Below are 144,179 nucleotides of genomic sequence, written 5' to 3'. Positions count from 1 at the left end.
GGGATTTTGAAGTGATCGATGAGCATAATAGTCCTCGCCAGCAAAGGAAATAACTGTACGAACTAAATCCCACCAGCAATATTAAACCACATTTCAAACTGCTTAAGTCTACGTACTTTTTGACAGCGTTACAAAATGCTTCAAGATAATTTCAGTTGATACAATACAGAGAAACCTCGAAGGTCTAAACGGATTCGTATTCTGACGGGACGTAAAAATAGCAGGTTCTCCTTTTGACATATTTGCACTGCAGTTTATGAAGAGGGACGCAGACGGGAATATAAAATGAATGTATCGGTTGGGTTGGCGTTAACGTAAACTGAACAATATCAATTTCGTAGTTTGGTCATTCATTTGTCATTTTCAGGAACTGGGGGAAGTTGCAGCCTGAGCCAGCAAACAATCACGAACAATGCTGAGGTGACAAGCTGCAGCGTCACCTGTAAATGCAAAGGCCAAAGCTTGGAATGTTGCCTGTACGTACTTAACTATCATTAAAAAGTTCAATTCAGTAACTACTGAACGTTATCCTTTCTGGATATTCATGACGTAACATTAAGAATATAACACGAGGTTTGTGTGTGTGAACATTAAGCTTGAGATTCACATACATCACTTCACATACATCTCCTCACATTCATCACTTCACATACATCACTTCACATACATCACTTCACATACATCACTTCACATACATCTCCTCACATACATCACTTCACATACATCACTTCACACACATCACTTCACATACATCACTTCACATACATCTCCTCACATACATCTCCTCACGTACACCACTTCACATACATCACTTCACATACATCACTTCACATATATCTCCTCACGTACATCACTTCACGTACATCACTTCACATACATCACTTCACATACATCACTTCACATACATCACTTCACATACATCACCTCACATTCATTACTTCAAATACATCACTTCACATACATCACATCACATACATCACTTCACATACATCACTTCAAATACATCATTTCACATACATCTCCTCACGTACATCACTTCACATACATCACTTCAAATACATCACTTCACATACATCACTTCACATACATCACTTCACATACATCTCCTCACATACATCACTTCACATACATCACTTCAAATACATCACTTCACATACATCACTTCACATACATCACGTCACATACATCTCCTCACATACATCACTTCACATACATCACTTCAAATACATCACTTCACATACATCACTTCACATACATCACTTCAAATACATCACTTCAAATACATCACTTCACAAACATCACTTCACATACATCACTTCACATACATCTCCTCACATACATCACTTCACATACATCACTTCACATACATCACTTTACATACATCTCCTCACATACATCACTTCACATACATCACTTTAAATACATCACTTCACATACATCACTTCACATACATCTACTCACGTACACCACTTCACATACATCACTTCACATACATCACTTCACATACATCACTTCACAAACATCACTACACATAAATCTTCTCACGTACATCACTTCACATACATCACTTCAAATACATCACCACACATAAACCTTCTCACGTACATCACTTCACATACATCACTTCAAATACATCACTTCACATACATCACTTCACATACATCACTTCAAATATATCACTTCACATACATCACTTCACATACATCACTTCACTACATCACTTCACATACATCACTTCAAATATATCACTTCACATACATCACTTCACATGCATCACTTCACATACATCTCCTCACATACATCACTTCACATACATCACTTCAAATACATCACTTCACATAAATCACTTCACATACATCACTTCAAATATATCACTTCACAAACATCACTTCACATTCATCACTTCACATACATCTCCTCACATACATCACTTCACATACATCACTTCACAGACTATCACCGACCAGTCAAACATGAACTTCGCAGGACACACTTGTATTAAACGATCAAACAGCTATTGCAGGTCTATGTTAATGTATAATAGTCTCACTAGGGTTGCATAACATGAATTAACTGGCCACACAGACAGTCAATGTGCCATGCATAACATGAATTAACTGGCCACACAGACAGTCAGTGTGCCATGCATAACATGAATTAACTGACCACACAGACAGTCAGTGTGTCATGCATATCATGAATTAACTGGCCACACAGACAGTCAGTGTGCCATGCATAACATGAATTAACTGACCACACAGACAGTCAGTGTGTCATGCATATCATGAATTAACTGGCCACACAGATAGTCTGTGTGCCATGCGTGTCATGAACTAACTGACCATACAGACAGTCAGTGTGTCATGCGTGGCATGAATTAACTGACCACACAGACAGCAGTGTGCCATGCATGTGTGTCATGAACTAAGTGACCACACAGACTGTCAGTGTGCCATGCATGTCATGAACGGACTGACCACGCAAATAGTCAGTGACAACCTGACCACATACATGAATGCATCAAGTGATCTTGCTATTGCCAACATATGGACAACAGATTATAGAACACATTTTGAACTTGGACGAAAGATACCGACTTAACGTATGCTGATTATAACATGTTGTGATATCTTAAAATATTGGTCAGTGTGGCGTTAACCCGACTTACTCACTGTTGGTTCAGTAATATAATATAACAAACAAACACCTATTTTTTATGCAATTTATTTCGATGGGGACGCCATCGGCAATGCAGGACATGTTTACCCTTTTCGCGAACGCCTGGTGTCATCACTATTTTCAGTTATCCATTCATATAATTTTAATCACCATTTTCCCTTTTTCGGTCAATGGAATCCGCTTCGGCAGATAATCGAGACTGGTTTTTCTCTGGCTTTGACGTTTGAATGTACTTTCAGCGGAAGCGCCTGCACGCCTGTTGATGCCTCGTGTACAAGTATTCAAGTCAACAATGGGGCCATCTCCTGTGTACTCAACCGTAAACGTCGGGACGTCCTGAGTCAAGTCCTTAAACGTGTGAAGCGTTCCGAGGAAACGACGACAACGGAGGACAGGATAGTAGTAGACTTCACGACGTCCCCTCCAACTACAACAACCACGGCGGCAGCCCCGCCTGTTCGTACATAACCAGCAACATTGCTGTCTTCACATCAACAAACTTATTATATTCTTGTAGGTAAATAATACTGCTAACACACAGAATACTTCGAAACCTGTATAGAGCAGAATTCAATGTATGAAGTGTTCATCACACATAATATACAGTGAAACCGGGTTACTCCGAAAACCACACTTTCTGAAACCTCTGAAACTTTGACAGTTGTGTAAAGGGGAACAACTATAAACCTAAGACTCGTTGATTTGTAGTGGGAGATGATTTAACTGATAACTTCAACGTGCACAATAACGGGGTTTCTCTGTACATTAGCATCCGACATCGAGCTTAAAACGTCTAGACGCCATTTGTACGCCTAAGGTAATATAGGGTTCACTAACAAGGCATACACGAGATTCCAACCATGACCTGTTGGAGTATGTTTACATTAATGTTCATATTCAGGTGTTTGTAACATGTTCTAAATAATAATAATATTGTTTTATCATTTGATTTATATCATTTGATAATGTTAACGTTGTGTTACTTAGGTAAAGAAATTAGGCAACACCATAGTGAGTGAGTTAAGATTTAACGTCACATCGGCAGTATTTCAGCCATATCGTGACCAACACCATAGGAAACATCAATATCTCTACGATCCACGCCGTGCAGGACATGTTTACCTTTCGCGAACACCTGGTGTCATCACTCGTTGTCAGTGATCAATTCATATAATTGTCACCACTATTTGTACTTTTACGCCCAAGGGAATCTGTTCCGGCAGATACTTGATTTTTCCCTGGCGTTGGCGCTTCTTATTTATGTACAAGACGCCATTGATTAAGTTCTAACGTTGAACATAACGAAACATAAACTTTTTCTTCTTATAAAATATTAATAATAATACAATATTAAACCAACATATACTTTTAGCAGCAACGGATCAGTTGATACTCGATATTGTACTGTAGTCGCAATAAAAATACCATGGATCATGAAATGCGTTTTTATTTTTGATTTACGGTTTCGTTGATGGAGGTGGGATCTAGCTGGATTGCACTGCGTGGCATAGGACATTTTACCGTGGTTTCAGGAAATTGAATACAATACTTACGCAGAAGTTCATAGCAGTTGCACAGATTTTAATGATTGTATTAAGTATCACCTGGCGCAGATCTTTATTTCTATTTTTAGCATTACATTTACCTTTATCCGGCTTTATTACATAACTACGCGATAAATCGCAAAGAAAAATGGAGAACGAAGCGTTGTTTATTTCACGACAAAACATTGTTCTGTCATGACGTCATTTCTCAAGATTCGAATATGCGCTTGCAACTTGATGACGTCGTAAATTGGACGACGTTATCTTTATATGAAAGTTGTTCCGCATAGATGTATCTGGGCAAAGCAAATAAACGCTATGGCCGATTGTGTACAGATAATCAATGTGAAAATTTTCAGAATATCCTACAAACACCCAATTTAAGCTCCTGTTCATAAAAGGGACTTGTTCGACACTGCCGAGGTCGGGTTGTATTCAGGGAGTCATCATTATTTAAATACGGGTAAATATGTTTAAAGCTTGTACATTTTATTAACATCCTTAAAGAGGCGGTACATACTTCTGACATCACATATAAGATATAAGAGACTCGTGGTCGTTGTTTATCCTACAATATTATTGAAAGATGAAAAATGACAACCCACTCGTTGTTAGTTTCTTAATTATCGGCTACATGAAGCTTGATGTTTCTATGTGCTGACTTGATGATGGTATGAAGCTCTACATGATGCTGTGATCATGTGTTGCATATCATGGTCTTTCTGAAGATATTGATGATTCAGCCATAAATTTGGAAAATACTCAATTTTGATTGGTCAATCAGACGTATCAAATCACAATAAACCCCGTCTGGTTGAAACAGCCGATTTGACGGCCGCATCACCGCGGTGGTAAATATTTTAATATCATGCACTGAGATGCTATGTCGCAGTTTAACATGAATACCCTACTCAAACACATTATATTGACAGTCCTTGTTTAGCTCCTTCATACCGAGCGCCAGACAGGGTAACAACAAGTTCTATTTTATAACTTCGTTTGGTATGACGCATCGAACCCCCGACATTCCGCTCTCCGGGCGTAGCTCTACCATTAGACCACGGAGGCGGTGAAACATTGTTTTGTGTAGACCTTGATCATGACAGGATGAGCATATTTAGCCTAACCTGGCTCATGGTGCAGGCCCCTGTGCAGATAACGATAACTATATGAAGCACAACGTGGCCCTTGTACAGATAGCGATAACTATATGAAGCACAACGTGGCCCTTGTACAGATAGGGATGACTATATGAAGCACAACGTGGCCCTTGTACAGATAGCGATAACTATATGAAGCACAACGTGACCCTTGTACAGATAGTGATGACTATATGAAGCACAACGTGGCCCTTGTACAGATAGTGATGACTATATGAAGCACAACATGGCCCTTGTACAGATAGTGATGACTATATGAAGCACAACGTGGCCCTTGTACAGATAGCGATGACTGTGTGAAACACAACGTGGCCCTTGTACGGATAATGATGACTATATGAAAGCACAACGTGGCCCTTGTGCAGATATCGATGACTATATGAAGCACAACGTGGCCCTTGTACAGATAGTGATGACTATATGAAGCACAACATGGCCCTTGTACAGATAGTGATGACTATATGAAGCACAACGTGGCCCTTGTACAGATAGCGATGACTGTGTGAAACACAATGTGGCCCTTGTACGGATAATGATGACTATATGAAAGCACAACGTGGCCTTTGTGCAGATATCGATGACTATATGAACCACAACGTGGCCCTTGTACAGATAGTGATGACTATATGAAGCACAACGTGGCCTTTGTACAGATAGTGATGACTATATGAAGCACAACGTGGCCCTTGTACAGATAGTGATGACTATATGAAGCACAACGTGGCCTTTGTACAGATAGTGATGACTATATGAAAGCACAACGTGGCCTTTGTGCAGATATCGATGACTATATGAAGCACAACGTGGCCCTTGTACAGATAGTGATGACTATATGAAGCACAACGTGGCCTTTGTACAGATAGTGATGACTATATGAAGCACAACGTGGCCCTTGTACAGATAGTGATGACTATATGAAGCACAACGTGGCCCTTGTACAGATAGTGATGACTATATGAAGCACAACGTGGCCCTTGTACAGATAGTGATGACTATATGAAAGCACAACGTGGCCCTTGTGCAGATATCGATGACTATATGAAGCACAACGTGGCCCTTGTACAGATAGTGATGACTATATGAAACACAACGTGGCCCTTGTACAGATAGTGATGACTGTGTGAAACACAATGTGGCCCTTGTACAGATAATGATGACTATATGAAAGCACAACGTGGCCCTTGTGCAGATATCGATGACTATATGAAGCACAACGTGGCCCTTGTACAGATAGTGATGACTATATGAAGCACAACGTGGCCTTTGTACAGATAGTGATGACTATATGAAGCACAACGTGGCCCTTGTACAGATAGTGATGACTATATGAAGCACAACGTGGCCCTTGTACAGATAGTGATGACTATATGAAGCACAACGTGGCCTTTGTACAGATAGTGATGACTATATGAAGCACAACGTGGCCCTTGTACAGATAGTGATGACTATATGAAGCACAACGTGGCCCTTGTACAGATAGTGATGACTATATGAAGCACAACGTGGCCCTTGTACAGATAGTGATGACTATATGAAAGCACAACGTGGCCCTTGTGCAGATATCGATGACTATATGAAGCACAACGTGGCCCTTGTACAGATAGTGATGACTATATGAAGCACAACGTGGCCTTTGTACAGATAGTGATGACTATATGAAGCACAACGTGGCCCTTGTACAGATAGTGATGACTATATGAAGCACAACGTGGCCCTTGTACAGATAGTGATGACTATATGAAGCACAACGTGGCCCTTGTACAGATAGTGATGACTATATGAAGCACAACGTGGCCTTGTACAGATATTGATAACTATATGAAGCACAACGTGGTCCTTGTACAGATAGTGATGACTATATGAAGCATAACGTGGCCCTTGTACAGATAGTGATGACAATATGAAGCACAACGTGGCCCTTGTGCAGATATCGATGACTATATGAAACACAACGTGGCCCTTTTACAGAAAGTGATGACTAAATGAAACACAACGTGGCCCTTGTACAGATAATGATGACTATATGAACCACAATGTGGCCCTTGTACAGATAGTGATGACTATATGAAACACAATGTGGCCCTTGTACAGATATCGATGACTTTATGAAGCACAACGTGGCCCTTGTACAGATAATGATGACTAAATGAAACACAACGTGGCCCTTGTACAGATATGGATGACTATATGAAACACAATGTGTCCCTTGTACATATATCGATGACTTTATGCTTAATCATGCACTCTAGGCCCTGATACACTTCACAGTTTTGAATTCTGTATGAAATCCCCCGTTCTGTGATTTTAGGCTAACAGAATTACTGATAATGACCTCTGAAAATTAGGTACATCATAGATCACGCCATTTTTGACAAATTACTCAATCAGCATTCACGGCGTTATTAACTGTATGTTTAAAAATCTAAATATCGGATATTTACTCGAAAAAATGATTTTTTTTAAAATAGCATATTAGTGATCCCCGGTATCTGTTTTTCATCAAAGCACTAATGAAAAGCCTAGAATCGTTTAGAATGTTTTAGAAATTACGCAAACACAAGGCCGAAGTGGACTTTCCGACATCCATGTATTGGATAGTGTTCACGAAATCACGTAACACGCATGCCGGTTATGAGACGCCTATTTTATCACGTATATTTCAAAGTCAGACGCAGTACATACATCCCTGAATTCCGCGTACATTTTAGAATCAAATGATAAATGGTCTTTGTCATCAAAACAAATTATTTCAATTAAATCAAGCAAAATAAATTAGGTGTGGAGTGCTGTGCTAGGAAACCTGTACTTTTTTTAATTGTACACAAAACACAATTCAGATAGCATTTACACTGTGTAGCATTTTCTCCAATTTTGAGAAATCCATTCGTGTAATTGTTGCATACATTGACAAACGTGTTTGAAAATATACGTGGGAAGAGTATCGTACCACGAATTATGGAATAACAAATATATACATTACAATGATCAGGTAATGTCAACAGATATCGTAAATGTTTCCGTCCTGTGCGACACCAGGACTGACGCAAAATCACACATAACGACGACGATAGTTATCTGCATTTCTGACGAATTCTCTTGGTTACATTGAAAAATATAAAATCAAATAACAGTGCTCAGATTGTGAGATTGTTTCTGATTACTTACACGACATATTAATGTATATACGATTGCTTTATCAACGAAGCACGAACGGTGATGGAACCTACACCGAAACGTCGCTCCTAATTGTAATAAAGAAGTTTCTTTTGCAAAAGTGACGTCGGGTTGCAATATCGTCAAGGCTGCATGTCTTTGAAACCTCGAATAACAGTCTTTCAGTCGGACTACCCCAAACCAATTGTTCGGTATTATATTACAGTAGTTATTCAAAAATTTAGAAGTACCATTTACAAAAATGTGCGACCATGAGATCCTGTGTTGACGGACACTCGCTTCACACATCTAGAACCATCGTGTGGGCGACCATGATATCCTGTGTTGACGGACACTCGCTTCTCAGATCTAGAACCACAGGTTGGGGCAACCATGAGATCCTGTGTTGCTGGACTCTCGCTACTCAGATCTAGAACCACAGTGTGGGCGACCATGATATCCCGTGGGGCTGGACTCTCGCTTCACACATCTAGAACCACGGTGTGGGCGACCATGATATCCTGTGTTGCTGGACTCTCGCTACTCAGATCTAGAACCACAGTGTGGGCGACCATGAGATCCCGTGGGGCTGGACTCTCGCTTCACACATCTAGAACCACGGTGTGGGCGACCATGATATCCTGTGTTGCTGGACTCTCGCTACTCAGATCTAGAACCACAGTGTGGGCGACCATGAGATCCCGTGGGGCTGGACTCTCGCTTCACACATCTATAACCACAGTGTGGGCGACCATGAGATCCCGTGGGGCTGGACTCTCGCTTCACACATCTAGAACCACGGTGTGGGCGACCATGATATCTTGTGTTGACGGACACTCGCTTCTCAGATCTAGAACCACAGGTTGGGACAACCATGAGATCCTGTGTTGCTGGACTCTCGCTACTCAGATCTAGAACCACAGTGTGGGCGACCATGAGATCCCGTGGGGCTGGACTCTCGCTTCACACATCTAGAACCACGGTGTGGGCGACCATGATATCCTGTGTTGCTGGACTCTCGCTACTCAGATCTAGAACCACAGTGTGGGCGACCATGAGATCCCGTGGGGCTGGACTCTCGCTTCACACATCTAGAACCACGGTGTGGGCGACCATGATATCCTGTGTTGCTGGACTCTCGCTACTCAGATCTAGAACCACGGTGTGGGCGACCATGAGATCCTGTATTGACGGACACTCGCTCCTCAAATCTAGAACCACAGTGTGGGCGACCATGAGATCCCGTGGGGCTGGACTCTCGCTACTCAGATCTAGAACCACGGTGTTGGCGACCATGATATCCTGTGTTGACGGACACTCGCTTCTCAGATCTAGAACCACAGTGTGGGCGACCATGAGATCCCGTGGGGCTGGACTCTCGCTACTCAGATCTAGAACCACGGTGTGGGCGACCATGAGATCCCGTGGGGCTGGACTCTCGCTACTCAGATCTAGAACCACGGTGTGGGCGACCATGAGATCCCGTGGGGCTGGACTCTCGCTTCACACATCTAGAACCACGGTGTGGGCGACCATGATATCCTGTGTTGACGGACACTCGCTTCTCAGATCTAGAACCACAGTGTGGGCGACCATGAGATCCCGTGGGGCTGGACTCTCGCTACTCAGATCTAGAACCACGGTGTGGGCGACCATGAGATCCCGTGGGGCTGGACTCTCGCTACTCAGATCTAGAACCACGGTGTGGGCGACCATGAGATCCCGTGGGGCTGGACTCTCGCTTCACACATCTAGAACCACGGTGTGGGCGACCATGAGATCCTGTGTTGACGGACATTCGCTTCTCAGATCTAGAACCACAGTGTGGGCGACCATGAGATCCCGTGGGGCTGGACTCTCGCTACTCAGATCTAGAACCACGGTGTGGGCGACCATGAGAGCCCGTGGGGCTGGACTCTCGCTTCACACATCTAGAACCACGGTGTGGGCGACCATGATATCCTGTGTTGCTGGAATCTCGCTACTCAGATCTAGAACCACAGTGTGGGCGACCATGAGATCCCGTGGGGCTGGACTCTCGCTTCACACATCTAGAACCACGGTGTGGGCGACCATGTGTCCCGTGGGGCTGGACTCTCGCTTCACACATCTAGAACCACGGTGTGGCGACCATGACATCCTGTGTTGCTGGACTCTCGCTTCACACATCTAGAACCACGGTGTGGCGACCATGACATCCTGTGTTGCTGGACTCTCGCTTCACACATCTAGAACCACGGTGTGGCGACCATGACATCCTGTGTTGCTGGACTCTCGCTTCACACATCTAGAACCACGGTGTGTTCGACCATGAGATCCTGTGTTTCGGGTCTCTCGCTTCTCAGATCTAGAACCATGGTGTGTTCGACCATGAGATCCTGTGCTTCCGGTCTCTCGCTTCTCAGATCTAGAACCACGGTGTTGGCGACCATGAGATCCTGTGGGCGGTCATGAGATCATGTGTTGCTGGACTCTTGCTTCACACATCTAGAACAACAGTGTGGGCGACCATGAGACCCTGTGTGGCTGGACTCTCGCTTCACACATCTAGAACAACAGTGTGGGCGACCATGAGACCCTGTGTGGCTGGACTCTCGCTTCTCAGATCTAGAACCATGGTGTGTTCGACCATGAGACCCTGTGTTGCTGGACTCTCGCTTCTCATGATTGGGCCATATGATTCTTGTCGGAAATTCGGTACACCCTGGCTGCTACTATTGTTCGGGCCTGTTGATTACGTGGTACATGAAAACCCTGCTTCACATGTTACCATGCCATTGGTCAACATCACAAATTTTGTTTTTTTGCAAGTACAATCCTTCCAGAGAATCTAAAGCAGAATATATCTCCAATGTCTTCTGTCTCTAAACGCTGAATAGAATGAGTTTGGGTGATTCAGCTTGGTTAATGCCGTTTTGGACGGTGTTTCGGGAATATAATGATTGAGTAAGTGAGTAAATTTGCTTTTACGCTGCTTTTAGCAATATTGCAACAATATCAAGGCGGGGAACACCAGATATGGCCTGCACACATTGTACCCATGTCAGGAATCAAACCCGAGCGAACGCTTGAACCACAAAGCTACCCGACCGCCCAATATAATGGTGTGTCATCTTACTGTTGTCGGGAAAGTCAAATGTCGTCACTTTGAGCTGTATTGTGCTGATAATGCAAGAATGATTTCAGTATTCGAGTCACGACCAGGAGACGCAGCACAGTGAACTGGCGTTCCAGCTTTAAATAGGGATCAGTCGATCTGTACTATTCTACCACTCAAAGCCAGAATTGAATTAAAAATTCTAACCTTTGCCTACAAATGCTATATGGAAACAGCCCCATTATATCTCACCGAACTACTGCCTAAATACAATCCTTCCAGATCTCTCCGTTCTCAGAATAACCACCTGTTACAAGTCCCGGAAATCGGTTTCAAAACCTTTGGTCAGAGATCTTTCCAGATCTGCGCTTCCTCGCTATGGAACAATCTACCATCTGATCTTAAGCTGTCGCCATCACTTTCTTCCTTTAAGGCTCATCTGAAAACACACCTTTTCACACAACACTATCAACTCTACTACCCTTTCATTAGCATTACTTGCTAAAACTCTGTAGCGCCATGAGCATTAACTCGGTGAATGGAATCTGGCGCAGTATAAATGAACTTATTATTATTTTATAACACGAATGGTTAGAAAAAATGACAGAAATAACAGGAATGTGTGAGTGAGTGTGTGTAAGAGTGTGGTTTTGAGACCGCTTTGAACAGTATTTCAGTGATATCATGGCGTGTCAGTTTCATTTTGGAGAAAACCAGGATAAAAATGCAGGTGAGACATTTGCCACTTTGGTGGGAAACCCACGAGTAACGGCATGGAAGCATAATCATGGCGAATGTTGAATTCGAGCACACGGAGTGTCTTCTCAATCTGTATATAAATTTGAAAGTATATTACTCACATGGTTTAAAAAGGTTAAGGCATTTATGTTAAGGAATACCACCGATTCACGCAATTATGTAAATATGTAAAGAGAATAACAGGTCTATATCCGCCAAAACAGATTCCATTTGGCGTGAAGGTGAGGTGAGGTGAAATGGGGTTTAACGTCGCGTCCAAGATTATTGCACTTATATACATAGCGACGTGCATGTACGTGTGTGTGTTTGTGAGGCTGCTTGTACTAGTCCGGACTGATGCCGATTTATAGTGCTAGCTCACTGAGATACCATGAATACCCCACTCAGACACAGTATACTGACTCCGAGCCGACCAGTCCTTGTTTAATGCCGAGCGCCAGACAGGGTAACAACAAGTACCATCTTTTAACGTCTTTTGGTATGACGCGGTCGGGGATCGAACCCCGGACCTTCCGCTCTCCGGGCGGACGCTCTACCACTAGACCACGGAGGCGGTCTGGCGTGAAGGGAAATATAGCGGTGAAAAGTATATGAATTGGGCTACTAAAAATCAGTGATGACGATTTACACAAAAAGTAAGTACATGTATGTATTGCCTGGCGCCACACATATGTACTCTTGTGATGCGACGGCGGCCAAACCAGACAATCAAGTGATCGGTAATCTTAGAACATCCAGTGTCACGGTAGTACACTAACTGATTTTTTTAAACTAATAAAATCTATATGTTAATTTTGAATTACGCGTACTGTGTACAAGTGCAGGGATTCTGCTCCTAATAAATAGAGACTAACGCTTCAGAAACATGTTCGTTTTTCAACACAGTGGGAAGCAGTTTTAATATCTCGGTCCAAACATTCCTTTTGTAGTTGATTCAGCGTACATGAATGCAACTGAGCTTTTGATGAAACTTGGGGAATTTAAATAAAATTATTGTTTGATTGAAAAACTGATATTGCTCAATCAATTGTATTTTCATGGACACTGGGCGTGAAGAGTATTACATGTGACATCACGCATTTGTGCACAATCGAAACAAAAATTCAAAGTCTAAATGTTGATTTGATTATGAAACGTTAAATGCTTGAGTGGCAGCACTGAAATCAACACTCAGTCAACCCCCGGACTTCATAGTATCGACCTGTGCGTATGGAGTGTGTGTTATCAAAGGGCCGTGAAACGCAGGATAATCAATAACAGGTGTTACGGCGCTGTAGGGAGGCCTAAATGATGTTGATTAATATCATACTTATTTCTGAAACACACACACAAGTTCAGATGAAGGTTAATCTGGTTGTTTGAACGGGAACTTGCTCCCGTGGCCAGTACACTAAGTAGGCATGTGTTTTGTCATGGAGTTGCACAGAAGGCCTAGATGTCTATAAATCCTTGAGACATGTATAGACTAGATATGTATAATCCATATTCATCATAGATTGTTTGTCAGCGATAAATCATAGATGACGTTTTGGCTGTTTGAAATAAATACGTACTTGAGACAGAACTGCTGAGGTTTAATGTTATGGATATAACACGTGCCTCATGGTCAATTCATCCGTAAACGGAGTGGCTGTTAAATCATTAAAGCCTTCAGCCGTCACACCGAAGGCCCAAGTTCGATCTCTCGCATTTGTACAGTTGGCACACAGTGCTTAAATCCCATTCATTTGTGTGTCCCCCGCCATTATATTGCTGGACTGTTTCTAAAGGCGACATGAAACCTCACAGTCTCACTCATCTGAAAGTAACATAGAGTGAGTGAGTTGGGTTTAACGCCGCTTTCAACGGTATTCCAGTTGTATCACGGCGTGTCAGCTTAATGTGGGAGGGAAGCCCGAAGTGATGCAGGTCTCAGACGTTTACCACTTCGGTGAGAACGGGTATGGCGCTGACAAACCTAGAAACATAATCGGGGCGCACCGGGACTCTAACCCACAATCATAGGTTTCTGGCGTGCCCAAGGGACGCAACTCTGCACATCGAATTGCGGCGCCTTAGACGACTGGGCCACCCGTGGCCCCAGTAACATAGAGAATTTAATATGAAGGGATTGCTACCAGACAAAGAACCTCTTTACCAACTGTAGGAACATCATGGCATTGTCACTTGAAACCCAACCTGAGGATTCATGGTACAACGTATATACAGTAAACTACGTTTATAACGAACATGCTTATTACGAACTGACCGATATAACGAACTTAATTGTAGTCCCGGCCATTTGTTGTATATATGGTGTATGTATGCTTATAACGAACTACGGTTATAACGAACTGGACTTAATGGTCCCATTGTGTTCGGTATAACCGTAGTTTACTGTAGATGTAAACTGACGGGAAAACGAAAACACGGAATTTATTTTTTTTATGAATTAACAAAAATGAAAGAACTTTTGTTAAATCTGATTATGTCCAACAATCAGTGAGTAATATGTGGCTTGGTAGTTTTGTGTAACAAGGAATTGATTCAATGAATCCTGGAGTAAGCAAGGAATGTGCAGCCACGTGACCAGTAAGACGTTTGAAAAGTGTGACAAATGTCTGTATGTTCAGAGGTATGATGTCTGAGATACCGTCAACAGTTGCGTATTATGCAACATGTTTACAACTTCCACAAAATGACCCCCTACAGTACAACATCACGACACCTCAACATGACCAACTACATACAACATCACGGCACTTCAACAACAACATGACTCACTACGGTACAACATCACGTCACGTTACTGTGGTACAACATGAATCTCTACGGGAGAATATTACGACACAGCAACTCCCATCAATGTTATCAATCACGACAGGGTGACTCACGCTATGCAAGTCCTGAATTTATTGAGCAAATGTCTAATCACGTTACACATGGACTTGTTTACAGCATGTGACATATGCCACCTAACACTTGTCGCCTGAACATTGTCGTCGTCATCAATACATTTGGGACACTTCACCTTCAGATAAATGAGCGAACATTTCATTTCTTTTCTGTTTTCCAGTGAACAACGAACTGTTGGAAGACCCGATATAACCATATTCAATAACATGAGACAAATTTGCCTGCATCAATTCAAACATGTCTAGTAAAAATTAAAGCAATTATAAGTCGGAGTTTGACTGCATGACAGGAGGGATGCCTTCAATAGTCAAATCCCCCGTTATGTCGAGCAATATTCCAGCAGTTCCAGCCTATGGTGTCTACTTTTCACTACTTCGAATACTCTTTTTTTGAAGATTTCAAAAAGCGTCATACGACCTCTTGCTCACCGTTGTTTTCTCGGAGTTACAACATTCCAGGTTTCAGTAAAGTTTCAAAAAGCTTTTAAAAGAGTCTTGTTGAGAACGTTTCCAAATTGGATGCATCACTGACAACAGTTATTTTAGTTGCAATTTCCTATTTCGACTTTTATCATATCTTTCCGTGCTTTTTCGGGTGAATAACTGACTTGTTTCTGTACTTGTGATGGCTGCCACTGCTGGGGTAGGATACGCTCACCTGTTCGCCAACACGAGTGATTCATAAACACATGTTCATGATATATTCGGAATCGGGCAACCGACTCTGCTTTCAACAGAGATTTCTTAGGTATATGGAAAGATTTGTGTTGTTTCTGATTAGAGTCGGAATGATTTACATATACTGTTGCTGAACATGTCTCACCCTGTCTAACCCTACATTAAACATTTAATTGTAAGTTAAAAACGTTTTAATAGAAACAATAGTAACTGACATACTGTTTTAATTAGCACGGCATTAGTTGATGATGTTTTATTTACTTGACATTTTAGAGACACATTCATACCACCACAAATCGAATAGTATTATTAAATATATGACACATGCTCTTGATCTATTGTGACATAAAATATCATATTGCAGCTACGGTTATAACAAACTCACAGACACCACTAGTTTTAGTTCGTTATAAACGTAGTTCGATGTAAACATATATACCACATATATTCAGCAAATGGAGGAGATTCAAAAACAGTTCTTTCTATCCGTCAGTTCGTTATAAACGTAGTTTACTGTGCTTTACTCGGCACATGTGCTTCTGGTCGTGCTTTACAAAAAGTACCATGTGCAGCTTCATTGGCGTGAGAGAGTGAGTATGGTTTTTACGCCGCTTTTAGCAATATTCCAGAAATATCACGGCGGGGGACACCAGAAATGGCCTTCACACATTGTACCCATGTCGGGAATCGACGTGACGAGCGAACGCTTTAACCACTAGGCTACCCGACCTGGACCTCATTTTGAAGACTCAAACAGTGTGCATCATGGCTAAGTATTTCAAATTACAAATGAGTGGATTTCTTGCAAATGATGACATTTCACTGTATAATTGTTGGCTTTAATATCATATGTGAATGAACGTCTTTTGCGTAAAACTGGCAAACCGGTGACTGACAGCATGAGCATGGTGACAGCCTCCGTGGTCTAGTGGTAGAGCGTCCGCCCGGAGAGCGCAAGGTCCGGAGTTCGATCCCCGTCTGCGTCATACCAAAAGACGTTAAAAGATGGTACTTGTTGTTACTCTGTCTGGCGCTCGGCATTAAGGGGCTAAAACAAGGATTCAGTATACTGTGTCTGAGTGGGGTATTCATGTTAAACCGCGGTCTCACCTCACCTAAAGAAACTGCTTGTACATTAGTTAATTGGTACATACATTTTAATTGCTATGAAAGAATTTGTTTTCAAACTATATGCACTAAATATATTGAAAGTATGTAAACTAGTCTGTTCATTATGTAAACATAAAATGATTTACTTCAGCTTTTGCGGTCCCGCCGAAATTGAACCAGCTGTTGCAGAAAATTATAGAACACATAAACACGAACAATCTGTTAGTGTGTTTGCACATATTTTAAATCAATATCATAACTATTTTCGTTGTTACATTTACGTTTTTAATATTTATCAATATATTGTTTTCGTAGTTACACTAAGCGACCGTTTGAAATACCACTGTTTTATGAATGCGATCACAGCACAAAGCAAACGTAGAATCTTTTCACAACAGAAAAAACTCCGACTGGAGCTGCAAAGTACGCCTTGTCAAGTAACCGAGAATCATTAATGTCAATTGACATATTATATTGTTTTCGACATTATTTACTCAATGCCATTGATCATTTGAGCCTTTAGAACATAAACAAATATCAATGAGTTTGTGTAATGTCACTAACAATAATACAGCTGTTGGATGTCTTTTGTCTTCTTTCATAACAGCGCAAACAAAGCAAAAATTAAACAAAGCAAACCATGAATTTTAACGGAGTCTTTCATATAAATATCAATATTATAAACCAATTCTTTTTTAAAATTCATTACTTTTAAATCACTTTCCATGTGTTTTACCGTTGTGGTTTTCGAATCAACTTGTCAAGGGGAGATAACCATCATTATTTCAAAGAGGGTTGGTGCTGCTTTGTTTGTAATTTATACAATATTGTTTTCCGAAAAGCAATGGGATCGATGACCAGGCAAAGCCTAGATGAAAATTAAAAATCATTTCAAAATTAATAACAGCCATATGTACATGGAATAATAAATGTAGATCACTGTACCTACTGTTTGCAAATATCACCGTGCACAGATATACAATATAAATAATACATGAATAATAGATAAATACACACATACATATACCGGCGCGTCCATACACATTTATACATACATGCATACATACATACATACATACATACATACATACATACATACATACATACATACATACATACATACATACATACATACATACATACATACATACATACATACATAATTTTGAATTTTGAATCGTACACATACAGTCCCAGAAAAGAACCAGTTTCCATCCTGTCAACAGAATCATTTCTTAGTACAAAAAGTGAGAAAACAATATGTAAAACAATGGACCACATGGATGGATGGAGATGGATTGGATTGATGATGGATGGATGGATGGATGGATGGATGGATGGATGGATGGAGATGGATGGATGGAGATGGATGGATGGATGGATGAATGGATGGATGGATGGATGGATGGATGGATGGATGGATGGATGGATGGAGATGGATGGATGGATGGATGGATGGATGGATGGATGGATGGATTGATAGATATATAGATAAATGTAACAGAAACCTTTATTGGAATACATTTCAATAATTACAGTTTATTAAATTAGCTTATCAAAATCTGTTTGTGGTGGTAATGTAGCTGTGTACAGATTCAATAACTTTAACATTACTACCATCTTGTAGATTAGTATTTCCAAACAACATATTATATATAACCATGATATTAAAGATCATGTGTAATATCACAAAATATAAAATTGTCTTTGTTATCATGACCACAACTGCAAGTTGACTCATCGTGAATATATCTGTAAAACCCGTGTTCGTTTACCCTTGCGTTCGTCGCGACAGCCCAGTCTCAATTTACAGTGAATAATTTGATTAAATCTATTACCTAATGATTTAAAAAATCTATGCACATTACATTTAGCAACATATTGTGATTTTCTAAATTCTGTGAAAGATTCGTACAAAGATATTGACTCTCCGATCTGTTCTTGTCGAAATAAGCAGAAGGTAAAAATGAATTTGTTTAATAATTATTCAGTACGACAAAGAGGATTCTGGAGTGTGTTGGATGATGTAGTATCACATGTGGAAGTGGCAGATACATTCAGTTGAATTAGGTCTTATAGATGTGACAAAACAGACACATGTTGTGATATTATCGACGATGACATAGATGTAGAACCAGTTTCATCATATACAGTATATAATGTTGTATAAGTTTGAATGACTGACGCCTCTAACGGATGTTCAGCTATACCGAAGCGCATCAGGATGTAAATTTGCCAAAAGATATACAATATTTGAAGACCATCTCTTTGCCAGCAATACTTTGAACTTCGTAAACAGTTAGTCATTGGTCTATCTTTAGAAAGCAATATCGTTTATATCCATTGTCCCTCGACAGCCACTCCGAATGGTTACCCCAAGATGTTTAAGTAAATAAATAGAAGCTAGTTTAATATTATTCAATAAAAGGTCAGGAAGGCAGATTCAGATATTTTTCTAGAAAATAGAATTGATTAGTGTCTACATTTTACGACGTTTAAGGTAAAATCGAACACGCTCTTTCTACGAAGATTTCAAATCAATAAGCGACAAAACCCTTCCCACAGCCAATAGAAATCTCTGTATAAAGCAGAGTCGATTGTACAAAGTCATATGACTCTTGTGCAAACGCTGTTTGGTCATGATTTCAACACTGAAGACTTGTATCATATGTTCCCGGGGTTTATTTTCAGGTAAGGACTTGACTTGCCTTTGCATGTGTTTGTGATGGGTGTCACCAGTGGGACAGGACACGCTTACCATTTTGCGAACACATGTTGTCACGGCTATTTGATAGTGACTCAAAAACACAAGCTTGTGATACAGTAGGAATCGTACAATCGTCTCCGCTTTCATTAGTGACATCTTTTGACTATGGAAAGGATTTTGTCGCATATGTGTACAATATGTAAATGTATATGTCAGTGTACTGAGTGTGTCAATGTTTCTGCTCCGAACATTCAACATTGACGTCATCTCTCTGGACGCCACTTCATCTCAGTGCTCAAGAAATATTTCACTGTTTTCATAAATTAGATTTCCACAGCTTGGAGGGGCGGTCGGGTAGTCTGGTGGTTAAAGTGTTCGCTCGTCACACCGAAGATCCGGGTTCGAATCCCGACATGGGTACAATGTGTGAAGTATGGGTGTATGGTCTTTAACAGCTTGTTGGACTGGGGGTTGACTTTGGGTAACACATCCAGCTGATAGACCAAAGGTCATAATCGGGGCGGCTCTGATATTCCCCAGCTCATTTTAAGCGGATCCTGTCGCGAAAAAGGGGTGCAAATCCGGTAGCGACATCATAGACCCCTCTGACAAGCATTTATTTCGAACAAACAAGATGATGATGTGTGAAGCTAAGGGATGTACTACCTTGTCATTGGCTGTAGTATACCTGGCTATCAGCCGTGTCACATACGTCCAGGTGCTTTTTTCTAACATTTTTTGTAATTTTTGTCGATTTTGTACATATCGATACGACCTTACACGTCTATTTTAGATTCATTTCACAGAGTAGAGCGTAACACATTCCAGCTGACGTTGAAATACACCTTCTCACAGAATGTTATCCTTGAAAAATGGTTGCATATCAAATCGGAACTTTAAACATATTTTAGTCAATATGCCATTATCGAAATTAGTCAGTTTATCGTCAATGCTCACACAAGCGTGCATGGAGGATTTCTCTTTGTCTGATGTCAGGGTTATGTCAGAGTTTTGGTAGGAATGTGTCAGGGCTGTGTCAGGGATATACACTTGCAAAGTACCTGTTAACTCTTCTTGACTGACACGTGTTATTCTGACGTCATTGTGCCTTAACAAGTGGTTAAACATTCAAGCAACGTATTCGAAACATAAAGTGTAAATAGGTAATGTTGGAGCATATTGATCCCTAAACAATCATAGACACAGCATGCACTACTGAATTCCACACAATGCTCAGTTATTGAATGCCACTTAGTACATTAGTTCAAAACTACGCGCAGGAAATACGCAATGAAACACACACAGGCTCGGCTGAAGCGAATTAAACGTACATAAATTTAATCGACATGTATCAGACAGATCAAACTGCAAATGAAGGTATCATTTCGAAGATACTTAGTTTTCATTTTCTATTTACATGCTAAAACTACACAGATATTAGAAAAAACATCATGTATTTTTACATCCATGGATATAACCTGAACACAGTTTTAGAAGGCAGCTCCTCATTAAGTGACGCAATCAACATGGAAATCAGTCCACGATTTGTAGTTATAATAATCTAAATATATTCTGGGTAAAATTGTAAACTTGAGATTGTGCATTTCTTTGGCTCTGAGACCACTTGCTCCAGCTTACGTTTACAGATTATATATATATATACACACACACACACATGTTCGTGTTGAATATATATATATATATTCAACACGAACATGTCTCCAACTGTAATCTGTTTACCTGGAACGCTAATTATATTAGCAATGTTTTGCTTGTTTACCTAATAGTATCCAGATTTCATTTATGAAATATAGATATGTTTAAACCAAATTCACAAAGGTGTGTTTATGGCTTCCACACACTGCAGGGGGTTCTAGTGTTAAACACACAGTGCATAAAAACCCAAACTATATATTAAATGCACGGCGTTCCATTACTAAAATCTAAATATATAGTGCAAATCGCTTCAGTAATTTTTTTTTTAAATCACAAAGACGATTATGTTGTGTAAAAGTTATGTTTTACTACCTTAGTCCAATAAAATTATACTAATTTACATATGTATGTTATATACTTGAAAGTCAATATCGAGTTGTTCTGAAAATTGTATCGATCATATGTGTACTGGAGAGGTCGTCAAATAGGCAGTATGGCTGTTGACCAATCCAGGGCCCCGTTCCATAAAGCATAAAGCGATCTTAGCGATAAGACGATCGTACCATACTTTAACATACAGTTACGACAAGCGTAGCGCTGAGACCCCTTTGTGGAACAGGGCTCAGGTTTTCAAGGAAATAAAATATTGTTTTAACTAAACTTTTATATGAGTTTTAGATCCCGTGGTGGTGCGGCCGTCACACCAGAGACCATATAATCTATTATATGGTCTCTGGTCACACCAACAGTCTTAATCAAATATGGTTACTGTAATTTGAAATATATGATTGACCAATCAGAAACGAGTATTTTCCAAATTCACAGTCGTTTCGCCGTTTAACTCCACACACTACACGGAACTCCACTACAGCGCTCCGCACCCAGTAAAGCGCATATAGCTATTTGAACGTGATGCTCAACTTTTGAACTCCCTCCACCGTTTTCTATTTCTCGAAAAGCTCCAGTTCGAATCCCCACATGGGTGGAATGCGTGAAGTCCATTTCTGGTGTCCCCGTCTTGATATTGCTGTAATATTTCTAAAAGCAGTGTATAACCATACTCACTCGCGTGATCTCTATAATGCAAGGTATATGGCCTCAAAGAGCGAATGTCAAACTATAAAGAACAGGATGTAATTTTTACTGTTTATTTCAAATAAAATTCACGAAACTGTTAGTGGAATATGTATGACATTACTCCACATTGCAATGATGCACACGGCGGTCGTGTAGTTCCACTTCCCAAGAGTCAGCCTTCCCTTCCCTTCCCTTCCCTTCCCTTCCCTTCCCTTCCCTTCCCTACCTTCCTTCCCTTCCCTTCCCTTCCTTCCCTTCCCTTCCCTTCCTTCCCTTCCCTTCACTTCCTTCCCTTCCTTCCCTTCCCTTCCCTTCCTTCCATCCCTCCCTTCCCTTCCCTTCCCTTCCCTTCCCTCCCTTCCCTTCCTTCCCTTCCCTCCCTTCCCTTCCCTTCCTTCCCTTCCCTTCCCTTCCCTTCCTTCCCTCCCTTCCCTTCCCTTCCCTTCCATCCCTTCCCTTCCCTTCCCTTCCCTCCCCTTCCCTCCCTTCACTTCCCTTCCCTTCCCTTCCCTTCCTTCCCTTCCCTTCCCTCCCTTCCCTTCCCGTCCTTCCCTTCCCTTCCCTTCCCTCCCTTCCCTTCCCTTCCCTTCCCTTCCCTTCCCTTCCCTTCCCTTCCCTTCCCTCCCTTCCCTTCCCGTCCTTCCTTCCTTCCTTCCCTTCCCTTCCTTCCCTTCCCTTCCCTTCCCTTCCCTTCCCTCGAACAATAGTCCATCCGTTCCAGTCTGACGTATTTAACATGCACTGAAGCATACGCAGTCACTGTGACCGACATAAGGCTTCTGTTACACGCCCGCAGGGCATGGCGTCAGAGGCGAAGGTTTTAATATTGAAAATCTTCGCCAACTGTTTCCGTATCATACTAACCATCTAAATTATCCAAAATCAATCAGACTATGGATTTCGATGACGAAGAATACGATAAAATTAGCAGATGTTTGTTTATATTTATAAAGAGGTAGTCAGTGTCCTCGGAATAAGGCACACATAACGTAATCACCTATTTTTGTTTGGGGGCGGTCGGATAGCCTAGTGGTTAAAGCGTCCGCTCGTCACGCCGAAGACCCGGGTTCGATTCCCGACATGGGTACAATATGTGAAACCCATTTCTGGTGTCCCCCGCCGTGATATTGCTGGAATATTGCTAAAAGCGGCCTAAAACCATACTCACTCACCCATTGATGCGCACACTGCTGAACAAAAGAACCTGCAGGAAGCGTCACTCCATACAGTGAGTGAGTGAGTGAGTTGGGTTTAACGCCGATTTTAACAGTATCCCAGCTATATCGCGGTGTGTCAGCTTAATATGGGAGGAAAGCCCGAAGTGATAATCGGTGCGAACCGGGATTCGAATCGAATCCGAATTGGGAATCTGCACAGCGAATCGCGTCGCCTTAGACGACTGAGCCACCCAGTAACCCCGTCACTCCATTCAGGGTATGATGCTCAAAGCTATATGCGTTGTAAATTGTATGAACTTCTGATGTTTGAGAAAGTGAGTGAGCATGGACATATTTGTGCAGATGGAATAGGTCCTTATCATTCTGTCTAAGTGATCATTAACACTGTGTATGTGCACACGTGATCTACGAGGATCTCCAAATGAGTGCGACATCGTCCCCTTTGGAAGCCATCGATAAACCCGTGTTAAAGATCAGAAGCATGTACCTGGTAGAATATGAAGCTTTAGTATGCACGGGAAAATTCTGTTTAAAAACCTCGTTAAGATTTGGGTTACAATTGGTTTTCATCAGCCCATACTTGTTATCACTCCAGTTTGATAACGGTGTTAGAATTTACATCGAAACGTCCCCAAATGCAATAAAAAAGAAGTTGGTATAAAAAAAGTTGCATGTTTTTTTATTGTTGTAAGAGGCAACTAGCTGATGCATGTGATAAAACATAAAGTGGAAGGATTGGCAAACAAGCAAATTGGGGTTATCTGAACGCCTCTCCCGAACATGATACAGATGCAAATTACAATGTGTTGAACGTGACGTGAGAAATATCATACATAATACAATTGACATTAAAGATAATTATTTTTCTGTAAGTGTTTTATCACTCGATTATCTTTCGTAACTACAGCTACGTTATTATTTACATCCAGCACAACAACATCGCAGTATCATACAGCAAAGCCAACATTAAAACAAGACTTAGTCAAAACGCATGTCATCGTATTCCAGTTGCATAGATCGATGCTCACGATGTCAATCACTGGATTGTCTGGTCCAGGATAGATTATTTACAGACCATCAATATATAGCTGGACTATTTCCTTGTGCGACGTTATTCACCCTACAAACAAAGCAATTTTTTTCAAACGAGCTGTTACGCCGACAAATTTACCAGATTTATATCCGACAGCCGGAGATAACGTTGTGGCTATCACACGGAAGATGCACTCCATTTCGTTCTTACGTGTCCCTTAAACAGTACAGTAAGGCAAAATATGTAATGGTAATTCACATTTAACGACTTTTACAAATCTTGAAATCAGTGCACAGTTTTATTATATAATGAAGATTATCTTCGTAATAATGACCACGTCTACAGTTATGATCATAAACAATAAAACTATCAAACGGGTTCATCCAGCAAAATTTGCTTAATTTTTCACATGATATAAATAATGAAGATTATCTTTGTAATAATGACCACAGTTAGGATCATAAACAATAAAACTTTCAAACTTGGGTTCATTCAGGTCACTGCAACAGCTTGTTATTCTCCAGTGTATGGTTTGTTGTTTCTTGTTCCGTAACAGTGAAATAAAGTATTACATTTCTTACAATATACTTTTAGTTATTCTTTTTTTAAATTAATGTATGAATGGAATTTGTTTATAATGTATATAATATGGTACATGGTACATGTATGTGATATGTATATGTGATACTTTAATAAAAAAAAGTTTATAATAAAAAAATGAAGTCTCTTATAACGCACAAGTGTTTTAACACACCACATCATCAACTGACCATATATTGAGAGATCAAATATCAAATTATATAGTTATTAAACAAAAACATAATCAAATTAGCTTTGTTGATAAATGATATTTGATGAAATAACGAACGTGAAACTACACACTTCTGTCAAAACAAAAGCAGGCTTCATGGTTTAGGACGACAATTGTCTTATGTTTGTTTACAAAACAATTACGCCGTGGATATTACGGACGTGTCGGCGCTTCAGAAGTAGGGGTCAGTTTTGATAGGCTTCGATGTGGCCTTCTTGACCAGGTAGGTCAGGCTACCGGTCCCACGCGCTACCTTGATTGGGCACTTTAGGTAAACAATGACTGCTTTTTTGGTAAATAAACATGGCATGCATGTCTGATTCCTATGTAAACACTACCCAACTCCGTCCACCCATATGGCTGTTCAGAAAATACCAGTTGTTCATATTAGAAAACAAAGCTTCCGTGATTGATGTATAAACACTCCCGAGATCTTCAAACAGCGTCTTGCATAACGTAAAACTTCAGAAGAAACCGAAACGTTTTATCGAGGTATATAAAGATGATGTGAAAATGCAGTAAATCATTCGCCCTTAATCTTCGACCTAAAACAGTTTACACTTGGAGTGACGACTTGTCTATTGCCCCATCAAATCGATACATTGACTGGTGACTTCGTTTGGATTATATTAACACAAGGTATGTACACTCGTGACTTAAACGGTTTGTTATAGCTCAATATTTAGTTCACACAAATTCATGTTATAACCATTTTTGGCAACACAGTGTTTCCATAAATGACACGAATTCAAAGAATACACGGTAAATGTGCAGCAGGGTTGTATGTCACAACTTATATTAATAAACGGTCGGTCAAAAGAAAGTTTTTACACCCGTGTTTGGTGTTTCGGCGATCGTTTTCAGCCGTGTAACGTTGTGATAACATTTGAAATTGATTGGTCAAATCCTTTTTTTAAGTGTCCGATTTAGTGAAAATTATTTAGACTCAACCTATATTAAGCATGTTATTTAATGCAAATTTTTATGCAAATTATTTAGATAACCTGGTCATTATTCAGTTCAGATTTTTTCCAGTTTCAGAAACCCCGCATCATGAAGGTGAAGACCCCGGAGCCTAAGCCAAGCAAGTCCGACAACAAGCGTGTCCAGCCCCGTAACAGGATCAAGTACACTGCTGGCCAGGTGAGCTACATCCTAAACATCTCTTTGTTGTGATTTCATAATTGCTTCGAATTGGTTCCAAAAGAATACAAATAAGTATTTCCGTCCCCGTAGTGAAGATCCGGATTAGAATTGGTCTTCAGCAACCCATGCTTGACGTAAGTGGCGCTGACTTGATTGATGCATGTCATCGTATCCCATGTAGATCGATGTTCATGATGTCAATCACTGGATTGTCTGGCCCAGATCGCCGTCATATAGCTGGAATATCGTTGAATGTGGCGTTAAACAAGACAAACAAACCGTCGTATCTTCGCGGATTCTCAGATGAAAGGGATTGTAGTGCGCTTCCGGTGAATATATTTCGCACACAAATGCACGTTATTCCATCAGCTGTACAGACTGCTTATGATTATTGTTTCTGTTGTACAGCTTCGCCAGCTAGAGTGTGTGTTCATGTCCAGCCAGTACCCAGACAGCTGCACCCTGGAGGAGCTCTCAAACACCCTCAGCATCAACACGGAGCGGCTGTCGGTGAGTAAACGCGCCGAGGAACAGATAGCATAGATAGTGACCCAACCAGGGTATTCTTCGTTATAATTGCAAGACCACGGTTGTGAAATATGGGTTTCTATAGCCCTGTTAGACTGACATCTAGTCTCTGAAATGAACATATCGCACAGAAAAAAACAGTTGTTCAATTATTTTAATAAAAATATAATAAAAAGGAGCCCAGAGACTCTCTTCATTTTCCGATACTGCAGAATCTAGACTTGCCAAACATTATAGACTTGCATGGGCTGTATTTGATATATTTGGATCAGGGTTTGTAAGACAGACTATAGCCCTGTATTTCGCCGTGTACTAGTGCGTCAATTTGCCTTGTAAGCATCCGATTAGTGTGGGTTGGAAGATTTGCCCCGTTTGGTCCATATCCGCTTTCGTGAGCATACGTCCCACAAGCAGCCTTTACGTCGTGATCATGGTTGAAAACGACGTAAAAAGGAAGAGACATGATATATGTTAAGATGATTGCATAGAAAATATACAAAATGTTATTGCTTATTCACGAGTTGATAGTTTAGCTTGTATTCAAGTTTTTTTCTATTTTTGTTTCACAGATCTGGTTCCAAAACCGACGCTCTAAGTTCAAGCGTCAGGCGAAGGGAAGTCACGTGAACTGGATGCGACAACAGTTGTACCGCCAGGGGTCGCAGTCATCACGTGATATAAACAACCAATCGGACAAGTGTCACGTGTTGTCTCCACCTGTCAACAACAACGCCATACCAGAGGCGCCCAAATCAAAGTAAGAAATAGTTCACTGGTCACGTGATATAGACAGAATGCTACGGCAAGTGTCTGATGGCATTTTTTGCGGTACAATTATGAATATCCAAATGCCTTCACTATGAATACACAGAGCCGCGAATAATGTCGCAGCCATGATGTGCAATTTTTTTTCTTCTTCAAATGACCTCTCCGTTGGCTATTACCATGGAAGCATATGCAAATACCAAAACATTGCTAACAGCGACTAAAAAATACACCCACCCACTATAAAGGTGCATGGTCGTAATTCCACTAGCCGTAAAAGCTGAGATACCACAAAATGTAGTGAAACCACAGTTTCTAGAACTTACAATAATGAAGTATTTATTTATTTATTTATTTATTTCTTTATTTCTTTATTTCTTTATTTCTTTATTTAATGGACGCTACCGCGCTAATTCCGGAACCTACCAACACCTTTTTGTCTGAGCTACGATATTCATATCTTTACTTTGTTTCAGTCTAAGCTATTACGGGATGAACTACCCTGCGGCTGTGCCTGGCTGTGACCCCAGCTACTTCACGACGTCACCTGTGTTCCATCAGATGACTACCCCCTACCCATCGTCCAGTGAGAGGATCGCTGCTCCAGATTATACCCACAGTCCTTTGCTACTTCCGCATATGAACGAGATCTCGTATCCCCAGATGGTATCTTTCCCCCAGCAGAACCCTTCATATCCCCAGCAGAGCCCAACGTACACAAGTCCCTCAACCTCCCCAAGTGAACACGACCACAGTTACCTCCCCTCCTACACTTTCCCTGGGACCCAGCTCGCCTTTACCCCCATTGCATAAAGAGTCACGTGTGCATGTGACCCGGAACTACAACTGTGACCTTTCTAGGTGAAATCACCCGCCATGGTGTCCGGATTAACGAATATGTAATCGGATTATTGTAGACGTTCCTAACAACATCCGTCTGGAATCATCAGTGTCCGGTCTAACGAGTTGTCGATGTTCAGAGCTTCAGTCTTCTATATGGACTGGAACATCCATCATCATTTTATGAAGAAGAGGTTTGAAACCTAGCGCTCTAGTGCTTATTTTGTACATACTATTGGCCAACAGTCAATGCCTTAATGTATATATTTATGTGACAATATATTTCATGTGAAATTCAATGTTTGTTTGTTGTTTAACTCATGAAAGTACAGTCCGGACCAGTGCCGGTTTTATAGTGCTAGCTCACTAAGATACCATGCCACGGTTTAATATGGATACCCCTCTCAGACACAGTATACTCACTCCGAGCCGAACAGTCCTTAATTATATTATCCCAGGCAGCGTAACAACAAGTACCATCGTTTAACGTCTTTTGATATGACACAGCTAAGGATCGAACCACCGACCTTCCACTCTACGAGCGGACGCTCCATCAACTAGACCACTGATTTTCAAATGTCATTTTGGAAATATCAAATATCTTTTTTATTTTTCAAATATCATTTTGGTAAAATAAATCAACCCGAAGAAATAATAAACTTAATGTACATTTTTAAGACCAGAAAAACCTAACATGGCCACACATGGCCACTTCTCACAGACAAATACAAATACTCGGCGCCCTAATTCGCTATGCAGAGTTACGTCCCTTAGACTTGGCAGGAACCTATGGCCGTTGTCCCTAATTTCTTGATTTGTCAGCACCATACCCATTTGCATGATTTCACTAAAGAAGTAAACATCCAAGAAATTAAAAATTCGAACTTTGTTTTGTCCCATATCAAACTAACACGCCATGAATGAAAACATGAAGCGGCGTAAAAGCACAACACGCGTTCCGTTAAAACGTATGTTATGCTTCCTTAATGTGACGACTTGGTTGTTTGACGGAGATATATTTTAGATATGTAAAATTATTGATAGAACAGTCTCGGACAGTGGGTGGAGTGCCCGTCCCACAACTCCCGGTGTATAATGAATCCACGTTTGGGCGTGGTCGGGAAATTTCGAATACAGGATCTTTTTTATCAAATAAACATCTTATTCTAGATTTAGATGTTGCAATTTTAAGCTTGCTTTTGAGACTGGCAGATATGAATATTTTTAATAATGAAAGATACTGAATGTCATGCATGCTGAAAGGCTATTTTGCTGTTGAGGACGAATTGTACATTTTCTATGTATGTGACTCTTACTCTGAATTGCGAAACAAGTTTATTGTGAAATAGTTTCGTAAATATCCTACAATTAACAATTTTATTTCTATCATGCAGAGTAAGAACATAGAAGATATTAGAATTGTCAGTCTATTCCTATACAGTAAACTACGTTTATAACGAACACGCTTATAACGAACTTACCGATATAACGAGCTTATTCTTTAGTCCCGACCATTTGTTGTATATATGCTGTATATGCTAGCGGCCCCTTTGAGTTCGTTATGACCGTAGTTTACTTTATCATGTAAATATAAAAAGAAATATCCAATTGAAAATGGGGGCACGGGTGGCCCAGTCGTCTAAGGCGCCGCGATTCGCTGGGCAGTGTTGCGTCCCTTGGGCACGCCAGAAACCCATGATTGTGGGTTCGGTTCGCCCCGATTATGTTTCTAGGTTTGTCAGCACCATACCCGTGCTCGTGGGTTTCACCGAAGTGGTAAACGTCTGAGACCTGCATCACTTCGGGCTTTCCTCCCACATCAAGCTGACACGCCGTGATATGACTGGAACACTGTTAAAAGCGGCGTTAAACCAAACTCAAACACTCAGTCCAATTGTAAATATCATATAAAATGCGCATGTATAATGATGCTTTTGTATGTACATTGGGCCGGAAGCCATGTATTGAATTAAACTGACTGTCTGTTTTTTATTACATGAAACAAAGTGCAATTTGCTGAATAAAGGAAATTGACAACATCTAAGAAAACGACGTATTATATAAAACAAGACAAAAAGAAATATACTTTGCATACCATATTGTCACATTTAAATACGACCCGTGAAGATCCGGGTTAGAATAGATCTTCAGCTGCCCATACTTGCCGTAAAAGATGGCTATATATGCTTGTAGTAAGTGGCGACTAACGTGATCGGGTGGTCAGGCTTGCTGACTTGGTTCATGCATGTCATCGTATCCCATATGCGTCGATTGATGCTCATGATGTCAATCACTGAATTGTCTTGTCCACACTCGATTATTTAAAGACCGCCGTCATATAGCTGAATATTGCTGAGTGCGGCGTGAAACAACTAAACAAAACACACAAAAAAACATGAAAATACATGTACTTCAACATTCTCACACAACATTATGAACTGACACCCTTCGTCAACTCTCTCACATTCCTGCACGCAATGATATCTCATGTTCATGTGTATTGCAATACTCGCCAATAGTTGTGTCATAAATCAAGAAAGGCATAACAAATAAACATCAACGCAGTTGACATGAATCATTCCAACGTTACTAAGATTTTATGAGATTTCCTAAACACATAAAGAAGTACTGTCTCAATTGAGGCATGATAAAGAGAGGCTATGTGATCCAGAGGAAAGAGACATATTTAACTCCACACTCTCAGAACACATTAAAAATGAACTAGAAACGTTAGCAGAAGTGATAAAGATTTTTTTAATAGCCTATTTCCGTGTGTGAAGTTAGGTTATCGCTGTACAGAACTGGGACAACAAGCACAACTGATGAAATCCCAGCAGATCACTGAAGAATGAAACTTGTATACGATTACTCAGGTTGTACACTCCCCATGGAGCTGAAAATAAAAACCGAGAGCACAGTGATCCATTGACAGGGACAATAATGTTGGCGCTTTGCGTCTAGCGTAGGATATGTTTTCACATTATTTTACTGCATGATTGATTAATCATTGTCTTCAACATGACACTACTCCAAGGCATTATCAGCCCAATAAACAAACGAGGAAGCACAGGTATCAGGAAACCTTTATTATCTCCAGCAACCCATGCTTGTCGTAAGAGGCGACTAACGGGATCGGGTGGTCAGGCTCGCTGACTTGGTTGATGCATGTAATCGTATACCAATTGCGTGGACCGATGCTCATGATGTCAATGGTCCAGACTCGATTATTTACAGACCGCCGTCATATAGCTGGAATATTGCAGAGTGCGGCACTTAAAAAACAAACAAACAAACCTTATTAGCTGTGCCAAGCAAGGTCTCTGAATAAATAAATGCTGGAGAATAACAACCTGTTAATCGATGAACCGAATGCTTCAGAAAACGTCGCAGCTGTCTGGAACATATCTATACATATTATTCCGTTGAGAATTGCAGGAAAATGGTAAAACATGATATATCTAAGTAAAGCTTTTCTTTTATGGTTTAAACTGAGAATGGCCGGAACTTCTGGCAAAGTATCTTCAATGCCCAAGACTGTATGAGGACGCTCTTTGTTCAGTTGAAGTCAACAACCGCATGACCTCACCTTTCAAAATAAACAGCGGTGTCACACAGAGATACCCTATCTCGCCGACTATGTTTTCCTCATACTATATGACCGAGCAGATGACATGAACTTTCTCAACTGTGGTTTGTGGATAATAAGTCACTTTCACTTCTATTTTTGGCAGATGCTATTGTTCTCCTAGCGACACGTGAACAGTCATTACAAGCGGAGATTACAGATAAATGTGGACAAAACGAACATTGTGCATTTTAGGAATACAAACTATTCTCGTACAACTACAAAGTTCAACTGTGGAGCACAGGAACTAGAGTCCACCGATGCGTATAAGTACCTTGCGCTTTTGGATATACTAAAACGTGGGACAGTTTACTACTAAAGAAATTGCGAAGGCAGCCGGCGGAGCTTGTTCGGGCAAAATGTATTGAGGCAGGACTTACAATGAAGTTTCACAAGACTTTATGAAGCACTTGTACAGCCTGAATGTGGATTTTACGGACGCTTCATACTCAACAAATATTCTTGATCTCAAAGAAATAGGTTATGTGACCTACAACCAGATGTGGTTTGAAGAATTATGGAAGGATTGTAATTGACCACATGGCACTAAACTCCGAAATGAAGAACTTTCAAGCGAGACGGAATGGCAGAGAAATATATACTGTGTACTTTGTCCAGACATACGGGTGACAAAAAGTCAGATGTGACTCACTTTTAATAGACTGTCCTATGTATGACGATATTAGATATCAACAGTTCAGACATCAGTGTATTCCGATTAACTGCACAGGTCTCATCTCAATAAAAAATATTAACGATGTATGAACGCGGAACTAACCTAATAATCTGATTTAATAGAAAACTGTTATTGCGAAAATATTGAAATGTTAGCAACGGGTGTGTATTTTAACTATGGATATCATATGTATGTATGTGTATGTATTTTATGTGTATATAACTATTATTTTTGTGTTTGTTGTTTTACACCGCACTCAGCAAATTTCCAGCTATATGACGGCAGTCTGTAAATAATAGAGTCTGGACCAGACAATCCAGTGATTGATACCGGGAGCATCGACGCAATTGGGATCGATGACATGCATCAACCAAGTCAGCGAACCTGACCACCCGATCCCGTTAGTCGCCTCTCACGACAAGCATAGTCACCTTTTACGGCACGCATGGGCTGCTGAAGGGTGGGGTGGGGGGGGGGGGGGTGGGGTGGGGGGGGGGTGGGGTGGGGTGGGGTGGGGGGAGCAAATGTGGTGTGGCTGTGAAAGCATATGTTAGAGAGTATGCTTTGGGTTACGTGCACGAGGACGTGTGTGTGTGTGAACGTCTATGTTGGGGTAGTTTGGGTTGTTGTTGTTGTTTTTGTTTTTGTTGGGGTTTTTTAGGGGGGTCGGGGTAGTGGGGGGGGGGGGGGTGCGTCAGCGTTGGGGTCGTGGTGGGGAGGGGTGTCTGGCGGTGTGTGAGTGTCGGGATAAGTAGGAGAGTGGGTGGATGTGATTGGATATAAGCGGAACATGGGTGCGGAACGGTCATTGCCAGTGCTCAACACAGTGGAATACCTGCCCCGGGGCAGTGGGTAAGCCTAGTGGTGGGCGGATATGATTGGATATAAGCGTGTGGGTGTTTTGGTATGGGAGCGTCGCGCCGCTGGGGTTGGGGTATGGGTAAATATTGGCCTGAGTATGAGGTGGTGAGGAGGTGTTGTGAGTGGATGTGTGTCAGTAAAAGCGTAAATACATTTATGTGTATGTATGTCAGTATGAATGTGTAAATCATGATTTTATGGTCTCTTACAGCCACCGGGTGGCCTTTGTACACCATGTTATATGTTTTTTATGCATCAATCACTGCCTGTAAGAGGGGTGTGATATATACACGGTCAGAGGCCTGCCAATCTCTTTAGCGTTGAACAACCACTGCCTTGGATGCCGAATCACTCTAGCTTGTAAAGGAGTGTTGCAAGGTGCAATCTCGAGATGAACAAGTTACAGTGTGTGTAATATACATCTAGACACTACCACTACCACTACCACTACCACTACTCATGAGCATCGATACACACAATTGGGATACGATGATATGCATCAACCAAGTCAGCGAGCCTGACACTGCTACAGATAGTACCACTATAACTACTACTACTACTACTACTACTTCTACTACTACTACTACTACTACTACTACTACTACTACTACTACTACTACTACTACAACTACTACGACTGCTACTACAACGACTACTACTACAGATAATACTACTACAGATACAGTTTACACATATGACTACAGATACTACAACTACGTACTACTACGGCTACTACTACAATGACTACCACGACTACTACTACATTTACTACTGCTACTACCACGACTACTAATACAACGACTTCTACTACTACTACAGATACTACTACACACACTACTACAGATAGTACCACTACTACTACTACTACTACTACTACTACTACTACTACCGCTACTTCTACAACACTGCTACCACTGCTATCACTATAATCACAAGTGCAACTACCACCACTACATCTCGCTAGATATCTTTGACCCGATAAACCGACCAGTGTGCCATCAAATTGAATCCTCTACTCCTTTGGGACAGCACATCCACTACCACACCGACGTGTTGCTGGCATTAGAAACCATAGGCTGTGACTGCGCAGTGCAGACTCTGGACACACCTCCCACCACTACTTCTTCTAGGGTGGGGGCGAGTGGGTATACCGTACGCCCAACGGACACTCAGTCTGGTTTCATTCCCAACATGGGTGCGGAACGTCCATTGTCACTGTTCAACAGATTAGTGTTGATCCACAATCCTACTCAACTTCTCTTATACCTGTGCCGGGGCAGTAGGGTAGCCTAGTGGTTAAAACGTTCGCTCGTTACGTCCATGACTGGGGTTCGATTCCTCACATGGGTTCAATGGATGAAACCCATTACTGATGTGACCCGCTGTGATATTGCTGGAATATTGCTTAAAGCGGCGTAAAACCATTATGCTTACTCACTCACTCACTAGTACCTGCCAATAACATACTTAATGTAACATTATCTGTGTATTTACTTAAATTCGTATTACCGTATTTGAGACGTCAACAAGCATACGCTAATCCGGGGATTAGCTAGGTCTGTGGTCGGATTAACGGTGATTTTGTATTGCAGATTTTGTCATTTCCACACACAGCGACATACAACAACGTGAACTCGGAAGTGAGAAAGTATGGCCTTCACCTGTGGCTTAACCTGTGTCGGCTTTTCGTATTTATTTTAATATTAACACAGTGATGCATCAGCAGACTGAACACCCTATGCAGCAGAGTGAACATCGTGATTCAAATAACAGACTGAACACCGTGATGCAACTCACAGACTGAACACCGTGATGCAACTCACAGACTGAACATCGTGATTCAACTCACAGACTGAGCACCGTGATGTAACTCACAGACTGAACATCGTGATTCAACTCACAGACTGAGCACCGTGATGTAACTCACAGACTGAACACCGTGATGCAACTCACAGACTGAACACCATGATGCAACTCAGAGACTGAACACCGTGATGCAACTCACAGACTGAACACCGTGATGCAACTCACAGACTGAACACCGTGATGCAACTCACAGACTAAACACAGTGATGTAACTCACAGACTAAACACCGTGATGCAACTCAGAGACTGAACATCGTGATTCAACTCATAGACTGAGCACCGTGATGTAACTCACAGACTGAACACCGTGATGTAACTCACAGACTGAACACCATGATGCAACTCAGAGACTGAACACCGTGATGCAACTCACAGACTGAACACCGTGATGTAACTCACAGACTAAACACAGTGATGCAACTCAGAGACTGAACACCGTGATGCAACTCACAGACTGAACACAGTGATGCAACTCACAGACTGAACACCATGATGCAACTCAGAGACTGAACACCGTGATGCAACTCACAGACTGAACACCGTGATGTAACTCACAGACTAAACACAGTGATGCAACTCAGAGACTGAACACCGTGATGCAACTCAGAGACTGAACACAGTGATGCAGCTCACAGACTGAACACCGTGATGCAACTCAGAGACTGAACACCGTGATGCAACTCACAGACTGAACACCGTGATGCAACTCACAGACTGAACACCGTGATGCAACTCACAGACTAAACACAGTGATGTAACTCACAGACTAAACACCGTGATGCAACTCAGAGACTGAACACCGTGATGTAACTCACAGACTGAACACCGTGATGCAACTCACAGACTGAACACCGTGATGCAACTCACAGACTGAACACAGTGATGTAACTCACAGACTAAACACCGTGATGCAACTCACAGACTGAACACCGTGATGTAACTCACAGACTGAACACCGTGATGCAACTCACAGACTGAACACCGTGATGCAACTCACAGACTGAACACCGTGATGCAGCTCACAGACTGAACACCGTGATCCAGCTCACAGACTGAACACCGTGATGCATCTCACAGACTGAACACCGGGATGTAACTCACAGACTGAACACCGGGATGCAACTCACTCACTGAACACCGTGATGCAACTCACAGACTGAACACCATGATGCAACTCACAGACTGAACACCGTGATGCAACTCAAAGACTGAACACCGTGATGCATCTCACAGACTGAACACCGTGATGCAACTCAAAGACTGAACACCGGGATGTAACTCACAGACTGAACACCGTGATGCAACTCACAGACTGAACACCGTGATGCAACTCAGAGACTGAACACAGTGATGCAACTCACAGACTGAACACCGTGATGCAACTCACAGACTGAACACCGTGATGCAACTCACAGACTGAACACCATGATGCAACTCACAGACTGAACACCCTTATGCTTCATAATCTAGTCACGGAAGCCACAGTTTTCGTATCCCTGGTGTAACTTCTGAAAACTACTGGAAAATTGACTGCAACTAACTCACTTTGAACGCACTGTGAGGGTTTGAAGTGTGGACCTTAGCAAATTTTCTTTGACTTGATTATATCAGTCTGAAGTTACCCACGTGCCCACTTGTATTCTAACCAGCCATCTCAGGCCCAGGGCTTGCTTCAGACACAGATCAAACAGCATGATTCAATAACTGTATAAGATTAGAGGAATGATTGAATTACAGTCCACCATCATCAAGACATGTGATACTGCCCGGAGGAGCGGGTCTTTGTGCTGCTTGTGCAAGAATTTAATGACTGTGTCGCAACCAGAGGGTAGTTGTGCCGTACATGACATCAGCTAGTATATTATATCTCGGACACGTGAAAGTATGGCTACTCTCATATATTGTTGCTTTTAAAAAGCGATACTCTTGCAAGATGACACTGCAACGACGTGATATGATCACGAGGCGATATTTAACGAGGCTGTGATGTAACGAAGCCCTTACATAGCGAGGTTATATTGTAACCTGGCCATACTCTAACGACGTGCTGCTATTGCGAGGTGGTACAACAACGAAGTGACACTGTAATATATGTTTGTTTGTTTGTTGGTATGTGGCTTTATATCGACATACTTAGTGGTTACCGACAGATAACTTACTATCACTGTGGCTTTATATCGACATACTTGGTGGTTACCGACGGAAAACATACTACCACTGTGGCTTTATATCGATATACTTGGTGGTTACCGACAGAAAACATACAACCACTGTGGCTTTATATCGACATACTTGGTGGTTACCGACAGAATACATACTACCACAGTGGCTTTATATCGATAATATATACATGGTGGTTACCGACAGAATACATGCTACCACTGTGGCTTTATATCGACATACTTGGTGGTTACCGACAGAATACATACTACCACTGTGGCTTTATATCGATATACTTGGTGGTTACCGACAGAATACATGCTACCACTGTGGCTTTATATCGATATACTTGGTGGTTACCGACAGAATACATACTACCACTGTGGCTTTATATCGATATAATTGGTGGTTACCGACAGAATACATGCTACCACTGTGGCTTTATATCGACATACTTGGTGGTTACCGACAGAATACATACTACCACTGTGGCTTTATATCGATATACTTGGTGGTTACCGACAGAATACATGCTACCACTGTGGCTTTATATCGATATACTTGGTGGTTACCGACAGAATACATACTACCACTGTGGCTTTATATCTACATACTTGGTGGTTACCGACAGAATACATACTACCACTGTGGCTTTATATCGACATACTTGGTGGTTACCGAGAGAATACATACTACCACTGTGGCTTTATATCGATATACTTGGTGGTTACCGACAGAATACATGCTACCACTGTGGCTTTATATCGATATACTTGGTGGTTACCGACAGAATGCATACTACCACTGTGGCGTTATATCTACATACTTGGTGGTTACCGACAGAATACATGCTACCACTGTGGCTTTATACCGATATACTTGGTGGTTACCGACAGAATACATGCTACCACTGTGGCTTTATATCGACATACTTGGTGGTTACCGACAGAATACATACTACCACTGTGGCGTTATATCGACATACTTGGTGGTTACCGACAGAATACATACTACCACAGTGGCTTTATATCGACATACTTGGTGGTTACCGACAGAATACATACTACCACTGTGGCTTTATGTCAACATACTTGGTGGTTACCGACAGAATACATCCACCACTGTGGCTTTATATCGACATACTTGGTGGTTACCGACAGAATACATACTACCACTGTGGCTTTATGTCAACATACTTGGTGGTTACCGACAGAATACATACTACCACTGTGGCTTTATGTCAACATACTTGGTGGTTACCGACAGAATACATACTACCACTGTGGCTTTATATCGACATACTTGGTGGTTACCGACAGAATACATACTACCACTGTGGCTTTATGTCAACATACTTGGTGGTTACCGACAGAATACATACTACCACTGTGGCTTTATGTCAACATACTTGGTGGTTACCGACAGAATACATACTACCACTGTGGCTTTATGTCAACATACTTGGTGGTTACCGACAGAATACATACTACCACTGTGGCTTTATGTCAACATACTTGGTGGTTACCGACAGAATACATACTACCACTGTGGCTTTATGTCAACATACTTGGTGGTTACCGACAGAATACATACTACCACTGTGGCTTTATGTCAACATACTTGGTGGTTACCGACAGAATACATACTACCACTGTGGCTTTATATCGACATACTTGATGGTTACCGACAGAATACATACTACCACTGTGGCTTTATGTCAACATACTTGGTGGTTACGGATAGAATACATACTACCACTGTGGCTTTATGTCAACATACTTGGTGGTTACCGATAGAATACATACTACCACGTTGGCTTTATATCAACATACTTGGTGGTTACCGACGGAATAGATACTACCACTGTGGCTTTATATCGACATACTTGGTGGTTACCGACAGAATACATACTACCACAGTGGCTTTTTATCGACATACTTGGTGGTTACCGACAGAATACATCCACCACGGTGGCTTTATATCCACATACTTGGTGGTTACCGACAGAATACATACTACCACAGTGGCTTTATATCGACATACTTGGTGGTTACCGACAGAATACATCCATCACTGTGGCTTTATATCGACATACTTGGTGGTTACCGACAGAATACATACTACCACTGTGGCTTTATATCGACATAATTGGTGGTTACCGACAGAATACATACTACCACTGTGGCTTTATATCTACATACTTGGTGGTTACCGACAGAATACATCCACCACTGTGGCTTTATATCTACATACTTGGTGGTTACCGACAGAATACATACTACCACTGTGGCTTTATATCGACATACTTGGTGGTTACCGACAGAATACATACTACCACTGTGGCTTTATGTCAACATACTTGGTGGTTACCGACAGAATACATCCACCACTGTGGCTTTATGTCAACATACTTGGTGGTTACCGATAGAATACATACTACCACTGTGGCTTTATATCGACATACTTAAGATTTGTGGTTACCGACAGAATACATACTACCACTGTGGCTTTATATCGATATACTTGGTGGTTACCGACAGAATACATACTACCACTGTGGCTTTATATCTACATACTTGGTGGTTACCGACAGAATACATACTACCACTGTGGCTTTATATCGACATACTTGGTGGTTACTGACAGAATACATACTACCACTGTGGCGTTATATCGACATACTTGGTGGTTACCGACGGAATACATACTACCACTGTGGCTTTATATCGACATACTTGGTGGTTACCGACGGAATACATACTACCACTGTGGCTTTATATCTACATACTTGGTGGTTACCGACGGAATACATACTACCACTGTGGCTTTATATCGACATACTTGGTGGTTACCGACAGAATACATACTACCACTGTGGCTTTATATCGATATACTTGGTGGTTACCGACAGAATACATACTACCTTTGTGGCCTTATATCGACATACTTGGTGGTTTTTACCGACGGAAGACATACTACCACTGTGGCTTTATATCTACATACTTGGTGGTTACCGACAGAATACATACTACCACGTTGGCTTTATATCAACATACTTGGTGGTTACCGACAGAATACATACTACCACTGTGGCTTTATATCGACATACTTGGTGGTTACCAAAGGAATACATACTACCACTGTGGCTTTATATCTACATACTTGGTGGTTACCGACAGAATACATACTACCACAGTGGCTTTATATCTACATACTTGGTGGTTACCGACAGAATACATACTACCACTGTGGCTTTATATCTACATACTTGGTGGTTACCGACAGAATACATACTACCACTGTGGCGTTATATCGACATACTTGGTGGTTACCGACGGAATACATACTACCACTGTGGCTTTATATCTACATACTTGGTGGTTACCGACAGAATACATACTACCATTGTGGCTTTATATCTACATACTTGGTGGTTACCGACGGAATGCATACTACCACTGTGGCTTTATATCTACATACTTGGTGGTTACCGACAGAATACATACTACTTCTGTGGCTTTATATCGGCATACTTGGTGGTAACCGACAGAATACATACTACCACTGTGGCTTTATATCGACATACTTGGTGGTTACCGACAGAATACATACTACCACTGTGGCTTTATGTCAATATACTTGGTGGTTACCGACAGAATACATACTACTTCTGTGGCTTTATATCGGCATACTTGGTGGTTACCGACAGAATACATACTACCACATAACAAATCAATATTTTACTCTAGAGAGTTGACGTGATATCTCGAGGGTAAAATAAATAATTTCGATAGAACTCAAACAGCATTGTTGTTCTTCGTTGGTCCAGACAAAGTTGATATTTTCATAAGGAGTTACGTGATATTCCCACTGAAGAAAGACTTCGATTTCTTCTCCCAAGAAAGTATTTATTTCGATCACTTAAACATGCCATTGGCGAAAGCTAATCAAAATATTGATCGATATATTTGTATATATGTTCAAACAGTTTGTGAATTTCAGCCACAGAAACATGTTTTCAGGGCACAGCTGTAAACCGCCAGATTTATCGACGAGTGACCTGGCGGGAGTCCAGTGGGAGGTCAACGCTAGTTCAAGATTTGCTCCCAAACCTTCAGCTCTCGTAAAGTCACAACATATACAAACAAATAATTCCTGTGTTGACCACACGTTCGCTCGTCACACCGAATACCCTGGATCGATTCCCTTCTTTGGTACAATGTGTGAAATCCATTTCTGTTTTCTCCGCCTTGAAATTGCTGGAATATTGTTCAAAGCGGCGTAAAATAACTCTGACTCACTCACTATCACTTCAAACACTGGGTTCAAGAGATTTAAGACCTAAGGTAAAAGGGGATTTTTTTCAAATAATGTACGTGCAGTTTATGCCATAGGCGGGAAACCTGTTTCACCATTTTTTGTCACCTCACGAGCGCCGTCAAAGGTGGCGCGTTCGGGTGAGGTGTTTTTGGTACCTGTTCCTGGGCAGTCATATTCCCAATACCCACTTTCCACTAGTTATCGCTTTTTTAGGAAAATTACAAATTGCCAACCTTTTCTTTCTTTTGCCGCTTAGTTAACATCCGGCTTACTCAAGAAGCTACAAAATCGCTTAAGGTACAATAACATTGCAAATCGACAATGACTGCGTTTTGACGCACCGTTTGTCGAATATTGGGCCACCAACATTTTCCAATAACATATATAATTTATAGACCGGATTTTTGTGTCGTCAGGTTAAATAAACTACATACTACCTGTGCGTTTCCTTATTTTTTTTAAGGTGAGGTGAGGTGAAATTGGGTTTAACGTCGCGTCCAAGATTATTGCACTTATATAGCGACGTGCATGCACGTGTGTGTGTGTGTGGCTGCTTGTACTAGTCCGGACTGATGCCGATTTATAGTGCTAGCTCACTGAGATACCATGCCGCAGTTTAACATGAATACCCCACTCAGACATAGTATACTGACTCCGAGCCGACCAGTCCTTGTTTTAGCCCCTTACTGTCGAGCGCCAGACAGGGTAACAACAAGTACCATCTTTTAACGTCTTTTGGTATGACGCGGCCGGGGATCGAACCCCGGACCTTCCGCTCTCCGGGCGGACGCTCTACAATAAGACAACGGAGGCGGCACCATTTTTTTTAAGAGTGTGGCATCAGGAAAGCCCCACAAACGGACGAATGGGTTTCTGTACAATTTCCGGATACATGGAACTTGGTTGTAGATACTAACCTCAATGTAGTACCCGCAAGTTTCTACCCGGCTGTTGATATAGGGGTTATGAAAGATATATCCAACTAATGTTAGTAAGTCAGTGAGTTGGGTTTTCTTTTATTTTGTTTTGTTTATTTGTTGTTTAACAGTCTGTCCGAAAATAATCGAGTCAGGACCAGACAGTCCAGTGACTGACATCACGAGCATCGATCTACACAATTGGGACACGATGACATGCATCAGCCAAGTCAGGGAGCCTGACAATCCGATCCCGTTAGTTGTGTCCTACGACAAGCATAGTCGCCTCTAACGATAAGCATGGGTTGCTGAAGATCAATTCAAACCCGGATCTTCTCGGGTTGACTTTGGTTTAATGCCGTTTTATAAACAGTGTTTCAGTTATATTACGGCGTTTCAACTTAATGTGGGAGGAAAACCCGAAGTGATGCAAATCTCAGACGTTTACCACTTTGATAAAATCCAGGGGTATGGTGCTGACAAACCTGGAAACATAATCGGGATTCGAAGATACAATCGTAGGTTCCTGGCGTACTCAAGGGACGCAACTCTGCTCATCGAATTACGCGCCTTACTCGACTTGGTCTGTTATAATCTACGGTCAAATGAAAGAGCCATCTTCCAATTCATTATCGTTCGAAGTATCGCTAAGTCAATTAGAAGAGAGAGCCATCCCATACCACAGTACACACAGCTGATCAAAGACTCGTATATACGACAAGCACCACTGGTGTAAATTCCTAGGTCCTGTGCCAAGGTTCCACAGTAACCAGGCTACCTGACGTTGACAAAAGGAATTAATGTCTGTGTGACCGAAGCGTGTTTGAATCCAGATTGTACAGTTTCCAATGTTGCCATGTTGGTGTGGAGTCCCGATTCCGAGAGGCCACAGTCACAGAAGCACTAATCATGTATCAGTCGTGATTGACAAGGTTCCACTTTAGCCAGGTTGATGATGCGAGAGGCCCCGGTGACAGTAGGATTTATCTCGATGGGGAGGAAGGAGCATGGAGTTGTGGGGATCATCCATATTATCTCGTGAAGACCCACTGTCACATGAACTACCGTATAGCTTCATGAAAAGTGCAGCGAGAAATTGTTGAGGTGATATTATTTCGACGAGGTGAGGTGAAATGGGTTTTAACGTTGCGTTCTGTAGAGCGATATGAATGCACGTATGCGTGCGTTCGCATTGCGTGCGTGCGTGCATGCATGTGTTTGTTTTGATTCAAGACCACGTTAAACTAAAACACGATATAGAAAATGGTACTTATTGATACCCTGCCTGGAGCTCGGCATAAATGGGATAAAACAAGGACTGGTCAGCTCGGAGTTTGTGCACTGTGTCTGAGAGGTACCCATGTGTTAAAGGTAGCTCAGTCGAATGCGCCGCGATTCGCTGTGCAGAGTTGCGTCCCTTCGGCACGCCAGAAACCTATGATTGTGGGTTCGAATCCCGATTCGCATCGCTTTTGTGTCTAGCAAACCCGTGCTCGAGGGTTTCACCGAGGTGGTAAACGCCTGACACCTGCATCACTTCGGGCTTTCCTGCCACATCAAGCTGACACGCCGTGATATAACTGGAACACTGTTCAATGAGTCAGTGAGTGAGTATGGTTTTACGCCGCTTTTAGCAATATTAAAGCAATATCAAGGCAGGGGAGAGAGAGGAGGGGGGGGGGGGGCAGAAATGGGCTTCGAACCCGGGTCTTCGGCGTGACGAGCGAACGCTTTAACCGCTAGGCTACCCCCGTCGCCCCGAAATACTGTTCAAAGCGGCGTTAAACTCACTCACTATAACAGCCTGAGTCAGTATGACGTCCTCTCGCGCCACTAATATGTCATGTGCACATCGAGACCACGTCAGGAGGCGGTGAATCATTCTCCCACAAACATGTGTTCCGTGGTATAGCGCCACGGCATGTCGGAGGAAATCATAAGTGACCACGTCGCAACACCCCATCTTGCCGAGGCAAGCGGGCCCATAGAATATATGAAAGCCTAGTTTCTACCCTTGCCACATCAAGGCCACTTTTCTTGGCTCGACCCTGGCGCCACCTGGCGTAGATCACGAGTTGTACCCCTTGTAAATGAAAACGGGACATCCAATCAGATCGCTGTTCTTATCTCGTATGGCTTCACAAAGATGGCGACTACCATAGGTGACGACCTAGTCGATCAGATAACGGATATTGATTTTGTGAAACGTTCTCTGATTGGACAATCGAAAAAGCGATTTAGCACAGGAAATTTGGCTTGATGTGGCAAGGGTGGTAAAAAGACTTTGATAATGAGCCTAGCGGACGTTCTTGCCTCAGGAGGATGTTACACCCACGAGTACGGTGCTTCGAAACAAAAGATCACATTGCATCAATCATCAGCGGATTCTGCCAGATAAGGGACACAACTCTCCAAACGAGCATCTCCGTGACCTGTGACCCGACATGTGATCTTGAGTCAGTTAGGTCTAATGAGTGTCCCGGGTATTGTCACGTGGGTGGAGGTTTGGGTGTGCATTGTGGGAATTCGATTTACTTCGGGTGTTTCTGTTGGTATAAAGTGTGTTTGTTTGTTTGTTTGTTTGCTTGTTTGTTGTTTAACGCCGCCGTTATTCCAGCTATATGACGGCAGTCTGTAAATAATCGAGTCTGGACCAGACGACCCAGTGATTGATTTCACGAGCATCGATTCTCGCAACTGGGATACGATGAAATGCATCAACCAAGTCAGCGAGCCTGACCGCCCGATCCCGTTAGTCGCCTGTTACGACAAGCATAGTCGCCTTTCACAGCAAACATGGGTTGCTGAAGACCTATTCAACCCCGGATCTTCACGGCTATGGTATGAAGCGAAACAGGTTATGAGAGGTGAGATTATTCTCCTCTCACGACTTCACCAGCTGATGCCCGTCTTCCCTGCGGCGATCGGTGACGTCATCTCCGTAAGAAATCGGATTACCGGAGAGTCGCGACCTTGGAGATCCGCTAAATTTAAGCTGCGTGTTTGAATTCACACAGACTGTATAGTTTTAATACTGCGCTGAATGAGACTGCATACCGCTGATTGCTAAATACCTGTGAACTTCAGTTACGAAACATTAAGGCGATTTATGACTTTTGTTTGTTCTTCTTCTGTATAGTACATTTAGAAATGCTTAATGAAGTCCATTACGACTATTGAATTGAATTCTTTAATTGTCGTGTGAAATACAGTGACTGGGGGTTCAGGTAAACCTCACGACCTGATACTTAAAACGCCATGTAATTATCTAATAGTATTAAAATATATTAGTATCAGCTTCGCAGGGATAGAGCGACTAAATGATAGGGTTGTTAGGCCGGGGCGGGAAACACCCACACCAACACAGAAAGCACCAACGCCAAATTCGCTAGTCTGTCGTCCAGAGCCAAGAGAAAAAAAATAAAATGAGTACAACTTAAGTCTTGAATTATTTGGCAAGTCAAGATTGCCTGAAATTAAGGATTGTGTTGGGCCCCATTTGGATTTCATTATTTTTATTTTGTAGATGTATATTTTAAGTAAAATAACTTTATTTCTGGGAATATATGTCCGTGTACAAATTCGCGAGCGAAAGTAACACCCCCACCCCCACCACACCCCAACAACCCCACCTACACCAACACCCACATCCACAACAACACGCACACCAACACCCACAACAACACCCACACCCACAACAACACGCACACCCACACCCATACCCACCCCCACCCCCACCCCCACCCCACACCCACACCCACACCCACACCTTCTCACCTTAATCAATGCCAACGCCTCATTGTCGAAATGAACGCGTAAACGATGATGGACAAGTGTGTTGACGACCTGTTGGAGAACCCGCCAGACATACTGCCTACGAATATGTGGAATATCACTGGGCAACAGACATCTTTGTCTCGAGTATGACAAGACAAAGAAAAAGTATCTCAGTTAGAGCTACGAAATCGACTCTGGCGCACACACACCGTGTCTTGTAGAGACTTAGAAGGCTAATCGATCCATGGACGAAATTGTGATAAGCCAGTCTTAGTCTGGCATATGATAACAATAACTGTTCTTGACAAACTGTCTCCCTCCACGTGTAATCTGGTTATTTCCAGACTAGCAGAGACACTGTAATTGTTCAATTCCGCTTCAGCCAGGCCATCGGAGCCGGCAGTCAAAATCATCATTAATGACGTCGGGGTCTGTGATAGAACGTCCAGTACACAAGCCGGAGATATTGTTTTTGTGATTGGAGAGTGGCTACCCCCAGCTGACCAGGGGGCAGTGAGTGCCGCATGGCGATCCATCACGGTGAACGCCCGTCTCCTAGGGCTGATCTATTGGGGATGCGGCAAGACATGGATGAGGTTTATGATTTGCAATCATACAGACACCTACTCAAGCTCGGATGAAGTTGATCTGAAGATGTCCAAGGACTTTTACCATTGGTGCCAAAACAAATGGATTATGAAAATATGTTTAGACAAATACAGTGTAACACCTTTAACTGCCGGGTTTAGAGTGTTTAAATGGGATAGAGTTGTTTTTTTTCTTCTTGCTTAGGCTTGGCCTACAATTCGAGTCTGTGCGTTGTTATGGCAACGGTTGGTCTGTCGGACACTCTGGATTGATTCGGAAGCTGTCGCGAATGGGATTCATGAAGAAACGTGTAGAGAGACTCACGTACTCCACCAACCAATTTACACACTGGAAATACCAACTTTCACTCAGCCACCGCACGTAGGACCGCTCACACACACACACACACACACACACACACACACACACACACACACACACACACACACACACACACACACACACACACACATATATATATATATATATATATATATATATATATATATATATATTTACCAACATACAACGAACATCCATTCATCCACGACCATTTCCCACCATCCCACCTCCGCACAGATAACCATCAACCACATCCACCAAGTCACCCACTAACCCACTAACCCACTCACTCACTCACCCACCCACCCACTCACCGCCCCTCCATTTCAGTCGGCCCTAAACCCTAAATAAACTTCAATAAACTCACAGAAAGTGTCAAAATGTTCAACTTCATTAAACATAAATACCAACATCAATATCCATCAAACAAACGTCATGTATTTGTTCCACGTGTGCTGTAAGGGGGGTCGCAGTATAAGGAGACCCGTGAAGATCCGGGGTAGAATATGTCTTCAGCAACCCATACTTGCCGTGAAAGGCGACTATCCTTGTCGTAAGAGGCGACTAACGGGATCGGGTGGTCAGGCTCGCAACAACAAACAACAAACAAACAAACAACAACAAACAAACAAACAAAATAAGGATGGGTAATGGCTTGTCTTCAGCGTTTCATAGTTCACGGCTTCTCGTGGTGATTCCACGTTTGTTGTGAGTGAGTGAGTGAGTATGGTTTTACGCCGCTTTTAGCAATATTCCAGCAATATCACGGCGGGGGTCACCAGAAATGGGCTTCACACATTGTACCCATGTCGGGAGTCGAACCCGGGTCTTCGGCGTGACGAGCGAACGCTTTAACCACAAGGCTACCCGACCGCCCCACGTTTGTTGTGTGAGCCGACAACATTCGTGACCAACTCGTGTTATTCCGGGACAAGCCGAATAGCGGGTTACGGAAAGGGGCGAGTGGTGACGAGTGAGCCGACCAATGAGGATCGGGTGGTCAGAACGTTGGACCTGACAGATTGTCCGCCGTCGTGCCCTTCTATATGTATCGCTGCTCATGACATTGATCACTTGTTCCATGATTACCAGCCGCCGTGAAAGAGTTGGAACATTGCCAATTCTGGCGTAAGACATACATTGGTGGATCCACATTACAAAGATATAGCAGGCCCAGCACGATTGATTCGTGTAAATCAATACTTATTTTGCTCAAGTTTATTATTTATATCAATATAGCAGGTAACAAATTATACGCAGACACATTATTAATTGAAATGCCAGTAACTTAAAATCCGGGCAAAAGAAACTATACTCTCAGTTGATTTAGTGAGTGAGTTGGGTTTAACGCCGCTTTTAGCAATATTCCAGCAATATCACGGCGGGGGACACCAGAAATGGGTTTAACACATTGTACCCATGTCGGGAATCGAACCCGGGTCTTCGATGTGACGAGCGAACGCTTTAACCACTAGGCTACCCGACCGCCCCCTGACTAAAGTGAAGCACCATTGGTCAAACATATGTGAACTGTGGAATTTGAGCACAAAATGTGTATTCCAGTTATATCACGGCTCAGTTGATTTAAATCATATGTTTCATAGTCAATTGAAAATATCTTATTTTAGCGATATTATATATAAATATGAACTGTACTGGCGCTTAGTAAGCACTCGAAAAAAATGCTTCTACAATGTTTTATTCTTTAAAATATAACTTGATTTAAAACTTCTAAAAAATAAAAAAAACATTGCATGATACAAACTGCTGATAGGTATCTCAGACATCTAAATTTTGAAAATCAATAAATTTTCCATTTTCGGCACAAATTTTGAATTTAAACATGGTAGGGGCCCATTGCCTGCAAATTCACTTTTTACCCCAGTCTACATTGAGCCAATTTATTTTTAGGCGCAATTATCCAACCATTGATTACTTTTTACAAACTGTTGCACAAATGATCGATGGTTAAATAGGCATAATCAAATTTAACAACAGTTCTTTCTATTTTCAATTACATCAAAAACAAAATCGGTATACTTCTTTTGCCCCCCCCCCCCCCCCCCCCCCCCCAGATTATACACTTGAAAACCGGATTTGACCAAAAAATTACAAACGTTATCAAAACGTTACTAGGTTGAAAACAGTCACCGACACACAGCAAAAAGAAAGTCCAAAACAAATGCGATACCCGTATTAATTACATCACCATCCAATTACCATTTCTTGTTTATGTCATTTAGCCACCATCAAAAATGGGTGCGTGTATACTTTCTTTGTCCGGCAGTGTATTCCCTCATTAACGTCGTAGTGGACTGATCCAGCTTAGACTGATCCTTTACTTTATTTGCACACCTGTCTTAAATCCCATCTACCACTCACGACTACGTCAGGTGGAACATAATAATATACAAGTATTCGTGAAACTTAAGATGTCATCTGTCAAGGTTATGAGTATAATCATATTAATATCAATACCAGATACGTAAGGGTTTAGCTACGCAAGCCCATTAGTGCAAAGGCATTTTTTACTGTCTTGAAAATTCAAGATACTGAGTTGAAAATTTAAAAACTAAGTTGAAAGTTCAAGTTGCTATCTAAAGCATTCAAGTTTTTGTTTGTTTATTGATTTGGTTAACGTCGCACTCAGCAATATCCAAGCTGTATGACGGCGGTCTGTAAATAATAGAGTCTGGACCAGACAATCCAGTCATTGACATCATGAGCATCGATCCACGCAATTGGGATACGATTGCATGCATCAACAAAGTCAGAGTCTGACCACCCGATCCCGTTAGTCGCCTCTTGCGACAAGCATAGTCGTCTTTTACGGCAAGCATGGGTTGCTGAAGACCAATTCTACCCCGGATCTTGAGGCGACTATGCTTGTCGTAAAAGGCGACTAACGGGATCTGGTAGTCGGGCTCGCTGGCTTGGTTGATGCATGTCATCGATCCCAACTGCGTGAAGCGATGCTCATAATGTCAATCACTGGATTGTCTGGTCCAGACTCGATTATTTACAGACCGCCGTCGTATAGCTGGAATATTGCTGAGTGCGGCGTTAAACAGCAAACCAACCAACCCCGGATCTTCAATTCAAGCTTCAAGTTGCAAAAAAAATGTCATAGTATCTTGAAAAATATTCAAGTACATAAGCGGAAAATTCCAGAAACTATGTGGAAAGCCAAGATAAATGAAACAACAAATGAACGAGGACGCTGTTGCCAGATAAGAACTTCAATTTTCAAGAAAAAAATAGTGGCACTTATTGGCTTCCGTAGATGGCTGTAAAAGAAAATGAACATTAGAGTTTGTATTGCGCAATGATAACATGTCCACTCATATCCCCACGTGTCTACGTGCAGATTTGCAGGGCGACTGAACCTCGCGTCCTCACTAACCTAAAACATGCAATACACTTCCCCGTGTCTGTGTGAATACACTTGACTTGTGTGCGCGGGCACATCACTCTCGGGCCTTATCATCTCGCTTCTCATCTCAGTTTACATCCGGGTTGCTGGATGTCAGAAAACATCAAAAACTTTGTAATTACTGAAACAAAACTTTATTCTACTAGCTCCACTTGTTTCTCGTCCTGACACGTGACACACATCACAGACTTTAAACGTGCGGTGGTGGTAGTAGCGAATGAATAAAACTTTTGAAATTTAAAATTAAAGACTATAACGTTTAACAAACTGCCACTCCCAAACAAGCCTATTACCTCATCGAGGTGAAGGACGGAGGGGTGAAATATATTATATATTTGTCACAATTCGAATATTGGCTTTTTTATTACTTCTAAGTATTGATATATTACTGAAACATTTTCAAAACGTTGCCATTTCTTCTAACCAACTTAAGGCTTTTTCAACACAGCCATGAAAAGGGACCCCTCTCGCCAATCTGACAACAAACGAAACGGGAAGGATTAAATCTCCATTATCAGCCTTGGTGACTGATAACACCATCAAGCCTTCTTTTGTCCTCAAATAAATTCATCAACCACAGCATCAGTGTTGGTCCAGCAGCTATTATATGCGACACAATGATGTTTCCCCGCACTGTGGTCTGAGAGGTTTTTCAACAGGTGCACAATGTAATCCCATTGTGAGAATGTATTCCGACTATACCCACCCCCTGGTGGGACGTGATTACCCCGATTGTACTGCATAGTCCACACTATAGCGAGGACCCAGCGGCGACAGTTTCCTCACGCCACGTGACATGATGGGATGTGTTGAAGCAAGGTGATAATTGGGGTAGAAGTAGCGAATCTTCAGAGCCACTTTTGGATGTCGAGGCCAACTTGAATCTTTCATCAACTCATATTTTATAACTGTACAGATATACTATGTGTCGAAACACTATATTATTTTAATTAATATGTAAATGAAGAACGTAAACCAACCGGCTGAAATTCAGTGGCCAAAGAGCGAGTGAGTGAGTATGGTTTTACGCCGCTTTTTGCAATATTCCAGCAACGTCACGGCAGGGAACACCAGAAATGGGCTTCACACGGCGTACCCATGTGGGGAATCTAACCGTGTGTGAGTATGGTTTTACGCCGTTTCAGCAATATTCCAGCAATGTCACGGCAGGGAACACCAGAAATTGGCTTCACACAGCGTACCCATGTGGGGAATCGAACCTGAACCTTCAGCGTGGCAACCAAATGCATCAACCGCTCGGCTACCGCACTGCCCTTACAATGAATAGATTAAATAACGGGCTGCAACATTAGACGACTGAGTTGTCTCCCTTCGATAATTTCGTTCTTTGAGTAAGTTATATATCAAGCAAATTAGTAATTTAATAAATGATTATCTCATCCAATGTAATGCCTGGTAGTGGAAGAAGTTCATTGAAGCGCCGTAAAATGAATACATCTCGTATGCGCCATAAGGTGTACGTGACATAACGAGCGTTCCGTAACCAAGTGGAATGAATCGCTTATATTCTTTCATGATTATGTATCAGGGGGGAGGGGGGGATATTCCCGAGGATTTGTAAAGAAGTATAAATGACTGATTAAGTGAGTTAACATCCATCATCACATCGTCAGTATGTCATCCTCATAGCCGGCTCAAATGATATATTCACGATTATTGTGAGCAGTAAATGGTAAGGTAAATATCACAGATTCGAACATAAAGCAGATTGATACATGTAAACAATATCAAGGCAACGTGTGGATAAGTGAGTGAGTTTATTTAAATGTTTGTTTGTTGTTTAACGCCGCACTGTCAACCAAGTCACCGAGCAAGACCACCCGATCCAGTAGATCGCCTCTTACGAAAAGGGGTGTGCAGAGTTGTGTCCCTTGGCCACGCCAGAAACCTATGATTGTGGGTTCGAATCCCGGTTCGCCCGATTATGTTTCCAGGTTTGTCAGCACCATACCCGTGCTCGTGGGTTTCACCGAAGTGGTAAACGTCTGAGACCTGCATCACTTCGGGCTTTCCTCCCACATGAAGCTGACACGGCGTGGTATAACTGGAATACTGTTAATAGTGGCGTTAAACCAACTCACCCACAAACTCTTACGAAAAGTATAGATTGCTGGGGACCGTTCTAACCCGGAATCCCCACGGGGGTCAATCAAGCGAGTCCCCGACTCCCTCACCGTGAGATATATCTCTGACAATACTTGACAATGGAAGCAATAGCCCATGAACTCAAACCCTGATATCCGCTGTCGTGTGTGTCCCTGACTGTCCTGTACGCCAGCCGTTACATGTCTTGATTCTTGATTTTCTATGGGTACAGCCCAGCAATACAGCTAGGCCTCACCTAGACCTGATGTTGATGTGTTGCTATGGTCAAATACTACACAAACGTAAAGCCTTTCTTTCTGTATGTGAGTTGTCCTTTATCTCTCTGCCTGGAAACAAATTACAGTCTAACTATGGATTGTCGATTACGCTATTGTCTTCAATGAACGAGCGCCACCTCATTGAACACTGCTAATTTGAGATTTAACGCCGATATAGCCGTCACTATTTGACTCGCGGCTCTCAGCGTAAACAACCCCCGGCGTCGACACTGCTAGTCACGTGACTACCGCGTTCGTAGTAACAGCGAGGGTTGGTGGGGCTCATTTTACTGTTGGCAGTAGGAGAGCACGTTGTGAGGTTTTCGCTGTGATCATGTCGGCCTTACGAGGCAACGTCGCTACACTCGGCTTGGTGTCCGTGTTTATTATTGCAGTCTCCGCATCGGTGACAGAGAAGCTCTTACAGGTGTCACTGTTCCGAGTCGGTGAATTATGGATAAGCGCATGTACCGCTTTCATGTCTAGTCTGGTGTCGTTGATCACCACAGTGCCAGATTTCACGTGTTGGAATACCTATTTGTATCTATCACTAACATGTGCAGTAGGATATTTCGGATATAAAATTCTCTTCACGCCTTTGAACCGGGTACGTAAGTTGGGCGATGTCGGGTATGTACCCGAGGGAAGCTGGAACAAGAAGGAGGTGGCGAATATGGTCAGGAAGCGACGCCAGGTGGGGGAGATCCCCCCGGTGTACCCCAACGGGTGGTTCGGACTGATGGAATCCTGGAAAGTCCAAGTGAAGGAGGCTGTCAATGTGAGCGTTCTCGGTAAGTCATTTCAATCATTAAATGTTTAACTAAGACGGTTAAGACAATGCATCTGAAGAATGGTTAATGGTTTGTCAGTGGGTTTTAGTTTGTGTCCAACTTGAACCTATATTCCATATCCCGATACGCTATGAAGGAGATCCCCAGTATGACACCTGGCCTATATGCATGTATATGTAAAATCGTTGTGAGCGTGATCATCATTGAACTTTGAGGCGGATCTAGGATTTTGAAATACAGGATGAGGTGCACATTATAACTATGACTTGGCCGAGAGCGCAGTTAACATGTAAAGTCTCTCTCTCTCTCTCTCTCTCTCTCTCTCTCTCTCTCTCTCTCTCTCTCTCTCTCTTCTCCGCCCCATGTGGTTTCAAAAGATCCCCCAGATCGACCTTAACAATCGATATAGGCTATAGGCTCTCTGTTGGTCATGCATTCCATGTATTAGAAAGTACATAATGTATAGACTCAATACCTTCTGCAGGCAAGGTCTCTTTCTGTGGACTAACGTGACAATGTTAAGTAGGTTACAGATCCATTGACTAGTTTTCGAACACTTGCCTTTCGTTGACTTGACTTCTCAGCGTTGCTGGAGTAGATTGATCATTGTCACGGAAGAAAAAGCTGACATCATTTGAAAAACACTTAACAGAATACGCATCACTGCCCCCCGCGTGATGGAATCACGCAATCTTGGCTTTGGTATCAGGAACGACTGATTTAATTTCTTACGCTTGTGGAGAGATGAATGTCTTGAGAGGAGGAACGTGTTCAGTGCAGTGGTACACTACCAACGTGTTATAGTGATACTTATGCGAAACCAGGAATATTGAAACTTGTATTTATGATTATTTTCACTTAAATTGAGGTTAGAAATGTGTCAGTTCCAGGGCAAAAGGCGACTGTGCTTGTCGTAAGAGGCGACTATGCTTGTCGTAAGAGGCGACTAACGGATCGGGTGGTCAGGCTCGCTGACTTGGTTGATACATGTCATCGATCCCAGTTATGTGGATCGATGTTCATGATGTCAATCACTGGATTGCCTAGTCCAGACTCGATTATTTACAGACCGCCGTCATGTGGCTGGAATATTGCTGAGTGCGGCGTTATACAAAAAAAACAACTATGGTAACACTGAAAACAATGTGTAACGCCTGCAAGCATCCAGTGACATTTACTGAGAATATCTCCATCACAAACTGATCAGCACAGGCCGATGCGTCCCTCGCTTCTATCATAGATTACCGGATCTTTTACCCCAGTACGACCTCTCTCTTTCGGTTACCGTAATACAGTAAACTACGTTTATAACGAACACGCTTATAACGAAATGAGGGATACAACGAACTGGATTTTGTCCCATCCATTTGCTGTATATACGCTGAATATATGCTTATAACGAACTACGGTTATAACGAAATGAAATTAGTGGTCCCTTTGAGTTCGATATAACCGTAGTTTACTGTCTAATCTTCAGTCCGCCTTGATGTAGCTGTATCACTGCCGATGTCGTCGTAACGCAGCCGATGTAGCCGTAACGCTGCCGATGTAGCTGTCAATATTTAAGAGAATTATATGGTTTATTTATAAGTTGGAAAAATTACTAAGATCTGTTTATTCCGAAAGGAGAATCAACAGATTCTCGTGATTTCTCCTTTACCGATTGTAGTTGTTCCCTGAAGTGAAAGAAATGGGTGGGATAGTGTAAAGTATGGAATGGAATACTGGAATGGAATCTGGAATGAGACAAATGGAATATACTCTATTTACAAACAAGTCTTCTCTCTTCTAAGACAGTTTATAAACAGATGTCCCCGACATGTGACAAATCAGCTAAGGGACGTGGGTGGCAGGTTCTCACTCCAGCCATTGCCAACAGCGTTGAGGAAGAGGAGATATACATAGACGATGAATTAGTTGATTCAACACACTAATGGACTTACGGAATCGGGTGGTCAGGTTCACTGACTTGGTTGATGCATGTCAACGATCCCAAATGCGTGGATCGATGCTCATGATGTCAATCACTGGATTGTCTGGTTCAGACTCGATTATTTTACAGACCGTCGTCATATAGCTGGAATATTGCCGAGTGCGTCGTTAAACAACAAACAAACAAAGAAACACTCTAATAGCCTATGATAATCTAATGAAGCACTGCAGAACACCACGTCAAAGTATACACAATTTATGTATAATATCTTCTTTAATACTGTAAAGGCGACGTTTCGGTATAAATCCTTGTACTGTTGTCAAGCAGCCTTACCGTGTATAAACGGTCAGGTGAGTATATTCCATTTTTTCTCATTCCAAATTCTATTCCAGTATTCAAAGCAAAACTCCATTCCATACTTTACACTATACCAAATTGTGTTAACTCCGACACACTGGTATGGAGCTCACGTGAGATGTATACCATCGTTAACACGGACCCGAGATCAAAGGGTATTTTTATATTGTGTGAAATTAGATCTACAGGCTAATTAAGTCATTTGTGAGTCAAACACAACAGAGCTGAAAAGTGACCCATGTTTTCTGTGTACAATCGTTGTTTGTCCTTTAAGGGTTAAATGCCATTGATTCAAGAAAACATTTCGTTCCGACGTCTTTGTGAACACGAGGCCACAAGCACCATGGGGACATAACGAGCTATAAGAGACTGTTTCAAAGGCTCCGTGTCCATTAAACATAACAGTTATTGTGTAAACATAAAAGCACTAGGGTAATTTACTTTGATTTATATCACCGCGCGTCAATCACAACGTGGTAATTATGCCCTCAAATCGCGCACCGACACGGAAACACGTGAATTAGAGGGGAGGTGTCTGTATGAATACATTGACAGTTCAACTTTCAATAGAATGAAACAAGTATGATTTGACTTCAAAAAGGAACTAAACTCACATGTGTAATGTCAAGAGAACAACAACAAAAAAGAACCCGGAAATGGCTGAAAGACATGCTACAACGCACGTTTCCCGGCAGTTGCACACCGCACTTAAACAAACTCGCGGCCTTCGCCTCGATGAGCCATTCGGAGGAGTGTCTTAACGAGCGAAATGAACCAAGGAAAGCGGTAATGTTAAATTACGATGAAGTTTGTGTTGCTAGTGTTAACAGGCGGGCGAATCAGACATGTAAACCACACCACTAACAGGAAACGAGGGGTTGGGAAGAAGTGGGGGAGCCCTTATCGACTACAAGCGGCGGTTATAACCAGGAGATTATGGAGGGATGGGTTTTATGCAAGGGATTATCTAGCGTGTATAGAAGTGTTGGGGGTGTTTGTTGGGGCTGTAGTTATGTTTATACGAGGACAAGAAGTATGCAACGTGGATTGTGATAATCCGGGAGGTATTAACAAGTTGAACACTATGAGATAATTAGCTGCCATTGCTGGGGGCCCTCGTTTTCAAAACGCCAGGCTGTCAATCTGATTAAGTATACTCGTGAGTATTGTTCACACTCGGTACAAGTGCATTCCTGCGTATACCAATACTGGTGCACTAGTACTCACTCACTCACTAGCGAGCGAGTGAGTCTATAATGTGTAACGTTTACGTCAGTAATAAATAAATGACTACACCCGTCTCCATAGATACCGTTTTATTACAACTCGTGTATTTCAAAATGTATCTTTGACGGACTTTACATAACCAAGTATGTCAATAATACAAGTCTTTGAAAGGCATTTAGAAGTGATACACACAAGGAAGAGAATTGATGAATATCAGCTTCTTTATCATGAGGAACACAACGTTTCGGAGTATATGCACTTACTCCTCCATCAGGTATATGATTGCCAGGAGGCAGAGAGCATATATGTACATGTAAGGACAACAAAAGTAATAAGATAACTAAGGATGGAAACTTAACAAGGGAAGCCAATAGATAATTGGCTTAGATAGGCGATTAGCAATAGACAATAGAAGCCAACACTTTACAGTAATTAGCGCTGATAGTTATAGACAACTAGAAACCAGGACTAAACCATCACTGATTAGTAATTGACAATGGACAATGGGAGGTCTGGGTAAGTAGCAATCTTGTACTTAGCTATAGATAGGTAAAAGAATAGAAGTAGCAATGGACAAATGGAAGCCAGCTAGATAATTGAAAGATCAAAGCAATAAATTCCAAGCACTAGGCAGATAGGTCTCTTCCTTATGTCAATAATACAGTGTTTATGCATCTCTGGTGTTTTGTGAACACATCGTAGTGTCTGTCAGGAGAAGAGTGGACGTTGTAGAGTTGTACAATACCACCGACGCCGCCATTTGAATGACCTACTAATGACAAGTATAATCCTGTCCGCACCTGATGTTATCACACAATGTGTTATAAATGTCTATAGTTACTAAGCGAATGATCTCTTCACGGCTGGGTTATGCAAATAAGAATATTAACCCACTCGCAACTCGGTACTATGGAAATATTGCCAAGCATTGGAAATAACAATATTATATCAAGTCTGTTTAACACTCAAATCAAGCCAAATCAACAACCGTTAATCCGACAATCGGCTTTATCCAAAATTAAAGATTAGAACAGATTAATTCATTCGACACAGATAATCTCTAGAATTGACTTTAAATCTGCCCAAAGCGGCTGTAAGGCCCCATGTGTAGTGTACATGGCGAAAATACTAGAATACTCGACACATGCTAGGTCCAGATGGACTGGCGTATGAGGCACGAGTACCCGACCAGGGGAGATAACTCTCATGTTCACTTGTCTAACGTGTTGCTAACAATGACACGAGACGGTATAGTGGACTCATTTAGGCTTAGTTGTGTAAGGCAACGCAATTCGCCGTGCAGAGTTACGTCCCTTGGAACACACCAGGAACCTATGATCGTGGGTTCGAATCCCGGTTCGGCCTAATTGTGTTTTAGGTTTGTCAGCAAAGTGATAAACGTCTGAGATATGCATCACTTCGGGCTTTCCTCCCACATGAAACTGACACGCCGTGATATGACTGGAATATTGTTCAAAACGTCAAACCCAACTCACTCACTATATCATAAACATGCCGACAGCGCATATACTATGCTTGTTTATTTAAAATAGGATATGTACATGCGTATACTTTCTCATGCAAAATAACACATAAACCGTAAAGATATCTCTCTTTGCAAACACAAAATATCATATACACCGTACATATACCTCTCCTTGTATACACAAAATATCATATACACCATACATATACCTCTCCTTGTATACTCAAAATATCATATACACCGTACATATACCTCTCCTTGTATACTCAAAATATCATATACACCGTACATATACCTCTCCTTGTATACTCAAAATATCATATACACCGTACATATACCTCTCCTTGTATACTCAAAATATCATATACACCGTACATATACCCCTCCTTGTATACACAAAATATCACATATACTGTAAATATACCATTCCTTGTATACACAAAATACCCATATACACTGTACATATACCTCTCTTTTTACACACAAAATATCACATATACCGTAAATATTCCTCTCCTTGTGTACTCAAAATATCACACACACAGTGTGCTCTTACCAGACTATGCAAAATACTGTAGACAACGCATGCGTATTTACTAACATGTACTTTCTTGTTAGTATACAACAGTAACAACAAACAACGCTTTCACGCAGCCACTTACATTGCATACAGTTACAACATACAGTGCAAGTCACGTCACATTGTACAGCGAACACAGCGCGACCCGAAACAAATTGTTGCGTTAAATAACGCTCCCAAAACCCTGCAGAATTTCAGACCCTAGTTTAATGTCATCATGACTGGGCAGGTGCACACGCTGCATGTTGAAACAAAACAATGCTCTAAGTTTCGATCCAACAGTCCAAGTCATACAGGATCGTGTTTATTTTAGATCTCGTATTGCCACAGTTAAGCAACACACGCTCGTAACTTGATTAGGCGTATTGCTTCTGTTACACGTTCAGTCTTAAGAATCCATGCACGTTAAATAATTCTGTAAACTCAATTTTACGTTTTAAATTATATTTTCTTGTGGATAGAACTTTTAAAATGATATAAAAAATGGAAGGAAATGAGTGATGTTGTCCTGAACAGTTCCTAATCTGAAACATAAGCATTCAACACCTGTCGGAGATACAGGTGGCTCCTCACTGCGTACTTAGCCCACGTGTGGACAAAGATGTGAACGGAGTTGACACACTGAATCTGCTGGTCTGTCGGCCTCGGTAATTACCCGTCATGTTGGGAGTTTATAGAGTACTGCAAGATAAGGTCAGGCCCCTTCTGTGCCCCCCTCCACCTGTTATAGGTGTGGGTGGGGGACAAGACAGGCAGGGTTCGTGTAGTGCGATTGTGTTTCTTGAACACGATTATTAAATAAAACATTGTGATGAGTTTCGCACAAGCCTCATCCCTGTTTCTGGTCTAAAGGCGTGGGCGTCAAACGTGCAAGTCACGTTTCCTTCTCACGTGTACGCGGGAAATGATTGTGTTCAATGATATGCTTATTCGGGGCCCTTCGTAGAAAATGCCGATCTAGCATTTTAGCTCGTTCATGGAAAGTAGAATTTCACAGAACGAATCGATTAGAGAGTTTGGCAAGAACATACTTGACCCAGATCTCACGTGTGTGTGAATACAAGTAGAAACAAACCTATCACTGGTCACTTTATGACAAAATACAACTATATATGGACACATTAATGGCCTGGCATTGTATTCAAAGATATATTGGCACATTAAGAGAATGATATTGTATTCAAAGATATATGGGCACATTAAGAGAATGATATTGTACTCAAAGATATGTTGGCACATGAAGAGAATGATATTGTATTCAAAGATATATGGGCACATTAAGAGTATGACATTGTATTCAAAGATATATGGGCACATTAAGATAATGATATTGTACTCAAACCATTTGTATATATTTATATATTTGACAGAGCGCCAAAATGTTTGCCTTATGATGTACACTAGTCCTGCACAATGACTGTGGAATATATATTTTTTTGTGAAAAAAAATAATCTGGATACAGATCAGATATCAGTTCGCTGTAGAGAGTTCGTTATATACGTAAATTGTATATGATATTATATAGGAGATAAATCGGGGATTTTTTAACAGTTCGTTGTATCCGTTTGTTCGCTATATCCGTGTTCGCTATATCCGTGTTCTATAGCTACTGTATGTATACGAAAGCAAGTCTAGCCTGCTCCAGCTAGCTCTATACCCTATGCCACCAGCATCGGGAAAATTATCTGTTTAAGTTTAGAGTCGAGAAGGGTATTGTGTAATACAAGATTTCATAGACTAAATGTTAGTTTTGATGTACCATAGTGGACGGTATTACTACTTAGGATAACTAATGACATCTTTAAAATATCTAATGCGTTTCTTAAGTGCTAAGAAAATATATTTCCCTAGACTGTTGAGTAAAGGCGGATTTGAACTTGAGAATAGCATTGTAAGTTTGTGTTATTTACGTTGTATAATGTGCCACTTGTGTTTACACCAACCAAGCACAGGGAAGGGGCAACGCGTCCTCACATGCCCGGGTCATGATATTCACCATTCGCATCCATGGAGGAATCTAATTGGAATAAAAGTGAATTGAGTTCATCGAATCAAAGATCAAGCGGTAGCTGCATCCTGTTGATTCAGTCACACTACTGTGACACGCTGGATCGGCGTCGTGCACAGTGAATGTCACCCTCCCCCCCCCCCCCTTCCCCTCCGATTCTCTGCGAGTGTTGGTGTTTGTGCGTGTGTGTGTGTGTGTGAGAGAGAGAGACGGGGGGAGAGAGAGAGAGAATGATGGTTGTTTGTTTTGTTTGTTGTTTAACGCCGCACTCAGCAATATTCCAGCTATATGACGGCGGTCTGTAAATAATCGAGTCTGGACCAGACAATCCAGTAATTGACGCCATGAGCATCGATCCACGCAATTGGGATACGACATGCATGCTTCAACCAAGTCAGCGAGCCTGACCACCCGATCCCGTTAGTCGCCCCTTACGGCAAGCATGGGTTTTCTTCCGGATCTTTACCGGTCGAGAGAGAGCGTGCGTGCGCGTGCGTGCGCGTGCGAGTGAATGTGTGTGTGTGGGGGGGGGGGGGGGTTGAAGGAAGGGTAGATGATGTCAGGATGTGAAAGACGGGTAAGCAAGCGAACATATCTCAGACGGTCGACGTATCTAATGTGGTCACCGAGCCAAGTAGTGTTTATACTCGCTAGTCTTGTCACAAACCGATCTTTATTATCAATGTATACAAGTGGATCAAATATGACAGTTAGTGCATGAATGGCACCTTACATTCTGAGAGGAAATTATGTTACCGCGCTTCGAATCCTATTTATCAACGTTTTGCTACCAGGCCGACACCAATTACGCCACACACACACGCGCTCAGCAATATTCCTGCCGTGTGGTGGCGGTCTGTAAATAATAGCCTATGGACCAGACAATCCAGTAATTATTATGAGCATCGATCTACTCAATTGGATACGAAGACATGCATCAACCAAGTAAGCGAACCACCCGATCCCGTTAGTCGCCTCTTACGACAAGCATAGGTTGCCGAAGACCTATTCTACCCCGGATCTTCACTGCGGTAGACAAGCATAGGTTGCTGAAGACCTATTCTACCCCGGATTTTCAATGGGTAGACAAACATGGGTTGCTGAAGACCAATTCTAATCCGGATCTTCCTTGGGTAGACAGGCATAGGTTGCTGGACCAATTCTAATCCGGATCTTCCCTGGGGTAGACAAACATGGGTTGCTGAAGACCAATTCTAACCCGGATCTTAACTAAGGTAGACAAGCATAGGTTGCTGAAGACCTATTCTACCCCGGATTTTCAATGGGTAGACAAACATGGGTTGCTGAAGACCAATTCAAATCCGGATCTTCCCTGGGGTAGACAAACATGGGTTGCTGAAGACCAATTCTAACCCGGATCTTAACTAAGGTAGACAAGCATAGGTTGCTGAAGACCAATTCTAATCCGGATCTTCAATGGGTAAACAAGCATAGGTTGCTGAATACCAATTCTAATCCGGATCTTCCCTGGGTAGACAAGCACGGGTTGCTGAATACCAATTCTAACCAGGATCTTCACTGGGTAGACAAGCACGGGTTGCTGAATAACAATTCTAACCAGGATCTTCACTGGGTAGACAAGCACGGGTTGCTGAAGACCAATTCTAACTAGGATCTTCACTGGGTAGACAAGCACGGGTTGCTGAAGACCAATTCTAACCAGGATCTTCACTGGGTAGACAAGCACGGGTTGCTGAAGACCAATTCTAACCAGGATCTTCACTGGGTAGACAAGCACGGGTTGCTGAGCACCATCTCTGTCCCGAATCTTCACGGGAACCTTAACGCTACCACATCGCAATTAATAAATTTCTTTAACAATTAATTAATTTCCTTACAACAGTACTGGCGCCGTTATATCACTACAGCCACCCAATCTGTCTGCGTGTTACTACCATACTACTGTTACACCGTTACCTTGGAGGCTAATGACTAAAGGTGGACCTGAATGTATCACGCAGCTATCCATTATGTATGTCAGCCTAGCTCATCATTAGCAACATCACAAACAAATCCGTGGTGTGGGTTGCTAATCACACAGTCTACGGCCTCTTCAAGACTGGAGACTCCGGGCATAGACTAACATCTAGTCTCTGAAATGAACATATCGTACATAAAAAAACAGTTGTTCAGTTATCTTAATAAAAATATAATAAAAAGGAGCCCAGTGACTCTCTTCATTTTCAGATACCTGATACTGCAGTGATCTAGACTTGCCAAACATTATAGACTTGCATGGGCTGTATTTGATATATATTTGTATCAGGGTCTGTAAGACAGACTAACATGCATGCGGGCACAGCATGCGATATATGGTTTTGATCGACGAAACTCAAAAACAAAAGAAATCTTGCAATGTGTATAACAGTGTCATTAGACGGCGGAGACGGGGATCGTGTGGTTGTTGATACCAGTCCTTTTGATAACTCACACTTAAAGACAAATATACGTTTTCTCAAAGTCTTGATATTTTAAAAATGTATAATTTATTCAACTGTCACATCAGGTATATGTGCACATGGCTTGGAACTGTAATAGCAATAATATACTAGAAAGAAGTTTTCCAATTATTGGATTGTGAAGACACTACCCACAGTTCGTCTCGTATCCTGCGCTTTGTGGTTCAAGTGCTCGCTCGTCACGCCGAAGACCCGTGTTCGATTCTCCCCACGTGTGAAGCTCATTTCTGGTGCCCCCCGTTTCAATATTGCTTGAATATTGCAAAAAGCGGCGTAAAACCATACTCACCCACTCTTCACTGAGTTGAATATAAATGCGCACGTTAACACTTTATCCTAATACTCACAAATGTAAACTTAAATACACAATAACCCTTACTTGGTTGAGAGTTGCTCGATATAGAATAACATGACATAAAAACAAAACTTGCGCATCTTGCAAAATATCTTCCTGATAACTGTGCGGATATCAGTCGAGTCATTTACTTCATATACGCTTTCGTTCTTGTTGGAGAAGTTCTTGACCATTATTTAGAGACACTTCTTAATCAAACAAGTATGTAATGTCGAGCATGGCGTTATTATAAAACGAAGGGTGGGGGGGGGGGGGGGGGGAAAGGGGTGGTGACCCAGTCGTCTGAGGCGCGCAATTCACTGTGCAGAGTTGCGTCCCTGGGGCGCGCCCGAAATCTATGATCGTGGGTTCGAATCCCGTTTCGCCCCAATTTATGTTTCCAGGTTTGTCGACACTATAACCATGCCTGTGGGTTTCACCGAAGTGGTAAACGTCTCCGACCTGCATCACATTTGGCTTTCCTCCCACATCAAGCTGCCACGCCGTGATATAACTGGAATACTGTTGAAAGCGGCGTTAAACCCAACTCACTCATTTACTTGTTCTGTGGAATTCCCTTCAATTTGTCATCAGAAACTGTGGCAATCTAAAATCATTCAAGGCACAGCTCAAAACCTATCTGTTTGCATAAATCTTTGACTGAAAGCGCTTTTGAGCACAAGTTTGGAAATTACACTATGTGTAATATCTAATTTCATTATTATTATTATTATTATTATTATTATTGTTGTTGTTGTTGTTATCTATGACTTGTTTCAGTTCATTTGATATTTAGATTGAATTAAATCTTTGCGTCTCAACGCTTAAATCAACCACTGCTGGCGTACCGCGATAAGACTCAAACACAATGACCAAGCTACACCATAGAGGATGTGATGGGCACTGTAACCTTCCTGCGTCCTTTCCCCGACTTGAAGTTTTTTCCTTGATGAAAATCACTCGACTACTTCCTCCTGTCAATAAGAAACGCCCTTTGGAAGACAGGGTTGTCATGTCGGGTCGAGGGATTGCTTTAATGGGTCACTCGCTACTATACGTCACTCAGCGTATGAGAACGCCATGTTTGTTTAGCGAATGATTGAACATGGTCTGGACCCTGACTTGTTATGGCAGTGTCTTGGTTACCGGATCGCTTGTCACCTGCCACACCCACTCGGCTTCTTGTCCTATATATTGAGCATATGCATACCGTCTTTCAGCAGTGTCTCATTACATGTATGAACGACATGACGCCTATTTAACATGAATGGGAGACTTTATGTACCTGTCCTATCCTCCATTTCATTGATAAACCGACCGAATGTTTGGTTTGTTGTTTAACGCCGCACCCAGCAATATTCCAGCTATATGACGGCGGTCTGTAAATAATCGAGTCTGGACCAGACAATCCAGTGATTTATATCATGAACATCCATCCACGCAATTGGGATACGTTTATATGCATCAACCAAGTCAGCGAGTCTGACCACCCGATCCCGTTTGTCGCCTCTTACGGTTGCTGAAGATCTATTCTCTACCCGGAGTCTGATTACAGGTAACTACAGAGTGAGCTTCATCTTCTGTATAGTTACTTTGGGGGGGGGGGGGGGGGGGGGGGGGGGGGGTGGCGGTCGGGTAGCCTAGTGGTTAAGGCGTTCGCTCGTCACGCCGAAGACCCGGGTTCGCCTAACTCAATTTCCACAGGTCATCGTAGTTTAGTACGAACAATGCGTAGAGATCGTCCTTGTGGGTCATGACAAATCCATGGGTACGACGCCGATTGTAATCCGTAAGATCGCTAGTTTCTTTTCTTTCTTATACTGTCGTACGTTTAGATTCACACATTCACTATTCCTATTTCCGTCATTTCGACACAAGAGTCATTAGTCACCACCACACCACACAACCACCCCCGACTTCACACATAACGTTAAGGTCCGTAGGTCAATGTTCACTCATAATATTAATGTGGGTTGTTGACAAATCCATGGACCCGGATGTCACGGAGATTGATCACCTTTATCCGAAAGAACGCTATTTTCTATTTTTTTTCACATAATTCTTTTTATATTTAACCATTCAACATTCCTATTTCCATAGCTTTTAACACACAAATCACAGTCCACGTTAACACAGAACGTTAAGACACGAATATCTATGTTTTTTTCATTATATTAATATTAATAAAATTTACCGTGTAAATTAGAATATTACGTCCAGCTACAGACATAAACAAGCGACCAAAACAACGTTTATTCCCTTGATACTGAATTGTTTTTAAATTATTTATTTATTTTCTATGTGTGTGTGTGTGGGGGGGGGGGGGTCTTTTTTATGAGCAAGCGAAATTTAAGTAGGCCGTAATCACTGGTTGCCTAACGTTGATATAACATTTCCGGAAACCTGTTTTCGCGATCTTTAGTCCAACGCGAGACGCACTTAAATCTGTAGCAGTCTCCAGCGGTCTCATCTCACCCCCATTCAACCCCACACACACTCACACATGGACACACTCCCGACAGGGTGCTACATGCAGGTTAGTGTTATAGAATGTGTGAGATCGTGCGGGAATGTCCCCTCGCCATGTTCTCATCGCGGGCGAGACGACATGAGATCAGGTCGCGTGTTTCATCGCTACCGAAATAACTCGAATCAAAAAGGGACATTGTCTTTTATCCGTGTTAATTCCGAGGTCCCCAAGTCAAATATTTGAGGGAGTAGAGTCAGATGACGGGCATGTAGTGTAGCAGGACTCAGGTGGCTGGGCCGCATGCCGAGGTGAGGAGGGCCCGACGCTCATGACGTCGTCTCTCTCTCTCTCCCCCCACCCCCCACCCCCCACCCCGCCCCGCCAGACACACACACGTGTGTTGCAAGCCATCCCACCTGTGGGTCAGGTGACCACTACGCCCAGTTCGTCGTCCGTTGCTAATTGTTGCTGATGATGCTGATCTAAATTCATTATCATAACTTTTACATAACCCCAACCTTTACGTGTTATTACGTTGGTGGTTTAACGCCGCACCCAGCAATATTCCAGCTATATGTCGGCGGCCTATAAATAATCGAGTCTGGACCAGACAATCCAGTGATTGACATCATGAGCATCGTTGCACGCTACCTTTGCATACTCACATCCAGTACACAACTAGATCCAAGTATTATGTGACTGCATGACTAGATCCAAGTATTATGTGACTGCATGACTAGATCCAAGTATTATGTGACTGCATGACTAGATCCAAGTATTATGTGACTGTGTATCACTACATCCAAGTATCATGTGACTGTGCATCACTACATCCAAGTATTATGTGACTGTATTTCTACATCCAAGTATTATGTGACTGCATGACTAGATCCAAGTATTATGTGACTGCATGACTAGATCCAAGTATTATGTGACTGTATCACTACATCCAAGTATCACGTGACTGTGTATCACTACATTCAAGTATTATGTGACTGTGTATCACTACATCCAAGTTTTATGTGACTGTGTATCACTACATCCAAGTATTATGTGACTGTATTTCTACATCCAAGTGTTATGTGACTGTATTTCTACATCCAAGTATTATGTGACTGTGTATCACTACATCCAAGTATTATGTGACTGTATCACTACATCCAAGTATCACGTGACTGTGTATGACTACATCCAAGTATTATGTGACTGTATCACTACATCCAAGTATCACGTGACTGTGTATCACTACATTCAAGTATTATGTGACTGTGTATTTCTACATCCAAGTATTATGTGACTGTATTTCTACATCCAAGTATCACGTGACTGTGTATCACTACATCCAAGTATTATGTGACTGTATTTCTACATCCAAGTATTATGTGACTGTGTATCACTACATCCAAGTATTATGTGACTGTATCACTACATCCAAGAATCACGTGACTGTGTATCACTACATCCAAGTATTATGTGACTGTATCACTACATCCAAGTATCACGTGACTGTGTATCACTACATTCAAGTATTATGTGACTGTGTATTTCTACATCCAAGTATTATGTGACTGTGTATCACTACATCCAAGTATTATGTGACTGTATATCACTACATCCAAGTATCACGTGACTGTGTATCACTACATCCAAGTATTATGTGACTGTATCACTACATCCAAGTATCACGTGACTGTGTATCACTACATTCAAGTATTATGTGACTGTGTATTTCTACATCCAAGTATTATGTGACTGTGTATCACTACATCCAAGTATTATGTGACTGTATTTCTACATCCAAGTATCACGTGACTGTGTATCACTACATCCAAGTATTATGTGACTGTATCACTACATCCAAGTATCACGTGACTGTGTATCACTACATTCAAGTATTATGTGACTGTGTATTTCTACATCCAAGTATTATGTGACTGTGTATCACTACATCCAAGTATTATGTGACTGTATTTCTACATCCAAGTATAATGTGACTGTATTTCTACATCCAAGTATTATGTGACTGTATCACTACATCCAAGTATCACGTGACTGTGTATCACTACATTCAAGTATTATGTGACTGTGTATTTCTACATCCAAGTATTATGTGACTGTGTATCACTACATCCAAGTATTATGTGACTGTATTTCTACATCCAAGTATCACGTGACTGTGTATCACTACATCCAAGTATTATGTGACTGTATCACTACATCCAAGTATCACGTGACTGTGTATCACTACATCCAAGTATCACGTGACTGTGTATCACTACATCCAAGTATCACGTGACTGTGCATCACTACATCCAAGTATCACGTGACTGTATATCACTACATTCTTAAACAGTGCTGTTATTCCATTTGGGATACTCTTGTTATTTTGCCGCTTAACGCTGTTGTTATGCAAACGTAATGATACTGTTGAAATGATATTGTGTTAGCACTGTGGCTGTAAGATATTAGAAAGGTTTCATAAACTCCAATTACGGCGTGCTCTATTGTGTCTTAAACGAATACATGTAGTATAGCTGTAATGATAATATACCGTAGGCAGATCCAGAGGGTGAAGTGTGGGGGGTGGGGTGTGTGTGTGGGGTGTGTGTGTGTTGGGACCCCTTTTGAAAACCAAATGTAGTATGTATTTGGCAGTAAACTTGACTGTGAGAGGATTTTGATATTTTGGATCCCTCCTTTTCAACAATGCTCGATCCGACCTTGTAGACGACAGGCTTGAGGCCTGAAATACTAATTAAAGTTTGTCTATATGTCCGTCATAAGTTTCTTTTCAATGATTTTCCAACAGAAACCACGTTTTGCTTTAGCACACACTCTCACCTCGTCTGCAAGAGATGTACAAATGTCACTCTCATTTCCTAATTCAATTGGCCATGTACAATAGCTATTGAGTAAACGACACACTATATGTCTAGTCATGCGTAAAGGGCGTGCGGTCGACTATAATCATACGAAGAACATATATACACCTCCATATAAACAGTTATCCTAACACTATACACATAGGAATGTCAAGGTCTCGCGGCTCGTATCGGAACCAGTTCACTCAAGTCAACAACATCAAAAGACGCAGGACAGTTTATTTGAAGACAGGACGAAACAAAAGCAAAACAATTAAACTATACGTGTGTGTACGAGTTGCTTGGCTACCAGAATAGTAGAATTGCTCCACTGCGATCTGATCTCGTGTGTACAAACAGATAGCTTTTGCACACGCTATAGACGCCTACCCCGAAGGTAATGTGCTCTGCATGTCAACGAAAAGCCCGTTTAAACATGACTTTTTCTTCTGAACGGTTTCCATTCATAGCAACACTTATATGGCAGATTCACTGTTGGTAGTCCTAATAATGATCTTCAGTTTGTCACAACCACCAAACTCTCTCAGTGTTCGTGCATGGGTTTCGCCAAAGTGGCATTACCATTAATGTTCTCTCCACATCAAACTGTCATGCCGGTTTATACTGGCGAATATGCTTGTCGTAAGAATCGACTAACGGGATCGGGTGGTCAGGCTCCCAATTCCGTGGTTCGATGCTCATGGTGTCAATTACTGGATTGTCTGGTCCAGACTCGGTTATTTACAGACCGCCGTCATAAAGCTGGAATATTGCTGAGTTCGGCGTTAAACAACAAACAAACAAACAAACTAGCGAGAGACAAACCCTGTATACCATAGAAAATCACGTTACAAAAAGTGTCATGATTTTTCATTATCATGCATGGCAATCACGTGTACCCATGAAATTACACGTGCATCCGGTTATTGCATGCATGAAATGCCATGAGTAAGACATTCGTCACAGAATCACAGAACACGTGTGTTAAACGATTATATCGTTGAAGTGTTTTGACTGTGAAAAAAGCAGGTTTGTTGACGGCTAAACCTCGTAAACGCTTTGCCACGCCAATCTGAAAATGAGCGGTTGCGTGCTATTGAAATGACTGAAATCGGAATTGCACAATAGGTTGTTGCTGTTCTTCGTAACACCTTACAGTCACTCTGGGACCAGAACCATCAGACAAGCACCACTAGGGACCGTCCACATTCTGGACGTCCACGACTAACGTCACGCCGGTAAGATAATCAACGACCGCCTCCGTGGTCTAGTACTGGTAGAGTGTCCGCCCGAAGATCGGGGGTTCGATCCCCGGCCGCATCATAACAAAAGACGTTAAAAGATGGTACTTGGCGCTCGGCAGTATGGGGCTGAAAACTCGGCTCGCAGTCAGTATACTGCGTCTGAATAGGGTATTCATGTTAAACTGCGGCATGGTATCTCAGTGAGCCAGCAATTTAAATCGGAATTTGTCCGAACAAGTTCAAAGAGCTCCCCCCACCCCAACCCCCCACCCCATCACACGTGCATGCACTTCGGTATATAAAAGCAATAATCTTGGGCGCGACGTTAACCCCCATTTCACCTCAGCTCAGACGGCAACTTTCGAAGTAGACTTTGAGGGATCGATTACGAGAGCACAACGTCCGACTCAGACGTCCAACTGTATCTACCACGTCATCCAACTGCAAGGCTAGCACGGTCAAGACATGGCATCGTACAGGTCACAGGGTTTGGAGTATTTCCATAAGGATATCGACAAACATGATCTGAAAATTCTGTTGTCATTGTCATTTTCTAAAGAATCGTGGTGAAAAGCTAACGAGCTCGACGAAGGCTTTGTTTCTTTTCTGTCATTATTTTTCATTAATCACCGCGAAACATATCTGTATAGACTCAAGCTATTGGGGTTGTGTTGTATCTATAAAATGAATACATGAACAGATTTGTTATGAAAGTGAGGGAAATTCCAGGATATTTGCACAGTTGATCCGTACTCTGAGATGAATATTTATTACCAAAACGTTATAAACCAAAAAGCGTTATATGACCCAGTGACGTCATTCTTCTGACTCCTTGACGCACGTGAGACTTGTTTGTTGTCAACGACATATTAACTTTCCGACAGAACCCTTGAGTAAATCCGAAAAGAAATTTGAGAAAAACTGAAAAGAGAAAAACATTATCTAAAATATTTGACAAACTCAACCCAAACACCACATACTATTTAACTGCTGATGTTTAAAAATAATATAACTGAAATAACAACTAAATTATATAGAAACAACATGTTAAATTAAAATTAACGAAATGATCACAACTCAAGTATTTTCTTTCAAATGTTTGCTTTGACATGCAGAATGTGTTCTAAGTGCACTGGGATTGTTCTTACTTTTATTACTTATTAATTGTGACCGCTTGCTGGAACCAGGCTTACAAGAATGTGTTGCATGGATGTTTTACGCACTGCTTTCAGACGGGCAAACGATCTACGTGTCACATAAAATTTGTCTCATCCCTAATTTGTAAACTGACACATGTTATGTACGCTTGGAGGTGGGCACGTCAGTGTGTGTGTGTGATGTGTCTTTATATATGGGATATTTGTGTAGGGAAAATGATGTGTGTCATGTGTTTTTTGTACGTGTGTGCGTGCGTGCGTGCGTGTGTGTGACGTATTTGTCTAGGGATGTTTGTTGCATAGGTATTATGTCCTGTGGTTTATTGCTTCGGAGAAGGCGTTAATGAAATTTCAGTTTATTCAAACAAACTGGTCTGGATTCCATCCCATTCTATCTAAAACTGCTGAACATTCATATAGTATTCATTGAAATACCCAGTCAACCATTTCAAACCCAGTGTGTGACAAAACCAATAAACTTGCAATCAGTGTATCATTTGTTTTGATGATAACGTTTGATGACGTTTGTAATTTTTTGACAAACTTTTAAGTGTATTCTTACTTATACCTGCTGTTTACAGAGCTAATTTAGTGAGCGAAAACCTCAGCTGCGGTCGATGTTGAATCTCCTCAACCTGCACCTACCAGCGGCAGATATCAATGCCGGGGTCGATGCTGGTGTAGAATCCTTCTGGGCAGAACATATTATGCGATATTCTGCGTGGGGTTGTTTACTTGTGTTGAGATGACTGTCTACTGACAAATGATCTGTCACACCGGTGGGATGGAGGATTATTCAATCCTGTGAACCAACATGTATAAATCCGTCTCTCTTGGGAACCACATCAATGGAATTTTGAACAATTTTTTTGTTAATAGGGTTGAATATAAAACAATTCGATCGCTGCATTTATTGCGATCAGTCGATACAGATTATCAATGATTGATGAAGTAATTTCAATTGCTGTGTCGGATCATTCAGTTTGTGAGCCTTGGGTGAGTACGACCCTAGGACAAACAGAATAGCCCACGATCAACGAGGAATCCGAGATTGTCTGTCCTGAGTGAATGAAGGCGTTATACCCGAGGCTGTGACTCGTATCCTTCATTCACAAGGGACGTATAATCTGTCATTCAGAAGTTTCGAGTTACTATTCAGTGTTCTCAGTACTCGATTACTCTATAACTCAATGACATTTTAAGAATGAAGAACCTACTGCTCCAATGACGAAATGTGGTGGCACATGGTCCCGTGCACAGCACAGGCCACAAATCACAAGCAGCGCTGTCGCGGAGAGTAGTTGGATGTGTGACCTGACTCCTGAGAGTTTCTTGTTCCTGCCCCACACTACACGAAACAGTGAATGGGTACCCGGAAGGATGAGATGGTGAATGTTAATCTTCTAGCTCCTCACAAGGCAAATTGGACTGAATACTCCCCAAAGGAGCAGCGTTGTTTTGTCAACCCACCAATGAGCGGCGGCGTTGTTTTGTCAACCCACCAATCAGCGACGGCGTTGTTTTGTCAACCAACCAATCAGTGACAGCGTTGTTTTGTCAACCCACCAATCAGCGGCGGCGTTGTTTTGTCAACCCACCAATCAGCGGCGGCGTTGTTTTGTCAACCCACCAATCAGCGACGGCGTTGTTTTGTCAACCCACCAATCAGCGGCGGCGTTGTTTTATCAACCCACCAATCAGCGACGGCGTTGTTTTGTCAACCAACCAATCAGTGACAGCGTTGTTTTGTCAACCCACCAATCAGCGGCGGCGTTGTTTTGTCAACCCACCAATCAGCGACGGCGTTGTTTTGTCAACCCACCAATCAACGACGGCGTTGTTTTGTCAACCCACCAATCAGCGGCGGCGTTGTTTTGCCAGCCCACCAGGAGCGCCGTAATATCCCGTCCAAGTTCATCGATTGCATAATTTGCGGAAATTATTGTGCCATTTAGCGCCGTAATCAATTCATTACAACTTGACAAATCGTCGAAGCTTACTCGTGACGTAATGAAGGTAAATGATATTTACACAGTCGAGGCAGGTCGATGTTGATAGCATTGCCTCCCAGACCCACACGGACTGGGTTCCGTGTTGTAAGAACGTTCGCGGATATCAGCTAGGGTCATTACATACAGGTGTTTCCAAAAACGGCAGTGTTTCGTAAATATGTCACTCTAAGGGCACTTACGACAGGGACATAGCCCTCGGCGACCAAATGTAATACAAGTTCGCAATTCGAGGACCATAAATCAAAGATGGGCGGAAAAGGAGTTGAAAGGCGGTTTAGAAAGTTTAGCATTTCTCTAATGGGAACATTTATATTTTCGAATAGCAAAAATAGATGATACTGATCCATATGTTGAGAAGGCATACACGGTTTACAGCTTTTGTTTGTTTGTTGTTGAACACCGCACTCAGCAATCTTCCAGCTATATGACAGCGGTCTGTAAATAATCGAGTCTGGACCAGTCAATCCTCTGATTGATATCATTTATCAACCAAGTCAGCGAGTCTTACCACCCCATACCGTTAGTCGCCTCTTACGACAAGCATGGGTTACTGAATATTATCCATCGGCTACTCAGAGGTGTTTCAAATACTTGAAAAGGCATCTTTAATCTGACTGCAGTTGAGCTAAAAGAGAAGTTACGTAATCAAACACATTTATAAAGATCTTCAAACTTTCTTGCACCCGCCATGCACCCGAATAACCGACTTGATCAAATTTCAGAATGCACTTGGGGGCACGGGTGGCCCAGTCGTCTAAGGCCTGTATCACTTCGAGCTTTCCTCCAACATTAAGCTGACACGCCGTGATACAACTGGAATACTGTTAAAAGCGGCGTTAAACACAACCTACGCTTGTTGCAAGAGGCGACTAACGGGATCGGGTGGTCAGACTCGCAGGCGTGGTTGATGCATGTCATCGTATCCCTGTTGCCTAGATTGATGGCCATGATGTCAACCACTGGATTGTCTGGTCCATATTTGATTATTTACAGGTGTTAAACAACAAACAAACAAACTAAACTTAGTCTGAAACTCCCATTTTATTGGGGTTTATTTTCAATTTTAATGTAGTTGCATGTTTTTATCTATAAATCTTTAAATTATGTATTTTCAGAGGCTAAGCGTTTCTCTAGCTGATTCTGTGTACCTTCAGTTAAACACAGGTTTAAAGCTAAGTATGAGGATATCCTTCTAAGTGTGTAACTTTATAGACTTAAACACCATTTATCCCCTGTCAATATACATCTTAAGCGTAGATTTCAGGACACTCTTTATTCAGTATAGGCGCGAAAATCTTTTTTTATTCTGTATTATTCATATGTGTACAATTACAGGTTAAATATGGGTAGTCGTCTGCGTCTATTTCAGCCGTGTCACGTGACCTGAGATGAAGGTAAACCCCGTTAATCCAGACGATTTTACCGGAAACGGAATGACAGCAGTCAACGAAGCAACTTATGTAACTTGTACGCCTGGTGTCGGTACTGTCAGGGCCGGGTTAACGGGGTCTTGGCTAACGGGTTTTATTGTATAACAAATAACCAGAGAAAGCAACAGTTGTACTGCCGTATATTGTCCTCTTTATCTGACTGTCTTTTGATACAGTTTAAAAATGCAAAAGAGTAATAAAACATTTTCTATTTGAAAAAATGTGAGTGTTTAGAATAGCAGTCACCCGAGAACGTGTACAGTTTAAGGTAATTTTGAAGGTGAACTACACGATCAAGATTTCTATACATGCTTCGGGGCTTTTTGTCAAAGGCTATATGAGGTCGAAATATGATCGTCGCCATACAGGTTTTAGATCAGAAATATGTCCGTGACTGCGCGCTCAAACGATTCTTGTCTCCTTTGCTATGAATGTAATGGAGCGCGTGAGTGAGTTTCAATAAGATCAAATGCTCAACATTGTGGACAATTTCCTTGTGTTGTGTGAGAGGAAAACTATGGAAGCGTATTAGGGCAACAGTCTAAATTATTTTTATCATCTACGTTGATAATACTTCCATCTACGTAGATGATACTTACATTTACTTAGATGAAAAATAATGGAATAATATGGAAAAAATAATGACAACATAGTGACAACAGTTCGCAGAAACTCAAAGCAACAGTAGGGGCGATCGGGTAGCCTCGTGGTTAAAGCGCTCGTTTGTCACGCTGAAGACCCGGGTTCGATTCCCGACATGGGTACAATGTGTGAAGCCCATTTCTGGTGCCCCCTGCCGTGATATTGCTGGAATATTGCTAAAAGCGGCGTAAAACCATATCCACTCACTCAAAGCAACAGTAAACACAAAGTAGATTCATTCAATATACACACTGATTGTCTATCAGTATTCTATGGAAGCGTATTAGTGCCACAGTCCAACTTTTTTATCATCTACGTAGATAATACTTTCGCCCACGTAGATAAAAACTTCCGTAGATGATACTTACTCCTACGTAGATCATACTTCTTTTTAGACTGTTGCACTATACGCTTCCATAGAATACATATACAATCAGTGTGTATATTGAATTAATCTACTTTGTGTTTACTGTTGCTTTGAGTTACTGCGAACTGAGACGTCCTCGACCAATGGGAATCCGTACAGAAGTGACACAGTTACTTTGTATGTATATAGATATACACGTGTAACTATGCACAGAATACAATGTCTAGTAACAAAAAGCTACTATCTTGTATATCAGCAGACAAATTCCGAGACGGTGCTGGGAAAGGAATCTTGTAACAATATGCTTCCATGTGCTTATCGTTAAAATGGTTAAGTGTTCCGAATTTACTTTTAGATTTAGTCATGGGAGCAGCGTTTATACCCATAGTTGGCATAGTGATATAATGTGTTATCATTATTTTACGTGTTACGCCCGAGGCACAGGTGGCCCAGTCGTCTAAGGCGTCGCCATTCGCTGTGCAGAATTGTGTCTCTTAGGCACGCCAGAAACCTATGATTGTGGGTTCGAATCCCGGTTCGACCCGATTATGTTTCTAGGTTTGTCAGCACCATACCCATGCTCGTGGGTTTCACCGAAGTGGTAAACGTCTTGGACCTGCATCAGTTCAGGCTTTCCTCCCACATTAAGCTGACACGCCGTGATATAACTGGAATACTGTTAAAAGCGACGTTAAACCCAACTCACTCACTCACTCACCTGTTACGCCAAATGTAATCTGTTTCGGCAGATAATCGAGACTGATAATTCTTCTGGCGTTGACATTTTGTATTTACATACAGGCTCAGGGTATGTATTCAGTGTATTCAGTGTTTGTAGTAGTGCGTGTCATTTCTCATTAGTCAAGTCCCGTTAGGTACGCGTTAGTTAGGTCAAGTACCGTTAGAACCTGTAAGCTGATTGTATGGATAATTCACCCCGGGGACGGGGGACTGTGGCCTGGCAGAGATCCACCTCCTCTCATAGCCAGCAGTATCTCAGTCTCATATGTATGTCAGTCATTTCGAGATTTGAATCTAAAATCTAAAAATGTGTTTCTTTTAGCGAAATACTGATAGACACTCTGACAAAATAAATATAAAATAGAGGTAAGTGTTCATTTCAGCTGTACAAGATCAAAGAGATTCAGAACATTACGAATAGTTACGACATACGTCTGCCGTCAACATGTTCCATTGGTATCGTGATTGTGACGTCATGTATTGGCGATGAAATATCTCCGTTAAGTGTACTTATCATTTCATCACCAGGTGATAGATAATATATACTAGTAGTGAGGTCAAAAGAAAGTACACCGCGTTTGTTTTTTTAGGTAATTGAAAATTAAAAGAACTGTTGTTAAATTTGATTATATCTATTTAACCATCACTAATTCCTGCAACTGTTTGTAAAATGTAATCTGTGGCTGGGTAAATTGATGTAAAAAATAAATTGGTTCAATAAAGACTTGGGTAGGAAATAAATTTGTAGCCACATGCCCCTACCATGTTTGAAATGTAAATTTGTACCAAAAAAAGCAAATAGATTGATTAAGAAAACAAATTATTGATTTTCAAAGATAAGATGTCTAAGATACTCATAAGCAGTTGTATATTACGAAATCTTTTTTTATCCATTTAAAAAACAAAAAAACAATGTAGAAGTGTTCCTTGAGTGCTGATTAAGCGCCAGTTTTGTCAACTGTTTGGATATGATATCGCTAACTTAACATATATTTAATTGAAAATCAAACATATCAAATCAACTGAAAGGTATAGTATAGCTCCTCAGTTTATATCATATATACCACGACAATCTAATTTTATGTACTTGTTCATCGTTGCTATTAACAACTATCAATACTAGGATATATACACATTAACAGTCTTTCTTACACAACACTGTGTAGTAACGGCATATGTCCGTGTGTGGGTTTAAAGCCAAAACGCCAGGTCCGGGTAGCTGTGCGTGTCCGCCTCACAGGGTCACGTGTCGGGTTTCAGCCTGATAGTGGTTTGACATGCATGATTTAATAACATATAATTCGAGTAAACAAACCACCAGTCAACGTCACCTCTAGCCTTACTCCAAGTCTTTACTGAAAGAAATGTCAATTGATGTGTGGTAATTCTATCCTCCTAATAGGCAAGTCCAGATATGTGGGCGATCTAAGGACTCAGGCCTCTTATAGGGAAACTGGTTATTATTTAAATGTCTATAAATTATGGTTTAAACTAATAATTATTGCCTTAGAGACTTGGGCAAGTCTACGTCACCACGGGCACCTCTTTACATGATTAGTCTATTAACTTTACCTCTGTATTTAAACGTAGGTTTTATAAGTTAAAAAAATGAACATTTCTTTTCTCAGCAGCCACACGACCAAGAGACATAATTGTGGCGTATGACCTTAAGTAGTGTCAAATGTCGGGTTTGACATCTTCTTTGAAAGATTGACTGTGGTGTGTTCATTGATGTTTGTCATCAATGGGGTGGTTCATTCCAAGTAAAGACATTGTGTTACGTATACAATTGGAGTATTCAGGAGGTATGCCAAGAAATTTTAAGGTTTCAGTGAGAAGACAAACAATGTATGCATTTCTGAAATATTATGCAAATATATTCATGTTGGTGAATACAATTGCGCTGCCATTGTGCTTTGTAGAAAAGGAAGAGAAATGTATATATTGGTAGAAAACACTGGGACCCGAAGGATGTGGCTTCTTTCAAATTTATGTTTTACCATATAATAAAGCATAATTTTTTATACATATCTGAATTTCTTCAATCATGAATTATTATGCCTATTTGATTGTATGTACGAGAATATTGTTTCTTTAAAGTAAAGGAAATAAAAGTTTAAAAAATATAAATCAAATTCCTGTGAAACATCATAAATGTGCCGAAAACGACAATAATTTCACCAAAATTTATTCCGTTGGAATGAATATGATATTATATATCCAGGTGAGCTACAGTTCTTGGCACTATCAAGTACACTGGAGAAGTGAGAACGTGCCTGAATATTATGTTTTTACGCATTCCTTATTAAAGGTGCACCGACAATTTATTGAGTTGCACTCATTATGATCTACGTACGCCACATTACATTAATCAAAAGGATTTTGACGAGATGGTTCCTTATGTATTCGTCTTGACAATTATCTGCTTCAGGTACATTTATAACTACCTGCATAACAAAGTAAGCCGTATTGCCACCCAGGGCAAACTATTATGCAAATAAGATTGTTTGCGTTAAACATCTATCAAGTAGTAATTCCTTCCTTTGACAGATGCATGGCTTCAGCTCAACGTAAACTGTCGAGCAAAAGAAAGCATTCTCTTGAAAATTGGATTTGACCGAAAAATTACAAACCTTATCAAAACGTTACCCGGCTGAACTGTAAACTTATTATCCTCAACACAACTTTGATACCCGTATCAAATAGATCACCACCGACAACATGGGTGTATAGTTTCGTTTGCGCGGCAGTTTATTATAGTAAGGAAGAGAATTTATGGATGTCAACTTCTTTATTATGAGTGAGTGAGTTTGGTTTTACGCCACTTTTAGCAATATTCCATCAATATTACGGCGGGGGACACCAGAAATGGGCTTCACACATTGTACCCATGTCTGGAATCGACCCCAGGTCTTCGGCGTGACGAGCGAACGCTTTAACCACTAGGCTCCCCGACCGCCCCTCTTTGTTATGAGGACCGCAACGTTTCTGGGTATATACTTACGCCTTCATCAGGTGATGGAGTAAGTATATACTCCGAAACGTTGTGTTCCTCATAATAAAGAAGATGACATCCATAAATTCCCTTCCTTATGTGTATAACTTCTAAATGCCTTTCAAAGACTTGAAAGACAAAGTAATATTGATATCTAATAATCATTGATCATACAATGCAGTGTATTGAACACGTTGTGAAACACCGACATTAATCCATTCTTAGCCGAATAGCAAATACAAACTGACAATATTTCATAGAAAAGCCGTTCTCTTTGTGCGTCTTATTGCCATAACAATCAATGTCTGCTCCAAGAGCTGTATTGCGGCTTAAGTCTCTGAAACTAAACTTCCCTTTATCCTTTATCTCTATCAAGGAACGAACATTTGAACGCTCTTAATTGTAATAAAGAAGTTGTTTATCCATAAATTCTTATCCTTACTTTGAACATTTGAAACTGTTACTCCCGACACCACAAGACCGGCCCCAACTCTCACCCCAAACCCAACCACCTTTCTACCCCCCACCCCATCCACCCCAGGTTTAAAATCTCATTTTTTCTTCAATTTAGTTGAAACAAACCCATTAATACTTTTTGTTTGCGATTGCTGTTCACTACGAAGCATACGGAATATTCGTGCAGTCCGTCTTGCCAGGATGCGGCAAAATATAGGGAAATATTGCACAATACTCCCCTCCGTGACCTTGACGTTTGTTGTGGTAACCGACGTGTTATCTGCAACCGTTAGCCGACCTGGTTCCGACGGACGAATTAATCAGGGCCGGGAGATGTAAGCAAAGTATTGACCCATGTCTCCCCCATGCTAACAGTTACTTTGAATGTTTTGGACTGAATTGTCGGATACAATGTGACGAAATTAGCGTGGCGATATGTTTACAAATTATGACATGCGAAGCAACAGTAAACTCATTTTGGATCCACATGTTAAATAAATACTATTTGCTCACATATCAACACTCACGGTTCAACATGCCTAAGCCCCCGCAACCCCACCTCCTCCCTCACTCTCTCTCTCTCTCTCTCTCTCTCTCTCTCTCTCTCTCTCTCTCTCTCTCTCTCTCGTTCCACACGTGAAATAAATGTTTTCGCTCACATATCAACACTCACGGTTCACCATGCCTAAGCGCCCGACCCCCCCCCCCCCTTTCTCTCACTCTCTCTCTCTCTCTCTCTCTCTCTCTCTCTCTCTCTCTCGTTCCACACGTTAAATATATGTTTTCGCTCACATATCAACCAACACTCACGGTTCAACATGCCTAAGCCCCCGCACCCCCCCCCCCCCCCCCTCTCTCTCTCTCTCTCTCTCTCCCCCCTCTCTCTCTCCCCCTCTCTCTCTCTCTCTCTCTCGTTCCACACGTTAAATAAATGTTTTCGCTCACATATCAACAATCACGGTTCAACATGCTTAAGCTCCCCCCCCCCCCCTCTCTCTCTCTCTCTCTCTCTCTCTCACCCTCTCTCTCGTTCCACACGTTAAATAAATGTTTTCGCTCACATATCAACAATCACGGTTCAACACGCCTAAGCCCCCGCAAACCCCACCCCACCCCTCTCTCTCTCTCTCCCTCTCTCTCTCTCTCTCTCTCTCTCTCTCTCTCTCTCTCTCTCTCTCTCTCTCTCTCTCTCTCTCGCTCTCTCTCTCTCTAATTTAACAGAAACTGTTACTTTAGAAATGTCGCGGAAGTACGGCGCCCCCTGAAATACAAGAATAAACCTGTCTATATGTTTTGCTCCTCCAAAGAGACACGTTCACTAACAAGTGGCATTCGATTTCAACATCTCAGTGGCTATTGAACATTATCTCAACATTCCACGAACCTCGTACGCGTATTGGAACAATGAGCTGGTCATGTGGAACGCTTTCATGTCGTCCATGACGGTACACAGGCGTTGATCTGTTGTGCCAGCATAGTCCGTCTATTTCCATGTCGGCAACGGTGAATACTGGGTATGCTGCCTGATGCCCTACACTGGACTGTTACGTTGTTGCTAAGGCCATAAATAAGAATATCGACCAGCAAATCATTTATTGAATATTGCCCTAACAGAGGTGCGCTAGCCAATACAGGGCCCACACAGGGCCCATCAGAATACGAGAGCTTTGTACTCGGTACTATCACAAGTGTAATTGGTATTTAATTGTTGGTCATATCGACGAGAAGTCCACCCGACAGCGATCGTATGACGAAGAATGTCAAATGTTATCATAACGCCGAAGTATTAGTGTGAATAATGGATTTTCACAACTATCCCACACGAGACACTTAAGGAAACCCTTCACATCTTGATCCATGGGGCATTTGTCACTAAGTGAATGAGTGAGTTGTATTTAACGCCGCTTTTAACAGTATTCCATTTATATCGCGCCTTACACGACTGGGCCACTCGTGCCCATTTGTCACTAAACACCGTTGCCATACATATAATTACATCTCTTTAAGGTTAAGATCAATTTGTGGAAAATGAAAGCGAATTTCATCTGAAGTTTACTTTGAAAACAATATGTAAAATGCTGGACTTTCTTCTTGATAACACCTGTGTGAATTTTGGTATAAGACAAGTAGGCATCCCCATGGGCACCAATTGTTCGCCCGTTCCTATTAATCTGTTCTTTATGCACATGAATCGAAATTTATTCTTGGATTGGCAAAATTCGAAATGAAGTAATTTTGCCGAGACGTTTAACTTAAGCTTCAGATATATTTGATGAGCTGATATCATTCAATAGTCAAATAGCCCATCCGCTTATTTATCTTTCTAAACTAGAAATAAAAAGAGACCAGTTATACCGCCTCACCTGTTTTATATTTTGTGTGTGACAAAAAATACCACAAGACTGCATGGCAAAAGAGATGACTTCAACTTTCCAATTCTCAACTTTCCTTTTATGTCGATCAATATTCCAGCTGATGCAGCCTTCGGTGTCTACATTTCACAACGTTTGATGTACAATCGATCATGCTCTTTCCACGAAGCAGTGACAAAAATGATGTTTGATGCAGTTCTTTATCTTCACTTCTGTACCATAAGTCCCATGGAATGTTCAGAGAGCACTTGACTAGCCTTTGCATGTATTTGTGACGCATGCTACCAGTAGGGCAAGATACGCTTACCTGAACTCCTAGTCAACTTTCCTTTTTATGTGGAGCAATATTCCAACAGCTCCAGCCTTGATTTGGTGTCTATATTTCACAACTTTTGAGGTACAACATAGCATGCCTATTTGCTACGAACGTTTCAAAGAGCGTTAACGCCTACGCTCAATATATTTCATCAGGGTTACAGTAAAACCTTCAGGGTTATATTGTAGCTATGTAGAGGACATTTCAAATTTGACCCCTCAGTGACAAACATGATGTCCGATGCAATTCCTTATTTTGACCTGTACCATGTGTTCCCGTTGTTTTTCGTGTGAACTATGCCTTGCCTGATATCATCACTATCTGATGGTGATTCATAAATACGGGCTTATGATGTGGCCGGAATCGTATCATTGACTCATATGGCGATGTCCATGATTATGGTGAGTGAGTGAGTGAGTATGGTTTTACGCCCCTTTAAGCAATATTCCAGCAATATCACGACACCAGAAATGGGCTTGACACATTGTACCCATGTCTGGAATCGAACCCGGGTCTTCAGCGTAACGAGCAAACGCTTTAACCACTAGGCTACCCCACCGCCCCTTCTCTCTTTGACGTCATTGAATTTACATGATGCCAACCTCTGTGTAGATGAAAGCGACAGAACCCTTTCCATAATATTGGAGGGGCGGTCGGGTAGCCCAGTGGTTAAAGCGTTCGCTCGTCACGCCGAAGACCCGGGTTCGATTCCCGACATGGGTACAATGTGTGAAGCCCATGTCTGGTGTCCCCCGCCGTCATGCTGCTTGAATATTGCTTAAAGCGGCGTAAAACCATATTCACTCAAAGAGAGTACTTTACTCATTGTATCCAAGCAGGTACGCAAATCAGGTCCTTCAACTTGACGGATGAACGCTTAGCCCACCCACCTTAACGAGAATATTCCCTTGAAAGGAGTGACCCGTGAAGATTCCGGGGTAGAATAGGTCCTCAGCAACCCATGCTTGCCGTAAAAGGCGACTATGCATGTCGTAAAAGGCGACTTACGGGATCGGGTGGTCAGGCTTGCTGACTTGGTTGATGCATGTCATCGATCCCAATTGCGTGGATCGATGCTCATGATATCAATCACTGGATTGTCTGGTCCGGACTCGATTATTTACAGACCGCCGTCATATGGCTGGAATATTGCTGAGTTCGGCGTTAAACAACCAACCAACCAACCAACCAACCAACCAACCTTGAAAGGAGTCATTTGGGGTTATAGTTGTGGATCGTGATGTCACTATTCAATGAAGGATGATTGTGCTCTGCATCACATCGTTCTCGTCACGGGGAGTTTCAGTCACGGTGTCAAATCTACATGACTTTCCTCTCACTGACACGTCACGCAATTACAGAAATACTGTTAAACCCAACTCACCCACTCACACACGTGATAATGCGTCTCAACATGTACATCAGCGGAAGGGGTTGCGCTACGCATTATGATGTAACAGTATTGCTTAACGTTGAGTGAACATGTTTTATTATACTTGGTAAGGGGAGTGGATAAGTGGGTCGTCAAAGTCGACTAAACTTGGAAAAAAGCTCCTACCTCATCAAGCTGACACATCAAGCTTAGATTATTATATTTAAATCAGAAAAAAATATTTGACAGATTTGGATGACAAGAAATTCCCCAATGAACTCATCTGCTTGCGTTCTGGTCTTAATCTGAAAATTGAAGGATGATGGTTAATATTCCCATAAGAGAATGCCCAACTTGTGACAATTAATTGTCTGGAAGATGAATTTCTAGTACCTCTCTCTAGTGTTTCTCTCTTCTTCATGGATGAAACAAAGGGGCGATAACTCTGCACAAATATTAAATTGTTATCCACAGAAAAGACTGCCTATCGCTGTGTGAAAACCACGCAGGCGGATACATTCAACGGACCTGTTCAACGGCATTTTGGGATATTGTTCCCTAGAGTTCATGTTCGCTAGAGTACAAATCAATGTACGACACACAGTCGATCCCTGTTACCCCGAATGTACCGATATATCGAACCTATTCGAACCCGACGGCCTCAATACATAAATACATAAATTTGCCCGTTTATCTCGAATTCGAGGCGAAAATACAAATGTTGAACATTGCGCTATGTTGAACCTTTGACTCGGTCCAAACTCGGGTTTTAGTGTAGAATGTTGTACCTAGGTTCGTCATAACAAGGCTCGACTGTATCTATCAAAACGTCAGTTCCAAACCTCCAGACATTCAAAATAAGACGTGTCCGACGTAACCTCCCATTAACGAGTCTCCCGTTAGTTAAACAACTTTTTTTAAAAACACAATTTATGGTTGAGTGAACAGCAACTTAACTAACAATTAAAGTTATTTATTTTGATGTTACGGACATGCATACATTATACACGAAGCAGTAGCCTACCCAAGGCAAAGTAGTTGTTACAGTAAACTACGGTTATAACGAACTCAAAGGGACTACTAATTTTAGTTCGTCATAACCATAGTTCGTTATAAAAACATATACAGCATAACTACAGCAAGTAGTCGGGACCAAAAAAGTAAGTTCGTTACATCCGTCAGTTCGTTATAAGCGTGTTCGTTATAACCGTAGTTTACTGTAATTATAACAACGCGTTTGGTCTGAAGTTGATTAATGAATAATTTGCACATTCGTATATGCAAGGGTCCGACGTATGGTTCCTGTAGGAAGTGACAACTTGGAGACGATGGCTTGCGGTATATACAGTTTTACTTTATACAGGTAGATATATACATACAAAAGACACTATGTGCCAGGTCAGCACATAGTGGTTGTGGTTGTTGTCTAGGTGCCCCGGGGCACCCAGCCTAACCCTAGCTAGGCTAAGGGTAAGACCTTTCTTTTTTTTCACTCTCTCTGAACCAAGGCTTATATAGCCAAGGTCACCTGACATTAAGTAAGCAATAAAAATAAATGTAAACAGTAATTCATCAGCAGGATGGCAGACGGTCGATGTACACAAAAATGGGGATTAACAGTTAGGATTAGCATCTTATAAATAACAGCAATTAAGTGTTTCAAGGCATATAGATGTCATGGCTCCAGGGTAATGAGCCTTTGCAATTAAATGTTCTTCAGACAATGGGTGTCGTAAATCAGTCGCTATGACAATTAAATTAAAAATACGATTCCATAATTATTTTAAACCTGTTGACTCTGAGAGACGTAGCTTGTTACTGAAACGTAAGTATATTATTAAGCATACGACCGACACTTTCAAATGTTCACGATTGTTTCAAGAACATTATTCCACCAATGACGTAACAGGTCTAGTCCCAAACCTCTGCTTCCACCGCACTTCATCTGCTGATACAATCTTGTCTGGGTTTTGTTTTGAAAATAACTTTCTTGATTTTATCAATGTAGCAGAAAATATATTCAAAGGAAACACTCGGCCACAAACATTCTTGTCACAACAAAAATACAAGTGTTGCCCTCAAGGGAAAACAGATAAACCTTTTTTGCACGTCACAAATGACAGAACCTTTCAAACACATGAAGAATGCTTTGGAAGTTCTCGGGGGTTGGGCTGCTCTTTAGACTGCCGTAGTAGCAAACATTGCGGTGTTATTCCGACGTTGTACAAGGCTGGAGAACACGGTCGCGTGAAGGATGTTTACCGACTTCTGCTGACAATATTGCTGATGTGCCAAATGACTACAAATTAACCCGTCAACGCGATGTTTAACAGGTACAAAAGACATACAGTGAAACTCTGTTATCACGGACACCTTCAGTCTAGACACTCCGAAATATATGCGAGGAAGAATTCTCTGTTGTGCCTTCATAAAACAAATTATTATATGTCATGATTCGTTAATCCGGTAATTTGTTAATCCGTGCGAATACATTAGTCGTCCGGATTATCGAGGTCAGAATAAAGTAGTGTTTTAGCGGTTAATTAATCACTGTACGCATCGGCAGGAGCACTTCAGCTATGCACGATTAAACTATGGTTTGTTTGTTTGTTTGTTGTTTAACGCCGCACTCAGCAATATTCCAGCTTTATGAGGGCGTTTTGTAAATAATCGAGTCTTGACCAGACAATCCAATGATTGACGTCATGAGCATCGATCCACGCAACTGGGATACGATGACATGCATCCACCAAGCCAGCGAGCCTGACTTGATCCTTAAGTCGCCTCTTACGACAAGCATGTTATCGGAATTTCTACTACTCTTGTAATTAGAAAAAAGTAATATTTCTCTAAACATATCGATTTCTTAATTATCAGATATCTAAATAATGTATTTTTAAGGTTAAAATATATTTCTCAAAAGGAGTTAAGGACCGCCCGATTTTTTTTATATTACTATGATTAATCTGTCACGGCATGACAAGAGTTATGTGAAAGAATCGGGTGGTTCTTAACTTCTTTTGAGTAGTACAGTAAACTGATGAAACATGATGCCGTGCATATCAGAACCCCTGTTGCGAGGGTAGTATCGTGGCAGCTATTGGCCAGCACATGCATGTATAACATGAACATACCAGCTATGTGTTGCCCAAATCTTTTAACATGGAAGTCGGGCATCACCCTGGGGACTCCGGGTTAGATCTGGCCCCCAGCAACCTATGCTTGTCGTCAGAGGCGACCAAGGGGATCGGGTGGACAGGCTCGGTGACTTGGTTGATTGCGTGTCATCGTACCCCGACGGCGTGGCTCGTTGCTCACAATATCGACCACCTGATTGTCTGGTTCAAACTCGATTGTTGACAGTCCGCAGCCATATATCTGAGTGCGGCGCTAAACAATAAACAAATCATACAAATAAATGAAAGTCGGACACCGGTAGCAAAACTGTCAATATTTCCCAGCAGACTGTCGCTAAACAGGTTCTTGCTAAATGACAGCCGTGTTGAGTTGACACACAAACGGGCACCAAGAATGAAACTATTTCAGCCAAACGTTTCGAATTAGGTCTCGGGTAAATAGTTAACGCCTTCGCAAATTAACTATTTGTCTTCAATGAAACCATGTACGCTGTCAAATGACGCGATAGGTTTTATTCGTTCACAATACGGTATAACACGATGTTTAGATGCTATATCAGGACGGTTTCAGGTGTCTCGTTGCGCAATAGTACTGTGTTGTGGCGCCAGATGTAATATGTATTATGTGATATGGTGTATGTTACATAGTTAATGACATATACATGAAGTTTATGGGATAGACGTTATTCCATTCCTGTCGTAATAACGTTCGGCATTTCCGGATATAAAAGTATATATCGGCCTTTGCGTGGTGCTTATTGTAAGGTCGTGAGCGTTCGCTGCCCTGAGTAGCCGTGTGACTTTTAGCAGATTTGCAGAGGTGTCCACGCGGCTTTAAGGAACAGTTTTGCATCCTCCAGCCACTCGAGGATCCGCTGAGGTGGATAGAAGTAAGCTGCATGCTTCACCTCAGGGGAAAAAGCGTTTGCATCAGCGTGAAGCCAAATTCGCTATTGGTAGCCATGGTTCAGCTCTCTGTCTGTAGCCATGGTTCAGCTCTCTGTTGGTAGCCATGCTTCAGCTCTCTGTTGGTAGCCATGGTTCAGCTCTCTGTTGGTAGCCATGCTTCAACTCTCTGTTGGTAGCCATGGTTCAGCTCTCTGTTGGTAGCCATGCTTCAGCTCTCTGTTGGTAGTCATGGTTCAGCTCTCTATGGAGTAGCCATGGTTCAGCTCTCTGTTGGTAGCCATGGTTCAGCTCTCTGTTGGTAGGCATAGTTCAGCTCTCTATGGATAGGCATAGTTCAGCTCTCTATAGGTAGATGTGGTTCAGCTCTCTATTTTGTAGGCATGGCTCAACTCTCTATTGAGAAGGCATGGCTCAGCCTTCTATGAGGTAGGCATGGCTCAACTCTCTATTGAGTAGGCATGGCTCAGCCTTCTATGAGGTAGGCATGGCTCAACTCTCCATTGAGTAGGCATGGCTCAGCCTTCTATGAGGTAGGCATGGTTCAGCTCTTTATGGAGTAGCCATGGTTCAGCTCTCTGTTGGTAGCCATGGTTCAGCTCTCTGTTGGTAGGCATCGTTCAGCTCTCTGTTGGTAGCCATGCTTCAACTCTCTGTTGGTAGGCATCGTTCAGCTCTCTATGGGTAGATATGGTTGAGCTCTCTATGGAGTAGCCCTGGTTCAGCTCTCTATGGGTAGGTTTGGTTCAGCTCTCTATGGAGTTGGCATGGCTCAGCCTTCTATGAGCTAGGCATGGTTGAGCTCTCTATGGAGTAACCCTGGTTCAGCTCTCTATGGGTAGGTTTGGTTCAGCTCTCTATGGGTAGGTTTGGTTCAGCTGTTTATGTTCACTAGGAATGATAGATATATTATCTGTACAACTAATAACACTGTTGTCTTTCCAGGGTTGGACTTGGCCGTATTCCGTGACGAGAAGGGGGAGGTGCACGCCCTCAACGCCTACTGCCCCCACATGGGGGCCAACCTGGCGGCGGGGGGTCGGGTGTTCGGGGACAATCTAGAGTGCCCCTACCACGCCTGGCGGTTCCGGGGGGACGACGGGAAGTGTACGCACATCCCCTACACCGACAAGAGTAAGTGGGGCTTGTTCATGCAGAGGGTTAAGCTATCTGCCAACGTTACTCTTCAGTCTTTTACTCGTTGTCTTCAGAATGACAGGGGGCATGGATTGCCGAGGCGTCTAAGGCGCCGCAATTCGCTGTGCAGAGTTGCGTCCCTTGGGCACTCTTGAAACCTATGATCGTGGGATTATATCCCGATTCTCCTCTATCATGTTTCTAGGTTTGTCAGCATCATACCTGTGCTCATGGGTTTTACCAAAGTGGTAAACGTCTTAGACCTGCATCACTTCGGACTTTCCTCTCACATTAAGCTGACATGCCGTGATATAACTGGAATAGTATCTTCAAAGATGCGTTACATCCAATTCACTCCCTCACTCAGAATGACATTAATGGTAAGGATAGACGGTTTGATTATACACGACAGATATAGGTTCCCAATGGGAAACAAGACATCAAAATGATCCTTCATAAAACACTTCAACTTGTGGCTGGTGCTGGGAACCGCAACTCGCTGTGAGGAGTTGTGTCCCTTAGCCTTTCCAGGATCTGCTTGTCTTTGATCTGAATCCCAGATTACATGTCCAAGAGCCGTCCCGATCTTTCTGAGAAGCCTCATCTGGAAACGTTAGAGTAGATGACAGTCTTCTGTTGTTAATGACGCAATATCAACACATGTCTGACTATAACAACTGCATTGTCCCACTCACTCACAAACCAACTCCCTGTTTCAGTTCCTGACATCGCCAAGGTGAAGTCGTGGCCGGTGACGGAATTGAATGGATGGATTTACCTGTGGCACCACGCCGAGGGCATTGACCCTGCATGGATGTTGCCGGAGTTGGAGGAGATTTCTAACGGGTCTTGGACGTACCGGGGCCGGAGCGAGCACATCATCAATGCTCACATTGAGGTATGTGTCATCACAGTGGAAGAAATGTACTCCTTTAGCCTTCCACCGTCTCCGTGGTCTAGTGGTAGAGCGTCTGAGTGGGATATTCATGTTAAACTGCGGCATGATATCTCATTGAGCTAGCACTATAAATCGGCATCAGTCCTGACTAGTACAAGCAAACACACACACACGCACGTGCACGCACGTCGCTATATAAGTGCAATAATCTTGGGTCCTATAATTTTGAACCAGTTCTCAAAGCTTCAATATTGCTACAAACTGGAACCGACCCGTGAAGATTTCGTGGTAGAATAGGTCTTCAGCAACCCACGCTTGTCGACTAACGGGATCGGGTGTTCAGGCTCGCTGACTTGGTTGATACATGTCATCGGTCCCAATTGCGTTGATCGATGCTCATGATATTAATCACTGGATTGTCTGGTCCAGACTCGATTACTTACAGACCGCCGTCATATAGCTGGAATATTGCTGAGTGCGGCGTTAAACAACAAACAAACAACAAACTGGAACCAAATAAAACTGACAGAAAATATAAACATAGTAAACACATGTGTCTCGTTCAAGCAGGACTGGCTACAAACTCAGCAATTGAATATTTAGGTTTACACTAGTTCCCTGGACCAATGTATAAGGCTGCTCTTAATGGCATTGCTCTGAAGTGTCACCGTGCTCATGTTTGAAAACATCGACAGGGTGGCCAGGTATTAAAGCGTTCGATTCTCACACATAAAGCCCAGTGATCATTTTAGGGATTCCGGGTTAGAACTGATCTCTGCTTGTCAAACGAGGCGACAATGTGGCACGGCGGTCATGTTCGGTAAAGTGATGTTGTTTCGTCATCATGCCCCGACGGCGTGGCACGCTGCTCATGACATTAACCTTTGGTTTGTCTGATCTAGAAATGATTAGTCACTGGCCGCTGGGGTATAGCTGGCACATTGCTGACTGTATGCAACAATGCAACAATCAAACATGTGAACAATGAAAAGTCATGTTCCGTAGAGTGATATTGATTTAATATGGCCTCAAACCTCATCAAACCATATCGATCCAAGTTTCAAATTGTACATGCATTCTTGTTGCGTTCCTCGCATACTAGGGGCAGAGAATAGTATCACGCGGTGTAGGGGCGAGCTGTCGTGAAAGACTGCCGGGGAAAAGAGAGGATGTATCCATGCTTTATGTATGGCGTTTTTTATACTGCCGCACACGACCTAAAAAATACAGGGTGGTGGAAAGCCGGGTGGTTACGTCACGTTGAAATCCTGGGTTCTATTTCCCACATAGGTACAGTATATATGGACCTCCATGGTTTACCCCGCCTTGATATGGCTGGAGTATTGCTGGGGTATTGCTGGTGATATTGCTGGGGTATTGCTGGGGTATTGCTGGAGTATTGCTGGAATATGGCTGGAGTATTGCTGGGGTATTGCTGGGGTATTGCTGGAGTATGGCTGGAGTATGGCTGGAGTATTGCTGGGGTATTGCTGGGGTATTGCTGGAGTATTGCTGGAGTATGGCTGGAGTATTGCTGGGGTATTGCTGGGGTATTGCTGGAGTATTGCTGGGGTATTGCTGGGGTATTGCTGGAGTATTGCTGGAGTATTGCTGGGATATTGCTGGAGTATTGCTGGGATATTGCTGGAGTAATGCTGGGATATTGCTGGGGTATTGCTGGAGTATTGCTGGAGTATTGCTGGGATATTGCAGTGGTATTGCTGGGATATTGTTCGAGTATTGCTCGGATATTGCTGGAGTATTGCAGTGGTATTGCTGGAGTATTGCTGGGGTATTGCTGGGGTATTGCTGGGGTATTTCTAACAGTTGTGTAAAAGCATACTCGCCCACCACTACAAGCGGAATGACCCGTGAAGATCCGGGGTAGAGTAGGTCTTCAGCAACCCATGCTTGCCGAAAAGGCGACACTGTTTGTCGTGAGAGGCGATCTGGTGGTTAGGTTCGCTGACTTGGTTGATACATGTCATCGTATCCCAATTGCGAGGATCGATGCTCATGAAATCAATGACTTGATTGTCTGGTCCAGACACGATTATTTACAGACCGCCGTCATATAGCTGGACTATTGCTGAGTGCGGCATTAAACAACAAACAAACAAACAAAATTAGACATACATATGGAAAACATATAGAGTGGGTACACGCAGACACACTGATTGCAGTGCACACAAATAAACACTGCGTTGATATCTACAACATATATGACACAGACACACATACACAGTGGATAGAGACAGACACATTGGTGTACAATGGACACAGCGTTCAGGCCTAAAACACACCAAAGGGATCGGGTGGGATCTTGCTGCACATGTAATCGTACCCAATATCGAAAAGCGAGGCTCGTGATGTCAATCACTGGACTGACTGGTCCAGACTCGATTATTTGGAGACAGCCGTCATGTTGCTTGAATATTGCTGAGTGCGGCGTTAACAAACAACAACAAACGAATGACCACACACTGATGTCCATCTGTCCACAGGAGATCCCTGAGAATGGTGCGGACGTGGTGCATCTTGGTCAGGTGCACGGGTCGTTCATCGGTGCTGGCATAGACCTGCGTCACATGTGGAACAAATTGTGGGGTTTCGCTAAACACGAGTGGAACGCCGATTGGCAGGCGTTGCCATCCCCAGATGGCCACATCGGTCAGATCAAGCTGCAGCACAGCATCAACATGTTCGGCATCCACATCCCTCCCGTCGACCTGAACATCAGCGCCCAACAGGTACGTCATTCAATTTGAAAACGCATAACGGAATTTTCACATAAATATAAATGTGAACAGTTTATTATAATGGTCTTGTCCATTGCAACATCCCGTCGTTAATGTTGACATACAGCTTGAATCATAATTAACGTGTGTGGCCTGACTGACCGTGTCACCAAACAAGGACATGTCAGTATTTATGCAATCAACCGCTGATTTAGCTGGAAGAATGCTGATCGCGGCGTTTAACAACATTCAATCGTCATATTGTATCCATTGCAACGCTGGGTGCGGCGTTAGACAACAAACACATACATACTATTTTATGAAAGGGTGAGTGGGTAGAGCAGGGTATACTTACCCTTTTTGCGACCACCTGGTGTCATCTTAATTTCAAGACCGCCTCCGTGGTCTAATGGTAGAGCGTCCGCCCGGAGAGTGGAAGGTCCGGGGTTCGATCCCCGGCCGCGTCATACCAAAAGACGTTAAAAGATGGTACTTGTTGTTACCCTGTCTGGCGCTCGGCATTAAGGGACTAAAACAAGGACTGGTCGCCTCGGAGTCAGTATACTGTATCTGAGTGGGGTATTCATGTTAAACTGCGGCATGGTATCTCAGTGAGCTAGCACTATAAATGGGCATCAGTCCGGACTAGTACAAGCAGCCACACACACACACATACACTTGCATGCACGTCGCTATATATGTGCAATAATCTTGGACGCGACGTTAAACCCAATTTCACCTCACCTCATCCGTGAATCCAATTTCACCTATCAATCCATGATATAATTTTCAAGACTAATTTGCCTTTTATGCCCAATGGAATCTGTTTCGGCAGACAGGCGATGCTTTGTTGTGGCGTTGACGTTTTGAACCTGTTCCTTGAAAGACCTCGTCCCCTGTTTCAGATCGGCCCGGGGGTGGTGTACCTTGAGTTCACCAGCATGTTCGGAAAGGGTGTCTTTATTCAGAGCCTCACCCCTGTCGAGCCCATGGTCCAGAAGCTCGTCCACAACATCTATGTGCACTGGACCATGCCCACATTCATCGCCAAGTTCTTCATGTTCGGGGAGGCCATACAGGTATGTTACCATGGAGATGTTACAGAATGAACAGACACGCCTGCGCACGAGCATGCGCATACCTATAGTCATAGTCCGGACTAGTGCAAGCAGCCACACACACACACGCACGCACGCACGCACGCACGCACGCACGCGCGTGCATGCGTCGCTGCATATGTGCAATAATCTTGGACGCGACGTGAAACCCCATTTCACCTCCCCTCACTCAGAATGAGACTCATGGTATGGATAGATAGTTTGATCATACCTGACAGATATAGGTTCCCTATGGTGAAACAAGACACCACAATGAACCTTCACAGACACCTCAACGTGCTGCTGCCATATTCAGTGCGACTCAGGTGTCTGGTGTTGTGAACAGCAACTCGCTGACGACACCTTACCACCCACTCGATACACTCAGTACACGATACACTCGACACATGATACACTCAGTACACGATACACTCGACACATGATACACTCGACATATGATACACTCTATATACGATACACTCAGTACACGATACACTCGACACATAATACACGATACACTCGACACATGATACACTCAGTACACGATACACTCGACACATGATACACTCGACATATGATACACTCTATACACAATACACTCAGTACACGATACACTCGACACATGATACACTCGATACATGATACACTTAGTACACGATACACTCAGTACACGATACACTCGACACATGATACACTCGACATATGATACACTCTATACACGATACACTCAGTACACGATACACTCGACACATGATACACTCGACACATGATACACTCGACACACGATACACCCTGCTCACAACACATTCTTTTCATCAACAACATCGAACAAATACAGGATATTGCAGTACTCTAACAAAAAACAGACGGCGCATTCAACACTTCAGCAAACAAACAACCTTTGTCGTTTGAGGAAATTAATGTGTTTTTGGAAATACTATATGAAAACACCCACAATGTCATGCAATATTCAGACTCTGCGATGTGTGTCTGTGTGGATTTCTCTTCAAAACACTGATGATTATTATGCTCAAATGATTAATGTTCCATTGTTACAAACCAAATTAATAGTTATAATACTTGCACAGAAACGCATAACAATAGTAACAACTGTATTGATATATTCACGACGAGAAAAGGCTGCCGTAGCTCTCGCACATTGACGGATAATTTACACAGTTGATGTCACAGTCGATGTCGTTGACGTGCTGCCTATCACGTCGAGCTGTTTAAGAGTACAGTAGGTCAGGGAGCTGTTGACGGTTCAACTCGTCACGCGGTTGACACGCGATTTCATCCCCACGTTTTTGTTTGTTTGTTTGTTTGTTTGTTTGTTTGTTTGTTTGTCTGTTGTCTAACGTCGCACACAGCACAATGCTCCTGCTATATGGCGGTTGCCTGTAAGTAATACAAACCAGTGAGTGATATTATGAGCAACGATGGTACGATGACAGTCAATCAACCCAAGCTTGACCACCGGATCCATTTGGTCGCCTCTTACGACGTGTATGGGTTGGGAAACGCTTCGAACTCGGATTGCCCCGTGGAATTCTCACATATTCTCATAATGAGGAACTTTATTGACTTTTGGACCTTCCTGTTGGAATGCTAAGCGGCTTGAAATGACATTCATTCGTACTGGGTTTGTCGTTAAAAGGAGTACATTTACATGAATTGCTAGAAGACCTTAACAATTTCAACACTAGTTCAAAATATGTCCCCAGTCTGTGGACGATGACAGGAATGAGGATCTGGTTTTTATAATGAATGAGTGAGTGAGTGAGTGAGTATTGTTTTACGCCGCTTTTAGCAATATTCCAGCAATATCACGGCGGGGGACACCAGAAATGGGCTTCACACATTGTGCCCATGTCGTGAATCTAACCCGGGTCTTCGGCGTGACGAGCGAACGCTTTAACCACTAGGCTACCCGACCGCCCCGTGTTTATAATGAATGACTTGGCTGTGTCATCGTACCTAGGCGGCAGGGGGCGTTGCTCATGATATCAACCATTAGTTTGCCTGAACCCTAAACAACTTAACATTGCAATCGTGAACTATTAACATCATTAATAATTATTAATTAGAAGACCCGTGAAGATCCGTAGAATAGGTCTTCAGCATCCCATGCTTGCCGTAAAATGCGACTATGCTTGTCGTAAAAGGCGACTAACGGGATCGGTGGTCAGGCTCGCTGACTTGCATGTCATCATATCTCAATTGCGTAGTTCGATGCTCATGATGCCAATCCCTGAATTGTCTGGTCCAGACTGGATTATTTACAGACCGCCGTCATATAGCTGAAATATTGCTGAGTGCGGCGTTAAACAACAAACAAATACAAGTTAATAAGAACACTATGTACGGTTTGTTGTAGGTTGAGCGAGATGTCATGATATGGAACAACAAGCGGTATGAAGGAAGACCCATGTTCGTGAAATCCAAGGAGGACTCGCTTATCGCCAAGCACAGAAGATGGTATTCTCAGTTCTACTCCAAAAACAGTCGTCGGCTCATATTCCAGAAGGAGAATTTGGACTGGTGAAAGATACTTCCACAGTTGCCCCACAGTTGACTATGACAGTCATCATCATGATCATCATCGTGCGTTGAAGCAAACGCAGACCTTTCTAAGGGAGTTGGTGACATTCGGATTCGGATCTCTACAAATGAAGTGGAAACGTTGGTAATTTTCCGATTTAGAAAAATATTCAAGTGATGTGGAGGAGTTGGTAACTTTCGGATTCGGATCAGTATGAATGCAAGTGATGTCGACGAGTTAATAATTTTGGATTCGGATCAATATCAGTACAAGTGATGTCCAGGAGTTCGTAATTTTGGATCCGGATCAATACACGTGATGTCGACGAGTTAGTAATTTGGGATTCGGATCAATACACGTGATGTCGACGAGTAAGTAATTGTTCATTTGGATCAGTACAAGTGATGTCGAGGAGTTCGTAATTTTCAATACAGGTGAAGCTGGGGAGTCGGTAGTTTTCGGCTCAATACAAGTAGCTCGGGTGTCCTGGAATTGTGACATCTGAGGAACAGGAAAACACCGAGATAATACAAGTGTCCAGATAGCGAATCTGAAAGGAACAATAACGTTAGTTCGAGACAACAGGTTGAGTGAGTTGATATTCAAACGATGTTGATTCCTTGATATACTGTTATCGATTGCGAGTATTACTGGTTTCTGCTTCAATGGCCTCGCTGTGATAGGTCAGGGTTCAGTATTAGGGCAGTGTGTGGAGCTATAGTTATTGTGCTTCCGGCTTGTCGTAGTCAAGTTATAGTTTTAAATACATAAAACAAGGTTTATTGAAATGGTGAAAATGTCACCCTTGCATTTTCATTTACATGCAAATATATTTGGAATATATTAAGATGGTGGACTTAAGTTTGTCGCCAACTTTCTGTAATCCGAAGTTCTGTACCTGCTGTTTGTGTCCATGTCACGACGGAGGTCAGTTGGTCAGTTGGTCTCTCGGCGTTTCAGGTAAATTGTCTTACAGCGACTGACCACCAAACACAACCTTTGTCATCTGCTCACAGTCGCACCTTTTTAAACTGTCAACTGGACACCGTAAATATATTCGTCTATTGCTGGTATGACGTAATGACAGAAAGTGGTCGATGACGTCATGCGTGTAGTGAACAATAGCTTTGAAACAAAAGAATAGTGATTGTCGATCTCAAATTAACGCTGCGAGTTGTGTGTGATGGTATTTATGTAACCTTCAAGCAGTTTCAATGCATCTCTGATCTTTCGACGTCCCTCAAAGTGCCAAGATTGTATAAGACAAAATGAAATATTCTTTATTGGCGAGATTGGTTTGTGAGAATGTGAGTATGTATTATTATTTACAAATCAAAACCATGTGTGAATGCCAGGAAACATGTGAATGACTGTCTGACAGCGTGCTGAGTTTTAATGGTGTTGAGATAATCGTAAAATCTTACGTGTTAAGTAGAGAAATCCTTTCGAGTCGTGTTTGCACATAGGCTAGGCCATTGTATCCACTGGCGTTATGGCTGATATTCAGATATGGCTGAATGGTATATTTATTTTACATGTGTATATAATGTTAATGTATATAGCGATGCATGTGAAATATTTATATTTATGTGACAAGCACTCTGTTTCACTTCTTATCTTAACAGTCGACATTTGGCCAGACATTCCAAACGTGTATCGGTGGTGCAGTTTCATATTTAGGATGTTGTCGCCAATTATCCTTGAACGTGAAGTGTATGTACAAGTGCATTGTGTTAATATACCGTGAAGAGTGTTAAGCTAAACATGGCGGAGTCGCGATGTCCACCGTTAGTTTCATCACTCGAGGTCTATGTCCACCATTAGTTTCATCACTCGAGGTCTATGTCCACCCTCAGATTCATCACTCGACGACTGTGTCCACCATTAGTTTCATCACTCGAGGTCTATGTCCACCCTTAGATTCAACCCTCGACGCCTGTGTCCACCATGGTCCATGTCCTCCATTAGTTTCATCACTCGAGATCTATGTCCTACATTAGTTTCATCACTCGAGGTCCATAGCCACCTTTAGTTTCATCACTCGAGGTCCATGGCCACCTTTAGTTTCATCAATCGAGGTGTATGTCCACCGTTAGTTTCATCACTCGAGGTCTATGTCGACCATTAGTTTCATTACTCGAGGTCTATGTCTACCGTTAGTTTCATCACTCGAGGTCTATGTCCACCATTAGTTTCATCACTCGGGGTCTATGGACAACATTAATTTATTTCACTCGAGGTCTCTGTCCACAATGGCTTCATCACTCGAGGTCTTTGTCCCCGATTAGTTTCATCACTCGAGGTCTTTGACCCCCAACAGATTCATTACTGCAGTGGTCTATCTGGACTATCGTACCAAGAACATATGTTAATTTATTTCCTGTGCAATTTGTTACGCTTCCTGAACATAACATTTCTGCCATATAGTATTATTACTCAACGTTCGCCGCTCGTATCAGTTAAGGTCAGGTCACCACTGCACAGGTTGTGTCATACATAAACTATAGCGAGATAGGCGGAAATATATATGTTTCTTATATGTGTCATTTTGTATCAAGCGGTAGCGTAACATAGAAGTATTGACTCTGGAAGAGAGATTGTATTGAAAAGTAAACACGTGGCATTTACACAAATTACACAATCACAAATCAAGGAGCTGGATTACCTTAAATTAAAGAAAATTTACATTCCAAAGTCTATCATAGTCTTTTTGTATAGAATGTATTGATTCAGTTCATGGGAAAACGGCCACTGTGCATCAGATCAGGTGTTGTATGATGGTTCAATAAATTATGACTATCTCTATATTCTGTTTTAAGTAAAACATGAAAAAAATACATATCTGGACATACATCTGCATTTATAAAATGAAACCTGTAGTTTCCTCCCAACTTAGGGGATTTAAACTCAAGAGTTTATGAAAAACACCGCCCAAAGTCACCATCCCCTCCCACTCATCTCGCATCACTTGATCTATTATCCCACATCAAGCTGACACGCCGTGATATAACTGGAATGCTGTTAAGAGCGGCGTTAAATCAAAGTCTCTAAGTCACTCATTCACTCAGTTGGAGGCACGGGTGGCCCAGTCGTCTAAGGCGCCGCGATTCGCTGTGCAGAGTTGCGTCCCTTGAGCACGCCAGAAACCTATGGTTGTGGGTTCGAATCCCGGTTCGCCCTGGTTATGTTTCTAAGTTTGTCAGCACCATACCCGTGCTCGTGGGATTCACCGAAGTGGTAAACGTCTGAGACCTTCATCACTTCGGGCTTTCCTCCCACATTAAGCTGACACGCCGCGATATGACTGGAATAATGTTAAAAGCGGCGTTAAACCCAACTCACTCACTCACTCATTCACTCAGTTAATTAAAATTGTCAGAATGAAGCCATGGGGGATATATATAAAAGAAAACGTCAAAGAAATGATCAGATAATTTGTGGTGTATTAGGTATTGGTAGAGTTCTTTAGGTATTCAAAATATTTTTACTCCATTGGGTCTGGTCTATTGGGTATTTTTACACCAAGGATCAGTATTTGTTTTAATTACTTCTGCTTAAAAGACAGATTTTTATTATTTATAATTTGCGTCTGTCTGTGTGCTGCCACAAGTGATACACATTTCGAATAAACAACAAGCGAAACATATCGCCTTGCTATGCCTTGTTATTCACTGTAGTTGAATTCAAATATATGTGACGCCTGTATTCGATCAGTAAATAAAGACGAGTAAAAAAATACAGAAAAGGATATATTAGGTCATTACCGAGGGCATTGTTATACAATCGGCTTTTTCAACAGTTTCATGGCTGCGTATTTGTACTCAAGCAACTCAAAATTAATTGGGTATAAATGGTGATTTATTTTGCTTTTTTATGCAAATACACAACTCCCGAATGCCTCCTGTCACATATTATGTGACTTTTGGCGCTCGCATTAAACCCAGGGAGCAATAACAATGTAGATAACAGTATGTTGCCTTCCTGTAAATAGTGCGGACAAGACACTTGTTTGACTGTCCTCAAAATATATTAGCATTGTGAATGTGTGCCTGACTTGTCCATCACGAGTGATCTCCCCTGTCTGTAACTGCCGGCTTAGCAGATACCAGTGCGCATGTACACGTCGCACTTTCTTCACCCACTGCAAAATTTAACTTAAAGACTTAACTTTTTTTCAATAAATCGATTAAATAAATTCCATTGAGCTTTATTCATGAAGTATCACTTCTTTGTATTTTTTCGTTATAAAGTTCTGCATTTGTTGATTCGTTAATTTATTTATTTGTATATTCATTAACATATTTATGACAGGTGTATAGGCATCGGTTAAGATGTGCAATCATACAGAAATAATTAAATCACAGTGTTGTTAAAATGCACGGCTTCACGGCTTTCATTTGTTGATATTTATACGAATGCTTTTGTTGTGTCTTTGTTTGGAAGTGGATAGTTGGGACAAAGTGTTGCATAATATATATCCCGTCTTTCACCTTCTGTACGGTCGTCATGACAACAACTCCGTGTGCTTTCCACCATTACCACCACTGTCAATGCTAAACTGTATATATGTATGATGTTAATATGTATTAATAAATTATTATTTTTCTATCATAGTTGTCTGTTCATTACATCACTCGTTATTTATTGAATTATTATTTATTAATTTATTTATTTATTTATTACAAACAACAACGACTTGCAACGGAGACAATCACAGCGCTACCCGCGTGTCGCGTTAATCTGACTATCACGCTGAGTGGATGAGGAGGGGTGGGCTTTTGCTGCCTAGCAACCTCGGCGGTATGTGAATGAGTATGGTTTTACGCCGCTTTTAGCAATATTGCAGAATAGCACGACGCGGGACAGCTGAAATGGGCTTCACACATTGTACCCATGTCGGGAATCGAACCCGGTCTTCGACGTTACGGGCGGACGCTTTATCCATTGGGCTACCCCACCGCCCCTCGACGGCACACATCCTATCATACTGTATGTGAAGAGCAATGGCCCTGTGTGTGTGTGTGTAGGGGTTTGTGTGTGTGTCGAAACGAGAATAACGAGACAATGATAGAGAGAAGGAAGAAATATAATTACATTAGAAAGAGAGAGAGAGAGAGGGAGGAAGAGTTGCCTCGAAACGTGAATAACGAGACAATGACAGAGAGAAGAGAGAAATGACAGAAATTGTTGATGATTCACCGTCATGGTAACGAAACTGTGTAAATCCTGAATACATCTAATTAACTTCCCAGGCAGAACAGTGGTCAGTGGCCGCAAGTATGACCCTTTGCACAGGTCAACCCCTTTCAGGTCAATCAACATCGTGGTACAATGGCCAGTCCGCCTGTGCCTTGCTTCCGAATCAGTTGCCCTTCGTGTGCCAAGCAGCAGCTAGTTAGTTAACAAACGGCATATAGTTTGCTAACAAGTGTCACATAGTTAACAAGCAGCATATAGTTAGTTAACAAGTGTCATAGTTAACAAGCAGCATATAGTCTGTTAACAAGTGACTTATAGTTTAACAAGCAGCGTATAGTTTATAAACCAGCGGCATATAGTTTGATAACAACCAGCATATAGCTTGTTAACAAGTGGCATATAGTTTATTAACAAGCGGCATATAATTTGTTAACAAGTGGCATATAGTTTGTTAACAAGCAGCATATAGTTTATAAACCAGCGACATACAGTTTGTTAACAAGTACCATATATTCTGTTGACAAGTGGCATATTGTTAATCAGCGGCTTATTGTTTGTTAACAAGTGGCATATAGTTTATAAACCAACGGCATATAGTTTATTAACAAGCAGAATATAGTCTGTAAACAAGTGGCTTATAGTTGGTTTACAAGCATCGTATACTTTGTCAACAAGTGGCATATACATGTAGTTTGTTAACAAGCAACTTAGTTTGTTAACAAGTGGCCTTTAGTTTGTTAAGAAGCAGCAAATAGTTTGTTTACAAGTGGCGCACGGTTTGTTAACAAGCAGCATATAGTCTAAGTGGCAATAACACGTGACCAGCTTACACTGTGTGACGTCATGCTCCTATCGTTGTTCGTACTGTCAACCACGGGTTGTTCACTGGCTTTGTACTTCAATACTTCATGTGTTCAAGATGATCTCGTTTTCAATGCTTCAAGTGGAATGCAGTCAGCTATACTTTATAACAATATAATGATATCAGAAAACGCAAACACGCAAAACACTTGTTCTCGGAATCGTTCAACCTCTCCCCAACGCAAATATTACGTGACCAGCCTCTCGTGAACATGGCGTCACGTGGTCAACATGGCGTTGTCACCTGGTATGTCACGCGATCAACATACCTCTCACCCAAAGTGTCCATGTAGTGCACGAAACTGTCAAAATTAGGTCGGATGCATTCAATAGCTGACCGTCAACACTTGAAGTAATTAGATACAGGGTCTTAATATAACTTTAATCCGCTCTTAGCGGTTTATAACGGAGAGGTTCGTGATTACGAAGAGATCGTATGGGTAGTGATTGGTTCTTTTCAGTCTGTAACTGCAGTAGCTAACATTCTCTCGATACAGATATCATTGTTATGGTTCAACGTTTATAAATTTTTCAAAGACATCTGATACTTTTCGCAGATTCTATCAACTTAAACGTGGGAACCCCTTTTAAGATTTACTTATGAAAACAATGAATCATCTGATCATGTTACGGGCGCTATGTCAATGGCACATAGAGATTACGGCACGCTAGATTCCATTTATTCTTCAACTCGTTGCTGGACAAACCACAGATAAGAGAGAGAGAGAGAGAGAGAGAGAGAGAGAGAGAGAGAGAGAGAGAGAGAGAGAGAGAGAGAGAGAGAGAGAGAGAGAGAGAGAGAGAGAGAGAGAGAGAGATATGAATTATAATAATAATAATAATAATAATAATACCATATATCGTCCAGTGTTTTAAGCCAAATTATAATATGATGTCGGTATATGAAACGATTGGTGCTGATAACTGGTGTACAAGGCCAAACTTCTGCTAAATGATTGTTTATTATTATGTTTAAAAGTCATTGCGTACAAAAGGATACAGATTATTTTTTACTCCTGAAATGACTCACTCTTTAAACATATGTACATAATGTTTTTATCCTCTAATAAATTCATTACCATAAGCTCTATAAATGCTATATCAGCAGACAAATCTTGTCCAGATACACTGGACGAAACATAGGACAGCTGAAGCGCAGTGTGGATGTAGCTCGCCTAATGTATTGACTGACCTTAGGGGACATAGGAACGTAGCTAGGCACCCGAGAATGTGTGAACGATGTAACTGGTATATATTTGGTTGTATAGGATGCAATTGAGGATAAATACCATTTCATTTTAGTCCCTGATAAATATGATTATGATGGCAGTGAATATGTTAATCTGCAGTTTAATGAAAATCCAACGACAGATAAATGTGCACCCCATCTCAACTGTTCACAATATATTGCATACGAAATTTATCCATGTTCATATCGCTGGTCATATTTGCTTAGAATTCAGTTTTGTAACTTGACAACCACTTCAAAAATCACCAGTACGATAGACCCGTGGCCTTACATTAATAAAATCAACCCTTCATTCATGAGGATCCATTCCCTCCTGTACACCCTATACGGAGTCGTAACGGTGACACCATTCATGAATGTAAATTTCGGGAACATTGACTCGGCGCCACTGACAATAGGTCCTGTCAAGTTTGTAATGCTTTATTTGTGTACCCTAAATTTTATTAATGTATATCAACCAAGCAGTGAATAGCATCAAGCGTACACAATGTGTTTGTTACACGCTAATATTTAAAACGCCCAGACTTAGCTCGTCATTAACGTGTTCATAACGGGAACATTGACTCGGCGGCACTGACAATAAGTCCTGTCAAGTTTGTAATGCTTTATTTGTGTACCCTAAATTTTATTAATGTATATCAACAAAGCAGTGAATAGCATCAAGCGTACACAATGTGTTTGTTACACGCTAATATTTAAAACGCCCAGACTTAGCTCGTCATTAACGTGTTCATAACGGGAACATTGACTCGGCGGCACTGACAATAAGTCCTGTCAAGTTTGTAATGCTTTATTTGTGTACCCTAAATTTTATTAATGTATATCAACCAAGCAGTGAATAGCATCAAGCGTACACAATGTGTTTGTTGCACGGTAATATTTAAAACGCCCAGACTTAACTCGTCATTAACGTGTTCATAACGGACGGCGGGTATTGACTGGTTCGTAGTTGCTAGCTGTACACATTGTTGTCGAGCGAATCTTTCATTCACTGTAAGGAGAATACAGGTCACGCAACGCTTTCGCAATTCCGGCTCACGAGAAAAGACTCACAACAGCCATGCGAACATTGCACAACCTTCGCCTCGTATCTCGACCTAGGGACCCAGATACAAGCCCGTAGACTGAAGTTATACGGGCCGATCGATCTGTTTGTGTGTCAGAGCGGCGGATGTGTGGTCGTGCACGGAAGAGGCCGAGCGTCCATGGGAACCCGTCAGTGGGCAGGTAACACTGTACGAGTAGGATGGAGCCGCGGTGTATATACTCCGCAACAGTGTGTTTTCTGTGTACATTGACAAACTTCGTGTCGGGCAAGGAGACGGGATTCCCCAAGTCCTTGAAAGAGGTAAAGGCACTGTGGATTGAAACCACGACTTCACTATTTCATGGAAACGGATTAGCGGTTGAACTTTGTGCGTTTATTGTGGAATGGCCTATTATTACTACGGCATGTGCCTTTTCCATCGCTCTGCTGTTGTACTATGGGTATCGTTTATTTTTTGTACCTCTCAACCGGGTACGTAGATTGGAGGATGTGGGATACGCACACGACCCCGCCCTGGGGAAGCGAGAAATGGCCAACATGGTTCGCAGACAACGGGCAGTAGGCAATATACCCCCTGTCTACCCAAACGGCTGGTTCGGCTTGATGGAATCCTTTGATCTCGCCAAGGGACAGGTGAAAGAGGTGAACGCTCTAGGTATGTACATCTCATTAACATTCAATTACCACGAAATTATACATTTCCTAGTGTCATGCCAAGAGATAGCGAGGTGGAAGGTCGCGTGCAAGAATTCATGTAATCGAAGGAGCATTGATAGATCTGCCTGGGGCTGGTTATGAATGAACAGACAGATCACCCCCTTTATACACACGTGCTTAAAGGTTCCCGATGTCGACAGAGCTGGCTTTACTGAGACGAATGATCATGGTCAAAAGATGTGAATATTGAGGCACGGCTGGCCTTGTCGTCCTAATTAAAGGCACCGTATTTCGCGGCGCAGAGTTGCGTCCCTTAGACTTGCCAGGATCCGGGTTTTTCTATTACCAAATCCGCGTTGATATTGAACGTTGGTTTGTCATCGCCGTGGCCGTTCCCGAGGTTTCATCTTTGTGTTAAACGTCATTGCTGTTGAGTTCCCCAGACATATAATTGGAGTGTGACACCTGATTGCGTGGTATCATACCGTTATATGGCATGAATCATCCCTTATGCTGTTGATAGGATGTGTGGTTTGTCCAGCAGAATTACATCACAGGCCGTCGAGGGGCGGTGGGGTAGCTTAGTGGTTAAAGCGTTCGCTCGTCACGCCGAAGACCCTGGTTCGATTCCCCACATGGGTTCAACGCATGAAGCCCATTTCTGGTGTATATATTTAAACTTTATAAAAACTTGTCATCGAAGGACAGTACGATAACTAGCATATCACAGATTAGATTTAAAACTAGTTGAGGCATATTTAAAAGAAGAAAGAATGTGTTGACAACACAGAATAAAAATGGGCTAGAGATCGCCAGCAGCTGAAGGTAGATCACCGTGCTAGGGTCCATGGGGACTTACAGTACTTTTGCTACCTGCATGGACCCCAGCAGGATTTACATCATCCCTTCAGCTGTTGGCGATTATGACAAATTTAGCCAAAGTTAAAGGAACATATATACTACTATTAAAACGTGGTCGAAATACGTATACTTTGAAAGACGTGGTCTTACATTCCATATCGGGGGTCTCGAACCTAGTACTGTGTCAAGCAACATCCAGTGTTTGTGATGTTCGAATCCAAAGTGAAAATGATCTTTGGTTTCTCAGCAGCATGTTTTGTTTGTGGACTCTACAAAGGTCTACACGTGCGTCACGTTTGTGTGTGTCACGTTTGTGTGTGTCACGTGTGTGTGTCACGTCTGTGTTTAAAGTTGACTTCCTCACTGAAACGAAACAGAATGTACATCCGACATGTTCCAAGCCGCGTTAGACATCTCACTGTAGCTGTGACACTAGGAAATACTTATTTCTAATCGATCAATACAAGTATAAAACCTAGATAAACAGGCCTCATTTTCAAGGAACCGCATTACATCACAGGAGGGAAACAGATTGAACTTCGGATGCTCTACCCTTAAACTATTATGTTGACGTCACGCTATTGTTGTTGCAGTTGATTCTGAGTCAGGAATTCACTGGCCATTCTGAACTTCCATTCTAACAAGTAATATTAACCTAACAACAGGTCATTATGCAAACTTGTAAAGAAATTATATATCGACCATAACATGGTTTAAATCGGAGAAATCACTCGAATGAGTTTATTCCGAAAGTACAATCAACACGCCCTTTCGGTGCTCCTTTCGGGGCTCCTTTCTGCATCCAGAATCAAGAGATTCAAGCTATTTCTCCATTACTGCATGTCTTGATAGAAACGGAAGCTAAAACAACAGGTTCTTTTAAGTACTTGAATTTACTACTTCGTTCCATGTTTTACAACATCCGCCTTAAATGCAACGAACAATAAATTTTCTTTCCTGGATCTTGCAAGTCGCGTTGACTGGAAGTGAAACATGTTCATCAATCACAGGTACTTCCTGTTGTCAACGTCTTAATTGTAACACCTATTTCATATATAAATATATACACATACATATATACACATGTACACATGTACATAAATACATACACATACACTTATATATATTTTACATATATACACATGTACATACTTACACATATACATATATAATATTATACATTACGCATATACATATATACACATGTACATATATACACATATACATCTACATAAATTACACATACATATTTACTCATATACATATACATAAATTACACAAATACATATATGCACATATATACATAAATTAGACATACATATTTACACATATACATATACTAGTATGCGTATATACACATATACATATACACATGACAACATACATACATTGCATATATACGCATTCACATGCACACATAAACACATACATAAATTATATTTACACATATATATAAAGCAACTTGCAGCTCATGAGCGAGATCCTCCAAGTGCTCCTCCACTGCGCTGTTGTCTGAGCTCCACACAGCGCAGTAACTGCGAGCTCGACGTCACCGCAGTAATATTCTGGAATGTCGTTCAAGATATGACGTATTTACGACGTGTTCTACCGCTAATGTTACATTGAACCGTGTCACAGTTGTCCCGTCATCCAGCATGGGTCACAACTATGCATGTTATATGCCATGTATGTAGAGGTGTTACATGACGACTGTAGTGTGGCGAGCACGTTGTCGTTCCCCCTATATTTAATCAGCGCGTGTCGGATGTATATCTGTCTACAAGTGTTGGAGATACACTTTTCCAACATTACACTGGAGGAGAGAGAGAGAGGGAGGGGTGGGGTGGGGTGGGGTGGGTGGTGGGTGGGGGGTAGAGGGAGAGGCCCCGAAACGAGTGTAACGAGACAATGATAGAGAGAAGGAAGAAATATAATTACAGAAATTAGAGAGATTGGGGGGGGGGGGGGGGGTAGAGGGAGAGGCCCCGAAACGAGAAGGAAGAAATATAATTACAGAAATTAGAGAGGGGGGGGGGGGGGGATTCCCCGCATTGTTAGATGAATGGTTTCTGTCAATAATAATAATAATAATAATGATGATGATGATGATGATAATAATACCATATGTCGTTAAGTGTTTTAAGCTAATTTAGAATATGATGTCGGAATATGAAACGACTGGGCGGACAACGCCAAACTTCAGATAAATGATTGTTTGTATGTTTAAAAATCATTGCGTACAAAAGGATACAGATTATACAGAGACACGTGGTGCTGGGGCACAACGATGTAGTTGCCTAGTTACAGAGATGACAGTGAATACGTAGTAATTGCCAAAGTTTACCTGTGTTTACAATCAGGCTTGTATTGGAAACTAATCGATTACAAGTTACAATATCTACAGCGGGCATCACGTCAGCGTTAGACTCTCTACATTATCAATTGGCGTCAGAAAATAAAAACGACTATTTTTATAAACTGAATGATTATTTACTGCGTGATTATATTATCTCTACTGAGCGCTAATAACATTCTAGCTAAGGGTGTGGGTGAGGTGAGGTGAAATGGGGTTTAACGTCGCGTTCAAGATTATTGCACTTATATAGCAACGTGTGTGTGTGTGTGTGTGTGGCTGCTTGTACTAGACCGGACAAACACCAATTTTATAGTGCTACCCCACTGAGATACCATGCCGCATTTTATCCTGAATCTCCGAGCCGACCAGTCGTTGTTTTATCCCCTTTATGCCGAGCGCCAGGCAGGGTAACAACAAGTACCACCTTTAAACGTCTTTTGGTATGACGCGGTCGGGGATCGAACCCCGGACCTACCGCTCAATACGGACGACGCTCTACCACTAGACCACGATGACGGTCCTAAACGTGTGGGAATAACGGACGTGACCTTTGACATGTCGGATGGAGCCACAGAATAAGCCCCCGTGGGGATATCGGGTTAGAATTAGGTTCTTGTCGTAGGTGACCAATTGGACCAGGTTGTCACGTGATTTGGTTGATTGCGTGTCATCGTACCCCGACGGCGGGGAACGTTGTTCACAATATCGATCACTAGACTCGATAATTTACAGTCCGCCCTCGTATAGCTGAAATATTGTGCGACGTTAAACAACAAATAAACATAATCAGCATTGTTGACACGAATATTCAGTGTATTTTATTTCCATTCTGTTTTGATACCCAAGATACATTCGATACAAAAGGTTCCCCTTGCGTCCGAGGAGTGATACGCCGTTCAAATTAGCCTTCCAATCAAATTACTCTCTTGAGGTTTAAGTGAAATACTTATCAAAGTCAACTCATTCACTCAATAAACGCCGTGTTCTGTAGAATCGACTTTTCTGAACTACATCCCAGAGCTCTCAGCCTCTTATCCAAACAAATATCCGAATATAACTGAAGTACCCTGTTGAAGAGCTAATGGCGTTGGAAACATGTCTTCCCAGTATTGGTGATCCGTCGATTTGCGTTGAAAGAGAACCGTTTAACAAATGAGCTTCAAGTGTGTAGTAGGTCGATCATGTAGACTTACGCATAATCTCTGAAAATATATGATTGTTATAGAAACAAGCAACTACATTTAAATTGAAAAGAAGCTCCGGTGAGATTGGAGGTTCATACTGAACGATGTCAAACCTAGACTTGCTTCATTTAGAGCTATAGCATTACGTAAGGGCTGGGAAAGGAAAATAATATGGTTCAGGGACTGTGAGACAGTCTAATCGAACATGAAACGACATGTCTGAAGGGAAATCTCCTTCAACTGTTTCATTCAAGATTCTTAGTGACATGCAACCGAATAACTTCAGATAAAATCAATGAAGCGACACAACATGAAAAGCAGACTGGTCAGCAATGAATCTGTATATCGTCGGATCATACGTTTTCGGGCGACCACGTTTATCGCGATTACCACACAGAAATTGGAAATACTCAGATGCTGGCTTGTTTTTTAGAGAAAGTGTTTTTTAAATGTGAATGAGATCAGAGCTCCAGATAAGCTTTTGGTGTTGTGGGTATTTTAACCATGCATTTTAAAATCATTGGGTATCAGTAATTCTATTTGGGTATTCAAATTTCTGTTACCCACTAGTTTTTACACATGTGGGTATTTAAGTTAAATATTTAAAAACACTATTCATCTAGTCCCTGCAAACTGGTGTCGTGTGGGTTCGAGAGCTTTATAGGACGATACCACGATACTTCCACAAGAAAGTGTGATGGCAAATGATCATGATGTAACTGTCATCGTGGAGTTTGGCAAGGTTGAAGGAATGCCCCTTTATAATTTAAAAATAAGTTGCTGATTTGCTAATTGAATACGCAGGGTTACTTCACAATATTTTGATGATACGCACAAGTTTTATTTTTGTAGCGTATCTGTAATGTTCGTTGCGTATTTGATACGCTTGGATTTTATTTTACTGCGTATTTCTGCATTTCTGATGCGTATTTTACGCAGATACGCAGCTTATCTGGAGCTCTGGAGATGTTGTGCTGTTGTTCATGTGGTTAAAAGAGAAAACTATGACTGTTTCTTAAGCGTCCGAAAACCCACAAGACGGGGATATATATGGCCGCGTAGTACAATTACGAGGTATTTCTCTCATCTTTCATTCATTATGTGTTTAATATAGGCTTATCTTCATGGGTTTCACAACACTGTATTAAGTGCAGGTATCACGTTACCTGAAGCTCTGACAAGTTATTAACTTACATGTCAAGCTTATGGTTGTACGCATTGCTCGGGGAATCCAATCAGGATCACGATTCTGTGTGTTACGTCATGGAACAAGACGTCAATGACGTCATTGATGCATCATTGACGCAGACACGGCCATCTTCACTCAATAATGGTACATGTTACATTCAAGCAGTGACAGGCAGAGGTGTCTTTAGCTGATAACGTCAATACAACCGAGTGAATATTGTTTACCGCTACAGTCAGCAGTTTTGCGAAATAAACAACTCTAGCCCAATTATACATCCACCTACCCACCAATCCTCACCCACCTTACAACTCATTCACTCACTCACCCACACTCGCGCACACACTCACTCATTCACTCACCTCGTGGGCACGGGTGGCTAGGGGATGGTGGCCCAGTCGTCTAAGGCGCCGCAGTTCGCTGTGCTGAGTTGCGTCCCTTGTGCTCGCCAGAAACCTGTGATTGGGGTTCGAATCCCAATTCGCCCCGAATATGTTTCTAGGTTTGTCAGCACCTTACCCGTGCTCGTGGGTTTCACCACAGTGGTAAACGTCTAAGACCTGCATCTCTTCAGACTTTCCTCCCACATTAAGCTGACACGCCGTGATATAACTGGAGTACTGTTCAAAGCGGCGTTAAACCCATCTCACTCACTCACCTTCCTTCACTCTATCAGCCAAGCATCCATCCACTCTTTGCCTGTATCACGTGTTCACACAAACCAAAAGCCGTTAACATCCGGGGTAGAATATGTCTTCAACAACCCATGCTTGCCGTAACATGCAATTATGCTTGTCGTGAGAGGCGACTTACGGGATCGGGTGGTCAGACTCGCTGACTTGGTTGATGCATGTCATCGATCCCAATTGCGGACATCGATGCTCATGATATCAATCACTGGATTGTCTGGTCCAGACTCGATTACATACAGACCGCCGTCATATAAGTGGAATATTGCTGAGTGCTGCGTTAAACAATAAACAAACAAACAACCCAATACAAAGTTATATTATATTCATATTTGTAATGCATCATCGGCTAGTGAAGCCATTAGGTATGGCATAATTACTACAATCGCCTCGTCCCTCGATAGGCAACATCTGTACATGCGTACTTGCATGGCGCGATGGCTTCAGGAACTGGTTTATTGGGCTACGGCGGCACTGAATGTAATAATGGCCTTTACTTTAAACAAACGAAAACACACGGTTTGTAAGAAAATCGCTGTCCAAATGGCTGACATGCCGCTCAGTAAATACTTTGACACTTGACCTTTTGACCTGACCTCTCAAACACAAATAAATAACAAACGAGAAAAATGTTGAATAACGCACCTGTTCCATATCCAGTGAACTCACGAAGCCTATGTCGGGGATGGCGATTTGTTCTTAATCAAATGTGAAATAGAATGACTGCAGAGATGTATTTTATGGGGCAATGATATTATAAGTCCTGCACCATGAATGTGGAATATATTTATTTTATTTAAAAAAGACAATCTAGATACATGTATGTATACAAAAGCGAGTCTAGCCAGCTCTAGCTGGCTCTATCAGCATCGGAAAAATTATTTGTTTAATTTTAGAGTCGAGAAGAGTATTGTGTAATATGATTTTATAGACTTTATGTTAGTCTATAATGTTTTTTGGGTTGTTTTTAGAACACAATAACAAGTTTACTAGTGTTAAATCGTAGCTCAAACCAATTACGTCCGATGGAGCTGTTTTCAAAGCATTTATTGATCATTTCTCATATATTGAGTTTCGACGCCCTGAGAGGTATAATGCTCTTATCGTGGTTATTCTTTCACAGGAAATGGACATGTAGGAAATTGGAAGAGCAGAATGCTTAGAAATCAAAGAATGTCTGAAGATCAATAGGGTCTTTGCGAGAATTATTCAATATATAAACCCATAAATGTGTTTTGTCAAAATGAACATCCACTTAAGTATCCGAATGGAGTTGATAATAGTTTGCTGGGTCAAGACTGTATATCTTTGTGTCAACAAATACGGAAACATATCTGTGTTCAGTTGCCATGGCAACGCGATAAGGCGCCACGTTATGCAGACGTCATGCACTGCACATACTTCATGTTGTTTATGACTTCGTGTGATTGATGCCCGACTGCACTTGTAAATATTTTCAAGTTGATGACTGTCGCAGTGGTTGGTGCCGGGCCTGACGAATGTCTATGAATGACTGAATGAATGAGGCACAATAAGTGTGAGACACGTGTAGTGCAGTGTGAGACACGTGCAGTGCAGTGTGAAACACATAAAGTGCAGTGTGAGACACGTATAGTGCAATGTGAGGCACGTACAGTGCAGTGTCAGACACATATAGTGCAGTGTGACACGTATAGTGCAGTGTGAGGCAGTGTGAGACACGTGTAGTGCAGTGTGAGACACGTGTAGTGCAGTGTGAGACACGTACAGTGCAGTGTGAGACACGTAAGTGCAGTGTCAGACACGTATAGTGCAGTGTGACACGTATAGTGCAGTGTGAGGCAGTGTGAGACACGTGTAGTGCAGTGTGAGACACGTGTAGTGCAGTGTGAGACACGTACAGTGCAGTGTGAGACACGTAAGTGCAGTGTCAGACACGTATATTGCAATGTGAGACACGTACAGTGCAGTGTGGGACACGTGTAGTGCAGTGTGAGACACGTGTAGTGCAGTGTGAGACACGTACAGTGCAGTGTGAGACACATATAGTGCAGTGTGAGACACGTGTAGTGCAGTGTGAGACACATAAGGTGCAGTGTGAGACACGTATATTGCAATGTGAGACACGTACAGTGCAGTGTGGGACACGTGTAGTGCAGTGTGAGACACGTATAGTGCAGTGTCAGACACATAAAGTGCAGTGTGAGACACGTATATTGCAATGTGAGACACGCACAGTGCAGTGTGAGACACGTGTAGTGCAGTGTGAGACGCGTATAGTGCAGTGTCAGACACATAAAGTGCAGTGTGAGACACGTATAGTGCAATGTGAGACACGTACAGTGCAGTGTCAGACACATATAGTGCAGTGTGAGACACGTATAATGAAATGTGAGAAACGTATATAGTGCAGTGTGACACGTAAATTGTGTTTGACACGTATAGTGCAGTATCAGACACATAAAGTGCAGTGTGAGACACGTATAGTGCAGTGTGAGACAGTGTGAGACACGTGCAGTTCAGTGTGAGACACGTATAGTGCAATGTGAGAAACGTATATAGTGCAGTGTGACACGTAAATAGTGACACGTATAGTGTGGTGTAACACGTAAATTGAGTGGGACACGTATAGAGCAGTGTGAGACAGTGTGACACACGTGTAGTGCAGTGTGAGACACGTATAGTGCAGTGTGGTTGGTTGGTTGTTTTGTTTAACGCCGCACTCCAGCTATATGACAGCGGTCTGTAAATAATCGAGTCTGGACAAGACAATCCAGTGATTGATATCATGAACATCGATCCACGCAATTTGGATTGATGTCATGCATCAACCAAGTCAGCGAGCCTGACATCCCGATCCCGTAGTGCAGGGTGAGACACGTATAGTGCCATGTGATACACGTATAGTGCCATGTGATACGCGTATAGTGCCATGTGATACACGTATAGTGCAGTATGAGACACGTATAGAGCAGTGTGAGACACGTATAGTACAGTGTGAGAAGCGTATATAGTGCAGTGTGACACGTAAATTTTAGTCTCGGACACGTATAGTGCAGTGTGAGACACGTATAGTGCAGTGTGAGACACGTTCAGTGGAGTGTGAGACACGTATAGTGCACTGTGACACGTATAGTGAAGTGTGAAACACGTATAGTGCAGTGTGAGACACGTATAGTCTAGTTTGAAACATGTATAGTGCAGTGTGAGACACCTATAGTGCAGTGTCAGACACGTATAGTGCAGAGTGAGACACTGCAGTGCAGTGTGAGACACGTATAGTGCAGTGTGAGACACGTATAGTGCAGTGTGAGACACGTATAGTGCAGTGTGAGACACGTATAGTGTGGTGTGAGACATGTATAGTGCACTGTGAAACACGTATAGTGTAGTGTGAGACACATATAGTGCAGTGTGAGACACGTATATTGCAGTGTAAGACACGTATAGTGCAGTGTGACACGTATACTGCAGTGTGAAACACGTATACTGCAGTGTAAAACACGTATAGTACTGTGTGAGACACTTAGCTGCAGTGTGAGACACGTAGTGCAGTGTGAGACACGTAGTGCTATGTGAGACACGTATACTGCAGTGTGAGACACGTGTAGTGCAGTGTGAGACAAGTACACTCCAGTGTGAGACACGTAGTGCTGTGTGAGACACTTAGCTGCAGTGTGAGACACGTAGTGCTGTGTGAGACACGTATACTGCAGTGTGAGACACGTGTAGTGCAGTGTGAGACAAGTACACACCAGTGCAGTGTGAGACAGGTATAGTGCAATAAAACGCTATACCTGCGCAGGTATATCATGTAGATATGTCCATCACACATAACCTCTACCAGCTGACGTAAGGTATGAATATCTGCACTGGTATTGTTCGCAGTGAAGACGACTGTCAGTAACAGTAGCTGTGTCCTTCACGTCCTCCAGCATGGAGTGAGTGTTTTTGACAATGTGAGTGATGGAATTGAGGTTACCGCGCCCTGCGACACCCCCATTGTGTGATCAACCACGTCCATCATACCAACTGGATCAATAGTTCCAGAAAATGTCAGCATTGTCGAAACTTTAGATTAAACTGTCGCAAACTTTCGTTTCTGCCACACAAATTTCTTTAATAATCGCTCTGTTTAAGTTCAAGTAAAGGTATCACAAAACTCAAGCCGTACGCCGCAGTGTGCGAGAGGCGGAAGTAACATTACATAATCCTCGTATAGAAACGGCAGGTTGGCTTGTAGCGTATCCGGCGTGAAATACCACACACAGCCAAAATACATGAACAGCCAACACATCATGGACCCCCACCTCTAAGTAGGTCAAGGGTCGTTGTACACCGCGAGTGGGTCACGTCGCCTGTGACTTGATAAACATGCTACCTGTCAGACTGACTGCGGGCTGGGCCACAGTGGGCATGTGTCAGTTCTCTTTCCTTTTTGATAAAATATGGAAAAACGTCAATACAAAAATAGAGAAAGGAAAACGGTTATACAATCTGTACATTACTTAATTATATGAACATTATGAATTGAAAAAAAATTAATAAATATATATTATACAGAGAGGTTTATAGAATACTAAACTCGCTCCCGTGTTAAACTAATTTTATGAAAACTCGGGAATAGTTCTAGTGTCTGATGAGCCAAAGAGAGTCAAATGCCAGAACTATACACGAGTTTCATATAAATGGTATAAAACGGGAGCGAGTTTATTATGTTATTTATTACTATATTTTCATAGTGAGTGAGTGAGTGAGTGAGTGAGTATGGTTTAACACCTTAAATGGGCTTCACACATTGTACCCATGTCGGGAATCGAACCCGGGTCTTCGGCGTGACGAGCGAACGCTTTAACCTCAGGCTACCCGACCGCCCCTATATTTTCATAGATTTTCATAGATTATTAAAACCTCGTTTGATCTACAGGAATCGGCATAAAGAAGGTCTAGCTTATGAATGCACTATTTCACTGTCGTGTTTAAATAGACAGACATCCACGCGATCCACAGCATTATCCAATTGAGGTTATCAGAATGATACAACTTCGAACACATTAAAAGTTGACACGTATTAATTTAATACCATACAATTGTCAACCTTTAGAATTCAGCAAAATGTGCGAACACGTCACAATACTCTATGACGATATTTGTGAAATTTTGTGGCAAGACACACCGGCGAAACAATGCCCTATGACGTCAATCAAGCAACACGGTTGCTGGAGTCATTGACTGTGCATAAGCTCCTCTCAGTGTTCTATCACCTCTACATGCAATGTCATTGTATAAGCCCAACGATGTTGAGAGTTTTAATAGAACAGAACATAACATAAGTTTATTTATAAAGACTCGCGCTTCCAGCCCCTTATCTTACATTTACAAACTAAAAACAAACACTTACAAATGTCAGAGAGAGATCAGTAAAAATACTTCTTATGATAAACATGATTTTATATATTTTACGATGTACTATGTCACTGTTTTATGGTAACAGCTAAGTAACCGGTGCAGTTTAAAATAATATGCATTCCAGTAATATTTCCCAATACATTTAATTCTATCATTCTTAAATTTTGGACATATGAACAAAAAATGTTATTCATCTTAAAAAAACTCAATGTTACATAGCCTACAAAATTCACAACGTCTAGAATCTGTCAATATTTGTATACCTTCCAGTTTCAATTTTCACTCTGTGAGCAGATACTCTAATGATAGTAAAATAGTTTCTTGTCTCGAAGTAAACTAGCTAAATATATTTCATTGCCAAAAACAGATTTTATGTTACTGTATAATGAGAGTTATGAGGATTTAGATAAAGTACAATTCAACTTCTGATCTCTCTTTGACAATGAAGTATTAGATTACACGCTCATCTTAAACCATTACTTTATTTATGGATTGACCGTGTATATTTTTCGGTTCATTGAGATATGAATCGAATAACTGATGTACAAACTGCATGAATCCGCGTAGCCAGAAAAGTATGTTCACGAACAGTGAAATACCTTCAGTTGTTCCTGAATCCAATTAGAAACGGATTTCAGCCAGTCAGATTGCGGTACACGTGTTCATTCGTTTTACAATCAATGAATAAATAATAAAATAATTAATAATCTGTACATTAAATTTTACGCAGACTAAATAAGTGTATGCTTTGTTCAGACACTGTTCAAGATTATTGCACTTATATAGCGACGTGCATGTACGTGTGTGTGTTTGTGTGGCTGCTTGTACTAGTCCGGACTGATGCCGATTTATAGTGCTAGCTCACTGAGATACAATGCCACAGTTTAACATGAATACCCCACTCAGACACAGTATACTGACTTACAGCCGGCCAGTCCTTGTTTTAGCCCCTTAATGCCGAGCGCCATACAGGGTAACAACAAGTACAATCTTTTAACGTATTTTGGTATGACGCGGTCGGGGATCGAACCCTGGACCTTCCGCTCTCCGGGCGGACGCTCTACCACTAGAACACGGAGGCGGTCTGCTCCCACATGAAACTGACACGCCGTTATATAACTGGAATACTGTTTAAAGTGGCGTTAAATCCAATTCACTCACGCTTTCATATGGTCCTACTACGTATAACACTCCTCATGGTTCATCGTGTGTGTTTCAGGGGTCCACCTGGCTGTGTTCAGGGACGAGGAGGGCAAGGCTCACGTTGTCAACGCCTACTGCCCCCACCTGGGCGCCAACATGGCCGTGGGGGGCAAGGTGGTGGGCAACTGTATCGAGTGCCCCTTCCACGCCTGGAGGTTCAGGGGAGAGGATGGCAAGTGCACCAACATCCCTGCTGCAGATAAAGGTGAGGCTGATGTGTCGGGCATCGCTCGCAAGGGATATCCCAGTGTTCCAACTTTCAAATCTACAGAAGTCCCTTGTCAGAGATCACTCTTACCTTTAATAACTTTAACAAAGCTATAGCAGATCATTTTTTTGACAATTGAAAATACAAATAACTCCCAAGCCCTGGGATTGGCGTCGAACGTAACATAGTTGTGTTTATTATGAGGCTGTGGTCTGTATAGTGCATTTTCCCATAGTCCCCGAGATCCGGTTTAGAACTGTTAAACCATACTCACTCACTCACTCACTCACTCACTCACTCACTCACTCACTCACTCAAATGCCGACTATACTTGTCGGAAGAGGCGACTCACTGGATCGGGTGGCCAGGTTCGCTGAATTGGTTGATGGATGTCATCGTACTACCATTATGTAGACCAATGCTCATGATATCAATCACTGGATTATCTGGACCAGAATTGATTATTTTCAGAGCGCCGTAATATAGTTGGAATATTGCTGAGTGCGGCGTTACACAACAAACAAACAGTGCTGTAGCGTTATACTGTTATAGTGAGTGAGAGGATAGTTTGAAATCAACATAGAGTGATGTTAAAGAGGTGTTAATGTTGAGGTTTTGATACACAATCGTCGAGGCATTATTGTCATCACATGTACCTTTTATCCGGCGCATCATCATCTACAGTTCATTATGATACCCACCTTGGACTCATCCGTTTCAGAAGGATGTCACCATATCAATCTCAATTATCACTAACTTTACACAGAATTTCTCCCACACATGATTGTAATAAGATTGATCTATTTGTTGCGTCATGTAATTTGAATCCATCACAAACGAAGCTATTTAGGAAATTTGTCCAGGGTATTGATCACAATAGAATGGTTATATGATACCTTGTTAGTCGGACACATACAGATGATGTTACAGTGAAGTGTATCCTGTGGTAGGTGGTCGGTTGTTTATCGTATTGATGAGGAGATGCCTGCCTATTCATAGTCTTTCTCTCAGGCCCATGAGGTTACATTAAGAAATGAAGCCAACTCAAGTCCAGAATTATTTGGTAGTCTTGATTGCCTAAGCTCTGAGATGTTTTGAAGATATATTTGTATAAATAACATACTTTATTTATGGGACTAAATCTTATTCCATCCTATTCCCAAAGTTGTCTTCTGGGAATGAAAGGTTCTGTCTATTGAGTGTATTCAATAAAATTGAAACTAATGAAGATGTACGATTTTAGGAACTGTTTAATGACGCCCTCGTTATCTCTCCCCTGGTGAAGATATAGGACAATATAAACTGTATAAGAATGCCCTCGTTGTGTCTTCCCTGGTGAAGATGTAAGACAATATGAACTGTATAAGAATGCCCTCGCTGTTTCTCCCCTGGTGAAGATGTAAGACAATATAAACTGTATAAGAATGCCCTCGTTGTCTCTCCCCTGGTGAAGATGTAAGACAATATAAACTGTATAAAAATGCCCTCGCTGTTTCTCCCCTGGTGAAGATGTAAGACAATATAAACTGTATAAGAATGCCCTCGTTGTGTCTTCCCTGGTGAAGATGTAAGACAATATGAACTGTATAAGAATGCCCTCGCTGTTTCTCCCCTGGTGAAGATGTAAGACAATATAAACTGTATAAGAATGCCCTCGTTGTCTCTCCCCTGGTGAAGATGTAAGACAATATAAACTGTATAAGAATGCCCTCGTTGTCTCTCCCCTGGTGAAGATGTAAGACAATATAAACTGTATAAGAATGCCCTCGCTGTCTCTCCTCTGGTGAAGATGTAAGACAATATAAACTGTATAAAAATGTCCTCGTTGTCTCAACCCTGGTGAAGATGTAAGACAATATAAACTGTATAAGAATGCCCTCGTTGTCTCTCCCCTGGTGAAGATGTAAGACAATATAAACTGTATAAGAATGCCCTCGTTGTTTCAACCCTGGTGAAGACCTAAGACAATATAAACTGTATAAAAATGCCCTCGTTGTCTCTCCCCTGGTGAAGATGTAAGACAATATAAACTGTATAAGAATGCCGTCGTGCTCTCTCCCCTGGTGAAGATGTAAAACAATATAAACTGTATAAAGATGCCCTCGTTGTTTCTCCCCTGGTGAAGATGTAAGACACTATGAACTGTATAAGAATGCCCTCGATGTCTCTCCCCTGGTGAAGATGTAAGACAATATAAACTGTATAAGAATACCCTCGTTGTCTCTCCCCTGGTGAAGATGTAAGACAATATAAACTGTATAAGAATGCCCTTGTTGTCTCTCCCCTGGTTAAGATGTAAGACAATATAAACTGTATAAGAATGCCCTTGATGTCTCTCCCCTGGTGAAGATGTAAGACAATATAAACTGTATAAGAATGCCCTCGATGTCTTTACCCTGGTGAAGATGTAAGACAATATAAACTGTATAAGAATGCCCTCGTTGTCTCACCCCTGGTGAAGATGTAAGACAATATAAACTGTATAAGAATGCCCTCGTTGTTTCTCCCCTGGTGAAGATGTAAGACAATATAAACTGTATAAGAATGCCCTCGATGTCTTTACCCTGGTGAAGATGTAAGACAATATAAACTGTATAAGAATGCCCTCGTTGTTTCTCCCCTGGTGAAGATGTAAGACAATATAAACTGTATAAGAATGCCCTCGATGTCTTTACCCTGGTGAAGATGTAAGACAATATAAACTGTATAAGAATGCCCTCGTTGTTTCTCCCCTGGTGAAGATGTAAGACAATATAAACTGTATAAGAATGCCCTTGATGTCTCTCCCCTGATGAAGATGTAAGACAATATAAACTGTATAAGAATGCCCTTGTTGTCTCTCCCCTGGTGAAGATGTAAGACAATATAAACTGTATAAGAATGCCCTCGTTGTCTCTCCCCTGGTGAAGATGTAAGACAATACAAACTGTATAAGAATGCCCTCGTTGTCTCTCCCCTGGTGAAGATGTAAGACAATATAAACTGTAGAAGAATGCCCTCGTGGTCTCTCCCCTGGTGAAGACGTAAGACAATATAAACTGTTTAAGAATGCCCTCGTTGTCTCTCCCCTGGTGAAGATGTAAGACAATATAAACTGTATAAGAATGCCCTCGTTGTCTCACCCCTGGTAGAGATGTAAGACAATATAAACTGTATAAGAATGCCCTCGTTGTCTCACCCCTGGTGAAGATGTAAGACAATATAAACTGTATAAGAATGCCCTCGCTGTCTCTCCCCTGGTGAAGATGTAAGACAATATAAACTGTATAAGAATGCCCTCGTGGTCTCTCCCCTGGTGAAGATGTAAAACAATATAAACTGTATAAGAATTCCCTCGTGGTCTCTCCCCTGGTGAAGATGTAAGACAATATAAACTGTATAAGAATGCCCTCGTTGTCTCTCCCCTGGTGAAGATGTAAAACAATATAAACTGTATAAGAATGCCCTCGTGGTCTCTCCCCCGCTGAAGATATAAAACAATATAAACTGTATAAGAATGCCCTCGCTGTCTCACCCCTGGTGAAGATGTAAAACAATATAAACTGTATAAGAATGCCCTCGCTGTCTCTCCCCTGGTGAAGATGTAAGACAATATAAACTGTATAAGAATGCCCTCGATGTCTCTCCCCTGGTGAAGATGTAAGACAATATAAACTGTATAAGAATGCCCTCGCTGTCTCACCCCTGGTGAAGATGTAAGACAATATAAACTGTATAAGAATGCTCTTGATGTCTCTCCCCTGGTGAAGATGTAAGACAATATAAACTGTATAAGAATGCCCTCGCTGTCTCACCCCTGGTGAAGATGTAAGACAATATGAACTGTATAAAGATGCCCTCGCTGTCTCTCCCCTGGTGAAGATGTAAGACAATATGAACTGTATAAAGATGCCCTCGCTGTCTCTCCCCTGGTGAAGATGTAAGACAATATGAACTGTATAAAGATGCCCTCGCTGTCTCTCCCCTGGTGAAGATGTAAGACAATATGAACTGTATAAAGATGCCCTCGCTGTCCCTCCCCTGGTGAAGATGTAAGACAATATGAACTGTATAAAGATGCCCTCGCTGTCTCTCCCCTGGTGAAGATGTAAGACAATATAAACTGTATAAGAATGCTCTCGATGTCTCTCCCCTGGTGAAGATGTAAGACAATATGAACTGTATAAAGATGCTCTCGATGTCTCACCCCTGGTGAAGATGTAAGACAATATGAATTGTATAAAGATGCCCTCGTTGTCTCTCCCCTGGTGAAGATGTAAGACAATATGAACTGTATCAAGATGCCCTCGCTGTCTCTCCCCTGGTGAAGATGTAAGACAATATAAACTGTATAAGAACGCTCTCGATGTCTCTCCCCTGGTGAAGATGTAAGACAATATGAACTGTATAAAGATGCTCTCGATGTCTCACCCCTGGTGAAGATGTAAGACAATATGAACTGTATAAAGATGCCCTCGTTGTCTCTCCCCTGGTGAAGATGTAAGACAATATGAACTGTATAAAGATGCCCTCGCTGTCTCTCCCCTGGTGAAGATGTAAGACAATATGAACTGTATAAAGATGCTCTCGATGTCTCTCCCCTGGTGAAGATGTAAGACAATATAAACTGTATAAGAATGCTCCCGGTGTCTCTCCCCTGGTGAAGATGTAAGACAATATGTACTGTATAAAGATGCCCTCGCTGTCTCACCCCTGGTGAAGATGTAAGACAATATGAACTGTATAAAGATGCTCTCGATGTCTCTCCCCTGGTGAAGATGTAAGACAATATGAACTGTATAAAGATGCCCTCGCTGTCCCTCCCCTGGTGAAGATGTAAGACAATATAAACTGTATAAAGATGCCCTCGCTGTCTCTCCCCTGGTGAAGATGTAAGACAATATAAACTGTATAAGAATGCTCCCGGTGTCTCAGCCCTGGTGAAGATGTAAGACAATATGAACTGTATAAAGATGCTCTCGATGTCTCTCCCCTGGTGAAGATGTAAGACAATATGAACTGTATAAAGATGCTCTCGATGTCTCTCCCCTGGTGAAGATGTAAGACAATATGTACTGTATAAAGATGCTCTCGATGTCTCTCCCCTGGTGAAGATGTAAGACAATATGAACTGTATAAAGATGCTCTCGATGTCTCACCCCTGGTGAAGATGTAAGACAATATGAACTGTATAAAGATGCCCTCGCTGTCTCTCCCCTGGTGAAGATGTAAGACAATATGAACTGTATAAAGATGCTCTCGCTGTCTCTCCCCTGGTGAAGATGTAAGACAATATAAACTGTATAAGAATGCTCCCGGTGTCTCAGCCCTGGTGAAGATGTAAGACAATATGAACTGTATAAAGATGCTCTCGATGTCTCTCCCCTGGTGAAGATGTAAGACAATATGAACTGTATAAAGATGCTCTCGATGTCTCTCCCCTGGTGAAGATGTAAGACAATATGTACTGTATAAAGATGCTCTCGATGTCTCTCCCCTGGTGAAGATGTAAGACAATATGAACTGTATAAAGATGCTCTCGCTGTCTCTCCCCTGGTGAAGATGTAAGACAATATGTACTGTATAAAGATGCTCTCGCTGTCTCTCCCCTGGTGAAGATGTAAGACAATATGAACTGTATAAAGATGCTCTCGATGTCTCTCCCCTGGTGAAGATGTAAGACAATATGTACTGTATAAAGATGCTCTCGATGTCTCTCCCCTGGTGAAGATGTAAGACAATATAAACTGTATAAGAATGCTCTCGATGTCTCTCCCCTGGTGAAGATGTAAGACAATATGAACTGTATAAAGATGCTCTCGATGTCTCTCCCCTGGTGAAGATGTAAGACAATATGAACTGTATAAAGATGCTCTCGATGTCTCTCCCCTGGTGAAGATGTAAGACAATATGAACTGTATAAAGATGCTCTCGATGTCTCTCCCCTGGTGAAGATGTAAGACAATATGAACTGTATAAAGATGCTCTCGATGTCTCACCCCTGGTGAAGATGTAAGACAATATGAACTGTATAAAGATGCTCTCGATGTCTCACCCCTGGTGAAGATGTAAGACAATATGAACTGTATAAAGATGCTCTCGCTGTCTCTCCCCTGGTGAAGATGTAAGACAATATGAACTGTATAAAGATGCTCTCGCTGTCTCTCCCCTGGTGAAGATGTAAGACAATATGTACTGTATAAAGATGCCCTCGCTGTCTCACCCCTGGTGAAGATGTAAGACAATATGTACTGTATAAAGATGCTCTCGATGTCTCTCCCCTGGTGAAGATGTAAGACAATATAAACTGTATAAGAATGCTCTCGATGTCTCTCCCCTGGTGAAGATGTAAGACAATATGAACTGTATAAAGATGCTCTCGATGTCTCTCCCCTGGTGAAGATGTAAGACAATATGAACTGTATAAAGATGCTCTCGATGTCTCTCCCCTGGTGAAGATGTAAGACAATATGAACTGTATAAAGATGCTCTCGATGTCTCTCCCCTGGTGAAGATGTAAGACAATATGAACTGTATAAAGATGCTCTCGATGTCTCACCCCTGGTGAAGATGTAAGACAATATGAACTGTATAAAGATGCTCTCGATGTCTCACCCCTGGTGAAGATGTAAGACAATATGAACTGTATAAAGATGCTCTCGCTGTCTCTCCCCTGGTGAAGATGTAAGACAATATGAACTGTATAAAGATGCTCTCGCTGTCTCTCCCCTGGTGAAGATGTAAGACAATATGTACTGTATAAAGATGCCCTCGATGTCTCACCCCTGGTGAAGATGTAAGACAATATGTACTGTATAAAGATGCCCTCGCTGTCTCACCCCTGGTGAAGATGTAAGACAATATGAACTGTATAAAGATGCTCTCGCTGTCTCTCCCCTGGTGAAGATGTAAGACAATATGAACTGTATAAAGATGCTCTCGCTGTCTCTCCCCTGGTGAAGATGTAAGACAATATGTACTGTATAAAGATGCCCTCGCTGTCTCACCCCTGGTGAAGATGTAAGACAATATGTACTGTATAAAGATGCCCTCGCTGTCTCACCCCTGGTGAAGATGTAAGACAATATGAACTGTATAAAGATGCTCTCGATGTCTCTCCCCTGGTGAAGATGTAAGACAATATGAACTGTATAAAGATGCTCTCGATGTCTCTCCCCTGGTGAAGATGTAAGACAATATGAACTGTATAAAGATGCTCTCGATGTCTCTCCCCTGGTGAAGATGTAAGACAATATGAACTGTATAAAGATGCCCTCGATGTCTCTCCCCTGGTGAAGATGTAAGACAATATGAACTGTATAAAGATGCTCTCGATGTCTCTCCCCTGGTGAAGATGTAAGACAATATGTACTGTATAAAGATGCTCTCGATGTCTCTCCCCTGGTGAAGATGTAAGACAATATACACATGGTCCTCGTTATCCCCTGATGTTCACTTGGTTGTATGTATCTCCAGTGCCCGACATCGCGAGGGTCAAGACGTGGAAGGTGGAGGAGATGAACGGCTGGGTGTACGTATGGCACCACGCCGAAGGGGATGAGCCCGACTGGTTGCCCCCTGAGATAGAGGAGATCACGAAGGGGGAGTGGACCTACCGGGGTCGGACGGAACACATAGTCAACGCTCAGATACAGGTAACCCTGGCAACGGCATACCAACAATGCCCATGTATTCCATATCACATCTGGTTTATGTATATTTGTTGGACTGACCCCCAGTGTCATTCTGCAAAGATACTGTGGCACCTGACATTATGATACTTTGTCAGAGGACCATGTTCCTCCATTTTACACTAACCCGGTGTCGCGACTCCCGTACTTTATCAATGAGCGTGGCCAACTGCCCTTAATAAAAGTAGAACACCCGTGTCGCGACTCCAGTATGTTATCAGACATCTGGACTATCACTGCCAGTGCTGGTCTTGGCCCCCTAACGTTATTTAAGAACATATCCCAGTGCGTCTGGACGACACTGTTCCTTAAAGCGCCGGTAAAGATTTCATTATTTCCAATAACTATCCCAGTAATCAATGTTGGCCGTTTCGCCCTCGATGGAGGTGGAAGTTGTGTGAAAATTATTGTCTCCCAGGGAGGGTGTTGTTAGTCCATGTCATTAAAAGAATTCGAATATCTACCACTGTTTCAATCGTAGCTTTTTTCGTAATTCGAATTATTTGTCTAAAGTCGTCAGCGACAAAAGGGATGGTGTAAATCCTGCGTACTGTAAGTCCCCATGGTCCCAAGTACGGCGGCCTAAATTTGCTTCCTGGTGATCTATGGCCCTGTTTCATTATATACCTTCTTATAATAGTTAAAACCTTTTAACGCTCTTAAGCTAAATATAATCTGTGATAATCTAGTTCTGTACTGTCCATTGTAGACATGTTTTATATACTATTACTTTTATAATTGTTCCAGTCACCATATGACTGAAATACTGTAGACGTGACTTTAAATTTTAATTCAGTCACTGTTGTCATCATAAGGAGATCCCGGAGAACGGAGCTGACGTAGCTCACCTGCCAACGGTGCACGGACCCTTCATGGGCGCTGGGACGGATCTGAGGTACATGTGGGCTAAGATGTGGACATTTGTGGAGCACCGGTGGAAGGCCAGCTGGGAGGCGTTTCCACCCCCCGAGGCTCACGTAGCCCAGATGTCCGTGGGGCATAAGCTGTGGTTGTGTGGCATGCACATGTCCATGCTTGACATGGAGGTCAAGGCCAAACAGGTAGGTATTTCACTGGACAGGTTAGTGGGGATTACTTTAAATCAAGAGGAGACACTGTACTCTGTAGCCACGTGGCTTAAAGCCTTTGAAATTAAGTTTCTAATGACTTGTCCAGATGACTCCGAGTGTGTAGCTACTCCTGCTTGTACGAGACAAGAATGTGAGCTTTATTCAGTTTGTATATTGGATAGCAACAATGAAACATGGAGAATTACAGACCTCACATGCTGTTGGTCAGTGAGGACGACTGTCATGGGATGTTTAATTGTCCTCAGCACAATTTAGTTGCCTCGGACACAGATTGTGCGTGGATTTCGAAGGCTGCCTTTTGTCCGCGTTGCAGGAGGAGGTGTTGGGGGTGGCTTAGGACATGCCTGGTGCCTGTGTTGTACGTTAATACTGTCTGGTTCCGGTAATGTACCTGAATACTGCCTTGTTCCTGTAAGGTGCGTGAATACTGTGTTGGTCCTGTAATGAACGTGAATACTGTCTGGTTCCTGTAATGTATGTGAATACTGTGTGGTTCCTATAATGGACGTGAATACTGTCTGGTTCCTGTAATGTACGTGAATACTGTCTGGTTCCAGTAATGTACATGAATACTGCCTGGTTCCTGTAATGTACATGAATACTGTCTGGTTCCTGCAATGTACGTGAATACTGTCTGGTTCCTGCAATGTACGTGAATACTGTCTGGTTCCTGCAATGTACGTGAATACTGTCTGGTTCCTGTAATGTACGTGAATACTGTCTGGTTCCTGTAATGAACGTGAATACTGCCTGGTTCCTGTAATGAACGTGAATACTGTCTGGTTCCTGTAATGTACGTGAATACTGTCTGGTTCCTGTAATGTACGTGAATACTGCCTGGTTCCTGTAATGAACGTGAATACTGTCTGGTTCCTGTAATGTACGTGAATACTGTCTGGTTCCTGTAATGTACGTGAATACTGCCTGGTTCCTGCAATGTACGTGAATACTGTCTGGTTCCTATAATGTACGTGAATACTGCCTGGTTCCTGTAATGTACGTGAATACTGTCTGGTTCCTGTAATGTACGCGAATACTGCCTGGTTCCTGTAATGTACGTGAATACTGTCTTGTTCCTGTAATGTACATGAATACTGTCTGGTTCCTGCAATGTACGTTAATACTGTCTGGTTCCTGTAATGTACATGAATACTGTCTGGTTCCTGTAATGTACGTGAATACTGCCTGGTTCCTGTAATGTACGTGAATACTGTCTGGTTCCTGTAATGTATGTGAATACTGCCTTGTTCCTGTAAGGTGCGTGAATACTGTGTTCGTCCTGTAATGTACGTGAATACTGTCTGGTTCCTGTAATGTACGTGAATACTGTCTGGTTCCTATAATGTACGTGAATACTGTCTGGTTCCTGTAATGTACGCGAATACTGCCTGGTTCCTGTAATGTACGTGAATACTGCCTGGTTCCTGTAATGTACGTGAATACTGCCTGGTTCCTGTAATGTACGTGAATACTGTCTGGTTCCAGTAATGTACGTGAATACTGTCTGGTTCCTGTAATGTACGTGAATACTGCCTGGTTCCTGTAATGTACGTGAATACTGTCTGGTTCCTGTAATGTACATGAATACTGCCTGGTTCCTGTAATGTACGTGAATACTGCCTGGTTCCTGTAATGTACGCGAATACTGCCTGGTTCCTGTAATGTACGTGAATACTGTCTGGTTCCTGTAATGTACATGAATACTGCCTGGTTCCTGTAATGTACGTGAATACTGTCTGGTTCCTGTAATGTACATGAATACTGCCTGGTTCCTGTAATGTACGTGAATACTGTCTGGTTCCTGTAATGTATGTGAATACTGCCTTGTTCCTGTAAGGTGCGTGAATACTGTGTTCGTCCTGTAATGTACGTGAATACTGTCTGGTTCCTGTAATGTACGTGAATACTGTCTGGTTCCTATAATGTACGTGAATATTGTCTGGTTCCTGTAATGTACGCGAATACTGCCTGGTTCCTGTAATGTACGTGAATACTGTCTGGTTCCTGCAATGTACGTGAATACTGTCTGGTTCCTATAATGTACGTGAATACTGCCTGGTTCCTATAATGTACGTGAATACTGCCTGGTTCCTGTAATGTACATGAATACTGTCTGGTTCCAGTAATGTACGTGAATACTGTCTGGTTCCTGTAATGTACGTGAATACTGTCTGGTTCCTATAATGTACGTGAATACTGTCTGGTTCCTGTAATGTACGTGAATACTGTCTGGTTCCTGTAATGTACGTGAATACTGTCTGGTTCCTGTAATGTACGTGAATACTGTCTGGTTCCTGTAATGTACGTGAATACTGCCTGGTTCCTGTAATGTACATGAATACTGTCTGGTTCCTGTAATGTACGTGAATACTGCCTGGTTCCTGTAATGTACGTGAATACTGTCTGGTTCCTATAATGTACGTGAATACTGCCTGGTTCCTATAATGTACGTGAATAGTGTCTGATTCCTGTCATGTACGTTGATATTGTCTGGTCCCTGTCATGTACGTGAAAACTGCCTCGTTCGTCTTATGTACGTGAATATGAGCGGTAGATTACATGGGTTGTCCTGCAGATTTCTTTATGGGAGACCTCCGCAGGTTTTAAAACAGTTAATGATTTGGAAGGTTTGCCGCTATTTTTTAGGAAATGGCATAATTATCTCAACATGTTCCTCGTTAATCTTGTCTTGCGAGGCACATCACAGACTGGCCACTGCTCAATATTGTGTTATCCACCATCGAGCGTATGTGGTAGTCACAGATTGCAGAGACGCATGTGTGGTGCCACGTATGCTCGGGATCCCAATATTTCCGAGGTGTTGTATGCCTTTGCACGTGGGTAACGTGCGCAGTATACCCTGCCTTAATCCACGTGCAAGATGCTGTTACAGGTCAGAGCTCCTCTCTCACCCTTAGAGACTCTGCCACTCCTTCGTACTCATTTGAATATCACAACGTGCGTAGTCTCGTCATCTCACCAGTTGGGGCCAAGATGGCTCAGAAGGCCCATAGAGAGTTTAAACCCATCTGCACCGCTCACTCGTAGTATTGCTATGACGCTGTATGTACATCTGCAATTTCATGATGCCAATCACTGGATTGTCTGGTCCAGATGCGATTACTTTCAGACCGCCGACATATAGCTGGAATATCGCTGAGTGCGACGTTTTTACATCAAACAAACATTAGCAATTTGGTTTCCCTACAATCATGATAGTCCTGCGCCATGACTGGAATATATATATATATTTATTCTTTACTAACAGCCGAGGCAAGTTTTGATCAAACTAAACCAAGCTTAGATTCCTTGATTCCATGTGAAACAGCGGAAGAGGAAGAAAAAGATTACAATTATTTTAAGAAATGTTTTCATAGACTAAGTGTTCGTCTATCATCATGCTGACATGTGATATGATTGAACATGTTGCTTCATACTCGGTAAGGGGCGGTCTGGTAGCCTAGTGGTTAAAGCGTTCTCTCGACACGCCGAAGACCCGGGCTCGATTCCCGACATGGGTACAATGTGTGAAGCCCATTTCTGGTGTCCCCAGCCGTGATATTGCTGGAATATTGCTAAAAGCGGCGTAAAACCATACTCACTCATTCACTCACTTATACTTGGTGAGGTGGGACGGGGGTCACGTGACACCGCAGTGATGTTTCAGACGCGCAAGAAATGTGTAATCGTGGGTTCGAATCTCAGTTTCCCCCTGATTATGGGTTTGTCATCACCAGACCCGTGCTAGTGAGCTCCACGTGGACAACGTCTAAGACATCACCCCTCTAACATCAATCTGGCACGCCCTGATATAACAGAATTACATTCAAAGCGGCATCTAATCAACTCACTCACTCTCCTGTTCATCCAGTAGAAGCTTTGCAGCAATAATACGCCGGTAGGCAGCACGGGTGGGAATCTCCGTACGTTTACTATTATGGGGAATCAAACCCCATACCAGGTCTTACTAGGAAAAAATAAAACCTCATTCCAGGTCTTATTAGGAAAAAGTAAAACCCCATACCAGGTCTTACTAGGAAAAAGTAAAACCTCATTACGAGATAGAAATATATCTAGAGTACAATAGGCAAAAGTGGCAGCAGGTTTATGATTACCGTCATACACGCCTTACCTTTCTTGTTCCAGATAGGCCCAGCCTTTGTGTATCTGAGTATGGACTGCGGGATATTTGGCAAGGGCGTCATCATTCACAATCTGCTCCCCGTGGGGCCCATCACACAGAAGCTCATACACAATATCTATGTGCAGAGTCGCATGCCAACATTCGTTGCCAAGTTCTACATGATGGCTGAAGCTATTCAGGTATTGTTTTTGGTATTATTGCATGAAATTTTATTGAAATTGTGTCCAAATTTTAATAAGTGTTTTTAAAGAATGTCTACCTTCTACACCGTGGCATATTCCATCGGCCGTGATCTGTGTGCAGCTGATGATCAGGGAACCACTGTCGTTTTTCAGTTCCTTTTGTTGTGTTTCATTGGTTGTTTCATTCTGTTCCAGTCCCTGTTTCATCGTGTTTCCGAACTTGTTCCATTGTTTCTGTTCTTATTTCATTGTTTCTGTACTTATTTCGTTGTGTGTACCTATTTCGTTGTTTTGTACCTATTTCGTTGTTTCTGTACATATTTCGTTGTTTCTGTACCTATTTCGTTGTTTCTGTACCTATTTCGTTGTTTTATACCTATTTCGTTGTTTTTTCAGTCCTTGATTCGTTGTGTTCCAGTCCTTGATTCAATGTGTTAATGAATGGTTGGTGGGTTTTTTTCAGTTTTGACCTGTTTCATTGCGTTTCACTACTTTGTTTCATTGTGTTAGTCATGTTTTCGTTGTGTTTTAGTCCTTTGTTCTTTGTGTTATTGTTTCGTTGTCTTTCAGTTCGTTTCATTTCTTGTTCCGGTGTTCTCGCTAAATGGTTCATTGTGTTTCAATACATTTTTCAATTGTTTCAGTCTCTGATCACTGTTTTTCGCCCTTGTGTTTCAGTATGTGTCATCGTTTCAGTACCTGTTTCATTGTTTTTAGTCCCTGTTTCGTTGTTTCCGTCTTTGTTTCCTTGTGTTTCAGTAGTTGTAGTTTTTCAGTCCTTGATACATTGAGTTTCAGTCCTTGTTTCGTTGTGTTTCAGCACGTTTCATTGTTTTAGTACTTGTTTCGTCCAGTTTCAGTGTATTTTGTAAATATTTCGTTGTGCTGCGCGTTGTCTTCGTTTCATTTTTTTCAGTTCGTTTCATTATGTTTCAGTACATGTTTATGTACTTGTTTCATTGTTGAAATAATTCTTTTTTCATTGTTTCGGTGCCTATTTCATTGTGTTTCAGTACGTATTTCATAACGTTTCAGTACATGTTTCATTATGTTTCAGAACAAATTCCATTGTGTGTCAGTACATATTTCATTGTGTTTCAGTAGGAATTTTATTGTTTCAGGTTGAACGGGACATCATGATATGGAATAATAAACGGTACGAGAATAAACCTATTTTTTCCCGATCAAAAGAAGACAGCACCATAGCCAAACACAGACGATGGTACTCCCAGTTCTACTCCGAACACAGCCCCAAACTCTCTTTCCAGGAAGACACCCTCTCTTGGTAGCCTACAAGGGACATTGACATGTCTAGCCAGCTTGGCATAACAGCGAATACACGATTCATACTATTGGACGCCATATCATCAATGTTCATAATTATGATGTTAAATTTTTATTTTTGAGAAACTATAGATTTGATTTTTTTATATGATTGTTTATGAATGATGTATCACTGCTGAGATGTGAGTGAGTGAGTGCATGTGTTTGTGTCTGTGTCTGTGTCTGAAGGATAGGCAGCTTCTGTTTGTGATTAACAGTTTCGCTTCAAACATTTCAGCAACTACATGAATCTTGGCTAGGTTAAGTAATAGTGTAAATGTTCACTTTTTTAGAATATTTTTAGAATATAACTCAAACGTTCTCTGTTCTTTTAAACATGTAACTGTGCTGGCTTTAATTTAAGATCAATATAGGTATATGCATTGAAATGTTTTTATTTTTTTAAATTTATGTTTAATTTTAAAATTCACGTGCAGTTTGGTAGTTTTGGTTTCTTGTGAAATGTGTTTACGTTTCAATTTTCAAGCTTATGAGTGCTGCTCGTTTTACCCAGTATGGGAAACAACTATCATATATACCACTCAAAAGAAATGAAAGAACATCCCATTTTTTATGTTACTATAGTTAATCTGTCAGCGTGACAAATATTACCCGTTTTACCTGTTAGAATAGGTTTTCAGCAACCCATGTTTGCCGTAAAAAGCGACTATGCGTGTCGTAAAAGGCGACTAACGGGATCGGGTGGTCTCGCTCGCTGACTTGGTCATGCATGTCATCATATCCCAACTGCGTAGATCGATGCTCATCATGTCGATCACTGGATTGTTTGATCCTGACTCGAGTATTTACAGACCGCCGTCATATTGCTGGAATAATGCTGAGTGCGGCGTTAAACAACAAACAAACAAACAAAAGTTTTATTCCTCAACACAGCATGCCAACTTTAGTATAATAATATGAAAGAATCGGATGTTCTTTTACATCTTTGAGAAGTATACAGTCAGAGTTATGACTGATTGCCAGTTAGTGATAGAGGCATATGAAATGTAATTTGTTCCGCTAAATAGTATACAGGGAGATGTCATTATCTCTGTTCGTCCCAGCATCTTCCGCACCAAATAACACAGTGGTCTTTACAATGGGACACCTGTATTTATACACTTAATTTGCCTGTGCTGTGCCCATCGAACAATATCGTATAGACGACGTGTTGCTCGGCCCACCAGGCTCCTGATCGCCAGCATTGTCTAATAATTGTACTCCGCTGGTCACGAAGGTCGGAGAACTCGACATGTTATTGATGGATTTCCACTGTGTACATTTAAGGATAAAGTCCAATGATACGGAAGCTGAAAACTCAACAACAATCAAAGTGATGTTATCTTCAAACCACTCCCTTATTAACCAGGGATGGGTACATGTGTTGTATACCCGTGAAGATCCGGGTTAGGAGTTGACTTCAGCAACTCACGCTTGTCTTAAAGAGCGACTATGCTTGTCGTAAGAGGCGACTATGCTTGTCGTAAGAGGCGGCTATACTTGTCGTAAAAGGCGACTATGCTTGTCTTAAAGAGCGACTATGCTTGTCGTAAAAGGCGACTATGCTTGTCTTAAAGAGCGACTATGCTTGTAGTAAAAGGCGATTATGCTTGTCTTAAAGAGCGACTATGCTTGTAGTAAAAGGCGATTATGCTTGTCGTAAGAGGCGACTAACGGAATCGGGTGTTCAGGCTCGCTGATTTGGTTGATGCATGTAATCGTATCCCAACTGCGTAGATCGATGCTCATGATGTCAATCACTGAACTGTCCGGTCCAGACTCGATTATTTACAGACCGCCGTCATATAGCTTGAGTATTGCAGTGTGCGGCGTTAAACAACAAACACTCGCCAAACAATATGTTGTGACAATATCCGACGCACTGGCGAACCATGCCATTCTATGCAAGTCGGAGTGGCCGTCACACCATCAAAGTGCACATGTAGTGGTTTTTTTACAGATGGCGTGTGTGCCGTTTCACACCGATATTTACTAGTCAACTAGTCGTATTTTACTTGTAGATACGTGTATGGATTGTCATATGGGGGATAATTAGGTGGGCTTGTTTAAGCACCATCATGACTCAGCGTGTTTCCAACTTCCACGACGGATCATGTCCGTGATATGAATATGGGCGGTTAACCCTCAAACGTCACGTAGGGTAGCCACATATGTATGGAAGGCAGGCAATTTGTTTGCCTTGTATTCACTTTAAGTGAAACAAGATTACGCGAAACGATTGTACTTGAACCAACAATCGATAACAAAACTACTATTCTTGGCCTAAATAAGCTGTAAATATGTGTTGGTCGCGTGGAGAATCACGCCATTATAAATACCTCACGCTGATTGGCTGAGAGCATTTGACCTTGACATATGACTGCATGTCACGAGTGTTACGCTGGTATGCGTTATCAATGAAAGTGGTACATAGCCAGGTCATGGTGTCAGTCACGTGGCTCGCTATTCTAGGAAGATGCGCATGAACGTTTCAGTAAACAACTATAGCCATATAGTACCTTTTATACACGGATGTAAATTGTGCATAGCTCAATGCAAACTTCGACCAACTTTTTGTTTGTTGTTTAACTCCGGAATATTCCAGCTATATGATGGCGGCCTTTTAAATTATCGAGCCTGGATCACACAATCCAGTGATTGATGTTATGAGCAACGATACGCGTCAGGGCACAATTACATGCAATCAAGAAAGTCCCCGATCTTGACCACCGATCCATTTAGTCGCCTCTTACGGCAACATAGGTTGCTGGCGACCAATATATTTTACTTATAATTACTGGAGGCACAGGTAACTCAATCGCCCCGCCCAAAACCTATCATTTGGGGTTCTAATCCTGTTCGCCGCGATTGTTTTGTTTGTCAACACCACACCCGTGTTTGTGATTATGATTTCTCATGATTACTTCTGAGGTAAGAGAAGTTATGCCAATGAAAGGATTATATATTTTAAAGTCCGAGAGGATAAACTGGAACGCTGCCATATCACATTACAGTAAACTACGTTTATAACGAACACGCTTATAACGAACACGCTTATAACGAACTGTTTTTCCCCGTCCATTTGATGTATATATGCTGTATGTGTGCTTAAAACGAACTACGGTTATTACGAACTAAATTGTGTGGTCCCTTTCAATTCGGTATAACCGTAGTTTACTGTACAAACAAAACCTTAAACTCCAGTATGGACTTCTATGAAAGCCTCAATTTCAGTTGACAGTATACTTCTCAGTGGTTCTAAATGTTTATTTTGTATAATGGTCATATACTTCCAATGTTTTACATGAAGGGCCAATGATACCTTATTGCTTCCGAAGACCTGAGTATGATCAACATGTGAGCGCTAATGTTGATTGGGGTTTGCATCAGTGAGATAGTAGTGATGTTTTGATGAATTTGTTTCCATGGTGATAAGGCTACCCGTGCTGTGCTGACATAACCGAGTGTGTTCTCTTGTCATATATGAATATGTCATCATCTCGTGTCATTAGCAATATATAGGACAGATAATGGGTTGATTTTTTTTTAAATTTTACTACTTATGTCTTTTTGGGCGCCATAGCAGAGAGTCTTTTACACACTCACCGTCAGAGGTGTTTGTCATGAAACCTCACCCCATTTCAATAATTAAAATCCGTAATATCTTAATTGGAATAGTACTGTTGAGATTAAATGGGCCCTACTGTGTCTAGGCATGTCCGACATTAGCGTGGACATAGCGCGCAGCTTCTCACGCCAAATTGGAAGATACGTGGTTTGGATTTGATGTCACGTGACTTTAAGAACGAAAGTAAACTGCCGGGAAAAAGTAAGTGTACACTTGAAAATGGGATTAGACCATAACATTGCAAAATGTTACAACAGTTGCCGAAACACTGCCGACGTAAGGCCCTAAACACAACTATGTTACCTGTATGAAATACAACACCATGTATAACCATTTCTCGTTTGTTTCATATTTAGTGAAACCATAAAACGTGTGTATACTTTCTTTTGCCCGGCAGTTTACTTTCGTTCTTAAAGTCACGTGACATCAAATCCAAACCACGTGTATACCAGTACCATACCTATTGTATTTGAAGACTATAACGTATAACTGGGCCCCTCTTGTGTACATATATGTTAATTCTGATGTCATTACTGTACTGTACAGACACATGGTTCAATAACTCCGAACGAACAAAATCAATGCAATGTTGTTATTCTGTGATTCCGATTATCTAGACCTGTGTATATTTATTGTTTCATGGTCACTGATGTGTGCTGTGGAAATAAAATTTATTCTTATTAGATCATGTGTTTTATGTTTCGCGAACACCTGGTGTCCTTGCTGATTTTTTGTGATACATTCATATACATTTCAGGGGGCACTGGTGGCCCAGTCGTCTAATGCGCCGCGATTCGATGTGAAGAGTTGCGTCCCTTTGGCACGCCAGAAACCTATGATTGTGGGTTCGAATCCTGGTCCGACCCGATTATGTTTCTAGGTTTGTTAGCACCATACCCGTGCTCGTGGGTTTCACCGAAGTGGTAAATGTCTGAGACCTGCATCACTTCGGGCTTTCCTCCCACATCTAGCTGACACGCCGTGATATAACTGGAATACTGTTAAAAGCGGCGTTAACCCCAACTGACTCACTCACATATACATTTCACCTCTATTTTGAATTTGACGGCAATTTAAATCTGTTTCGGTGGATAATCTAGACTGGTTATTCTTTGGTGTTGACGTTTTATATAAACGTAAGTAATGGCGAATTGCTGTCATGATAAAACAAATATGTATTTCGCCCGACTCTTATTTTGGGTTGGCAGCACCAAACCCGTTTTGGGATTTGGTGAACGTCAAAGACCACCTCCCTTCAAGCTTTCCTTCCACAAACTCAAATAGCGTGAAGTGACGTTAAACCCAATTTACTTTGTTGAAGAATGAAATATGCGAAGGTCGTAAGACTTGGTCCCATTCAAAAACCCAACTGTAACATTAGGGCGACCACGATGATGCTTTCTTTTTATATAAAGAGACACTTTAACATGTGGCTGTCCTCCCACGTCATGCTGAAAACTACAGCAATCAAAGTGATGTTAACTTCAAACCACTCCCTTATTAACCAGGGATGGGTACATGTGTTCTATACCCGTGAAGATCCGGGTTAGGAGTTGACTTCAGCAACTCATGCTTGTCTTAAACAGCGACTATGCTTGTCTTAAAGAGCGACTATGCTTGTCGTAAAAGACGACTATGCTTGTCTTAAAGAGCGACTATGCTTGTCGTAAGAGGCGATTATGCTTGTCGTAAGAGGCAACTATGCTTGTCGTAAAGAGCGACTATGCTTGTCGTAAGAGGCGACTATGCTTGTCGTAAAAGGCGACTATGCTTTTTGTAAAAGGCGACTATGCTTGTCGTAAGAGGCGACTATGCTTGTCATAAGAGACGACTATTCTTGTCGTAAAAGGCGACTATGCTTTTTGTAAAAGGCGATTATGCTTGTCGTAAGAGGCGACTATACTTGTCGTAAAAGGCGACTATGCTTGTCGTAAAAGGCGACTATGCTTGTCGTGAAAGGCGACTATGCTTGTCGTAAAAGACGACTATGCTTGTCATAAGAGACGATTATTCTTGATATAAAAGGCGACTATGCTTTTTGTAAAAGGCGACTATGCTTGTCGTAAGAGGTGATAATGCTTGTCGTGGCTGTCCCACGCCATGCTGAAATGCATTGATGTTGAGGATAATGTAGAAATCCCTAAACTGGGCCCTGTGTGTATCAGTTGTCATGAGAATCTCACCAGGATGGTGATAGTGCACACACCTGGCACAAAACGACCAATTAACTCCTACATCGCGGTGCCTGGTGGTTCAAGAATTACCTGCACGTCATTTTAACCTGGAGATATCTCACTCCAAATATGCGTTACTAAAGCCAAACATTCACTGGCAACATTGTTCCATGATTAGCCCATATACGAGGGGCGTTCAATAAGTTTTGCAACTTGGGCATTTGTGTTTACACAAACAATGTCAACTTGTGGCAGGTCTGACACTAGTCATAACATCAGGTTGACACGTGTCATAACAAGTTCCAGACACAACAATAAGTTAGATGTGATGGCTTCATTCACCTAAGGGTGGTCACAATCATGGATTATCTCAAACATGAACAACAATAAAGTTCCTTACCAAGAAGGGATGCAAAGCAAAAGAATTCCATATGTGAATTATGTGAATGTGGATTCGAACATTTATCACTTATATCACCCACCCTACAGCCCAGACTTAGCCCCCAGTGACTATTTCCTGTTCCGGCAAATGAAATCTGCCCAACGTGGAAGACGCTTCCAGGATGACGAGGACCTAAAGGCTGCCACAGTGACGTGGTTAGAGGACAATCTGCGGATTTCTATAAAAGTGGTATTAAGAGCTTGAAGGACAAATGGAATAAGTGTATTGAGGTGAATGGAGATTATATTGAAAAATAAAAGAGCAAAAGATATTCTGCGACTTGGTCTTATATTGCAGTCGCAAAACTTATTGAACGCCCCTCGTAATTTGAAAACAAGCTGACTCTGAAAGTCGGCATTTTATATAGATTTAAACGATAATTGTAAAAATTTGAATGAATGTAGCCGCTTATTTCTAAATGCTTTAGAACATTTATTACCAGATATTGGGTGTGTCAAATTGTTGCCAAACCCAAACCACAAATTTAGTCAAAATAAACTATTTGGAACAATACAATTGAAGTTATGATCAAAGCAGCGTTAAACTAAACTCACTCGCCCACTCTCCCATACGTCCCAGCGGTGAACGTATTTTCTCACACGACGGGATATAAACAATGTTCAAAGCTGCGCGATTCTAACAGTACATATGATAACATAATAATTAACTCCTACCCGTTCTACAGTTAAACGTAGATCGGTACTGAAAGCACAGTAGGTTTGGCCTGTGACGACAAACTGTATGTTCAGCCGGAGCCCTTGCACGAAGTCCTTGTGACCACAGCTAAATGACATATAAGACCGGAAGAGTTAGCTCCCTTGTTCTAACTGCACGGCCTCGTCTCTCGTTTGTGAGGTGTTTATGACATTTGCGGCCTAATTCTTTTTTGTATACAATACAAAATCAAATGTAAATCACTGCCTACATTTTGAATATGTACGAAAGCCTAATGGTGCCACTTTTGTAGCATTATTTTTGTCCTTTTTAAAATTGTAATTTCGAGTATTTTTGTCGTTAGTTCAGTAATTAATCGTTTCTTGAAAAAAAATTCGTTCCTTCGAAAACTGCTTCGTTATTTAATTAAAGCAATTTATATTTTTTGAAACATTTCGATGCTTTAAGATGAAATTAAAGTACTGAAAAAAATAAGCGAATTTACCAAAATATAATCGAAATAACGAGAACATTCACAAAGTAACGAGAATAAACTAGAAATTTCGAAAAAATAAACAAATATTTGAAAAAAAATAGAAAATTTATTAAATAAATGCGTGCTGCTAAAGTGGCAACATTAGGCTTTCATATATATGCGCATAGTTGTAACATAAACTCAAAATTTGAACGAAATGTTGTTTTTTTGTCCACAACGAAAACGGAGATCCCGTTTGAGCAGCTGACCACATTCTGTGGACAGGCCGTCTTCTTGTTGACGTCGCATGTGTAAAAGTGGGATTAATTTGAAAAGTTTCAATTCACTGACTCACAGAAAGCGGACATTGTGGCCTTGTACTCAATCCCATTCTCGTTCACCAAAAGCCTCTGTACTTGCCCGGTCACTGCGTGGCATTTCTCGAGTAGATTGTTATGTAAATGTGGTTTTAAATGATGTTGAAGTATCCAAGCAGTCCCAGCGACTCCATGATAACCGTTCTCCCGTTGGCACCATGTGCTTGAGTTGAGAGCAAGTTATCAGATAACTCGAGGAATATTGAATCAATAACGGAGACAAGGATCGTGTTCACAAACTTTCTTTGAATTTTCTTTTGCTAAAGATTCTTAAGTTCATTAAAAATATTAATTTCCTATACGACCGACTTAAATGATACGAAAATGCATTAATCCTGTTTTTTGTTACTTAATGGCACTCCATGAAACCCTATTCCTTGAGTATCCAACATGGCCACTTCCGTGAAACGTTGTCGATAGGTTTGAGCTATTACGATGACGTGCCGTGTTGTTCTTGCAGTTGAGTCTGAGCCAGGAGTTCACTGGCCATTCTGAACTTGGATTCATTTTATAAACAAGCATAACTGACACAGCTATAGGTCTTTGTGCAAAATAATAGAGAACTTATATCGCAACCATAGAGAGAGAGAGAGAGAGAGAGAGAGAGAGAGAGAGAGAGTGAGAGAGAGAGACAGAGGACCGTAGTCTATGTGAAGAACAGCCTTGTTAAATGCATTAAGAAGTGACTAGATTACCGTATATATATATTCACACGCAAAAGTAACGCAAGTCGAGTATGCAGTATACATGTTATTTATTTTCAGCCGTAAAGACAAGAAATACTAATAGAGCTAGATTGACACAAATGTGACTGAAGAGAGTTTAATTGATTAAAAGGCAGATGACATAATTGGTTTTTTCAAATGTTAAGGGCTTACACAGTTTCGGGTCAATACCCAAAATGTCAGTCAATACCTGGTGTGACCACCATTAGCATTGATCACTGCCACACATCTCCTGTACATTGAGTGGATCAGACGATTTGTGAAGGCCCTAGGGATCCTCCTGCACACATCCAGAGTAGCTGTGCGTAGTTCATCGGCAGTTGTAGGGACTGGGCGCACATTGTGCGGACGCCTTTGAACCGCATCTCACAAGTGTTCGATGGGGTTCAGATCAGGGCTGAGGGCTGGCCACGGTAGAACACGGGTGTTGTGTTGTTGCAGAAAGGCCATGGTAGCTCTGGCAACATGGGGGCGAGCGTTGTCCTGCTGGAAAATGTGTTGTTGATGTTGTGCAAAAAATAGAACAACGCGGGGTCTGATCACTTGGTCGATATACCGCTTAGCAGTGACGCCGTGTCCCCGACCTTGACCAACATTCAGAAAGCACATGGGTCCAAGTCTCGCATTAAGTGTAATCCCTGCCGATATCATGACGCTAGGTCCACCCCATGGATCCCTTTCCACAACGTTTCTGTCAGCGAAACGATCATTTCGACGCCGCCAAATTCTGACTCTTCCGTCTGCATGGGAGACACAAAAGCGACTTTCATCAGAGAAGATGACAATTGTGATGACCCTGTGCCCACTGAAGTCGTGCTTGTCGATGCCGTGGTTGGAGAACAGGACGACGTGCTGGTCGGCGACATCTGAGGTTGTTGGAACGGAGACGTCGGATCACAGTGTCCCGGCTAATGTGTCGATTATGTGTTCCTATTGTCTATCGAGCACTTTCACTTGCAGTTAGGAACGGATGTCGCTGATGTTGACGGGTAATCTGCCGATCTTGTCGAGGTGTGGTGACCCTAGGACGACCGCTCCGAGGAAGGTCATCTGTGGTCTATGTAGCATTGTATCGATGCAGGAGACGGTAAATTGTGGTTATGTTAACGTTGAAATGACGGGCAACATCTCTGACAGACTCTCAAGCTTCCAAACGTCCGATAGCCTGGTTTCTCTGAATTTGAGTTAGGCGTGGCATTGTTGACCAAGGAGTGGTAGGTCCAAGAATCGGCCACAGTTTTATACCCACTACAGTTCGTGACAGTTCGTGCATTTTCGATTTCGCGAGAAATGGGTGCATGATACCCACATATTCATTGAAATGGTGCGTTTTGGCGCTTCGTTGTTTATGTTG

The 144,179-nt window shown here is 41.9% G+C and overlaps 4 protein-coding genes across 4 annotated transcripts in view; all 4 read left to right on the top strand.

The window, feature by feature from the left end:
* Positions 1 to 4,118, top strand: part of LOC124138374 — a 9,633-nt gene extending 5,515 nt beyond the window's left edge. The window contains exons 3-4 of the mRNA XM_046504982.2: positions 368 to 476; positions 2,919 to 4,118. Coding sequence (XP_046360938.1) covers positions 368 to 476; positions 2,919 to 3,147 — 338 coding nt within the window. The 3' untranslated portion in view covers positions 3,148 to 4,118. The remainder of the gene's footprint in view (positions 1 to 367; positions 477 to 2,918) is intronic.
* Positions 4,119 to 27,640: 23,522 nt separating this feature from the next.
* On the top strand, positions 27,641 to 28,788 carry LOC124138431. The gene is made up of 3 exons (XM_046505068.2): positions 27,641 to 27,655; positions 27,780 to 27,967; positions 28,452 to 28,788. The coding sequence occupies exons 1-3, from the start codon at positions 27,641 to 27,643 to the stop codon at positions 28,786 to 28,788; spliced, it is 540 nt and encodes a 179-aa protein (XP_046361024.2).
* A 25,254-nt stretch (positions 28,789 to 54,042) lies between these two features.
* LOC124138372 (cholesterol 7-desaturase nvd-like) lies at positions 54,043 to 100,954 on the top strand. Its single transcript, XM_046504979.2, has 6 exons — positions 54,043 to 54,555; positions 90,385 to 90,573; positions 91,296 to 91,474; positions 93,979 to 94,224; positions 95,118 to 95,291; positions 97,687 to 100,954. Exons 1-6 carry the CDS (start codon positions 54,099 to 54,101, stop codon positions 97,852 to 97,854), a joined length of 1,413 nt encoding a protein of 470 aa, XP_046360935.1. The 5' UTR covers positions 54,043 to 54,098; the 3' UTR covers positions 97,855 to 100,954.
* A 5,189-nt stretch (positions 100,955 to 106,143) lies between these two features.
* LOC124138371 (cholesterol 7-desaturase nvd-like) lies at positions 106,144 to 135,100 on the top strand. The gene is made up of 6 exons (XM_046504978.2): positions 106,144 to 106,863; positions 119,749 to 119,937; positions 127,396 to 127,574; positions 128,426 to 128,671; positions 132,848 to 133,024; positions 134,149 to 135,100. The coding sequence occupies exons 1-6, from the start codon at positions 106,407 to 106,409 to the stop codon at positions 134,314 to 134,316; spliced, it is 1,416 nt and encodes a 471-aa protein (XP_046360934.2). The 5' UTR covers positions 106,144 to 106,406; the 3' UTR covers positions 134,317 to 135,100.
* Positions 135,101 to 144,179: the final 9,079 nt, after the last annotated feature.

This window comes from Haliotis rufescens, unplaced genomic scaffold, assembly GCF_023055435.1.
Source record: "Haliotis rufescens isolate VD_foot unplaced genomic scaffold, xgHalRufe1.0.p SCAF_8, whole genome shotgun sequence".
Lineage (NCBI taxonomy): Eukaryota > Metazoa > Mollusca > Gastropoda > Lepetellida > Haliotidae > Haliotis > Haliotis rufescens.
Note: the sequence above shows the minus strand (reverse complement) of the source record. Positions and strands in the feature narration are given on the sequence as shown.

Excerpts from the sequence above, each read along its gene's own strand:
- LOC124138431 (XM_046505068.2), top strand. Across the intron at positions 27,968-28,451 it reads CCAGAGGCGCCCAAATCAAA|TCTAAGCTATTACGGGATGA; the intron begins GTAAGAAATAGT and ends ACTTTGTTTCAG.
- LOC124138372 (XM_046504979.2), top strand. The coding sequence starts at position 54,099 with ATGTCGGCCTTACGAGGCAACGTCGCTACACTCGGCTTGGTGTCCGTG. Across the intron at positions 54,556-90,384 it reads TGTCAATGTGAGCGTTCTCG|GGTTGGACTTGGCCGTATTC; the intron begins GTAAGTCATTTC and ends TTGTCTTTCCAG. Across the intron at positions 91,475-93,978 it reads TCATCAATGCTCACATTGAG|GAGATCCCTGAGAATGGTGC; the intron begins GTATGTGTCATC and ends ATCTGTCCACAG.
- LOC124138371 (XM_046504978.2), top strand. The coding sequence starts at position 106,407 with ATGGAGCCGCGGTGTATATACTCCGCAACAGTGTGTTTTCTGTGTACA. Across the intron at positions 127,575-128,425 it reads TAGTCAACGCTCAGATACAG|GAGATCCCGGAGAACGGAGC; the intron begins GTAACCCTGGCA and ends TGTCATCATAAG. Across the intron at positions 128,672-132,847 it reads TGGAGGTCAAGGCCAAACAG|ATAGGCCCAGCCTTTGTGTA; the intron begins GTAGGTATTTCA and ends TTCTTGTTCCAG.